This window comes from Vulpes vulpes, unplaced genomic scaffold (assembly GCF_048418805.1).
Source record: "Vulpes vulpes isolate BD-2025 unplaced genomic scaffold, VulVul3 u000000685, whole genome shotgun sequence".
Lineage (NCBI taxonomy): Eukaryota > Metazoa > Chordata > Mammalia > Carnivora > Canidae > Vulpes > Vulpes vulpes.
The window spans coordinates 180,807-316,021 of NW_027325784.1; the positions used below are offsets into that span (position 1 = coordinate 180,807).

Below are 135,215 nucleotides of genomic sequence, written 5' to 3' on the forward strand. Positions count from 1 at the left end.
GTTAATACGCACTTAGTGATACAGTTAAGGTTAAACATTTCTAAAAGTAAAATAAAGGTACTTAGAATGACTATCTTACTTTATTCCAGAAAGAAAGTTACTCTGAGGCTACCAATATAAGGAAACTAATTCTCATAGCTGGTCTGGATCAATTACCATGATGAATAACATTATATATATATATATATATATATATATATATATATATATATATATCACTCAATTTTTATTTATATGAGCAACATGTAAGAATTTGGTGAATGAAATATATCTTAGTACAAGAAACCAACTTTTTTTTTCAGAGAGCACTGAACAATGCCTTTTATATTTTTCTGTAATTCTTTCTATGCTAGTCAAATGGGCCAATACATACTCTGAAGATTTATAGTGGATGGTGACTATTTTCCAGTTTTGTTTTGTTTTACTCACCCATTGCATAACTGGTGCTATGAACAAATTGGTTTCTTCATAGTCTTGGGCCTCAATGTCAGTATTAATTTAGTTGGCTTGCTCTTTTAAAGAATGAAGTCATTCCTTTGTCAAATAAAAGAAACAAGTAGAAAAACCAAATTGCCAAAGGAAAATTGTAATTTCTTAAAGTGGATAAAGAGAAACTGCTTTATTAGAATGGAAGGTTTTCCAAAATGTAAAAGTATAAAACTAGCTGGGAAACAAAACAAAACAAAACAACACCATCCTCAGGATAATAATTATCTCTGGGCAAGGAAAGAGTAGGATTAGGAGAAAGGGGAAAGAAAGAAACTCCAAGCACACATACATCAATTTAAATTCTTGGAAGATTTCAAAATGCTTACACTTCACCATGTGCTTCATACTAATGAAGAACATGTTGTAGGTAACTTGATCATATAAATATCTACCACATACCCATGCACACACAAACGCACACATTGAATTGTATATGTAAACATACAAAACACTGTTTAATGAATAAGTAAATAAACGACAGAAATTTTAAGATTTTCTATTTATTCATAAGAGACCGATAGAGAGGCAGAGACACAGACAGGGGGAGAAGCAGGCTCCTCACAGGCAGCCAGATGCGGGACTCGATCCCCAGACCAGGATCACATCCTGAGCCAAAGGCAGGCAGATGTGCAATCGCTGAGTCACCCAGAGGTCCCTAAAAAACAGAATTTCTGATCATTCAGCAATTTTGTCTGTGATTCCTCTGTATTGATGATCTGGTTCACTCAGTCCAAGTGGCTGAACAGTAGTATTCCATTATATGATGATACATTTATGTGTGGGCACATCTAGTCAAACTTTCTAGAGGCTTACCTAGTTTATTAGCTTTCAAAGAAATTGATTTTTAAAATCATCTCCATAAATGTTTTTCCTAGGCTCTTTGTGTTTTGTTTTTATAATTCTGTTGCTTAAACTTTCTTACTCTTTTGATTTCTTCATCTATCTGCTTGGATTAAATGCTAGCTCATTGTAGTAAATATATTGAAGACTATTCATAACTTCTAAGTATGGCTTTAGCTATACCTCACAAATTTATTTTTCATATTTTAGTTTGTTGGTAATACCATTACAGTTTATGATTTTCCTTGTGAAGTGTTTTTTAACCTAGTCATTATTTAAGCTTTTGTGTTTTTTTTCAGATTTTTCTAACCTGTAGGATTTTAATTATTAGTTGTAATAGTTAATTTCTAATTAAACTGCATTGTAATCAGATAATACGGTTTGAATAACTATGACTCTTTGTGATTGAGAGTATACAGTTAATTTTATAAATATTTAAAATGTTGCATGCATGCTTTAGGAGAATGTGTATTTTCTGTTGTATTCTCTTTTGAGTGCAAGGATATGTAAACTCACAATTATGTCAAACATGTTACTCAAATTCTCTATATATTCTCCAAATGTGTAGCTTCTGAGAGAGGTGTTAAATTTTGCCATTATGCTTCTATGAGCTTTTCCCTTTTATTTTGTAATTCTGAGTTTTGGTAGCTGTTGGCTTTTGGTATTTTATAGTTTAAGTCTATATTATTAGGCACATACAAATTTATAATTTCTAGAGCCTTTTCATGATTATAGCTTATATGCTTTATTCACATTAATGCTTTGACTTCATATTCTACTTTTTAAAAAATTTTATTTATTTATTTATGACAGAGAGAGAGAGAGAGAGAGAGGCAGAGACACAGGAGGAGGGAGAAGCAGGCTCCAAGCTGGGAGCCTGACACGGGACTCGATCCTAGGATTCCAGAATCGCGCCCTGGGCCAAAGGCAGGCGCTAAACTGCTGAGCCACCCAGGGATTCCCCTTCATATTCTTTTTTTTTTTTTTTAATTTTTATTTATTATGATAGTCACAGAGAGAGAGAGAGAGGCAGAGATACAGGCAGAGGGAGAAGCAGGCTCCATGCACCGGGAGCCTGAAGTGGAATTCGATCCCGGGTCTCCAGGATCGCGCCCTGGGCCAAAGGCAGGCGCCAAAGCGCTGCGCCACCCAGGGATCCCTCCCCTTCATATTCTACTTTGACAGATATTGTTGCACTAGCAATTTTTTTTTTTTTGCTTCATATATGCTTAGTCTATTTCTTTTTTTTTCTTCCTTTTTATATTTTCTGTTTTAGGTTGTTTGTGTAGCAGTGTCCCCTGTAAGCAGCATATAATTGATTTTTTTTATATCCACACTGACAATTTCTGATATTTATTAAAGCGATTTAATCTATTACATTTACTGTCATTACAGTGTATTTCGAGTTATACTGACACACCATATTTTGCATTTTTGTTTCATCAAAGATTTCTTCAGAGAGAGACTCTATCTTCTTAGAGAATACATAACTAATCAGAAACAGATTGTTCGAAACATGGATGTTGAAGATCTTTCTGTGAGATCTCAGAATGGAAATAAGGAACATGTTATTGGAAACCATAAAAAAGGAGAACCTTGTCATAAAATGGCTGAAACTTGGCTTAACGAGTGTTCTAGTATTTTGTGGAAGTTTGAACTTGGAAACAATAAAATCAGATATTTATCTGAGTAGATTGCTCAGGAAAGTTTTAAAGGAGCTTGTGTCCTCCTGACTGCTTATACTAAAATGCAAGAAGAGAGAAATGAGTTGAAGAAGGTATAAAGCAAAAAGAAGTCAGGACTCAAAGATGTGGAAAATTCTCAAGTTTCTGAATTTCTCAGTTTGTCATCTCTGCTCTAGCACTTGTACTCATGCTCTTGCTGCCCCTAGACAGTTCCCTTCTTGTCCTCTTCCCATCCAAGTCTGACCTATAGAGTCAGCTTCCCAACAGTCTGTCTTGATTTGTTCAGTCATGTTGGCATTTTCTCTTGTGAATTTCTGTAGCCTTATAATCATTTTCCTGTGATTTTTGTGACATGTAGTCTTTAATGCCCATTTCTTTTTTTAATTTAACATTTTCTGAAATTGAAATTTCAATGTTACTCTTTTGTCTATGTATATATGTATATCTTTTCAGCAATTCTAGGGCTAGCCTCAAATGCTTTTTATGGATAACACACATGTAATCCACGGGTTCTAGAATATGAGGAAATAGAAAATATGAGTTCTGAATGGTTCTCAGATGGTTCTCCATGGCACCTACAAGAGCAGGGCTAGAGCAGTGTGAAATTTAAGCAAACCAGTGGAGCCTTGCCCTGGTCACTCCTACAGCCTTGAACAAGCAGCTCAACTCTTTTTTTTTTTGATACTTTTTGCTCTATTATTTTATTTATGGATCTGAGCAAAAAGTTTTGTGAACCCAAAAATATTGTTATAAATGTGTAGTATGTTTTAGCTTTGTCTCTCTTAGGAGAACACAGGCTTCTGCACCCAAAGAGACTGGCACAGTTATGTCTAGATAATTGGGTCAGCTTATTCTTGATTGGATTGTGTGCAAACATGCAGACTACATCCATAGTGATCAACCTCTTAATTTTTTCAAACAACTCTGTGCCAATCTCCTAAATGTTAGTTCCCATCTAACATTTTCTTTAAAAAAAAAAAAAAGTGTCTCAGGCCTCCCAGAATGAACACGAATTTTATAGCATTAGTATTTCTTTACAGACCACAAATTTTAGATTTCTTTCCAAAGCACATGAATGGATTTTAAGAAAATCTGTAAATGGCTATAATTTAAGAGGAAAGTATTATCCTTAAGAGAAGATTAGAATTTGGAGGGAAAAACAACCACAACTTTTATCTAGAAACGTGTTACTTCTCCCTCTGCCCCTTTTCTTGCATGCTCTCAATCAATCAATCAATCAATCAATCAAATCGTTATTTCAAAAGAGGAAATGGGCTCACACAATTGTGGAGTCTGGCAAGTCTCAAATCTATAGGGCAAGCTTGCAGGCTAGAAATTCAGGTAAGAATTGATGTTATAGTCTTGAGCCCAAATTGCACAGGCAAATGAGAAATTCAGGCAAGGTTTCTATGGCACAGTCTTGAGGCTGAATTCCTTCTAAGGAAACTGGTCTTTGCTCTAATGGCCTTCAAGTGTTTGGATGATGCCTACCCACACTACGGAATGTAATCTGCCTAACTCAAAGCCTACTAATTTAAATGTTATTCACATCAAAAATATATTCACAGTAATGTCTACACTAGTTCTTGAACAAATTATTGGGCACCATAGCATAACCACCATAGCATAACCACAATAACATATAAAATTAACCATCACTGTGTGTTATTACCTATTAGGCTCTGTTTTCTTCTTTCCCTCACTCTGCTCTACTTAGTTTTACCTTACTCGACCAAATAAAATGCAGTATGATTTGAGCCTTGTAAGGGTCTCCAATCTGCTACAGACCTAAAATCTCTGAACTAATCAGGAGTTCAAAGAGCTCTCTCTAGCCACAAAGACCAAATTCCCAACAGCTTTGTGTATCAGAGGTTTTCCTGCATAGTAGGTTTGGTGGAAGAGACGATGAGTGAAAGCAGCAAATATATATGTGGCAGGCTGATCTCAAAATGTTAATACACATTTGCCACTGAATTCACATCATGGATGGTGTATCATTTGTGTCATTATTGCTAGCAGTAAATTTTCATGAAGTCTTTAAAACTGTACCTGATACATATTTCAAGACTGATGGAGTGTGGCTAGGTAAGAGTGGATCTGAGCTGCTCTTTCATTCTGTATTTGGAATCTCAGCAGTCATCCTCTGGATTACTCTATTAGGTATCCTACTAAGATTTCTGCAGTATGATCTCATTTAATTCTCATAGCAACCCGATGAAGCAGGTGCTTTTTTTTTTAATAATAAATTTATTTTTTATTGGTGTTCAATTTGCCAACATACAGAATAACACCCAGTGCTCATCCTATCAAGTGCCCCCCTCAGTGCCCACTACCCAGTCACCCCCACCCCCACCCCCCTCCCCTTCCACCACCCCTAGTTCATTTCCTAGAGTTAGGAGTCTTCCATGTTCTGTCTCCCTTTCTGATATTTCCTACCCATTTCTTCTCCCGTCCCCTCTATTCCCTTTCACTATTATTTATATTCCCCAAATGAATGAGACCATATAATGTTTGTCCTTCTCTGATTGACTTACTTCACTCAGCATAATACCCTCCAGTTCCATCCATGTTGAAGCAAATGGTGGGTATTTGTCATTTCTAATGCCTGAGTAATATTCCATTGTATACATAAACCACATCTTCTTTATCCCTTCATCTTTCAATGGACACTGAGGCTCCTTCCACAGTTTGGCTATTGTGGACATTGCTGCTAGAAACATCGGGGTGCAGGTGTCCCAGCGTTTCATTGCATCTGTATCTTTGGGGTAAATCCCCAGCAGTGCAATTGCTGGGTCGTAGGGCAGGTCTATTTTTAACTCTTTCAGGAACCTCCACACAGTTTTCCAGAGTGGCTGCACCAGTTCACATTCCCACCAACAGGGCAAGAGGGTTCCCTTTTCTCCATATCCTCTCCAAAATTTGTGGTTTCCTGCCTTGTTAATTTTCCCCATTCTCACTGGTGTGAGGTGGTATCTCATTGTGGTTTTGATTTGTATTTCCCTGATGGCAAGTGATGCAGAGCATTTTCTCATGTGCATGTTGGCCATGTCTATGTCTTCCTCTGTGAGATTTCTGTTCATGTCTTTTGCCCGTTTCATGATTGGATTGTTTGTTTCTTTGCTGTGGAGTTTAATAAGTTCTTTATAGATCTTGGAAACTGGCCCTTTATCTGATATGTCATTTGCAAATATCTTCTCCCATTCTGTAGGTTGTCTTTTAGTTTTGTTGACTGTATCCTTCTCTGGAAGCAGGTGCTTTTATCACCATCCTGATTTTATAAATGACAACAGTGAGGCTTCAGAAGTGTAACTAGTCTATCCAGTGTCATGTAGGTAGTAAATTATGAGGAAGGATTAAAACTACGTAATGGGATTCCAGACCTCATGCTCTTGACATTACATAATGTTTTCCAATATACACATGTAATCAAATATTTAAAATTGTAAGAGAAGAAATCAAAGAAGCAATTTAAAGACACTTGCAGACCAATGAAATGAAAACACAGTGGTCCAAAAACTTTGCAATCCAGCAGAAACCTTTCTAAGAGGGAAGTTTAGAGCAATCCAGTCCTACCTCAAGAAGCAAGAAAAATATCAAATAAACAACCTAAACTTACACCTACAGAGGCTAGAAAAAGAAGAACAAATAAAACCCCAAACTAGCAAAAGAAAGAAAATAATAAAGCATAGAGCAGAAATAAATGAAATAGAAACTAAGAAAACAATAGAACAGATCAATGAAACCAGGAGCTGGTTCTTTAAGAAGATCAACCAGCCTGTACCAGGGCCCCAGCAGCCTCTGCCTCCTGCCCTGCATGCCGCCCTCCCTGGCCGACCCTGTCAGCCACTGTTGGGCAGATGCAGCCCTGCAGAGGGTCCCCAGCTTGGCCTTGCCCCACTGCCGGCCCTCCCGGGGAGCTGTCCTTGGGGCTAAGGGCCTGCAGGGGCCACATGCGGCTCCATGCCCCCAGGTGGGTGGGCACCCGGTGCTGCTGCCCCTCAGCAGCCCGTTGGGGGAAAAGAGGCTGTAACCCGTTGATAGTCCTTTTTGGCTACTCCTTTTGGCCGTCCAGCCAAGGAAGGACTATCAGGCTCTGGGAAGGCATCGTGCACTTGGTGAAGACCGCAGGTGGGCGCCTGCTCAGCCCCTGCTGGACGTGCCCCCAACTCACCGCTTCCCCTCTGTGGGGCAATTCCCGGAGGCTGCTCTGGAGAGAAGGGGCCCTGCCGGTCCATCCTGGATGAAGAGGCGTTCTGAGAGCCTCAGATATCCTTCACACGCTCTGGACATCAAGACCACATCCAATCCTGGGCATGGAGAGGTCGGTGACTCCATTCTTCAAACAATGGGACTGCATGGCCTCTAACTCTTCTGACTTGGCTTTTGCCCTGGAAGAAAGACAACAGTTGAATATACACAGATTGCTGCCCTCTTGCTGCATCAGTCAGGATATCCAGGTTCTAAGAATCATTAAAAATTTTGAGCGTGGCCAGGCGGGGCAAGATGGCGGAAGAGTAGGGTCCCCAAGGCACCTGTCCCCACCAACTTACCTAGATAACTTTCAAATCATCCTGAAAACCTACGAATTCAGTCTGAGATTTAAAAAGAGAACAGCTGGAATGCTACAGTGAGAAGAGTTGGCACTTCTATCAAGGTAGGAAGATGGAAACAAAAAATAAAGAAAACAGCAGCCAAGCGGGAGGGGCCCCGTGAGGAGCCAGGCTAAGGCCACGCAGCAAGTGCCCCCAAGACAGGAAAGCACAGGCCCGGAGAAGCGGGAGCTTTACCAAACTTTCCAGATGGAAAGGCGCTGGGAGGGAGCTCGGGCAGGATCCCAAGAGGGGTGGTGATGCCTTCAGGCTCCCAGGTGCAGTAATGGAGGAAGTGCACCCTGGGGGAGAGCGAGCCACACACCCCAGGTAGAGCTCCCTAAAGGCCTGGAGCATGCGTCCACTATGGCCCTGGAGCAGTTCAGGTGGCGGCGATGCACGGAGGTGGCTGCGAGCCCAGGAGCGGGATTCCAACGGTTAGGACCCCAGAGCCCAGGGCACGGGGGACACAGCCCAAGATCCGGCACCCCCCAGGACAGGCAGAGGCTGGGAGGACACAGGAGAGCAAGGACGCTCCTGCTGCCGCCCCCAGCTGTACAGATTGGTGCCCCTGCCCAGGGAGCATCCAGGTCCCTGTGGACTGGGAGCTCCCGGTATTACTGCGGGACTTGACTCTAGGGCTGGAGAGCTGGCCGCTGCCACTGTTGTTCCTACTGGTGTCACCTTTTACCCCGGACTGAGCAGGCGCCTCACAGGATAAACAGCTCCCATGGAGCAATGCACCTGGCAGGGGGCTGGGCATCTCCACCAGGTGCACACACCTGAGAATCAGCACAGCAGGCCCAGCAGGCCCCTCCCCCAGGTGAAGAACAGCTAGAAGGACAGTGGGAAATAAAGTTATTGACCAAGCAGCACTAGAAAGTTCAAGAGCAGTCGAGGGATTTACAGTGTATAGAATCAGAGGACACTCCCCCTTGATTTTTGTTTTCCGTTTGTTCCCCCCCCCCCGCTTTTATTCTTTTCTTTTTTTTCTCTCTTTTTCTCCTTTTTCCAGTACAACTTGTTTTTGGCCACGATGCACTGAGCAAAATGACTAGAAGGAAAAACTCACCTCTAAAGAAAGAATCAGAGACAGTCCTCTCACCCACAGAGTTATAAAATTTGGATTACAATTCAATATCAGAAAGCCAGTTCACAAGCACAATTATAAAGCTACTGGTGGCTCTAGAAAAAAGCATAAAGGATTCAAGAGACTTCATGACTGCAGAATTTAGATCTAATCAGGCCGAAATTAAAAATCAATTAAATGAGGTGCAATCCAAACTGGAGGTCATAACAATGAGGTTTAATGAGGTAGAAGAGTGAGTGACTGACACTGGAGAAAAGCTGATGGCAAGGAATGAAACTGAGGAAAAAAAGAGAAAAACAATTAAAAGCTCATAGGATAGGTTAAGGGAAAGGGAAACAAATGACAGGCTCAGAAGGAAAAATATACGTTTAATTGGGGTTCCCAAGGGCGCTGAAAAGGACAGAGGTCCAGAATGTGTATTTGAACAAATCATAGCTGAGAACTTCCCTAACTTGGGAAGGGAACAGGCATTCAGATCCAGGAGATAGAGAGATCCCCTCCCCCCTCTAAAGTCAATAAAAAACCGCTCAAAACCTCGACCTTTAATAGTGAAACTTGCAAATTCCAAAGAAAAAGAGATCCTTAAGGAAGCAAGAAACAAGAAATCCTTAACTTTTATGGGGAGAAGCATTAGGATAACAGCAGACCTCTCCACAGAGACCTGGCAGGCCAGGAAGGGCTGGCAGGGTATATTCAGGGTCCTAAATGAGAAGAACATGCAGCCAAGAATACTTTATCCAGCAAGGCTCTCATTCAGAATAGAAGGAGAAATAAAGAGCTTCCAAGGTAAGCAGGAACAAAAAGAATATGTAACCACCAAACCAGCTCTCCAAGACACCTACAGCCTGAAAATAAAAGGTTGGAGAACCATGTACCATTCAAATGGTCCTCAAAAGAAAGCAGGGGTAGCCATCCTTATATTAGATAAAGCTTATCCCAAAGACTGTAGTAAGAGATGAAGAGGGACACTATATCGTACTCAAAAGATCTATCCAAAAAAATAAAAAATAAAAAAATAAAAAGGATCTATCCAACAAGAGGACCTAACAATCATGAATATTTTTGCCCCAAATGTGGGAGCTGCTAAGTATATCAGTCAATTAATAAACAAAGTGAAGTCATACTTAGATAATAATACACTTATACTTGGTGACTTCAATGTAGTGCTTTCTACAATCGACAGATATTCTAAGCACAACATCTCCAAAGAAACAAGAGCTTTAAATGATACACTGGACCAGATGGATTTCATAGATATTTACAGAACTTTACATCCAAATGCAACTGAATACACATTCTTCTCAAGTGCACATGGAACTTTCTCCAGAATAGATGACATATTGGGTCACAAATCAGGTCTTAACTGGTACCAAAAGATTGGGATCGTCCCCTGCATATTTTCAGACCATAATGCTTTAAAATCAGAACTAAATCATAAGAAATTTGGAAGGATTTCAAACACCAGGAGTTAAAGGACCAAACTGCAAAAAGATGAAAGGGTCAACCAGGAAATTAGGGCAGAATTAAAAAGATTCATGGAAACTAATGAGAATGAAGATACAACCATTCAAAATCTTTGGGATGCAGCAAAAGCAGTCCGGAGGGGGAAATACATCGCAATACAAGCATCCATCCAAAAACTGGAAGGAATTCAAAAATGAAAGCCAACCTAGCACCTGAAGGAGCTGGAGAAATAAAACAGCAAATAGATCCTATACACAGCAGAAGAAGGGAGTTAATAAATATTCGAGCAGAACTCAATGAAATCGAGACAAGAAGAACTGTGGAACAGATTAACAAAACCAGGAGTTGGTTCTTTGAAAGAATTAAGATAGATAAACCATTAGCCAGCCTTATTAAAAAGAAGAGAGAAAAGATTCAAATTTAAAAAATCATGAATAATATAGGAGAGATCATGACCAATACCAAGGAAATACAAACAATCTTAAAAACGTATAACGAGCAGCTTTATGCCAATAAAATAGGCAATCTAGAAGAAACGGATGCTTTTCTGGAAAGCCACAAACAACCAAAACTAGAACAGGAAGAAAATGAAAACCTGAACAGACCAATAACCAGGGAGGAAATTGAAGCAGTCATCAAAAACCTCCCAAGACACAAAAGTCCAGGGCCAGATGGCTTCCCTGGGGAATTCTATCTAACGTTTAAAGAAGAAACCATACCTCTTCTACTAAAGCTGTTTGGAAAGATAGAAAGATATGGAGTACTTCCAAACTCCTTCTATGAGGCCAGCATCACCTGAATTCCTAAGCCAGACAGAGACCCCACCAAAAAGGAGAATTATAGACTAGGATCCCTGATGAACACAGATGCAAAAAATCTCAACAAGATACTAGCCAATAGGATGCAACATTACATTAAGAAGATTATTCCCCATGACCAAGTAGGATTTATCCCTGGGATACAAGGCTGGTTCAACGCTCGTAAAGCAATCAACGTGATTTATCATATCAGCAAGAGAAAAAACAAGAACCATATGATCCTCTCAATAGATGCAGAGAAAGCATTTGACAAAATACAGCATCCATTCCTGATCAAAACTCTTCAGAGTGTAGGGATAGAGGGAATACTCCTCAGCATCTTAAAAGCCATCTACGAAAAGCCCACAACAAATATCATTCTCAGTGGGGAAGCACTGGGAGCCTTTCCCCTAAGATCAGGAAGAAGACAGGGATGTCCACTCTCACCACTGCTATTCAACATAGTACTAGAAGGCCTAGCCTCAGCAATCAGGCAACAAAAAAGAAATAAAAGGCATTCAAATTGGCAAAGAATTCAAACTCTCCCTCTTCGCAGATGGCAGGATACTGTACATAGAAAACCCAAAAGACTCTACCCCAAGAGTGCCAGACATACAGCAATTCAGCAGTGTGGCAGTCAGTGGCATTTCTATACACTAACAATGAGACTGAAGAAAGAGAAATTAAGGAGTCAGTCCCATTTACAATTGCACCCAAAATCATAAGAAAACTAAGACTCCTAACTCTGGGAAACGAACTAGGGGTGGTGGAAGGGGAGGTGGGCAGAGGGTTGGGGTGACTGGGTGACAGGCACTGAGGAGCGCATTTCATGGGATGAGAACTGGGCATTATATTATACGTTGGCAAATCAAACTTCAATAAAAAATGAATGAAAAAAGAAAAATAATTAAAAAAAAGAAACCTAGGAATAAACCTAACCAAAAGGTAAAGGATCTACACCCTAAAAACTACAGAACACTTCTGAAAGAAATTGAGGAAGACACAAAGAGATGGAAAAATATTCCATGCTCATGGATTGGAAGAATTAATATTGTGAAAATGTCAATGTTACCCAGGGCAATTTACACGTTTAATGCAATCCCTATCAAAATACCATGAATTTTCTTGAGAGAGTTGGAATGAATTATTTTAAGATTTGTGTGGAATCCGAAAAGACCCCAATAGCCAGGGGAATACTAAAGAAGAAAATCATAGCTGGGGGCATCACAATGCCAGATTTCAGGTTGTACTACAAAGCTGTGGTCATCAAGACAATGTGGTACTGGCACAAAAACAGACACATAGATCAGTGGAACAGAATAGAGAATCCAGAAGTGGACCCTCAACTTTATGGTCAACTAATATTCGATAAAGGAGGAAAGACTATCCCCTGGAAAAAAGACAGTCTCTTCAATAAATGGTGCTGGGAAAATTGGACATCCACATGCAGAAGAATGAAACTAGACCATTCTCTTACACCATACACACACACACACACACACACACACACAACCTCAAAATTGATGAAAGATCTAAATGTGAGACAAGATTCCATCAAAATCCTAGAGGAGAACACAAGCAACACCCTTTTTGAACTTGGCCACAGCAACTTCTTGCAAGATACATCCATGAAGGCAAGAGAAACAAAGGCAAAAAAGAATTATTGGGACTTCATCAAAATAAGAAGCTTCTGCACAGCAAAAGAAACAGTCAACAAAACTAAAAGACAACCTACAGAATGGGAGAAGATATTTGCAAATGACTTATCAGATAAAGGGCTAGTATCCAAAATCTATAAAGAACTTATTTGAACTCAACAGCAAAGATATAAACTATCCAATCATGAAATGGGCAAAAGACATGAACAGAAATTTCCCAGAGGAAGACATAGGTGTAGCCAACAAGCACTTGAGAATATGCTCCGCATCACTTGCCACCAGGGAAATACAAATCAAAACCACAATGAGATACCACCTAACATCAGTGAGAATGGGGAGAATTAACAAGGCAGGAAACAACAAATGTTGGAGAGAATGTGGAGAAAGGGGAACCCTCTTGCACTGTTTGTGGGAATGTGAACTGGTACAGCCCCTCTGGAAAACTGTAGAGGTTCCTCAAACAGTTAAAAATAGATCTGCCCTATGACCCAGCAATTGAACCCCAATGTTTATAGCAGCAATATCCACAATAGCCAAACTGTGGAAGGAGCCTCGGTGTCCATCGAAAGATGAATGGATAAAGATGTGGTATATGGGGGATCCCTGGGTGGCGCAGCGGCTTAGCGCCTGCCTTTGGCCCAGGGCGCGATCCTGGAGACCCGGGATCGAATCCCACGTCAGGCTCCCGGTGCATGGAGCCTGCTTCTCCCTCTGCCTGTGTCTCTGCCTCTCTCTCTCTCTCTCTCTCTCTTTCTCTCTGTGACTATTATAAATAAATTAAAAAAATTTAAAAAAAAGATGTGTTATATGTATACAATGGAATATTACTCAGCCATTAGCAAAGACAAATAGCCCCATTTGCTTCAATGTGGAGGGACCTGGAGGGTATTGTGCTGAGTGAAGTAAGTCAATCGGAATGGGAGAAATATTATATGGTCTCATTCATCCGAGGAATATAAAGATTAGTGAAAGCTAATAAAGGGAAAGGAGAGAAAATGAGTGAAAACATCAGTAAGGGTGACAAAACATGAGAGACATTTAACTCTGTGAAATGGACAAGGGGCAGTGGAAGGGGAAGTGGGCGGGATGTTGGGGTGACTGTGTGATGGGCATTGAGGGGAACTTGGTGGGATGAGGACTGGGTGTTATGCTATATGTTGGAAAATTGAAATCCAATTTAAAAATAAACTAAATTGATAAACATTTAGCCAGACTCATAAAAAGGAGAAAGAGGGGGGATGTCTGGGTGGCTCAGTGGTTGAACATCTGCTTTCAGCTCAGGGTGTGATCCTGGAGTCCCGGGATCGAGTCCTACATTGGGCTCCTTGCATGCAGCCTGCTTCTCCTTCTGCCTGTGTCTCTGCCTCTGTCTCTCTCTGTCATGGATAAATAAATAAGTTCTTAAATATTTCTTTTTAACAAGCATTTAAAGAAGAGTTAATACCTACTCTTCTTAAACTACTTGAAAAACAGAAGGAAAGCTCCTATGTATTCTATGAGGCCAGCATCACCCTGATACCAAAACCAGATAAAGACACTACAGAGAGGGAGAGAGGGAGGGAGGGAGGGAGGGAGGGAGGGAGGGAGAAAGAGAGAGAGAGAACTACAGGCCCATGTCTCTGATGAACATAGATGCAAAAATCCTCAACAAAATATTAGCCAACCAAATCCAAAAATACACTAAAAAAATCATTTACCATGATCAAGTGGGATTTATTCTTAGGATTCAAATGTGATTCAATATTCACAAATCAATTAACATCATACATCCCATCAACAAGAGAAGTGTAAAACACCATGATTGCTTCAATGGATGCAGAAAAGCATTTAAAAGTACAACATCCATTCATGATAAAAACTCTCAACAAAATAAGTTTGGAGGGAACATAACTCAACAGAATGAAGACAATATATGAAAAAATAACAGCTAATATCATACTCAATGGTGAAAAAAGTGAGAGCTTTTCCCCAAGATCAAGAGCAAGACAAGGATTTCCACCTGACTACTTTTATTCAGCATAGTACTGGAAGTCCTATCCCCAGCAATAAGAAAAGAAAAAGAAATAAATGGCATCCAAATGGGTAAGGAAGAGGTAAAACTTTCACTATTTGCAGGTGCCATGATACTATATGTAGAAAACCCTCAGGATTCTACCAAAAATTGACTAGACCTGATAAATGAGTTCAGGAAAGTCACAGGATACAAACCAATATACAGAAATCCACTGCATTTCTATACACTAATAATGAAGAAGCAAAAAGAGAAATTAAGAAACAGTTCCATTAACAATTGCGCCAAAAAGAATAAGATACCTAGGAATAAACATAAACAAGGAAGTGAAAGATACTGAAAAACTATAAAACATTGATGAAAAAAATTGAAGACCAAATGAAAAAATATTCCATGTTTATAGATGAGAGAACAAGTATTAATAAAATATCCCATGCTCAAAAAAAATCTACAGATTTGATGGAATCCCTATTAAATACCAGTAGTATTTTTCACAGAACTAAAACAAGTAATTCATAAGCATGTATGGAACCACAAAAGACCCCAAATAGCCAAAGCAATCTGAAAAAGAAAAAAACTGGAGGTATCACAGTCCCAGATTTCAAGATATATTACAAAGCTGTAATAATCAAAACAGTATGGTATTGACAAAAACAGACAATTGATCAATGGTATGGTATTATGGGCATAAAGATCACCTTACAGTATCACTTCTATTTGATATTTAGGGTGAAAATATAGGTGTTCGGTGAAATAGATGAAAACAGACCCTAGGGCAGCCCGGGTGGCTCAGCGGTTTAACGCTGCCTTTAGCCCAGAGCATGATCCTGGAGACCGGGGATGGAGTCCTGCATGGAGCCTGCTTCTCCCTCTGCCTGTGTCTCTGCCTCTATCTCTTTCATTCTGTGTCTCTCATGAACAAATACATATATTCTCTGCTCCTATGAATTCTTTTTTTTATTCCACATGTAAGTAATATATAGTATTTGTCTTTCTTTGATTTATTTCACTTAGCATAATACCTTCAATTTCATCAACGCTGTCACAATGGGAAGGATTTTCTTTGGTTTTTCTCATGGCTGATTAATAATGCATTATTATATATGGAATATAATGTGTATATATACACAGTATACATGCACTACATTTTCTTTTTTCATTTGTCCATTGTTAGACATTTAGGATGTTTCTATGTCTTGGCTACGATAAATAATGCTGTGATAAACATGAGAGTGCAGATATGCTGCTTTCATTTTCTTCAGATAAATGTCCAGAAGTTGATTTCTTGGATGATATGGTAGTTTTATTTTTAATTTTTCAAGAAACATCGACAGTGGGGGTTTTCCATAGTGGCTATACCAATTTACATTTCCACCAATAGCCACAAACATTGCCTTTTCTCCACATCTGTGCCAGCACTTATTATATCTTGTCTTTTTGATAATAGCCATTATAACAGACATGAGATGATATCTCATTGTGGTTTTGATTTGCATTTATCTAATGACTAGTGATGTTGAGCATCTTTTCATGTGGCTTGTTGGCTATCTGTATGTCTTCTTTGGAAAAATATTCAGTTGTCTTGTCTATCTTTAAATCAGATTGTTTTGCTTGTTTTTGTTTTGCTATTGAGTTGTGGGAGTTTCTCATATATTAGGGTTGTTAACCCTTTATCAGATAAATGGTTTCCAAATTTTTTATGGAATTTTTATTGGGAGGCTATTTCAGTTTACCAAATCCACCAATTGTCAATTTATCCTCAGAAAAAAATTACGTTCAATCTTCTGGCTGTATTTTTGGAAACCATTCATACTGTATAATTGCCAGGTAAGAAACAGAGATATAATTCTACTTGTTCACCTTTTAAAGGTACATTCAGGGATGCCTGAATGGTTCAGGGGTTGAGTGTCTGCCTTCGGCTCAGGGCATGATCCCAGAGTCCCAGGATCAAGTCCCACATCGGGGTCCCTGCATGGAGCCTGCTTCTCCCTCTGCCTGTGTCTGTGCCTGCCTCTCTCTCTCTCTCTCTCTCTCTCTCTCATGAATAAATAAATACAATCTTTAAAAATAATAAAATAAAGGTACATTAAACTGTTTGTTTTTTAATATTTTTATTTATCTATTCATTCGGGCTTATCTGAAAGCCCTGGACACTTTGAATTAATGAAAAAATTGAAATGAATATTAAAGTCTCATTACCCTAGATAGTGATTCATGAATTAGGTTTAATAGCCTAAGTATTCTCCCATCTGCTGAGAAATATACCTAGAGAGGATTAACATTAATTCTAATAATTCCAGTTTTAAATGCTGTTTTTCACAAACAACTTATTAAAAGAATTTGCAATACTTCTTTGGAAAAATCCCTAAAGTTTTATATGACTGAAATCTGCTCAGAAATATAAAAACAAAGAAATCATGAAAATAGAAATATCAACAGAATGAAAATGACTTAATAAGAAACTACATAGATCACTGACTATTAAAGGACTTATCTCCCTGTTTGTCGATTATGATAATTCCCAAATTTTCCTTCTGATTTTTTTCTATTAACTAGTTATATCCCTGTTAATTAACAACTGGATCAAAATGTAGACAGAACTGAAAATTTTTTAAATCACAAAATGAGTAAAAGAAGTCCTCAGAGGGGATCTATTAGCGATTCAATTTACAAATGAAGAAATTGATGACAGGTGAAGTAAAACATTTATTTAAGGTTGCAGTGACTTGGTGATTTCATCCCCCATTTCAATTCCATTGACTTAGAGCAATTGTTTATTAATTTTAGTTATCATACTATTGAAGGTTTTCAGTGATACATAAATAAGTGGGCAGGGAAACTGATAGGTAGGTAGGTAAATAGATAGGCAGACCACTAAACCCTCCCCCAATTTTAGACATTCCAAGATCACCTAGATTTTGTCAGTTTTCAGTAGCTCTATTTTAAATCAGGCACTCAGTATGCGTACATTATTGAGCATCTGCCATGTACTACTCCTGGGATAATTGTTAGTGGATGTAACGAATAAGAAATCATCCTTGTCCACAGAAAACTGACAGAGCTATTTATTTAGCTCAGTGTAGTAAATAGGTATGAGGAAAGTGAATGGGATTGAATACATAGAGGAAAGTGAATGGGATTAAATACATAGAGACCTCAGCCTGCTTGAAGGTAGGAGAAATTAGATCTGAATCTAGTCTTACCCTACTCTCAGTAGGAATTGGTCTATTCAAGGGTTGGCTGAAAGAACATTCCATCTATAGACAGGCAGAGACAAGAAATCAGGTGTTGTGAAATGGATGGGAAAATGTGTCTAGTACAAGCCTATCAGACAATAGGAACTTCAGCCTATTATTGTGGATACGTGCTGATTTTCCCTAACTTTCAGTGACCCTTCTTTATGATGAGAGCAAGAGGTTTGCCACATGTAAATTGTAACAAAAAGGCAACTGACTAACTGCAAATTTAAATACAGATAATCAAACAAGAAAGTGAAGTGACAGAAAAGAGAGTAGGACAGACTTCATAAGGGCAAAAAGGATTCCTGAGAGGAATTTAATCCATGTCTTAGTGTTATACTGTGTATTCCAGGTTCTCTTCCTATATGTATCCATTAAATTTCCAGGAATGTGAGGGACATAATAATTGAAATTACTGTCCAATTATAAAATATGAGTATGTTTTTCCTAAGTCTGTGATCCTGAAAATGCATATGTGAATACCTTCTTCCCAAATTCAATCATATTTAAATATTCTATGAAGAAACTAACACTTAAATAACTATGATAAATTAATTTGTTGGAAGAAGATAATATAATATATATCCTCAATATATATAATGTATATTGAGCTGTGATTAGATTATTATAAAAATTTTCTAGGACTACCTGGAATAAATATGAAAGGAGAAAACTGTCCTATAATTAGAACCTAAGTAAATATACAATTAAATATGTATCTTCTATATTGTCCTCTTGGCTTGAAGAAAAGCTAATTCTATAGAAAATACACCTCAAAAGTATTACTTTCACATTCAAACCTATTCAACTCTACCTACTTCATGTGCATCTGACTGAATACATTCTTTGTATATGACAATATTTACGTATTTAAGTCTAAGAATCACACCTGAAGAACAAATATTGGTAAATAGGAATAAAGATAACTTGAAAACCAACAAATTAACATGTGTATTTGTATTTCTGTTGTAAAAAACAGCCATAATTTTCAATATGACCTCTAATCTTTATTTAAAGTATTGTCATGAATTTCCAGCTATGGTAGACCAAATGTTAAGGACCAAGATTCAGGAGAAAAAAGAAACACAGGAGGGGAGTCTAGCATTTCCCATTGTAGTGTCTCCTGATTCTCTTAAAGGTGATTAGAAGATGAGCAGTGCTTCTGACAGCCTTGGGGCCACAGTAGACAGTGTAAGAATTCAGAATAGTGGCTTATTGGAAGGAAGGAGGGAGTAAGGATTAAGAAAGGATGATGATCTTTCTTTTTTTCTTAGTGGTCATTATACACGTGTTACTTTGCCCTAACTCATCAAGCTGCACATTAGTATTTTGTGCACTTCTCTGTGTGTTGTACTTCAAAGTAGACAGTAAAAACTTACCACGATAAGAAACGTCAATTCATGCTTACACCCTTAAATTCACTCCAGTAAACACATTGAGCATCTTCTCATGCCAGCCATGATGCTGTGTTAGCCTCGCAACTCTAAATAAAAGACAAATACCATATGATTTTATTCATGTGTGGAATTTAAGAAAAAAAGCAAACAACATGGGAGAGGGAGAGGAAAACCAAGAAACAGACTCTTATCCATAGAGAACAAAATGATGGTTACCAGAGGGGAGGTGCCCAGCAGGATGGGTTAAATAGGTGATGGGGATCGAGAAGTGCGCTTGTGATAAGCACTGGGTGTTGTTTGTAACTGTTGAATCACTAAATTCTACACCTGAAACCAGTATTGTACTGTCTGTTAACTAACTGGAATTTAAGGAAAAATTTTGTAAAAAGGCCATACATTTTTTAAAATAAACTTATGTATAGAAACAAGAACAAAAACAAAAAAAGAGAGAGACACACACACATCCCTAATTTCATCAAGCTTACTATCTAGGAAAAATATGGCATTAAGAAACGCCATACTAGGAAAATTCAAGACTTTAGCACTTACATTGAAAGCCACTGATTTAATAAAGAAATCATATCAGTTCGGAATGGTAAGTTCTACAGCCTAAGTTATAAATTTATAAATTTAATATTTCCTTTTCCATGGTCATATTTTTGCTGTGATTTTTAAAAATATTTTATTTATTTATTTGAGAGAAACAAAGAGCATGAATAGAAGGAGGGGCAGAGAGAGAGAGGTAGAGGGAGAAACAGACTCTCCGTTGAGTGGGGAACCTGACGGGAGGCTCAAGCCCAGGTCCCTGAGATCATGATCTCAGCCAAAGTCAGACCCTTAATGAACTGAGTCACCCAGCCCCTTTGCTGTGATTTTTAAACATATTTACTACAAATTCCTTGAGGTAAGAGGCTATGTTTTATTCATCTTTCAATCCACTGTTCATTGCACAAGGTGTAGCTAAGAGACTTAAGTAAATATATTGGATGAAGAAAAAAAATCAAGATATATAGAATGTCTTCTTTAATGTATCTGGTTGCCTGTGTGATTCTTTCTTTATAAAATAAGCCAATTTAAGGCAAGAGACTTTATTCTTTACATTTTCTTGAAGAAATTAAATGTCATGCATAAATTTAGTGCTTAATAATTCTTTTATGATTATTAAATATCCATTGTTCAACTTTTAATTTTTAATCTTAGACGGGCTCATGGCCATCTATTAACAATTACTAACCCTTCAGCTCTTCAAGGATTTATAATTTAGTACAAGTTTTTAACTTCATAGATGAGGTAAATTAAGCCCCAAGAACTTGTAAAGTAAGGCATAATACTTAGCTCTCACTTGCAAATTCTCTCTTATACTCAAAGATAAACATATCAGATCACTTTGTACATCTCCAAATGTACTCTACTGGTAATTGTTTAATTCATAAAAGGAAAACATTTCATATTCAGTGTAAGAAAAACAGTGTGATTGCTACAAACAGGAAGCAAAAACAAAATGACATATACATAATTTTTATGTGAAAAAAATCTACAGGTGTGTGTATTTAATACTAACCTATGGTTTTGACAGAGTCAATGGTATTTTCTGGGAATAGGCAATTGGAAGTGTTTTTACAAAAAAAATTGTCTTAAGAAATTTGGAAAGCAATCTACATTCACAGTTATGTTTTATCTGCAATCAAGGAACTGACAGTCTACGTAACCACAGATTTCCTATTTGTTGTTATTTTAATGATTGCAACACTAGTTTGAAAAGTTCAGCTAGAGAATTCAGTCTCTACCTTGAACTATGTTCTATGAGAACACTATGAGAAGGAAAAGTCAAACTGACCAGCAAATACATTAAATTAGACTCTTGGGATACGTGACCACTTTCTAAAAGAAAAACCACATTACACTCACAAAGCAGAGGAAAGTTTTCACTAAGAAGGCTTTATCCCAAGATAAAGCAGAGAACTGACAGTGAGGACCTCTGGAGACCATCACACTAATTAATCTCTCTGGTATCCAAGGGTTTATTATCTCCACTGAGGCCTATTCATAGGTGGAAAATAATCCTGAAGGTAGATTCATTTCCAAGTTGTTATGCTAAACAATGAAACTAGTCATGATCCAATATATCATTTATCCTTACTAAGGAAATACTTAAGGGATTTGAGATGATGAGTGAATGTTATAGAAAATTTAAAAATTAATGTCATTTAATGAACCATGGGTTTAATTATGAGCATATGAAAGAAACGTATTTGATTATTAAAAGATTATCTAAAATTACAGATTATACAACTTCTTGGGCACTTGATCTTTTTGATCAAATTCAGTTAATAAAAACTGAATAATGAGCCATTTAATAGGAAAATTCTTGCACCAAAGAGATCATCTTCCTAGGTTCAAATGTTTCTTAGGGTTAAAGGCTGATGAACGTTTCATGAAAACAAAATGGATCATACACTCAGAGAAAAATCTTGCTTTGCCAAAGCATTTTATAACCTAATTTTGAAATTAGAATGGAAATTAGCATATGGAATATTTTCATTATCATACAGTTACAACAAAGTTTCTATCTACTCTCTCGTGCACTGTATTAGCTCCTGGGTTTTCTCAACTCACATTATTTCACAATATTCTTCCACACATGACTATTTTTGGTATTTTATACTTCGAAAAATATGTTAGCTTATTATTCAGAGATAACATCCAGAGGGAGTTAAAGCAGCTAAAAACTTCATGATCAAAATCCTTGCCCTCTGACATAACTGAAACAGTATTTCTTTGAGTTATATTCTGACACCAAATAATAATTATGGAGAATAAACAAACGCTAGTAAGAGCCCTGGATGTCATCAGCAACAGAAAGGCTATTTGTAATACTGTCTTAGAACTTTCCTACTTTAAAGATAACTAACAAGCCTACTCAACTTTTTGGGGAAACTCTCAAGAGAGGAGGAGTATTGCATGGAAATAGCAAAAGTGAGCAACAATAATGCTCCCACTCCTGGCCACTATAGCATGTGAGGGGAGACAAACAATGTTCCAGTCAAGGCAAAAATAAAATAAGGAAGCTGAGATAACTTTTTAAAAAGATTTTATTTATTTATTCATGAGACAGACAGAGAGGGAGGCAGAGACACAAGCAGGGGAAGAAGAAGGGTCCATGCAGGGAGCCCAATGTGGGACTCGATCCCGGGACTCCAGGATCAAGCCCTGAGCCAAAGGCTCAGCTTAACCACTGAACCACCCGGACGTCCCCAAGATAACATTTTAAATATGGTTGAGGATATTAGGGGAGTCTTTTTACCTTAGAAAATGAATTCCCTGAGACACAGTGAAGAAATTTTGAAAGGTAAGATGAAGTAGAGGGATAAATAAGAGATAAACAAACATACAGAAAATGAGGGCATCACTGGACGATGCTACCATAGAGGTAAGGAGGGCAGTAATTAAAGTTGGGTTTTGCCTGATGAGAATAACAAGAAGTTTAGTGGAATTATCCTATGAAGGCTCTTTCTTTTTTCTTTTCTTTTGAAGGCTCTTTCTACTCACAATCACTTCCCCTTAATATTTACATCCACTTCAATCCTGATTCTTTTTCCACATTCCACTGAAATTGCTCATGCTAAGTTCACCGTTGACTTTGACATTGCCAAATCAGTGAAATTTTTCTTCCAAATGATCTAACCTTAAGCATATCTGACCACTCTGACTTTTTCCTTGTTTTCCCAGCACCACACACTCATCCATTTATTCTTATTTCACTGACTTATTTTTCTACCTCTTTTTTTTTATTCTCCTCTTACCCTAATATAAATTTTCCTTCTCTTTCTCTATCATCTTCTGAGGTAATACCAGCCAATTTCATGACTTAACACCATTGTTTCATGATGATCTCCAAATTTATATCTAAAGTCTAGACTTTTCCTCTGAGTTTGAGTTACATTTATCCAACAGTTTACTTCACATCTCTACTTGTATGTCCAATAAGCATTTCAAAATTAGTGTGACTGTCAAATTCCCTCCTCTTCTATCCTCCTCTAACATCACAACGCTGTCAGTAAAATAAATAATTGAAGGAAAAACTACTAAGTTTAAATAGTTTAATACTGTGTTTCTTCTTCTACTTTTAAATTCCTATTTCCAGCAGTGCCTTTCCAGTTCCACATGGTCTGCTAACAAAAATGTAACTGTTGCTGTTGCTTTATGTCTTTTTAGTCATTATCTTTATCTTTCACTTTCCTGCCTCTGTTTCACAGTAAAGATCTGTGAAATCAGTGACTGTTATTTTTGCCATATGTTGCCATAGGAAAATAAATTATCAATAGGATTCTGCTCCAATTCTTTTATTATTTATCAAAGGTGGGAAGTTTCATTTTTTAATTAATTTACTTTTTATTGGAGTTCAATTTGCCAACATATAGCATAACCTCCAGTGCTCATCCCACCAAGTGCCCCCCTCAGTGCCCATCGCCCAGTCACCCCAACCCTCCGCCCACCTCCTCTTCCACTACCCCTTGTTCATCTCCCAGTGTTAAGTCTCTCTCATGTTTTGTCACTGTCACTGATATTTTCACTCATTTTCTCTCCTTTCCCCTTTATTCCCTTTCATTGTTTTTTATATTTCCCAAATGAAGGAGACCATATAATGTTTGTCTTTTTCCAATTGATTTATTTCACTCAGCATAACACCCTCCAGTTCCATTCACGACGAAGCAAATGGTGGGTATTTGCCGTTTCTAATGGGTGAGTAATATTCCATTGTATACATATACCACAGCTCTTTTATCCATTCATCCTTTGCTGGACACCGAGGCTACTTCCACAGTTTGGCTATTGTGGACATTGCTGCTAGAAACATCGGGGTTCAGGTGTTTCAGCATTTCACTGCATCTGTATCTTTGGGGTAAATCCCCAGCAGTGCAATTCCTGGGTTGTTAGGGCAGATCTATTTTTAACCCTTTGAGGAACCTCCACACAGTTTTCCAGAGTGGCTGCACCAGTTCACATTCCCACCAACAGGGCAAGAGGGTTCCCCTTTCTCCACATCCTCTCCAACATTCATTGTTTCCTGCCTTTTTAATTTTCACCATTCTCACTGGTGTGAGGTGGGATCTCATTGTGGTTTTGTATTTCCCTGATGGCAAGTGATGCAGAGCATTTTCTCATGTGCTTGTTGGCCATATCTATGTCTTCCTCTGTGAGATTCCTGTTCATGTCTTTTGCCCATTTCATGGTTGGATTGTTTGTTTCTTTTCTTTTGAGTTTAATAAGTTCTTTATAGATCTTGGATGCTAGCCCTTTATCTGATAAGTCATTTGCAAATATCATCTCCCATTCCGTAGGTTGCCTTTGTTTTGTTGACTGGTTTTTTTGCTGTGTAGAAGCTTCTTGTCTTGATGAAGCCCCAATAATTCATTTTTGCCTTTGTTTCTTTTGCCTTCTTGGATGTATCTTGCAAGAAGTTGCTGTGGCTGAGTTCAAAAAGGGTGTTGCCTGTGTTCTCCTCTAGGATTTTGATGGAACCTTGTCTTGCATTTAGATCTTTCATCCATTTTGAGTTTATCTTTGTGTACGGTGTAAGAGAATGGTCCGGTTTCATTCTTCTGCATGTGGATGTCCAATTTTCCCAGCACCATTTATTGAAGAGACTGTCTTTTTTCCAGTGGATAGTCTTTCCTGCTTTGTCGAATATTAGTTGACCATAAAGTTCAGGGTCCACTTCTGGATTCTCTATTCTGTTCCACTGATCTATGTGTCTGTTTCTGTGCCAGTACCACACTGTCTGGATTACAACAGCTTTGTAGTACAACCTGAAATCTGGCATTGTGATGCCCCCAGATATGGTTTTCTTTTTTAATATTCCCCTGGCTATTTGGGGTCTTTTCTGATTCCACACAAATGTTAAAATAATTTGTTCCAACTCTGTGAAGAAAGTCCATGGTATTTTGATAGGGATTGCATTAAACGTATAAATTGCCCTGGGTAACATTGACATTTTCACAATATTAATTCTTCCAATCCATGCGCATGGTATATTTTTCCATCTCTTTGTGTCTATCTCAATTTGTTTCAAGAAATGTTCTGTAGTTTTTAGGGTATTGATCCTTTACCTCTTTGGTTAGGTTTATTCCTGGGTATTTTATGCTTTTGGGTGCAATTGTAAATGAGATTGACTCCTTAATTTCTCTTTCTTTAGTCTCATTGTATAGAAATGCTTCTGACTTCTGAGCATTCATTTTGTATTCTGCCATACTACCGAATTGCTGTATGAGTTCTAGCAATCCTGGGGTGGAGTCTTTTGGGTTTTCTATGTATGGGAAACTTCATTTTCATGAAGCTATATTAAGTAAGTACTTGCCTAGAATATGGCATTGCTATCATTTGACCTTTATCAGCCTTTCTCCCTATTCTTTTGTTTGAACGAAGGTCCTTTCTTTCGTGGGAAGATAGGAAGGGCCTTTAATATACAGGTGGAGAAATGTGCCACGATTCAGAGGAAGCCTAGAAGAGGAAGTAAATAGTCCTATATAAGTAAGGTCATAGGGTGTCTCTTCCAAAATAGGCAGAAGAGACAAAAAGAAATATTATAGAAACAGCAGCTGCCATGTGAAATGGGACTGAGGGAATACTGTGTTATATGGGGGTAAAGTCTCTTAACTGCTTCTTGAGAATGTCTGTGAAGGGCTGCATCTTTCTTCCAGGCTCTTGGAGTTGAATTTGTAAATATTTTGGATGTGTCACTGTTGGTCCTAAAGTGAAAGCAATGTTATATTTGGTTTATACAATCTTACACACAAAAATGTATTTAATTAAGCTATATTTAATGAAATACACATTAGTATATGGCCCTGTTCTAGAGACTCATAAAATTAAAAAATTGTTTCAATGATAATACCAAAACATTGAGAACTTGCACACTAAGTACTATGTTTCTTCTTGATTTTAATGTGATAAATTTACATTAATCATCTTTATTTTAGTTCATCTTTATTTTATTCTTTTCTCCATATAAGTAAAATAAGATAAAAATCTCACAATAATACTGATAATTTTGTAAAACAGCTACAGTGATTTTAACTCCTTTTCTTTGACTATGTTCTTTTGTTTACCCTTCTTTTTCTTACTTTGGGAAAAATCTCACATGTTTTTCTGGAGAATTTTCTTTTAGTGGCAGTAATTTAGAGTGGTGGTTAAGTTGGGGGACTTCCACTTATTAGCCACATGACTGGCCTCTGTTTTCATCTAAGTTATGGGGATACTAACAATAAGTTTATATACCGGGAGGGAGGGGCAAGATGGCAGAGGAGTAGAGTCCCCAAATCACCTGAGCCCAACAAATTACCTAGATAACCTTCAAATCATCCTGAAAACCTACGAATTCGGCCTGAGATTAAAGAGAGAACAGCTGAAACGCTACAGTGAGAAGAGTTCTCGATTCTCTCAAGATAGGAAGACGGGGAAAAAGAAATAAAGAAACAAAAGGCCTCCAAGGGGGAGGGGCCTGGCGAGGACCTGGGCTGAGGCTGGGGCGAGTGTCCCCAGGACAGGAGAGCCCCGGCCCGGAGAAGCAAGAGCTGCACCAACCTTCCTGGGCAGAAAGGGGCCCGCAGGGAGTTAGAGCAGGACCCAGGAGGGCGGGGATGCCCTCGGGCTCCCTGGGACACTAACAGACACCTGCGCCCCGGGAGAGTGCGCCGAGCTCCCTAAGGGCTGCAGCGCGCACGGCGGGACCTGGAGCACCTCGAAGGGGCTCGGGCGAGGAAGAGTCTCCGTGCAGAGGGGGCTGCACGGCTCCGGGAGCAGGTAGGAGAAGCTCAGGCGGCGGCTCCGCGGAGGGGGCTGTGCGGCCAGGAGCACGAATCCAACAGCGCAGGCCCGGGAGCACTGCGTGTGGGACACAGCCCAGGATCCGGCTTCCCCCCAGGACAGGCAGAGGCCGGGAGGGCACAGGACAGCAAGGACGCTTCTGACCCAAGCTGAGCAGATCACCGGCCCCGCCCCGGGGCATCAGACCCTGCGGACTGAGAGCTCCGTAGTTACTGCGGGAGTTGAATCCAGGGCTCTGGAGCTGGCCGCCACCACCAGGGTTGTTCCTCCAGGGGCCTCACGGGGTAAACAACCCCCACTGAGCCCAGCACCAGGCAGGGGGCAGAGCAGCAAACCCAAGTGCTAACACCTGAAAATCAGCACAACAGGCCCCTCCCCCAGAAGACCAGCTAGACTGACTTCCAGGGGAAGTCAAGGGACTTAAAGTATACAGAAAGAGAAGATACTCCCCCGTGTTTTTCTGGTTTTTTTTTTTTTTTTTTTTGCTTTTTAATGTCTGTTTGCTTTCCCCACCCTTTTTTTACTTTCTTTCTTTTTCTCTTTTTCTTTTTTTTCTTCCTTTTTTTTCTTTTTCTCTTTTCTTTCCTTCTTTCTCTCCTCTCTTTTTCTCCCTTTCCCAATACAACTTGTTTTTCGCCACTCTGCACTGAGCAAAATGACTAGAAGGAAAACCTCACCTCAAAAGAAAGAATCAGAAACAGTTCTCTCTCCCACAGAGTTACAAAATCTGGATTACAGTTCAATGTCAGAAAGGCAATTCAGAAGCACCATTATACAGCTACTGGTGGCTCTAGAAAAAAGCATAAAGGACTCAAGAGACTTCATGACTGCAGAATTTAGATCCAATCAGGCAGAAATTAAAAATCAATTCAATGAGATGCAATCCAAACTAGAAGTCCTAAATAAGAGGGTTATCGAGGTGGAAGAATGTGTGAGTGACATAGAAGACAAGTTGATGGCAAAGAGGGAAACTGAGGAAAAAAGAGACAAACAATTAAAAGACCATGAAGATACATTAAGGGAAATAAACAACAGCCTGAGGAAGAAAAACCTACGTTTAATTGGGGTTCCCGAGGGCGCCGAAAGGGCCAGAGGATCAGAATATGTATTTGAACAAATCCTAGCTGATAACTTTCCTAATCTGGGAAGGGAAACAGGCATTCAGATCCAGGAAATAGAGAGATCCCCCCCCCCTAAAATCAATAAAAACCGTTCAACACCTTCGATATTTAATAGTTAAGCTTGCAAATTCCAAAGATAAAGAGAAGATCCTTAAAGCAGCAAGGGACAAGAAATCCCTGACTTTTATGGGAAGAAGTATTAGGGTAACAGCAGACCTCTCCACAGACACCTGGAAGGCCAGAAAGGGCTGGCAGGATATATTCAGGGTCCGAAATGAGAAGAACATGCAACCAAGAATACTTTATCCAGCAAGGCTCTCATTCAGAATGGAAGGAGACATAAAGAGCTTCCAAGACAGGCAGGAACTGAAAGAATATGTGGCCTCCAAACCAGCTACGAAAGCAATTTTAAGGGGGACTCTTAAAATTCCCCTTTAAGAAGAAGTTAAGTGGAACAATCCACAAAAAACAAGGACTGAATAGATATCATGATGACACTAAACTCATTATCTTTCAATATAACTCTGAACGTGAACGGGCTTAAAGACCCCATCAAAAGGGGCAGGGTGTCAGACTGGATAAAAGAGCAGGACCCATCTATTTGCTGTCTACAGGAGACTCATTTTAGACAGGAGGACACCTACAGCCTGAAAATAAAAGGTTGGAGAACAATTTACCATTCAAATGGTCCTCAAAAGAAAGCAGGGGTACCATCCTTATATCATATAAACTAAAATTTACCCCGTTGACTGTACTGAGAGATGAAGAGGGACACTATATCATACTTAAAGGATCTATCCAACAAGAGGACTAAACAATCCTCAATATATATGCCCCCAATGTGGGAGCTGCCAAATATTTAAATCAATTAATAACCAAAGATAAGACATACTTAGATAATAATACACTTACATTGGTGACTTCAATCTAGCTCTTTCTACCCTCGATAGGTCCTCTAAACACAACATCTCCAAAGAAATGAGAGCTTTAAATGATACACTGGACCAGATGGATTTCACAGATATCTATAAAACTTTACATCCAAACTCAACTGAGTACACATTCTTCTCAAGTGCACATGGAACTTTCTCCAGAATAGACCACATACTGGGACACAAATCGGGTCTGAACCGATACGAAAAGAAAGGGATCGTCCCCTGTATTCTCAGACCCTAATGCCTAGAAATTAGAACTAAATCACAACAAGAAGTTTGGAAGGTCCTCAAACACGTGGAGGTTAAGGACCATCTTGCTAAAAGATGAAAGGGTCAACCAGGAAATTAAGGAAGAGTTAAAAAGATTCATGGAAACTAATGAGAATGAAGATACAACCGTTCAAAATCTTTGGGATACAACAAACACAGTCCTAAGGGGGAAATACATCGCAATACAAGCATCCATTCAAAAACTGGAAAGAACTCAAATACAAAGGCTAACCTTACACATAAAGGAGCTAGAGAAAAAACAGCAAATAGATCCTACACCCAGCAGAAGAAGAGAGTTAATAAAGATTCGAGCAGAACTCAATGAAATCGAGACCAGAAGAACTGTGGAATAGATCAACAAAACCAGGAGTTGGTTCTTTGAAAGAATTAGTAATACAGATAAACCATTAGCCAGCCTTATTAAAAAGAAGAGAGAGAAGACTCAAATTAATAAAATCATGAATGAGAAAGGAGAGATCACTACCAACACCAAGGAAATACAAACGATTTTAAAAACATATTATGAACAGCTATACACCAATAAATTAGGCAATCTGGGAGAAATGGACGCATTCCTCGAAAGCCACAAACTACAAAAACTGGAACAGGAAGAAATTGAAAATCTGAACAGCCAATAACCAGGGAGGAAATTGAAGGAGTCATCAAAAACCTCCCAAGACACAAAAGTTCAGTGACAGATGGCTTCCCAGGGGAATTCTATCAAATGTTTAAAGAAGAAACCATACCTATTCCACTAAAGCTGTTTGGAAAGATAGAAAGAGATGGAGTACTTCCAAATTCGTTCTATGAGGCCAGCATCACCTTAATTCCGAAACCAAACAAAGACCCCACCAAAAAGGAGAATTACAGACCAATATCCCTGATGAACATGGATGCAAAAGTTCTCAACAAGATACTAGGCAATAGGATCCAACAGGACATTAAGAAAATTTTTCACCATGACCAAGTAGGATTTATCCCTGGGACACAAGGGTGGTTCAACACTCGTAAAACAATTAATGTGATTCATCATATCAGCAAGAGAAAAACCAAGAACCATATGATCCTCTCATTAGATGCAGAGAAAGGATTTGACAAAATACAGCATCCATTCCTGATCAAAACTCTTCAGAGTGTAGAGATAGAGGGAACATTCCTCAACATCTTAAAAGCAATCTACGAAAAGCCCACAGCAGATACCATGATACCATTCTCCATGGGGAAGCACTGGGAGCCTTTCCCCTAAGATCAGGAACAAGACAGGGATGTCCACTCTCACCACTGCTATTCAACATAGTACTGGAAGTCCTCGCCTCAGCAATCAGACAACAAAAAGACATTAAAGGCATTCAAATTGTCAAAGAAGAAGTCAAACTCTCCCTCTTCGCCGATGACATGATACTCTACATAGAAAACCCAAAAGACTCCACCCTAAGATTGCTAGAACTCATACAGAAATTCAGCAGTGTGACAGGAGACAAAATCAATGCCCAGAAGTCAGTGGCATTTCTATACACTAACAATGAGACTGAAGAAAGAGAATTTAAGGAGTCCATCCCATTTACAATTTGCACCCCAAAGCATAAGATACCTAGGAATAAACCTAACCAAAGAGGTAAAGAATCTATACCCTAAAAAGTATAGAACATTTCTGAAAGCAATTGAGGAAGACACAAAGAGATGGAAAAATATTCCATGCTCATGGATTGGCAGAATTAATATTGTGAAAATGTCAATGTTACCCAGGGCAATTTACACGTTTAATGCAATCCCTATCAAAATACCATGGACTTTCTTCAGAGTTAGAACAAATTATTTTAAGATTTGTGTGGAATCAGAAAAGACCCCGAATAGCCAGGGGAATTTTAAAAAAGAAAACCATAGCTGGGGGCAGCACAATGCCAGATTTCAGGTGTACTCTAAAGCTGTGGTCATCAAGACAGTGTGGTACTGGCACAAAAACAGACACATAGATCAATGGAACAGAATAGACAATCCAGAAGTAGACCCTGAACTTTATGGTCATCTAATATTCGATAAAGGAGGAAAGACTATCCATTGGAAGAAAGACAGTCTCTTCAATGAATGGTGTTGGGAAAATTGGACATCCACATGCAGAAGAATGAAAATAGACCACTCTCTTTCACCATACACAAAGGTAAACTAAAAATGGATGAGAGATCTAAATGTGAGACAAGATTCCATCAAAATCCTAGAGGGGAACACAGGTAACACCCTTTTTGAACTTGACCACAGTAACTTCTTGCAAGATACATCCATGAAGGCAAAAGAAACAAAAGCATAAATGAACTATTGGGACTTCATCAAGATAAGAAGCTTTTGCACAGCAAAGGATACAGTCAACAAAACTCAAAGACAACCTACAGAATGGGAGAAAATATTTGCAAATGACATATCAGATAAAGGGCTAGTTTCCAAAATCTATAAAGAATTTATTAAACTCAACACCAAAGAAACAATCCAATCATGAAATGGGCAAAAGACATGAACAGACATCTCACAGAGGAAGATATGGACATGGCCAACACGCACATGAGAAAATGCTCTGCATCACTTGCCATCAGGGAAATACAAATCAAAACCACAATGAGATACCACCTCACACCAGTGAGAATGGGGAAAATTAACAAGGCAGGAAACCACAAATGTTGGAGAGGATGAGGAGAAAAGGCAACCCTCTTACACTGCTGGTGGCAACGTGAACTGGTGCAGCCACTCTGGAAAACTCTGTGGAGGTTCCTGAAAGAGTTAAAAATAGACCTGCCCTACGACCCTGCAATTGCACTGCTGGGGATTTACCCCAAATATGCAGATGCATTGAAACGCCAGGACCCTGGCACCCCGATGTTTCTAGCAGCAATGTCCACAATAGCCAATCTGGAAAGGAGCCTCGGTGTCCATCGAAAGATGAATGGATACAGAAGATATGGTTTATTTATACAATGGAATTTACTAAGCCATTAGAAATGACAAATACCCACCATATGCTTTGACGTGGATGGAACTCGAGGGTATTATGCTGAGTGAAGTAAGTCAATCGGAGAAAGACAAACATTATATGTTCTCTTTCATTTGGGGAATATAAATAATAGTGAAAGGGAATATAAGGCAAGGGAGAAGAAATGTGTGGGAAATATCAGAAAGGGAGACAGAACATAAAGACTCCTAACTGTGCGAAATGAACTAGGGATAGTGGAAAGGGAGGAGGGCGGGGGGTGGGGGTGAATGTTTGACGGGCACTGAGGGGGGCACTTGAAGGGATGAGCACTGGGTGTTATTCTGTATGTTGGCAAATTGAACACAAATAAAAAATAAATTTAATAAAATAAATAATCTATCTCAATATGTGTCATAAATTTGAAACTGCAAAAATAGATGACTTAAGAATATGAGACTTAAACTCTTTGAGAATGATGTAATCAATTTGGATTCAGCTATTAATGTTATCCCAGATGGTACTGCCTTTGCTGTCATTTCTATGAGAAAACAGAAATGATTTTTCCATTTGGAAAATTTTACAGATTTTTAGCATAAAATAACATATGTATTTTGTTAAAAATAATACATGGTTATCTTACTGACATGGAATAACAGATGTGATTCCTTATATGCTTAATTTATGGTGAAAATTGCTTAGGCTTAATAGAAGGTTGCACAGAAATTCATAGTACACAGTAAGGTGTTATTAAAATATATAATATCATTTCTAATAGAATTATTAATATCCCAAGAGAAATTGTCTAGCTATGGTTTCAGTTAAGCCAGCTCAACAAATGCTGCCACTCTGTTATATGCTGAACATTCTAACAGGAGATAAAAAGATAATAAAAGCAGAATTACTACCTTTAAGAAACTTTCAATCTGACAGAGCCACAGAATTTAAACAGATGTAACTAGGGAGCTTTATGTATACTGAAGTAAAGGCAAATTACAAAAGTAGTACAAAGAAGGCAATAATGAATTCAGTTTGGAGAAACTAGAAGGAATAATATGGAAACTGGCCTTCGTAGGATAAGTAGCAGTTCAATGGGTGGTGAAAGTGTTTCAAATGGCCCAGACCTATAAAACAACCTTGTCATCTTCAGAGAACTACAAACAATTTAATGCTAAAAGGAAGAAAAGGAGGGTATGGAGAGAAAAAGAAGAAAAAGAAGGGGAGGGGAAGATGATCAAAAAAGGAGAAAGAGAAAGAGAAGGAAGAAGGCAAGAAGTAAAAAGTAGGGGATCCCTGGGTGGCTCAGCGGTTTAGCGCCCGCCTTCAGCCCAGGGCTTGATCCTGGAGTCCTGGGATCGAGTCCCACATAAGGCTCCCTGCACGGAGCCTGCTTCTCCCTCTGCCTGTGTCTCTGCCTCTCTCTCTGTGTCTCTCATGAATAAATAAATAAAATCTTTAAAAAAATAAAAAAAGAAGTAGAAGGAAAGGAGGCTGGAGAAGTAGGCTGGGAACAGATTAGAAAGGATTTTGTTGAGCTGGAACCTCCTCTTTTAGGCATCAGGAAGTCACTGAAGGAATTCATCTGGAGAACAATATAGTCAGATTTGAAATTTGGAAAGGTCACTCCAGTAACAACATACAAAAAGAAAAAACTGCATGGGCAAGAAGGAAACCAGGAAGACCAAAAAGCAGCCTATTATTATAATTCAGGCTGGAGGTGACGTGCTTGAACTAACACAAGGCTACTGGTGATGCTGCAGAGAAGACAGGCCTGACAGATCACTTGAGTGAGCACATGGGTATTGAAGGTGAGAGAAGAAAGGAAGCACTGGATAGCTTAGAATGTTATGGACTTCAGATAGCAGTGGTGCCATATCACTAATGCAGACAGTGACAAGAAAAGTGGAATCGTTTCAGAGTAAAGAAAGAGGAACCGCATTACTAAATTCTGGGGATGTTGACTAAGGGACTTATAAGACCTCCAGCTGAAGGTACATATTTAGGGTTATCCGTTTTTAAATTATACCCAGAGACAAATGATGTTATCCAGGGAGAGAGTATAATGAGAAGAGGAATAATAACCCTGGAGAAAAACAAAGTTAATCATACATTCAAGTAAAGGGTGCTCTAAAGAAGAGGTCACAGAAATACAAAGAAATCCAGACTATGTTGTCATGGAACTCAAGTGAGAAAATAGTTGAAAGAAATAATCAACACTGTTAAGTACCACAGAAAACCCAAGTGAAATAGTGACTGAAAAATGTTCATTGGATTTGGCAATTGAGGTAAAAATAACACAGTGGTAATTTCAGTGGAATTGGGAAGTTAGAATTCAGATTTCAAATGGAGGGCAATAAAACAAAGGTATTTTCTTTTATTTTGTGATGTATTTATTATTTTATTTATTTTATTCAATTTTTTATGTTTTATTTTATAAAGCTATTATTCCAGAAAGATGGTGGAGAAGACAAACATAAAAAAAGGCATTAGCCAGGGGAAAAAAAGTTTCAAAGAGTATGTTAGACTTCTTTTTTTTTTAAGATTTATTTATTTATTCATGAGAGACACCGTGGGCGGGGGTCAGAGACATAGGCAGAGGGATAAACAGGCTCCATGCAGGAAGCCCAATGTGGGGACTCAATCCTGGACTCCCAGGATCACACCCTGAGCCAAAGGCAAATGCTCAGCCTCTGAGCCACCCAGGCGTCCCTGTTAGACTTCTTTTTAATGTCAGTTCATTGTCTTCCTTTTAAGAAAATAGGATCACTAGCAGTATGGCCTCTAAAATTTTCCTGGTAGCCAGAAAATTCACTACTAAAAATTTTGAAGTCATTTGAAACAACAGAAATTTTAACATTTTGGAAATCCTTGGCAACAGAGAAACAACCTTCTAAAAGCAGGGCACCATAATGTCAGATACTGGCATAAAGAGCAAAGGAATGTCTTTCAGAGATCCTACACATCAAAAAGCTATTTGCACTGTAGAGGCGGTAATGCATGGTGGTTAAGAATGGTTCTGCGGTCTACGGCCATACCACCCTGAACACGCCCGATCTCGTCTGATCTCGGAAGAATGGTTCTGCGGGTGCCTTGGTGGCTCAGTCAGTTAAACATCCAGCTCATGGTTTCAGTTCAAGTCATGATCTCATGGATCGTGAGATGTAGCCCCAAGCTGGGCTCTGTGTTTAGCAGGAAGTCTGCTTAAGATTCTCTTTCTCTTTCTCTCTCTCTCTCTCTCCCTGCCCCCAATCACATCCTCTTGCCCTCTCTTCCTCTCTCTCTAAAATAAAGAAATAAATCTTTAAAAAAAGTTCTGGAATCACCTATCCATATTCAAGGCCTGGCTCTATACCACTTTGTGACTGTGCCAGAGTGAGGTGGTCTTCAGTCTCGGTTTTCTCACCTGTGAAATGGAGATAATAACTCATCTACATCATGAAGTTCTGTCAGGAGTAAATGAGATAACATTTCTCTGACACTTAGTGATAAGAATGATAATGCTAATTTGGTATATTTTGCTAATGAAGATGAGGATATTGATTATACACAGTTGTATAGCTCATATGAAGAACTATGGAACTGGATGAGACCATGAAGGCAGGGAGTAGAGACAGAAAAGAGAAGAGGTCTAAAGAGTCTTCTGGCATATAAGATATTAGGATTTTGAGAAAGAACCAACAGAGGAGACTAAATTGGAGCAGTGAGGTAGGAGCAAAAGTAGGAGAACAAAGTCATGGGAGCAATGGAAAGTGTTTCAGGAATGATCGATTGAGTCAAATGATACTAATAAGTCAAGTAAAATGAAGACTGAGTATTGATCACTGGATTTAGCAGGGAAAAAAAACCAGAAATCTTTGGTGACCTTGACAGGAGAAGGCTGGTGGACACTGTTTGTGTCTCTATGTTAGCACATGTATGTAACTTTGATGATTTATGTCCAAGCCACTGAGGCAGATTTTTGTCCATTACTGCATATGATCCAAATAAGGAACGTGATATTTTCTGGGGGCTTCTCAGATAGCTAATGGAAAGACATACGTTCTGCCACTGGATGTGACCAAGATCGCTATCCCTGGGAATTGTTAGCAGACATCTTCAGTCTTGAAAAAGAACAGTTTTGGCACAGAAGGAATAGAAGCTAAGCAGAAACCAGTTGATGATGACAGAAGTAATTATCCAGCTACCCAAAGTTCAATATATCTCTATTTAATTTCCTCAAAGTCTGTTTATCTCAAGATAGTTATACTAGCAAAAAAATACCATTTTTACATAAGCCTTATTATATTTTTCTGTTATTTGCAAAACAAATATCCTTAACTAATAGTTCAATTTACCAAGGCTGAAACTGCATGAACTGGCTGAGGGAAAGGGTAGTGGTTCCTGGAGGAATTTTGCACAGTCAATAAAAACTCCTATCACAATCTATACATGACCAAATCCTGATCATTTTCATTTCTACGTCCCCATTCTGAAGGCATTCTAATGATGTATAAAATAATTAATTGTTAAAAGCTAGAATCTGTTTTAAGAGAATTCTGGGACAACAGTGATCAAATTTGAATGTCTTATTTCCTATCCATTTCTGGCTTAAATATATTTGTCTACCTTGAGCCAAGCAGCAGTTGGTGGTGGTGAGCCACTGAGTATAAGTAAGATGTTGAGTTATGAAAAGATCTTGGCAGAGGAGAAAATGTGGGGCCTTTTCCAACATGGGTGAGGCATGAGTTTGAAAGCCAAATTCAGAGACTCAAGATTAAGTTTGCATTTGATGAATACTAGGGATAGCTTCAAAGTTCTGTACACTCCAAGCATCTAAGGATGACTTGGTCTCTTGTGAAGGGCTCTTAGTCTGACCCCTACAAAGCTGAAAAAGCATATCTAGAAGGCTAAACATCCCTTTTTCTGAGGGCAGGAAGGTATGAGTAGGAAAAGGGACAGGAAGACTCTCTGCTGTCTAGATAGTCTAACTGTCTACCTTCTATGCAATTCCCCAGGGAGTTAGGCAGGTGATGCTTTGCTTCCCATCACTTAGGGAACCTTCAATATTTGTACCCAGGTCTACATCAAAAAAATAACAACCTTTTAGAATAAGAATCTGAAAGAGAAAGAGCAAGATCAAAGGATATAGGTATCCAGTGAAATAGTGCTGCTGGACAGATTTATGACAAGTTGTACAAAAAACTTGAAGAGCATTTTAGTAGAGTACACACACACACAATCTAAATATATATTTAAGTCTAAGTAGATATTGGTAGACTGTCTGGGAATGTGTTTTTAAAAGTACTAAATAAGAATTCTTGAAATGAAAGTGGAATTGGTTTAGAATAAAAGTATTTAATTATCTCAGCAAAACCCAGAAGTTGAAGATGGTGGCAGGGTTGGATTAGAGTGGAGTGATTAGGTGATAAAAACATTCCTTGGGGCACCTGGGTGGCTCAGTGGTTGAGGATCTGCCTTTGGCTCAGGACATGATCCTAGAGTTCTGGGATTCAGTCCCATATGGGGCTCCCCACAGGTAACCTACTTCTCGCTTCTCCCCCGCCTGAGTCTCTGCCTCTCTCTCTGTGTCTCTCATGAATGAATGAATGAATGAATGAATGAATATATAAAAAAATGATTTTTAAAACCCCACATTCCAAACCTCTCATCTGATGGGATGAAACACAGAAAAGCAGCAAGTGAAAGTTTGCTAAAGGACTCATCTTATTGGTTTGAGTGTTATGATAATTAGGAGGGAAGCCTCCCGGGTGTTGGGGGGGTGGTGGGGAGGCAACTGTTCTCTCTTTTCACAATGAGTATGTACATCAAATCATCACATTGTGCATTTTAAATATATCACAATTTTATTGTCAGTTATACCTCAATAAAACTGAAAAAATGGAAGAGAGCAGGGAGGAACAAGATAGAGAAAATAAGTCTAGTGAAGTTTTGAATTTCTTCATCCTGCTATACCTCTTGGACTTCATCTTCTGTGAATCAGTATAGTTCCTTTAAGTATGGGTTTAAAAATATATATATCTTGCTTTTAAACAGTAGGAGAGAAATGTGTGTCTGACTTAGAGCAGAAGAGGGGTACATAAAGGTAAAGGGGAATAGAATGAATAGTAACTTGAATAAACCAGAGAAATAAGAATAAATTGCAAACAATAATGTAAAATAAGAAAAAAATTAAGGAAAGCATATCAGTCAATATGCTCAGTGTTAATGGACTATATGCTTCCATTAAGTCAGTCATATTGGATTAATAAAAGAAGAAATTAGAGAATATTATTAAATATAAAGTAATTTGAAAACTGAAAATAAAGAAATAGGAAAAAAATACCAGGTAAATCCAAGCAAAGTAAAAAAGACAAATAGCAAGGTTAATAGCAGACAATATATAACTTAAGTATTATATTAAATTCAATAGACAGGGAAAAGCACTAAACTAGATAAAAAGGGAAGTCATATCCTCATAAAAGGCACAAAAGAATGCACTGTATGAATGTACCAGTCAACACAGGTGCTAACCATATAAAGCAAAAACTATTATAATAGAAGGGGAATCTGACTAAAAATGTATTTACAGCTTGAAATTGAAATACATCTCTTTTCAAATCAGAGCCCTAGTCAGAAAAAAAAAACAGAGAATTTGAAAAGTATAACCCACAATTATAAATACATAGCTTATATATCTTAAATAGAGAATCTAGTACCTCTCCACACTCTAACTCAGCATAGTCTTATTAGAGGAGAAATGAGTGTGCAGAAATGGCCTACTGCCTCTCTCTGGCAGCCTAAGGGAGAAGGAGAAAGGGAACAGAAAAAGAAAGAGACAGGAGGGGGAAAAGAAGGACGAGGAGATAAGGAAGAGGGAGGGAGGAAAAAAAAGAGAGAAGAGGGTAAAGAACAAGAAGGAGACAGAGAGAGAGGATCAGGGGAAAGGGAGGGGGAGACCATGAGTTGAAATTCTGTCCCTGCCTCTCTATGGCTTCTGTGTAATGAACAGCGTGACACATTGAAATGAATGAATGTGTTTTTAGAGGTTTAGAAGGTAATAGTATTTAGCATCGAGACAAACTTTTCTGCCTATTTATCACATGAAAAGCAAAGAACACCCTGAAGTGATATACATAATGATGCTTAATTTAGATTTTTTGGTTCTGCACAGTCCTTAAATTCTTTTCCTGGAAAAGCTATTATTAACTGTGCTAATTGTAGTTCAGTGCAACAGCTCTCAATGCTTGTCATGTTTAGAGGGTGTTTTTCAGTAAGCTTCTGAAAGCCCTAATTAATGGAAAAGACCAGACTCTCACTGCTTCTTCTATACATGCTTAAAGTACCAAAGATGCTTGATGAAACTACATTACCAAATGATCAAAATGGACTTTTCCCAATGAAATAAATGTAGTTAACACGACCATAAATCTCAGTAACACAATACATGGACTATAATATTTATTATTTCTAAGAATATTGTTAAATGCTTTCATCAGAGTATCTAAATTTCATTTTGTTCTCTCATCAAGAAGAAATAAATAATATTATACTACATTCCATTATATCTAGTCATTTAACTTTTCAGAAATTCTATTATCAGAAAGGGAGACAGAACATAAAGACTCCTAACGCTGGGAAACAAACTACGGGTGGTGGAAGGGGAGAAGGGCGGGGGGTGGGGGTGAATGGGTGACGGGGACTGAGGGGGGCACTTGACGGGATGAGCACAGGGTGTTATTCTGTATGTTGGCAAATTGAACACCAATAAAAAATGAATTTATTATTGAAAAAAGAAATTCTATTATAAAATTTTTCAAATATTTATAAGTTGAAAGAATTTCACAGTGAAACTGTGAAGACCTACATGCTCACCCTTTAGAATCTTGTTTTTTTTAGATTTTATTTATTTATTCATGAGAGACACAGAGAGACAGAGGCAGGGACATAGGCAGAGGGAAAAGAAGGCTCCAGGCAGAGAGCCCAATGTGGGACTCGATCCTGGCACTCGAGGATCATGCCCTGGCCCGAAGGAAGGCACCAAACCACTGAGCCACCCAGGCATCCCTCACCCCTTAGATTCTAACATTAATATCTCACTATCTTGTTTCATTCTATATCTATCCAACTCTCCATCCATTAATACATCTTGGTCTTTTTTTTTAAGATTTTATTTATTTAGTCATGACAGATGCACAGAGAGAGAGCGAGAGAGAGAGAGAGAGAGAGAGAGAGAGAGGCAGAGACACAGGCAGAGGGAGAAGCAGGCCCCATGCAGGGAGCTTGATGTGGGACTCGATCCTGGGACTCCAGGATCACACCCTGGGCTGAAGGCAGGCGCTAAACCACTGAGCCACCCAGGGATCCCCTATCTTGGTCTTTCTTTATGAACTTCAAAGTAAATGGAAACACCAATCTCCTTTTTCTTAAGTACTACAGCAAACACTAGTGCTGTAGCTTTTGACACAGACAAGATACATTTATCTCCACTACAATAAGCAGGAAGATGCAAGGCACATATACTAGTATAGGAACTAGGACCCTGAATATATGACTTCCTACTCATGTCTAGAAAATAAGGCAATAGCTAAGTAACATCTTGAGGTTCTGTGGGAAAATGAAAGCTACAGAGATTATTATTGATAATAATAAGTAATAAGTTCATTTTTCCTTAAGATTTCTTCATATAAAACTATCAGAGACTCCTATAAACAAGCCAAACCTCTGATTTGTCACTGAGGAAAAATAATGTTTAAGAATTTTGCTACTCGGGATCCCTGGGTGGCGCAGCAGTTTAGCGCCTGCCTTTGGCCCAGGGCGCGATCCTGGAGAACCGGGATCGAATCCCATGTCGGGCTCCCGGTGCATGGAGCCTGCTTCTCCCTCTGCCTATGTCTCTGCCTCGCTCTCTCTCTCTCTCTCTCTCATAAATAAATAAAAATAAAAAAAAAAAGAATTTTGTTCCTCAAGCAATAGAGAAGATTATAAAGAAGAAACAAAAAGCACATGAAACCTATAAGTGTTAATATTTTGGTGACTATCCTTGTCCAAATATCTCCATTTATTCATTCATTCAGCAAATAATTTTTGAGTGCCTACTGTGTGCCATGGGACACAAAGCTTATGTCCTCAAGGTGTTTATATTCTAGTCATATGTCAGGTGGTAATATGCTCTAAAGAAAAGTAAAGAAGGGTATTAGTGCCAGAGATGTTATTTTGGGTAGGGTTGTCAGGAAAATCCTTTTTAAAGAAGTGACATTTAAGCAGAAGTATGGAGGAGAGGGCAGGAAGATGGAGATGGCAAAGGGGATTGCAAAAGTACTAAATTTGTAAGGTGACATGGCATTCAGCACATCCGAGGAATAGTGAAGACAAGTGTAGCTGGAGTGTCCTGAGGGAAGGGAGAGAATGACCTGAGGTTAGAGAAGCTACAGGGGCCACATTCTACTCTGAGTGAGATGGAAAGTACTATCATGTACTACCATGTACTATCATGTACTCAGAGAGTACTATCATGACAGTACTCATCAGAGAAGGATCTGATTTAGCTTTTCAAATAATCACTCTGGCTGTGTGGAGAGTGCTGCAAGAAGGCAAGCATGGAAGAGGGAAATGAGAAAGAAGATTCTAAAGGGAATCCGGGTGAAGAGCTGATGTTTGGACTTGGGTGGGAGCAGTGGAAGTAGTATATACACAGACCTATACATAGACATATACTTCAATAATTTTACATGAATGGGACTAGGTATATGCTGAATGTGTTCTTTAAACTTTTCTTGTGTACTCATTTTTTCTTTTATTTTCCCGTTCCCTAGTCCTCCATCCCACACTCCACACTCCTCCTTTCCAGTAACCAATGTAAGAAGCCAGCCATTTATGCAACCTTTCACATTTCTCTCCATTTCAGAAATCATCCATGGAGGACTGTTGTTTAATGTCTTGCTTTATAAAAACTGAACTATATTATCTTACTTTGCTGCATGAATTGCTAATACATTTGCGTACTTTTCTATTTGGTTAGTTGTCTTTTTCTTACTTGGTAGGCACATTATAAGTATTGACTCTTTTTTGTGTTTTGTTTTCTTTTATCCTATGAATTCCCTAACCCTGACCTCCAAGCTCCTATGTGATCACCTCCTCCCTAGAATGACCTAGAACCCTAGATGGTAGAGGCTTCCTGGGTCTACTGATCTCTGGTTAGTCTCACGGTCCCTTCTTTGTCTTCTCAGCATTCCCATCACTGAGTAAACGAATTCCCTGCTTTAAATTTCCTATATTTTCTTGGTTCAGCCCTGATAACTCTCCTATAGTATTTATCCTTGTGCCTCAATCAGAGGAAAAGCTAAAATATTTTTTTAAGCAATGATTATCATGGACAGCCTCCCACACGTCAGCAAATTAGTGGGAACTGTACATTCTTACTTATTCAACACCCCATGCAACATAATCAACCAAACAGTGTTGACTGAGTATCACTTAATCACCACCTCCAAAAATACAGTGTCAAGTTTCCCCATCACCACAATGCTGGTACCATCCTCTCAGGGGCCAAAAGGCAGACCACCCCAGGATGGATAGCTACTTTGAGTTAAAAAGTAATCAAAACTTAGAAGATTCAGGAAAAGTTCATCTCCCCCACAACTGACTAAAAATAGTTTAGATAGACAACCTGCTCCAGGAAGAGAGCTATCATCAGAGCTAACTATAGTACACTACAAACTAGATACGGTAGAGAGGAAAGAACATAGCAGGGCCTGTTTGATCAAAGTCCTTTCTGTCCCATTGTTTCTGAGTGGTAAACAACATTTTACCAAACATTAATTCTTTTATGTCTTCCTGACAATTGCATTCCTTACCTTTGAAGTACCAGATCCCTATCTCTTTTTTATTAGTTCAGAATGACATATATATACCTCCCTTGGTTTGACTATCTTTGGTATATTTCTGAGTGTGTGGATTCTCCATATGTAGGAAATTAAATTTTGTTTTCTTCTATTAATCTGTCTCACGTCAATTTGATTTTAGCCCACCTAGAATGACCTACTAGGGAACAGAAAATTCTTGCTCCCTAACACCTCATTAATAGATTCTGTAGTTTCCAGATTTAGTTCAAAATTTCTCTGTCCTTCATTCAATTCAGAAACAATTCAATTCAGAAACATTTTTTCACCTAGGACTCTACTGAATGTACTGATTATTAAGATTTTTTTCTCTTTTGGCCTCCATGTTTCTACCACCCAAACACAACTGTCAACATTTATTAAGTGACTGAGCAAGTATTTATTGAGAGTCCAATATCTGCCAAGCACTATGCAAAGCACAAGCCAGGTCCACCAAGAGATAATCCTTCTAGGATCTCAGCAATTTGGCAATTATAATGCAATGTGATAAAGGATATTTTGACATGACTGATGTCTCAGTCATAAAGCAAAATTGCAGAATTTTGAGATGACTCCCTAGATCCCCTACCCTTGGTATACACAAACAGGATGATCCCTTCCCGCTTAAGCATGGGCAGAATTTGTGAATATGATGGGAAAGTTACTCCCATGATTATGTATGTTACATAAGCTCCTATTTTAGCAGATTCCCTGCTGGCCCTGAAGTGCCAGACTACCATGTTGTAGAGAAGGTCACATGGTAAGGACCTGAGTTGAGAGTAGGTCCCCGCCTACAGCTATTAAAGAAATAGGAACCTCAGTTCTACAGCTGCAAGGAAACAAATTCCTCCAACAAGCTACGGAAGCCTGGAAGCTTAATTTTCCCTGGTCAAGTCTCCAGATGAAGACACAGCTGGCCAACATCCTGATGTTAGCCTTAGTTCCTGAGCAGAGTGTCCAGGATACCTAAGGCACAAAAACTGTGAGAAAATAAATTTTGTTTCAAGCTGCTACATTTGTGGTGATATGTTACAAAGCAATACATAAAGAAAACAAACTTGACGGGTAAGAGGAGGATATTAGTAGTACACGCAGGAATAGACCTAACCCAGTCTATGGTCAGGGATGGCTTTTTAAGAAAGTCCTAAACTGAGACCTGAAGACTGCAGGAGTTAGTTTAAGCAAACAAGAGGGGAATGGGGAGAGGAAGGATAGAGAGGTATTCCAGATACATAATCCAGGAAGTGTGGTGGAGTAGAGGGGGAGACAGAGGGAAAGAGGGAGAAAGAGGAACACAGTCCGTAAACTCTTCTTCTTTAAACCTCTAGTAGTTTGCAAATTACCTTGACTCTAAACCATACTCAAACCACATTCTTTAGGACTCTTCACACTAGGTTTTTACCCTGCCCAACCACTCCCATCCCATTCTATGCTTTAGCCAAAAACCTTCATTGGTGCTAGGAAAGATCTGTGCGTTTATTTTGCAACTCCTATCCCAGAAATTTTGCCAAATTAAATATCCTAGGTGCAGAGAACAACTCTTTGACTCAACAACAGGTCTGCCTCATGTGTTTCACATAACAAGGGCTTTATCATCTCTAGGATGCTATCATATAGTACTTCCTTAGTCTCTACAAAGACCCCATGCCTCACTCCCAACAGCAGTGCACTTTGTAATACCCGTGTGCACCTCTGTTCACAGTATCCCTGGCTACGTAGTCTCTTCTTTGACTTTTCCAAGGTTAGGGCCATGTCTGGTTGATGTTTTGTCTTGTTTTCACTTTTTATCATATCATAACTGCTGCCTGGCTGCTTTACTTTCTTGTGAGCAAGGCTTAATGATATCTGAGCTATTCAAAGGAGAATGAAAGTTCTCACCCAGAGCCCCCAGACCACTCTTCAGATCTTCCTTTTTCATGGGGTATTTTATGGTTTGGAGATATGGACAATGGTCTAGGAATTCTTTTTTTTTTTTTTTTTGTTATCAGTCAAGTGTAAGTATAGCTAAGCTTTTCTGAGTGTATATTACATGCCCAGCATTGTGTAAAGTATTTTCCATGGATTATCTTGTCCCGTGCTCACAGCAGACCTACAGACATGTGTAGTAATATTTTCCTCATTATACAGACAGGGTAATTAAAGCCTGGTAGGTAGCAAAGCAGGGATGCCACCCTCAGCACACTGTTTGTCTAGAGCCCAGGTTTTCAACCACTATTCCATGATGTTTCTTCAGTCTGAACCCAATCATTTCCCACTCCCAGAGGCCCTCCATGCTCACAGAAGCAACCAAACAATGGTGGGCCTAGGAAGCTGTCCCCTCTCCAGAGGGTTTTATATTCTAGCACAGAGCTGGGAACTGAATTGAGACTGCTTGGATTTTTCCACAGTTCTGCCATTTATCAACTTTGTGATCTTAATCCCTTAGCCTCAGTTACTTCATCTCTAAAATGGGGTCCATAATAACCATCTCACAGGGTAGCCATAAGAATTCAATAAGATGATGCAAATAAAGTGTTTATTCCCAGAACTGGCAACTTGTAAGCACTCAGGAAAAATGTGATTACTATTATTCTGGTCCTCAAGGGAAGTAAAGCAGATACAAATACTTCAGTTAATGCACTTCCTATAGTTAAAAAAAAAAAATTCCTCAAATCGAGCTTTCTTTTTCTTTCTTTTTCTTTCTTTCTTTCTTTCTTTCTTTCTTTCTTTCTTTCTTTCTCTCTTTCTATTTATGTATTCATGAGAGACAGAAAGGAAGACAGAGGCAGAGACACAGGCAGATGCAGAAGCAGACTCCACGCAGGAAGCCCGACGCAGGACTCGATCCCAGGTCTCCAGGATCACATCCTGGGCTGAAGGCAGACGCTCAACCGCTGAGCCACCCAGGGATACCCCTAAGCATTTATTTCTATGCATTAAGATGTTAAATGTCACATATGGTGAAAATGGAAATATTCCTTTGAAACAATATCTTAACATTATTTAAATTATTAATAATAGCCAGAGGGAAGGCAGACTATAAACGAGTATCATTATGTTTGTGATTTTTAATGGTGAACATTAAATTACATTGTTGTAAACTATGAAATATTTCACTTGATTCCCAAATTCCCAATAACTTTTCAATAAGGTAAAGAGGATGGTGTTCAAGTGAGAGGCTCAAAAAGTAGCTGCAAACCCAATATATCAGAGAGGAACAGTCTTTTCAGGACAGGAGGTGGGACTGGCTCTTTCACTATTTTCACTGTAGCTAATGAAAGGCAAACCCCAAAATGTTCAGAGCTCTAGGACTTTTCAGATAAATACTGGAAATGGTGAGTATGATTCATGTCCAAGATTGATTTACTGAAAAATACAGATGTGGAGACAAAATTTCAGCATTTTAATCTTTGCTAAATATGGTCTCCTTGAAATAGGTCTCAACTGCAAGCCAAGAGATGTGGGCTCCAGTGCTGGCTCCTCCTTAACTAGCTGTGTGGCCTTGGCAAGCTGCACCATCTCACTAGGCTTAGTATCCTTATCTTTAAAAAAGAGAAGATGAGGAGCCCTGACTGCAGGACCTCACACACTCCCTCTAGCTTGAATATTCAATGGAATAAAGGACTTAGTATCTTTATTTATTTTTGGTGTTTCTTACTTTTAAAGTGGATGATCACCTTTGAAAGCATACATCTTAAATAAAATATGGATTTGAGGCACCTTAGAAAGTCATCTTCATGGCCACTGGCTGGAAGAAAATAGACTGCAACCAGCAGCTGGAGTCAATACAAAATTAAATGACACAGCAAGAGTATTCAAATATTTTCCTAGGCATAGAAATAGACCTTTCAGAATTATCATTTTTAAAATCATAACTATTTCAAAAGGTACATGGTTAGTAACCATGTAAAAAAATAAGGTACAGCATGTTATAAATAAAACATGTTTTACATGGAAACCTCAATTATAGAAAGCCTACTTATGAACTATTTTCAGACATTCAAGTTAAATTATAATTGATAACAGCCCAATTTTCCAATTAACTTATGTTTCAAAATACTATACAATTTTTAAAATAAGCTTCAATATAATCATACTTCTATAATTCCTCTGGATATTCTTGCTTCAGAGAGCTGTGCAAGCCCAGAGAAACAGACTAACCCTTCATACCCCAGTTTCACACATGAAATGGGAATATTAACAGCAATGCTGTACACAGTCCCTCAAACCTTCACAGAAGAGTAATATGTTCCACTAAGCTAGACTGGAAGCCGGCATTGGAAGTACTTGTCAATGGTCTCGTGGAAAGTCATTTCAAAACTGATGAAATAGCATTTCCCTTGGTAACTCAGGGGAATTTTACTGGTATGCTACAAAATCTGACTCCTGGTTTATATCAAATTTTTATTTTCTGTTGCTGTTGACATTGTTATGTCTTTTGTTTTACATTTGTTTTGGTCTTCCTTCTCCCAGAAACTATTATTTATGAGCAGATGTGTTAGTTTGCAGGCATATCTCGAAGCTATAACTTTCTTACCACTTTCTTTCTGTCAGAAGATGATCTAATCTGTGAGTCAAACTGTATTACAAACACCTAATCTTATTCTGGTCCTGATGAAATCAAACACTTTGGAACACTTTCTTCTTCATTGTTCTAGAGCATTGCCATTATGCTTCTCCTGTATTTGAGCAAACAAGAACAGATGAGAGAGGACTAGGCAAGTTAAAAATATCAGTCTGTCTGTCTGTCTATCTATCTATGTATTTTTACTTAACTTCAATTTGCCAACATATAGTACAACATTAGTTTCAGATGTCGTTTTTAATAATTCACAGTTGCATATAACCCCCAGTGCTGATATAAGCCCTTTAAAAAAAAGATGACAACTCAGTAAAGATTATTGGATTATGTTCTTTGGTAAATCTATTTCTTGGCTATTCCTAAAAAGAAACGATCACACCCAAGGACCACATTAGAATACATTTATTTGAAAACACTCCTTATCAGCTGCCAATTAAAAAAATTCTCAAGCAGCAATGAATTTAATCAACATAGACCTTCTGAGTCCCAGGCCTGAGATGCTGAAAGGAATGAATAAAGTTAAGAAGCTTTTACTTGTAACTTTTCATTCTGGCAGATTAAACAACTAAGTCTCTTTTTCCTAAATTATTAATATTTCCAGGTAAGGTGGGATTATTCAGAGGTTATTTTTCATATAATTCCCATACTCTAGCACAGGATTAGCAACATCCTTCTAATTCTTTTAATTTAAATAATGGTGGGAAGGAGGGGGGAATAAAATCATTTAGCATTGTAAACAGTCTAGCTGATAAAGAGCTTTTGTTTTTTTTAGTTTGTCTTATTATTTAATTATGTATAATTAACATAAAATGTTTATATAGCAAAATTACATACAAATGTATAATATTATCTAAGACCTGGAACAAATTTTCATAACTGAGACTCTATACAGAAATATATGTTCGAAAAATTCATTCGAACTTTAAGGAAAAATAAATAATTATTTTAAGTACAAATTTTGTCCTCACAATTTAAAACTACCCCAAAATTGCTTCCAGTATCATGTAAAATAAAGACAGAATTCAATAAAATTTTTTTTTTCTGGGAAACCAACTAGGGGTGGTGGAAGGTGAGGTGGGCAGAGGGTAGGGGTGACTGGGTGATGGGCACTAAGGGGCGCACTTGATGGGATGAGCACTGGGTGGTATGCTATATGTTACCAAATTGAACACCAAAAAAAAAATAAATTTATAAATAAAACAATAAAGAGCTTTTGTAGGGATATTTGTTTTGGTGAAATAAATCGGCACTGATGCATAGAAACTGATTTGAGGGAAAAGGGATACCAAAGAAGACACAATGCAAGAATATAAATTAAAAAGTAATATGAGGAAAAGGTTTCATGACTGACAGTAAATCATTTATTCATGGCCATTTATTGATACTATACTTCCAACAGCATGCTAAAGTAATACTAAAATCTTTATTTTTAGAGAAACATTTATTTATCTCAAAGGCTTAAGGAACTATTCATTCCATTTAATACACTTTTCCAATATATTTGGTGTAAGATTCTAAATATAGCAAATATAGTAGAATTTTCCCATTCATATCCCTATTATGTTTTTATTTTTTTTCTAGAGGTATTTGGAGGATCATAAGACAGAATATTTGAGGTTCCATGTCCCCATTAGATAACTGATTTGACAAACTCTTAACTTGTGAAGATCATTTTAAGGTTTGTATAAATTCATCCTTGGCCAATATGCTGGAGTGGACTTATTATGCATTGTAAGAATTAATTATTAAACTTTCAAGAGGTTTTCAAGCCAATTGACATCCCAGGGGTAGTCTGAAACTGGCCCCATGTAGGAGTATTTACATCATGTTAATTGTCAAATGCTACGAATCAGGACTTCTCTAACCCCATATCCAGAGCTAGTTAATAAATATTTACCAGTAAGTATAAGTACACCGTTGGTCAGAGCTATTCTTTGACTTTTTCATAATATGCCAAGGAAAATAAAGCCTACTATATAATACAACTTTGACCAAAATGCCTTCTAAAATATTTTATGTTTATTTTTTGTATTAATAATTTCAAAATTTCAAGAATTGGTACTACTAAGCTTAAAAAATATAGGCCAGTCAAATCACATTAGATTAGGCTTCTCTGTTTTGATTTTAAAGTTGGAAATGATGTCCTTCAAAGACATATATTCATTTTACTCAGACACAGTAAGTTAGTGAATTTCTCCATTCACTGTAGTCTCTTCCTGCTGTCCCACCTGTTTTGAGGAGTTAACTCTGCTGATACAGCAATTGGACATCCAAAGAACACATTATTTTATAAGTAACTATATAAATGAAATATGTATGTTTATATAGTCATTTGACATTACTCTGCTGAAGTAAGACAAAAAAGTCAGAAGGCAATATTCAAATCAATAGAAATTAGAATAAACACCAATTAAAATGTAAAAAAACCTTAGGAGGAGACAGCTTCCCAGGCCCAACATTATTGGTTTACTGTGATGGCCAGGGAGGACTTCCAAGACAGAGGAAGGACCAGATTGAGACCTAAATCAGCACCATGCTTTACTAAATAAGACCTGAACTCTTGGCAGTTTCTAATAGGCAACCAACACATATTGAACTGTTTGTAGGGATCCCTGGGTGGCGCAGCGGTTTGGCGCCTGCCTTTGGCCCAGGGCACGATCCTGGAGACCCGGGATCGAATCCCACGTCGGGCTCCTGGTGCATGGAGCCTCCTTCTTCCTCTGCCTCTCTCTCTATCTCTCTGGGACTATCATAAATAAAATATAAAAAAAATAAAAAATAAAAAAATAAACTGTTTGTATATCAACTTATTACAGTGTTCTCCATATTACTCAGCAATTAGAAATGACAAATACCCACCATTTGCTTCAACGTGGATGGAACTGGAGGGTATTATGCTGAGTGAAATAAGTCAATCGGAGAAGGACAAACAGTGTATGTTCTCATTCATTTGGGGAATATGAATAATAGTGAAAGGGAATATAAAGGAAGGGAAAAGAAATGTTGGGAAATATCAGGAAGGAGACAGAACATAAAGACTCCTAACTCTGGGAAATGAACTAGGGGTGGTGGAAGGGGAGGAGGGCGGGTGTTGGAGGGGAATGGGTGACGGGCACTGAGGTGGACACTTGACGGGATGAGCACTGGGTGTTTTTCTGTATGTTGGTAAATTGAACACCAATAAAAGTTAATTAAAAATAAAAATAAAAAATAAATTGTCATAGGAAAAATAAAGTTGTTTCATTCATTTTGGCTTCAGTTTCACATCTGGGCAAAGCACACTGCTGGTAAAGACAGCTCTTATTTTCCTGGTGAAAAATGGACCCTGGGTCTCTGCACAGGAAGTATTTAGCACCTTTGTGGCAGTGTTCAGTTTAAGCCAGACTGCAAATAAGAGAGCCATCTGTGTTTAAACATGGAAAGGGTTCACAGTAAGGGAAGAGATCTTAAACTTTTCTCTTTTCCTGGGTGTGGATCTTGCTTAGTATCCCTGAGGAAATGAGCTGTTAAGGGATGCGCTGCTCTGTGAATCACAGCTCTGAAAGGAGATACAGATGGCTGTATCTGTATACAAATATACACCAAAGTAAACCTTCCATTGTGGATAATTTAGTAGGTTGATTAGAGCACATTTCATCACTGACCAACAGAACAGAAACAACTACGAAAGCTGAAGGCTCATTCCAGAAACATCTCTGACCAAAGTTTTCTCGAGCTTTAACTTCATGGTTTTATATTTAATCATTTCAGCATTTTGCTAGTTAAACAATTCTGATATGAAATGTGAATCCCAGAAAGTGCAGTTTCATTCCACATAGCTGGAAAATTGGTAACTCATTTTTCTCTGCCACTTGTTATCGATTCTTAAAGATCATTCCAAATCCCCACTACTTATTCTGTTCATTAAATTGTCTTATTCCATGGTTTTTCCAGAAACTTTAACCACAGTTCTAATATCTCTTTGTAAATGTTGTCTCATTTTAAATAACTGTTTTAAACAAATATTCTAAACTCACTACCAAATTTAGGGCAGCAGATTCAGACTTGAGCCCTCCAGATCACTTGTCTACAATTCATACAACACATAAGAACAAAGTCTTCCAGGGGCACCTTGGTGGCTCAATGGCTCAGGTCATGATCCAGGGTCCGGGGATTGAGTCCCACATTGGGTTCCCCATAGGGAGCCTGCTTCTCCCTCTGCCTATGTCTCTGCCTCTCTGTCTCTCATGAATAAATAAATAGAATCTTAAAAAAGAAAAAGAACAAAGTCTTCTAGTTCAGGCAGGGCAAGCCCTCCAGATCGGTTACTCTTATCTCTTTTATTCACATCATCACCATTACTTATAGTTTTTCTCTAAATTTGTATTAAAGAAATCAAGTATCTTTGTAAAACTGTATAATGTAGACATTATATCAGTATTAATTTTCTTTATTAAAATCCTACTTCAGTGACTTTAACTCTGAAAAGTAAAATGACAATGTTTTTTCTTAGAACATACCAGGTATCAGAGATATTGCTGTTTCCATGCAACAGTGATACTCATGAACTTGATCAATGTGTCATCACTTAAGAATCCATAAGAATAGGATATAAGCTGGTTGGTGTGGATCTGGCTGTGTCCACTACTTTTTATTGTCTTGGAGGGCACTGGTCAAATGCTGAATTCTCTCTACAGGAGGGACAGAAATGCAAGGGTTCCCTGACCATGTCCCACTGATTCTGAATAATTTGAGGCCATGTATTATAACACTAGAAATTAAGAGTGTCAAAGTATGAGGTGGTCTAGTCCAGACTGAATCCTAATCAAGTAAATCTCTGAATGGGCCAAGCAGAACCACCCCTTTCTGTCTTTTTTCCCAGGGATGGAAGAACTGGTGGTGGTGTTGGAAAGCACTCCAGCTCCAACTTCAGCTCTAGTTCTAGACTCTAGGTCTATCCCTCTTATCTACGGAACCATTTTTAAACTGCTAGGAAACTCTGGGTAGACCATATACCTATATGAACTGCATATTTATATAATCACTCTCTGGATGTGTTTAGATTCTTTACTATGAAAAAGGCATTGCAAATCTCACATAGCCATCTGATTCCAGGTTGGTTCCCTGTTAGATTCCAGGAGTTTTATTAAGCAAAGGAAGAAGCCCTTCACAGTTGATCTCACTTCACATGCTGGCATATAGTTCTAGGTATTGATATATCCCCACAGACCTAAACAACAGTTAAGTCCAGCAGAACATTATATGATGCACAGTCTTTCTTCACGTTGGCAGCAATAGTTTGGATACTGAGAATACGGTTGTGGGTTTTTTCCTCCTGTTGTGTTACATATTTTATCAGTAATCTGAAAATCACTATATTAACACATTTGAACTGCTTAATCAATGCTAGTAAGTTGGCACTGTCAGCCTTTTCCCTCACTATCTATACTTAATATTTCTCTGGGGTGTGTTTTTGAATGGAACAAAGAAGGATAATTCTTCCTGTTTTTCTATTTTCCTTTTCCATCTCCCTGTCCTTTGGCTGCTATTTTACAAAACATCCTAATTTATAAAAGAATGGTCTCTTACAAGAGATGAAGTACAAGAATTTTAAACCCCTTAATTGCACTGTGTGTTTCAAATCTTAAAACTGAATTCTAATTTAGTGCCTCAACATTCTAAATCAACATTCCAGGAATTTTTTAAATCTTGCAATGATGCAAAGTATCAAGTTGAAAATCAACCACAAGAAGACATAACATTTCCACACTTTTAACTTATGGGCTAAAAATGGACAAAGATTCAATTCACATTGCTTATATTTGCTTTTGCCTGATTAATGGCAGTTATATCAGAAGGCCTTGGCCAACACTTGGGGAAAGCAGCCAAGTACACAGAGACAAGCCAAAAGTCACTAAAGATGAGCAAGTCACAATGCACCATCTGTGGTGGCACCAGATACCTGCATAAAATAATTTCTCAAAATAAGAGAAAATTCACTTAAGAGAAATGCAGCTTGTTTTAATTAACTTTCCTCCAGTAATTGTTATCTTTTTAGGAAATACCATAAATATCCTGCTGGATATTTATGATTGTTTGGGCAGCTTTTCTCACGAGGGCCATAATTAACAGGGAGACATAGTTTTGGTTCCCTCTGTCCCACACAAAGACAACTTGGGACTCTTAAATAATGCCTTGCTTTCAAATTAATGCAAAATGTTATTACATTAACCCAGGAATCAATTAAGCTATTTTAAAGAAATAATATATTTTTTACAATAACCAGGCTTTAGTTGAATAAGCTGAGCTGAAGTGTGGCTATACCTCCAATAACACTTGGATGAATTTAACCTAAAGGAATTACAACTTAATACAAATAGATGAGGGATATCTGGGTGGCTCAGTAGTTGAGTGTCTGACTTTGGAACAGGTAATGATCCTGGGGTCCTAGGATGGAGTTCCGCATCAGGTTCCCCTTAGGGAGCCTGTTTCTCCCTCTGCCTATGTCTCTGCCTCTTTCTATTAATCTCTCATGAATAAATAGATAAAATCTTTAAAAAAAATACAGATAGATGAGATTTCATCAGAGCACATGGCAAAATATTTTTTACCACTTTTATGTAGTTTGTTTTAAAATATGTCAACTCAGTCTTTGGAATTTTAAAGACATTTTTATATCTTCTCTAATATAATCAATTATATGTGTACTAATACAACCATCACATTTCCACATACTAGACTCTTCCTAAGTTAGGGTTATGAATTAAATTATTGTGTTTAACCACATTAGTGGAGACAGCTCTACTTTCAGCACTTGAGCCAAAGGATCAGGAATGGCCACACAACAGAGGAAATGACTTCAACACCTCACTGACCTTGACTCACAAGTATCTCTGACTTTATCACCCCTCCTGTTCCATTGTCTTGTTTAGTTCCAACCTTCATTAATTCTAAAATGGTCCATGACAGTAACCTCCTCTCTAGCATCTGGGCCTCCAAACTACCCTACACTCCATAGGAATGTGGCCATTTGACACCTGTCCTAACAGAGCTTTGGAAATTGTTCAAATGTCAATAGCCCTTAAAGTTCAAACTCTAGTAAGTCAACAATTTTCTGTTAAGCAAATCAATTGATAAACCAACCTCTTCACAATTTGTCTATAACCTATCTCTTTGGCCTTATGTCTAACTATCCATATGCGCTCCCAAATATCCTAAACTGTAGTTTTCATCACAATGGCAAATTATAGACTATATAATCAGGCTCCCTGGGTTCTAATCTCAATAGTATCACCTTCAAAATGTGTTAGCGGGAGACCAAATACTTTATTTTTTGAAATTTCAGTTTTCCCATCTGTACAATTGGGATCAAAAGGTTGTTGTTAATTAAATGACACACACTAATATTAAATAAAGAGTAGCACAGAACATGAAGACTCCTAACTCGGGGAAATGAACTAGGGGATGTGGAGGGGGAGGAGGAGGGGGGGTGGTTAGTGGGTGACGGGCACTGAGGGGGGCACTTGACGGGATGAGCACTGGGTGTTACTCTGTATGTTGGCAAATTGAATACCAATAAAAAATAAATTTATTATGAAAGAAAAGAAAAGAAAAAAAAAGAAAAGAAAAGAAAAGAATGAAAGAAAGAAAGAAAGAAAGAAAGAAAGAAAGAAAGAAAGAAAGAAAAGAAAGAAAAGAAAGAAAGAGTAGCTAGTAATAATCACAGCAAACAAACACTTAATCCATGCCTTGACCCCAAACTTTCTGGCTGATGTGTCCTCCCATCTGGCATCCTTTTCTCAATGAACTCCTATATGTCCCTCAAAGATTAGTTCAAATGGCACCTGCCTTTGAAAGCCTTCCCTTACCATTTCACTTGGGAAAAGGTAGCTTTCCCCACTGCAATACGCTTACAGCATTTTGTGAATATTGTATATTACAACCTGCATCTTCATAAATCTCTATATATGTGTTCTTCCTATAGTGTAAGATCTGCATGGAAAACAATAATATCTTGACATCCCCATACTCAGTTATGGGTACACTGTACCATCCCTCACGCAAGAAAGATATAGTAAAGTCCTAATACCCAGTACCTCAAAATGTGACCTATTTGAAAACAGAGTTGTTGCAGATGTCATTAGTTAAGATCATACTGGAGTAGAGTGGAGCCCTAATCCAAAACAAATGATATACTTTTAAGAAGACAGCAATGTGAAGACACAGAGTCACAAGCACCATATGAAGCCAGAGGCAGAGATTGGAGTGATATATATCTCAAGCCAAAGAGTGCTAAGAATTGCTGGCCTTCATCAGAACCTATGAAGAGGCAAAGAATTCTGCCCCAGATCCTTCAGAAGGACTGTGGCCCGACCAAAACATTGATTTCAGACTTCTAAACTACAGAATTGCGAGATAATAAATTTCCGTTGTTTTAAGCCAGCAACTTATGGTACTTCATTATAACAGCCCGAGGAAACCAATACATGTTCCCAGATTCAGGGGGAAAAACTAACATATTTGTGTTAAAGAAGCAAATGACTTTAAGAATTTTACTTAATCAATTGGGACTTACATAGAAAAATAGGAGTGTACAGAGATGGCTAGATTAGACCATCCTAAATTCTGGCTTTAAGAATCTGTAAGTACCTGATTTCCTATTTAAGTATCATATTTAACTTCCTTGCCCCCCTAAAAAATTAAGGTTATTGATGCTTTTTCTTTTAAGATTTTTTTTATTCATGGGATCCCCGGGTGACTCAGTGGTTGAGTATCTGCCTTTGGCCCAAGACATGATCCTGGAGACCCAGGATCGAGTCCCGCATCGGGCTCCCTGCATGGACCCTGCTTCTCCCTCTGCCTGTGTCTCTGCCTCAGAGAGACACTGAAAGAGAGAGAAAGAGGCAGAGACACAGTCAGAGGGAGAAGAAGGCTCCATTCAGGGAGCCCGATGCGGGACTCAATCCTGGGTCTCCAGGATCTTGCCCTGGGCCAAAGGCAGGTGCCAAATCACTGAGCCACCTAGGCATATCAAGATTGATACTTAAGACTTAGAAAATGTTGACATATTCCTCCTTGCCCTGTACCTACACTGACTGCTTATAAAATGAAACCTAGTCTTATTCATCAGAGCAATGACATAAAAGTTTTTCAACAGGTGATTCATAAAAAATGGCATACTTATTCATCTTTATATGGTATCTATAGTCCAAGGAGATTGTGTCTGAGACTCCAGAAAGTTTTTTCCAAAGCATTTTTATTAACAACATGTTTGCTCTCAGGGACCTATTAATTTATTATAATGTAGTTATACTGATAGGCATCTTACCTAAAAACATTCATTTACATGGAAATAACAGTGTAAAGACAGATAAAAGTAGTCTTATATTTAGGCCAGAATCAAGGTCTATCTACTCTTTACGTTAGTAATTGCAGCTAAGAAGGAAGGAAAAAATATAGAATTTGGAAGGAGAAATGTAATTTCAGTCACTGTGGTTAGAAGGGACATTTATTGTATGATTGAAATAAGTCAATAGGAGAATGACAAACATTAAATGGTCTCATTCATTTGGGGAATATAAAAAATAGTGAAAGGGAATAAAGGGGAAAGGAGAAAAAATGAGTGGGAAACATCAGAAAGGGAGACAGAACATGAGAGACTCCTAACTCTGGGAACAAACTGGGCGGGGGGTGGAAGGTGAGGTGGGCGGGGGGGGGTGACTCGGTGATAGGCACTGAGGGGGGCACTTGATGGGATGAGCACTGGGTTTATTCTATATGTTTGCAAATTGAACACCAATAAAAAATAAATTTATATTAAAAAATCCAAAGTACACAAGGAAGGCAAAATGCCATACTTATTTGGTGCCTAAAATAACATGTTACTATAAAGTAAAGCAATTTCATTTTTGGAGCATGGAAAATCCCAAAACTATGAAAAATGTGCTTTCTGAGATCTCTAAGAGCCTTAACTTCAAAAACATGCAGTGAAGGTACTAAATAAATCTTTCAAGAAAAAGAATGCTCTGGCATGAGTCAAACATCCAGTTTCTGACACCTACATTCAATGTTGCCTCTAAAGAGATGTCTTGTCTTTCACTGCTCAGGTCCTTGAGAACCAGGCCTCACAATGAAGGAAGTCAGTATAGTCACAGTCTGGTTCTCCAGCTTCTGGAACTCCCAAGAATGCACAGATTTGATCCAGTCATCTATAATCCAACAGTCATTCAATAATCATGAGTTATGCCTTACCCTAGGCTCACCACTGATTTGCTGTTGGCAGCTTTGATTAAGTTTTTTTTTTTTTCTGAAGCTCAGTATTCTCATCTGTAAGCAAGGATAATGATGGTATCTGCTTCCTAGGATTTGTTGTGGTAATTAAATAAGAGATGGCTCATAGGACTTCACATAGAGCCTGGCATATGATAATTACCCAATACAAGTTAACTGCTGTCTTTATCATCATTACTGGAATATGTTATAAAACTAGTAAGCAAGTTGAGGGTAGGACTGTGCCTATTACTTAACGGACACCCACACTGAACAGCTGAGACCAGTGAATGCTAAAGTAAATCTTCGTGCCAATTCCAGCCCAAAGCCTACTTCTGTAAATGTTTATTGGAACACAGCCACTCCTGATCTTTTATATGTTGTCTATGTCTACGTTACCCAGCAGATGTACATAGTTGTAACAAAAGGACTGAATAGGCTGCAGACTGTGAACCATTTATTACTTGGCTCTTTAAACAATAAGTGTGTTAATCCTGCACTAGAGCGTCGCCACTTACTATGTGGTCCTCAGCTCATCAGAAATACAGACACTGGGATCCCTGGGTGGCTCAGTGGTTTAGCACCTGCCTTCCGCCTAGAGTGTGATCCTGGAGGCCGGGGATCAATTCCTGCATCAGGCTCCCTGCATGGAGCCTGCTTCTCCCGCTGCCTGTGTCTCTGCCTCTCTCTGTGTGTCTCTCATGTAGAAATAAACAAAATCTTTAAAAAAAAGAAATACAGACACGTAGGCTCCCTTGACCTACTGAATCAGAAACTATATATTTTCACAAAATCTTCAAATGATTTACAAACATTAAGGGTTGAGAAACAGTGGTCTAGGTCAGAGGTTAACAAAATTTCTGTAAAGGGATAGAGAGTAAATATTTAAGCCTTTGTTGCAGGACTATAATATCTGTTCAAATCTGCCTTCCTATCTCAAAAGCAGCCAGAAAAAAATATGTAAATAAATGGGCACGGTTCCACGCCAATAAAACCATGTATGGAACCTGAAGTTTCAATTTTATACAATTTTCATGTATCACAAAATATTCTTTTAATTTTTTTCAACCATTTAAAAATGTTGAAACCTTCCCTTAGCTTGTGTACAATACAAAAACAGGCAGCAGGGCAGCCCGGGTGGCTCAGCGGTTTAGTGCCACCTTCAGCCCGGGGCATGGTCCTGGAGAACCGGGATTGAGTCGCACATCAGGCTCCCTGCATGGGGCCTGCTTCTCTCTCTGCCTGTGTCTCTGCCTCTCTCTCTGTCTCAAGAATAAATAAATAAATAAATAAATAAATAAATAAATAAATAAATAAATAAATAAATAAATAAATAAAATCATTAAAAAAAAAAAAAACCAGGCAGCAGGTAGGATCTGGCCTGTAGATCAGAGTCAGTAGTCTTAATCTAGGCTAATGCCACATCACTGTTTAGCCAGCAGGTTACCCCTCCTCCCATACTCTCCCCAGGACTCTAAAAACCTATGTGTATTTTCTGGCACATGTGATTTTAGAGAAGTTATCTTCTACTCATCTAACTTATCCTAAAAAATATTTCTGTTCCTCCTTTATGACTTCTAACTTGTAATATAAAGTTCCTATCAAATGATGTGATGGTGTAACTGTTTCCTTTTCATTGGCAGATTAAATAGAACATACCAGAGAGGCTGAACTAGGAAGCTATAGGTGAATAGACAGACAGGTGGACAGATAAGATACCTGCCTCCAAAGGAATAGGAACCTGATCACAATGAAAAACTCTTTGTCTCTAAATTCAAACCAAGTATGCTGAGCATTTCTAAATATATACTCAGGATTTGTGTCTATTTGATCCACAATATCCTTCTCCTTGACTCTTCAAGTAGTCTGAAGCTCTTGGAAAGTAACATAGGAAGTCTGCACATCTTGCCCTTGCCCTTCCCCTTCCAGAGGCTAGTAGATCACAAGCAACTGAGAAGGAACTGCCAGAGAGGGTTCTCCATCCAGAAAAAAAAAAGAGCTTTGCCCCACTCTCAGGGCTGTGGAACACATTGGTGGGAGATGGCTAGAGGAGGGGATCCCTACCTGCCTTTTACTTAAGCCAGTGTTCTTTGTTCCTGCTTATACTGAGATCATAAATCAGTTTCAGAAGAGAAGCTTAGTTCACAGAAACCTTTAATTTATGTTCAAAGTTTATTGAAGCTAAGCTCAATAAATGGTAGATAAGAGGACTTTGTTGAGTAAACACAACATTCATAATTTAGGTTTAGCAATTTAAGAAACATGAAAGTACTCAAGATTCATCAGAAGCACAAACTATATGAACTATCTGCACAATCTTAGAAGAAAGATTTACATATACCTATAGACTTATGATATATATATATATAACATTTTAATCTAAATGAATGTGTTAGAATACATTCTGACCCCTGGTCTCGGCTACCATCACATCTTTTTTGTCGTTTAACCTTCCTCTGTTTTATCTTTCTACCATCATCCAATCTTCCCTCTCCTTTCAAGGATAATTTATTCTGCGAAACAGGCTGAGATAAAAACCTTTCTACATAGCCTGATAAATCTTATAATTATAAATTATTCAATAATGAAATGGTTCCCATAGTGTATTAATGAGGAAGATTTCAGCTACAAGAAACAGAAAATTCTGGCCTCCTAGCTGACATCTTAAGAAATTGATCATTTCATACGAGAAATTCTGCAGTTAGGCAGCTACACGGTTGCTTAATTCAGTGCCTCGACAACATCATCAAGGATCTTTCCATTTTTCAATATTGCATTATTCAGGATATAGGCTTATCCTTATGTTAACTACCTTACACCATATGTGACAAAATTATATCCAGTAAAAATGCTGTGTTTTTGTGTCTCTTTAATTATGACAAAGTTTTTCCCTGAGCTCCCACAATATTCCACTTCATAGCTCATTGACCAGAAATGCATCATACCTGTTTCTAAAATATGAGCAGCCAAGAAGAATGAGATTACCATAATTGTGCTGAATGGGGAAAATATGCAGCCAAGAATATTTTATCTGGCAAGCCTGTCATTCAGAATAGGAAGAGAGATAAAGAGTGTCCCAGACAAACAAAAACTAAAGGAGTTCATAGACCACTAAGCCAGCTCTGCAAGAAATATTAAGAGGAACTGAGTGGGAGAAAAAAAAACAAAAGCAACAAAGACGGGCAGCCCCGGTGGCCCAGTGGTTTAGCACTGCTTGCAGCCCAAGGTGTGATCCTGGAGATCCAGGATCAAGTCCCATGTCAGGCTCCCTGCATGGAGTCTGCTTCTCCCTCTGCCTGTGTCTCTGCCTCTCTGTCTGCCTTCTCTCTCTCTCTCTCTCTCTCTCTCTCTCTGAATAAATAAATAAAAAATCTTTTTTAAAAAAAGCAACAAAGACTAGAAAGGAACATCACCAGAAACACCAAGTTTATAGGTAACACAGTGCCATGAAATTCATATCTTTCAATAAGCAATCTGAATGTATATGAACTAAATTTCCAATCAAAATACATAGGGTATCAGAATAGATTTTTTTAAAAAGGCACATCTATATGCTACCTACAAGAGACTCATTTTAGACCTAAAGACACCCCCATATTGAAACTAAGGAGATGGAGCACCACTTATCATGCTAATGGATGGCAAAACAAAGCCAGGGTTGCCAAACTTATATCAAACTAGATTTTAAAACAAAGACAGTAACAAGTGTTTGAATGATATACTCGACCAGATGGCCTTAACAGGTATATTCAGGACATTTCATCCCAAAGCAGAATATGCATTCTTTTATATACAATGGAGTATTACTCAGAATGAAATCTTGCCATTTGCAACAATGTGGATGGAGCTAGAGCACATTACACTAAGTGAAATAAGTCAGTAAGAAAAAGACAAATACTATATGATTTCACATTCATATGTGGAATTTAAGAAACAAAACAGATGAACATATGGGAAAAGGGGGGAAAAAGAGAGAAGGAAAAAACCCATAAGAGACTTAAGGACAGAGAACAAACTGAGGGCTGCTGGAGGGAGATGAGCAGGGGATGGGCTAGATGGGTGGTGAGGACACTTGTCAGGATGAGCACTGGGTGTTGTATGTAAGTGATGAATTACTGAATTCTACTCCTGAAACCAATATTGCAAATCTATGTTAAGTAGAACTTAAATACAATTTAAAAAAAAATTACCGTAATTAGATTAGGAAAGCATATGGTCATGTGAAAGATTATATTACCTGAATGAAAATCAGCATTAGAAAGAAGTGGGGAGGGATGCAGGAGCTATTACTCAGTAGTCACACAATACTCAATACTACAATCAATAAGAGGTATCCTGTTCATCAGCCTTTGAAGGTAGCCAATTAATTTGCAGGAAATAGTAACGGGGAGATTCTGTGACTACACAATTTTATATTACTGGAGTAATAAAGATCTGAAGCAGCCTCAATGTAATTACAGAATAAAGGCACATACCACAATCTGAGAATAGTTCTAGAATTTGGCAAAACCTGGTCCTAACACCTTTCAGTAAACCAATGTTCATCAAGGACTCAAGCAGTTGGGATTTATAACTGCCACTCAGGCCCCAGCCAACTTTCCCCATGATGTGATCAGTTCCAATTAATATAATACACTTTAATTTGTGTATCATTCTGTATTCAAGTATGACAAGTACCTTAAGCAAAGAAAAAAAGCAAAGTTGAATTTAAAAAAATTAAAACATTCTAATGTGACCCAGAAGCTATCAATTTGTGAATGCTGCCGGGGCAGGGGGTCTTCTCTTACAGCCTCATTTAAGGGGGCTGCAAGTGGACAGAAACAAGGCTTGGTCATTCAAAGCCGATAGATGATAGAAAACTGAAATGGAAAGAGAAGTCTGTGCATTCTGTTCCTTCTGTCCCTCCCTGTTCACCCACACTGTCCACCTAGCAGCACAAGTACAGAAACTTGGTTTCTGTAAGCCAAGAGGAAGAGAACACTGTTTCTGAGACCCAGTTGATGGAGGAGGGGCCATGGCACACAATTCCTATTTACTTTTTCAACTATTTCTTCAAACTAAGAAAAAAACCCTATTCTAAATCTAACCTATTCTAAAATTATCTTAAATTTTCCAAAAACGAGATAGAAAGCATCTCAAATTCCCCTTCATAATTTGAAAGCACAAGTTAGAAATTGAGCACCAATAAAAAATAAATTTATTATAAAAAAAAGAAAAGAAACTGATGTCTGTTAATATATATCAGTACCTCATGTGTTTCAGACACAGCTATCTTACCTTCCTGTTATGTTTCGCTCTTTATTATACGAATGTACTAATGTAGCCAAGTAATTTAGGATGGGATCAACTCTAGTGGACTTCACAAGCAGGTTTAGTTTAGTTGGACAGCTATTCTTTTAAGTGTGTTGTTGCTAAAAATGTGACAGAGCTACTCTTTCTTCCATGAGTGTTCTGAAGACGTATTTAAACATTTCAACCTGTAAGAATCTGCTTAATCCCTCTGCAGAATATTAAAGGGAAAAGAAGTTACTCTTTGACCAGGAAAGTTTAAGGCATTTAAATATGATCAGATATCCAGAAATAAAATAGTACATTCCATGAAGAAACTAGGAAATCACAACACAGATACATTCATTGTACATGAAAAACTCAGAAACTTAGTATAAAAGCAAAGAAAATATTAAGTGATATTATTAAAGTAAGCTAACTAGAATAAGAAAATAACACCAAAACCACATTAATTCTATTGGTTTTTCTTGCACAGAACAGAGGGAAAATGATAAAAAATTGGACATATTAAATTTCTCCATTCTTTCCACTTAAGGGTAAAGTCTAGATCGAAAATGTTCTAAGAATTTCCTTTTATTTTATTATTATTATTATTTTAATATTACTTATTATTATTTATATGGAGCCCAATGCAGAACCTGAACTCATGATTTGAGCTGATACCAAGAGTCAGACACTTGATCAACTGAGCCACGCAGGTGCTTCGAGAATGTTTTGAGAATTTAATGGATAATTATTTCCCTTAAATCCAAATTTTTCCTTAATAGATTTTTAAAGAACCATATGCTCCTCAATAGTACTTAGTTTTGGCTTATGAATAAGATGAAAAACGTTTGAGGGATAATGGCTTTTATGTATGGACCTGGGTGTGCAGATGCACACACACACACACACACACACACGCATGTGTGTGTGTATTTCCATCAACTGTTTATAATGGAAGTGTATCCAGAATAAGGATAAAACTACTGATTGGATTCTTAAACAATATAACTACTGCCTCAGAGTCTTAGAAAAACACTAGCTCAGAAGCTGCCAGGACTCTAAGAAATCAACCAGGATATGTACAAGCAAACTGCAGAACATTTATTAAAAGTCCACTACCTAATCTAAGGTGATTTGAGTACATCTATAGGTGTTTATGAGATTTTATCACATATCACTATGGTTCATAAAGCATTATTTATACAAACAATAACCATAGAAGTCCAACTCTCTAAACTTTCAAGATACCACTCGGTAAAGCAATCAATTACTTTGATTTAGTACACTGCTCTGGATTTTTCCTGGATGGCAAAGCCTAGATATTGGGAAAGACGCTAAAGACACGGCCAAGCTTCAGACCTTATCCTTTCTCCCTAAAAGACATTTATTTTTTTTTAAATTTTTATTTATTTTTGATAGTCACAGAGAGAGAGAGAGGCAGAGACACAGGCAGAGGGAGAAGCAGGCTCCATGCACCGGGAGCCCGACGTGGGACCCGATCCCGGGTCTCCAGGATCGCGCCCTGGGCCAAAGGCAGGCGCCAAACCGCTGCGCCACCCAGGGATCCCCCTAAAAGACATTTAAATAGTACCTACCGGTTGCAGACAGATATCATGTTGGTTTATGTAGATTTTCATCTATATCAAGTGTTAGTACCTTGGAGTACAAAGGATCCTTTTGGTCTTCCTAAAAACAAGGGAAAAATTGAGCAAAGGCATTCCTCATATGTGTGCTTTACTCAGTTACTTTTGCCACTTTGGCTTTGGACTTTTTGGAGTGGAAGGTGAAATCTAGATGAAAATCAGACCCTTATCATACCCTGTTAACTCTTAACTCCTTTCTTTTAATTCCAGTACAATACCAACTTTATTTCTTAAAGGCCCTTCCAGTTCTGTGTAATCCATAATCCCATGAAGACTTCCACAGACCCTGACCACAGCAAATTCAAATTATTTGATAAGAAGACACCCTTCAGATAAATGGGACTTTTGTGCTGCTCTTTCGAATAATCTCTGGGACCCGGTCTTGCTATTGTGGTTTGTTGTCTGTTTTTATTTAGGGTTTTTATTTATTTGAGAGAGACGCAGAGACAGTGACAGAGAGCACAAGCTCAGGAGGAGAGGGAGAAGCAGACTCCCCACTGAGCAAGGAGCCTGACGCGGGGCTCCATTTCAGGACCCTGGGATCATGACCTGAGCCAAAGGCAAACGCTTAACCAACTGGTCACCCAGGTGTCTTCTCTTGTTGTTGATCATCCTGTCTTTAGGAATTTTCTCCACATTTGGCCACACTAATCTGACTTCCCCACTTAACCCACCACCCATTGCATCTCATGAGCGGCTTTAAACGACAAAAAGGAAAATCCTGAAAGACATCAAACTCCTAAAAGACAGGGGAATTGTTAGGGACACTCCCAGAGCTGCAGCCCACCCCCTGACTTGTGATGGTATTTGAGGGCACTGAAACCAAGGGTAGAGCAGAACACACAGTTGTCTGGTAAAGCTCAGCAGTAATGACCAACTGGTGTTTGGCCAGAAATTCCGTTTTCCCTCCTCTTCCCCTAAAGACCATTAACGTTTTTTCTTTTAAGGATTTTATTTAGTTATTCATGAGACACACAGAGACAGAAGCAGAGACAGGGGCAGGGGCAGAAGCAGGCTCCAGGCAGGGGGCCCGAAGCGGGACTCGATCCTGAGTCTCTAGGATCAGGCCCTGGGCTGCAGGCCCGCTAAACCGTGAGCCACCCGGGCTGCCCACATTTTTTCTTTAATGTGATGGATTTGGCAGGTGAATTTATTCCATCTAAATACGAATGCCCTGTCTCGATTCATTCTTATAGCCTGAACTTTTAAAAAGTCTTCCGCCAAAAACAAACCGCCATCGCTGTACCCTCCACCACCTCCCGCAGAACATCCGGTCATCAAATTGCATGAAAATCCTCTCCTCCCCGGGCTGCAAAGACGCATCCGATCCCTTTCCCCCGTCCCGCCCTCAGAAAGGCAGGCCCGGGGGGCGCACGTACCTCGCGGAGGCCCCGCCGGTGAGGGGGGCGGCGGCCCGGGAGCCCACGTGCCCTCCACAGAGAGCCGTCCTCCGCGGTGCGGCCAAGGGCGCCCGGACAGTGGCCGGGCAGGGCCGCGGCGGGAGAGCGCACCTTGCGGGGTGTTTTCAGGCAGGCTTCCAGCTCGGCGGCCCGGACTCTCGGATGCGCCCCGAAACCCTGGTCTCCCTCGGGGAGTCCCTGCCGCCGCACCGCGCATGTGCTGGCAACTGCAGGCGCCCAACGGCCTCCCGCCCGCCTCTCACCTGCGCGTGCGCAGTCGCTCCTCAGAGCCAGCGGGCGCCGGAGCACCCGAAGACTGTGGGAGCGGAGCTGCTTCCGCTCAGGCGGGCGTCCCCCGGCCTGGAGCTGGTCCCGCGAAGCCTGCAGCCGCGCTCGCCGTTGACGTGCGGTAGAAAGCAAGCTCGAAGCCGGCGCTTTCCTGCCTGCGGCCAGAAGCCTCTGCCTGTACGCAGATCTGGGTCGGTGCGGCCGAGGCCTAGACGTGGGGTTCACGTGCCGTTCCACAGCCCAGCCGCTCTCGCGGGGGCGGCCGCGCGGGGAAGAGCTCGCCGTCCGGGGGTCTCCCTGCCAGGACCCCCTTAACTGGCCGTCCGGCTCCCCGGGACCCTCGAAGGCAGCTCGGACAGAGGCCCAGGAGAGCAGGAGGAAAGGAGGAGAACTTGCTGCCCCACCTGCCCTGCCCCAGAAGGCGCCGTCCAGCCTGGCGGGCGGGGGGCGGAAGCCGGTGGTCACCCCAGCGCGCGGGGCGGCTGTGCAGGCGCCCCAAGGCCCGGAGGAGCCTGCAGCAGCAGCCTAGGAAAAGCTTTCTCAGCTGACAAATGAAACGATTCTTGGAGCCAGAAAGGAAACACGACGGGTCCGTAGGGGCTGTGGTTTTAGATGCTCATCTCCTTCAGGGCAGCCCAGGGGCCCAGCGGTTTAGCGCCGCCTGCAGCCCGGGGTGTGACCCTGGAGACCCGGGATCGAGCCCGGCACGGGCTCCCTGCCTGGAGCCGGCTTCTCCCTCTGCCTGTGCCTCTGCCTCGCTCTCTCTCTCTCTCTCTTGCCTCTCCTGAATGAATAAATAAAATCTTCAAAAAATAAAATAAATTATAATCCCCTTCAAACAGTATTATGCTAATCCACATAGGTGGATTTTCCATTTCCCTGTCTCATTCTTTGTGCCAAAATTTGCATACGGTTTACTTCTACATATGTTTAAAAAAACACTGGCAAACATTACTATTATTTATTTTTAAAGATTTTTTACTATTGTTTCTGTAGACACATGGTTAACTGTATGGTTTTTTTTTCCTTTAAGAGTTTATTTATTTATTTGAGAGGGAGGGAGCGAGAGCACCTGCCCACAAGTCAGATGCGGGCTGAATCCCAGGGCCCCTGTATCATGACCTGAGTGGAAGGCAGATGTTTAAAGGACTGAGCCGCCCGGGGTGCCCTATGTTTAACTTTTAAAGAAATCGCCAGACTAGGGATCCCTGGGTGGCCCAGCGGTTTGGCGCCTGCCTTTGGCCCAGGGCGTGATCCTGGAGACTCGGGGTCGAATCCCACATCGGGCTCCCAGTGCATGGAGCCTGCTTCTGTCTCTGCCTCTCTCTCTCTCTCTCTCTGTGTGTGACTATCATAAATTTAAAAAAAAGAAAGAAATTGCCAGACTATTATACAAAGTGATTGCAGTGTTTTGCATTCCTACCAGAGATATAGGAGACTTCCAGTGTTCTCTATGTCCTTGTCGATAATTGCATTTGTCAGCCTTTTTATTTCAAGCTTTTTAATGGTTCTATACTGGTATTTTATAATTTTGGTTTGCATTTTCTTAATGCTTGATGATGTTGAGTATCTTTCCAGGAGCTTGTTAGCCAGAGTGTCTTCTTTTATGAAGTGTCTTTCTTTTGCTCATTTCTTAATTGAAAAGTTTCTCTTGTTATTGTGTTATACAAGTTCTTTGTATATTTTGTGCTATGTGTCTGGATCTACCTTAGACAGATGTATGTTTTGCAAATATTTTCTCTCATTTTGTGGCTGCCTTTTCATTTTCAATAGTGTCCTTTGACAAGTAAAATTTTTGGTTTTGGTGGAGTCCAATTAACAAAATCTTCATTTATGGGCTTATGATTATGTCTTGCCTAAGAAATCTCTGCCTAAATCAAGGTTATAAAGATCTTCCCTTATATTTTCTTTTAAAAGATTTAGCTCCTATGTTTATTTTGAATTATTTTTCAGGTATGGTGTAATGAGAAGGCTGAGATCCATTTGTGTGTGTGTGTGTGTGTGTGTGTATACGTACATATATACATACATATATATATATATATACATACATATATATATATATATATCCAATTATTCTAGCATAGTTTACTAAAAAGACAATCTTTCCCCCAGCCGTAAATTTTTGACATCTTTGTTGAAAAATCAATTGGTTATATAATTGATGTATTTCTGCATTGTCATTTCTGTTCCATTTATCTGTCTATTCTCTGCCATTACTATAGTGCCTTGGTACTTTAACTTTGTAATCTTGAAATCAAATGGTATAAATCCTCCAACTTTATTAGTTTTAAAAATCATTTGCAAATTCTAGATCACTTGAATTTCCCTATCAGTTATATATTAAGTTTGTCAATTTCTCTTTACTCTCATTTATGAAAGATATTTTGCTGAATATAGAATTTAGAATTTTTTTCTGTCAACATTTTATTTTTATTTTTTATTTTTTTCTGTCAGCATTTTAGAGAGATAAGCCTCTTTTCTGTGGTTTGAATGATTTCTGACAAAAAGTCTGCTGTTTTGTTTAACTTTGTGTCTCTGCGTGCAATGTGTCTGTTTTCTTGATGCTTTTAGGATTCCCTCTTTAACACTTTTTTGGCAGTTTGATTACAATAAAACTTGGAGAGATTTGATTTATGTTTATTTTACTTAGGCTTCATTTTGTCTTTTGGTTCTGAAAGTATATAACTTATTAAATTTGAAAAAAAAGTTGTACTATTATGTCATCAAGTATTTTTTTCTCTTCCTTTCCTTACCTACTGAAATTCCAGTTGCACAAGTGTCAAATCATTTGTTATTGTCTCAGAAGGTCACTAAAGACTAATTTTTCTTCAGCCTTTGTTAGTTTTCTGGGCTTCCTTCTCGCATTTCTATCACTATCCAATATACATATTGGATTTGTGCTGTTTTAAAGTTCTTGTCTGTTAATCAAGATTATATTTTTATATATTTTTATATATTATATGTTTAATTTTGGGTCTGTTTCATTGATTGACTTTTCTCCAAGTTATGGGTCACATTTTTCTGCTTCTTCATATATGCAGTGATTTTAGTGATGTGGGACATCATGGTTTTATGTTCTTGAGTACTGCGTTTGTTACATCTTTTTGGGTGAATTTAGAATACCTTTAATGCTCATTTAGCCCCACTTTTAAGATGAGGCTTCTCTGGGCTCTCCACTAAATGTACCATGTATTCATGAAGGTCTCTTTGCTTGGGTTTATGGGAACTTGAATGATTCTCAGACCTTTACAATCTCCAGGAATTAATTGTTCAGCTCACTGGTAACTGTTCTGTTCTCTGAAATTATTCATATCCAGTGATGGGTTTGCAAATTCATTTTCAGCCAAAGACTTGATGCAACTTCCATGAAAATATCCTGAGCACTTCTGCATAGCTCCCTCCTCTTAGGTAGTCTGCCTCACAAATTCTAATTGCCTTGGCTTCCCCAAATGATGATTTCTATCTCCTCAATTCATTCATATACACAAGTTTTGTTAGAATTCCCCTTCCTGAACTTCAGTAGAAATTCTTCTAGGCAGAAGGTCTAGACAAAGGTAGAGTTCACCTCATTCCTTTCTCTTTCCTCCAAGATTATTCTCCTATACTGCCTACCATCAAGTTTCTTAAAGTAGTTACTTCCTAAACTATGTCCAGTTTTCTAGTTGTTTATGGATGGAGGGTAATTGAAATCCTTGTTGTCTCTTGTGTGTGGCCAAATTCTCACAACATTTAGCAGGAAGGTTGGTTTTAGAAAATCCTGAAATTTCCTGTCTCTGACATGAACATAATAGAACTAAATGTAAATTCAGCTGTTAAAAGAAAAGTTAGCTGCCTTTGTTATTTAATCTCACAAGTCTTCCAGAATCTGAGTCCTTTTACTAGCAGGAAAAAATACAGTAACACTGGCCAAATAAGATTAATTCAACTTGAATTCAAAATACTTTGGGGAGGGATCCCTGGGTGGCGCAACGGTTTGGCGCCTGCCTTTGGCCCAGGGCGCGATCCTGGAGACCCGGGATCGAATCCCACATCGGGCTCCCGGTGCATGGAGCCTGCTTCTCCCTCTGCCTGTGTCTCTGCCTCTCTCTCTCTCTCTGTGACTATCATAAGTAAATAAAAATTTAAAAAAAACAACAAAATACTATGGGGGAAAAAATCTATTAAACGCTAGTCACAACTGTTTCTCCCCTCTACAGAGTCTTCTCTAACTTTCTTTCCTGTACAACTGGCTTCTGGGTGCATGCCAGCATGGTGGGTATAAAGAGGTCCACATTCTGTCTTCTGGAATTTTCCTTTCCTTCTCTCATCACTGGATGGCCCACTGGAGTGCCTACTGAGGTATGACTGGTCTGGCTTATTCTGTGGTGTCATGTCTGTTAATGCCTCTGGATCTTGTCATGACCCCACAGTGGCTCTTTCACATTTTTCTGATTGTCTCAAATCTGTGATTCTTGCTGGAGACCCAAAAGCTATCACTGATTTTCCTCATCATGCCACAGTATGCAGAATTCTTTGAAAGAGGCAGGCTTCAGATACTTCCTCAGACATTGCTTCTCTGCCCAGGGATTATATAACACCAACAAAAGGCATAATATAAGGCTTTGCAAAGGAGTGTACAGCATTCCCTCTAACCTCTCCCTGGAGCATTAGTTCCCAAGTAGGTGGGTAGGTCACTAATACCTATACTCTTCTCCTCTTTCTCTCCTTTCCAAATCCTATGCTTCTTAGTAAAGGAAACTTTCCTTCCTGTTGTAAGGAAACTTTGTTTGCAATATGGTCTCTGTTCTTTATACTATGTTTTCTTATAAATGCAATACTATAGAAATTAAATGAATCAAGGCCACCACCTTCAATTGTAAAGAGAAGCTTTTGAAATTGAAAAACATTTGTTCTTTAACAAAGCATGGCTTCCTGACTAAATGTTTGCAGTGGACTAAAAGAGGACTCGAAAAGGAATAAAAACACTCTTTGTTCTGTACCTACTCTCTCATTCTGAAGCAGTATCATTGATTTAACAGGATCACGGTATTGGATTCTCTGCAGCCCAGGTTACGGCCTACATTCTTGAGAGTTCAGAAATCAGCTTTTGCTGCACCTAATGAGTAGATGTGTGTCTCAGGCTTGGGACAAACTTGCAAGGACCAAGATCTGGAGGCATGAAGATCAATCCCAACACTCCAGGAAACTTCTTTGAAACATTATATGCACCAAACTGTTCTTTAGTTCTTTGACAAAGGCAAGGGAAAGAAAATATGATTATTATGAATCATGCATTGTCACCCATAATAACCCTCTTTTACCTGAAGGACCATACTGTCAGAATTTACTGACATAACTTGTATAATCACATTTAGTCTTTATATGTTGGTCTTGTATTTATACTTCTATATCAGAAGATGGCAGGAAAATCTCTTTACAAGAATACTGGGAGATCATTTTTATGAGCTCATTTAAAAGAACTTCACATGATCTGCTAATCTAAGAAATTATTAAGAGACTTCGGAGGAGGTCCCCGTCCATTAAACATTTAAACACTTGCACCAAATAACAGTCGCTGACATAAGAACTGCCAAAATCACATTCCTCTAATGACATATGATCGAGAATGTAGCACAAAAAGAATTCACAGCACAAAACCATCTAGGAACAATCAATTTTACACTAAATGTTAACATTCCCATGTGTTAAACGCACAGACCATTTTGAGAATCGGTAATCATTTCAAAAACAAGGGCTCAATATCCAATATCATGCTTTACTAGTCCTCATTGACACACAAGTACGCATGCACACAGACACTGACACACGTTCATAGATGTAAAACTTCTAGCCACATAGATTGAACAGTTTTATTGAGATCTAACTTACATCACTTTGTGGGGAAAGGTGGTGGAAAGAGCAGAAAATGCTGCTAGTGTCAATAACCAGGGTCTCGACTAGGGCCACTGTAATCAAATATATGACCTCATTTATCATGTGTTGCAGATACTGTAGTTTCCATGAAGACAGATATCACATCATTTTTTCCCCTAAAATATGAGGTGGAAAACAACTTTAGTAATTTCCATTTGGTAAGGAAGGATTGCTTGATAATTTAAGAACAGATTTAAGATGTGTCTCTTTATCCTGAAATCCTGAAATGTTTTATCGCAACACTGCAATTCTACTCATGGCCAGAAATAAACAAACAAATACATCTATGGGACTTACAAACATCAAAAGACCCCAAAATGCCACTTCAGTATTTTTATGCAAATCATTGCTCATAGCACTATAAATGTGATTTTAGTAGATTCATTAACATAAAGTTGTTCTTTTTTCCCCAAATAATTGACCTAGCTCCTTGGAACTTCTTTAGTGAGAGATACAAGAAAAGAAGAATGAGCTGTTATTTAAAACTTTTCCAGCTACTTATTTTATGTATTTTTACTCTGCCTAGATTTATAAATAGTAAGGTTGCTTCTTTCTTTTGTTTTGAGCATGTAATTTGCTAGTTCTATATCCTTGGGGGGAAAATGCTTCCTAAACCAAGATGCGAGCTGACACATGCAACTTCTCTGTGCAGGTCACCTGTTAGTAAGGTTAAAATTACTAAGAAGATGGCACTTTTAATTATTTTTGATAGGTTAGAGAGTTCAGGGTTGCCAGTTTGTGTGAGAGAGGAGTCTCCCATTTCCCAGTCACTCCCACTCCTCGCTTTTGTCCTTTGCACTAATGATATGCAGTGTCCTCCATCTTCAGTGATTAATTCTGGTGTTCTACTGAGCTGGTAATTTGATGTGCCCAGGAGGCTTTTTTTTTAACCAAAGGGATCAGAATGAAAAGTGGCTCAATTAAAAAATCGTGGGGAAAAGGAGAGAGCCTGTAAAACTCACACATTTCTATGTATGCGTGCAACATCCATTTCCTTTGCACTTGAATCATATAAATGCACATTAGGTCACCCTTCACAGCTAACTCTTTTTTTCTTTTTTCAATTTTAAAGTTTGTTTTGTTTTGTTTTGTTTATTTTTATTTTATTAATAATAAATTTATTTTTAATTGGTGTCCAATTTGACAATATACAGAATAACACCCAGTGCTCATCCTGTCAAGTGCCCCCCTCTAGTGCCCGCCACCAAGTTACCCCCACCCCCCGCCCTCCTCCCCTTCCACCACCCCTAGTTCATTTCCCAGAGTTAGGAGTCTTCCATGTTCTGTCTCGCTTTCTGATATTTCCCACCCATTTCTTCTCCCTTCCCCTCTATTCCCTTTCACTATAATTTATATTCCCCAAATGAATGAGATCATAAAATGTTTGTCCTTCTCCGATTGACTTATTTCATTCAGCATAATACCCTCCAGTTCAATCCACGTCGAAGCAAATGGTGGGTATTTGTCATTTCTAATGGCTGAGTAATATTCCATTGTATACATAAACCACATCTTCTACTTTTTAATAATAAATTTATTTTTAATTGGTGTTCAATTTGACAACATACAGAATAACACCCACTGCTCATCCCGTCAAGTGCACCCCTCAGTGCACGTCACCCATTCACCCCCACCCCCGCTCTCCTCCCCTTCCACAACCCTTAGTTTATTTCCCAGAGTTAGCAGTCTTCCATGTTCTGTCTCGCTTTCTGATATTTCCCACCCATTTCTTCTCCCTTCCCATCTATTCCCTTTCGCTATAATTTATATTCCCCAAATGAATGAGACCATATAATGTTTGTCCTTCTCGGATTGACTTACTGCACTCAGCATAATACCCTCCAGTTCCATTCACGTCGAAGCAAATGGTGGGTATTTGTCATTTCTAATGGCTGAGTAATATTCCATTGTATACATAGACCACATCTTCTTTATCCATTCATCTTTCGATGGACACGAGGCTCCTTCCACTGTTTGGCTATTGTGGACATTGCTGCTAGAAACATCGGGGTGCTGGTGTCCCGGTGTTTCATTGCATCTGTATCTTTGGGAAAAAACCCCAGCAGTGCAATTGCTGGGTCATAGGGCAGGTCCATTTTTAAAACTCCTTGAGGAACCTCCACACAGTTTTCCAGAGTGGCTTCACCAGTTCACATTCCCACCAACAGGGCAAGAGGGTTCCTATTTCTCCACATCCTCTCCAACATTCATTGTATCCTGCCTTGTTAATTTTCCCCATTCTCACTGGTGTGAGGTGGGATCTCATTGTGGTTTTGATTTGTATTTCCCTGATTACCAGTGATGCAGAGCATTTTCTCATGTGCATGTTGGCCATGTCTATGTCTTCCTCTGTGAGATTTCTCTTCATGTCTTTTGCCCATTTCATGATTGGATTGTTTGTTTCTTTGGTGTTGAGTTAAATAAGTTCTTTATAGATCTAGGAAACTAGCCCTTTGTCTGATAATGTCATTTGCAAATATCTTCTTCCATTCTCTAGGTTGTCTTTTGTTTTGTTGACTGTATCCTTTGCTGTACAAAAGCTTCTTATCTTGATGAAGTCCCAATAGTTCATTTTTGCTTTTGTTTCTTTTACCTTCGTGGATGTATCTTGCAAAAAATTTCTGTGGCCGAGTTCAAAAAGGGTGTTGCCTGTGTTCTCCTCTAGGATTTTGATGGAATCTTGTCTCACAATTAGATCTTTCATCCATTTTGAGTTTATCTTTGTGTGTGGTGAAAGAGAGTGGTCTAGTTTCATTCTTCTGCATGTGGATGTCCAATTTTCCCAGCACCATTTATTGAAGAGACTGGCTTTCTTCCAGTGGATAGTCTTTCCTCCTTATCGAATATTAGTTGACCATAAAGTTCAGGGTCCCCTTCTGGGTTCTCTATTCTGGTCCATTGTTCTATGTGTCTGTTTTTGTGCCAGTCCCACACTGTCTTGATGACCACAGCTTTGTAGTCCAACCTGAAATCTGGCATTGTGCTGCCCCCAGCTATGGTTTTCTTTTAATATATTCCCCCGGGCTATTCGGGGTCTTTTCTGATTCCACACAAATTTTAAATTATTTGTTCTAACTCTCTGAAGAAAGTCCATGGTATTTTGATAGGGATAGCTTTAAACGTGTAAATTGCCCTGGGTAACATTGACATTTTCACAATATTAATTCTGCCAATCCATGAGCATGGAATATTTTTCTATCTCTTTGTGTCTTCCTCAACGTCTTTCAGAAGTGTTCTATAGTTTTTAGGGTATAGATCCTTTACCTCTTTAGTTAGGTTAATTCCTAGGTATCTTATGCTTTTGGGTGCAATTGTAAATGGGATTGACAACTTAATTTCTCTTTCTTCAGTCTCATTGTTGGTGGATAGAAATGCCACTAACTTCTGGGCATTGATTTTGTATCCTGCCACACTGCCAAATTGCTGTATGATTTCTAGCAATCTTGGGGTGGTGTCTTTTGGGTTTTCTATGTAGAGTATCATGTCATCGGTGAAGAGGGAGAGTTTCACTACTTTTTTGCCAATTTGAATGCCTTTTATGTATTTTTGTTGTCTGATTGCTGAGGCTAGAACTTCTAGTACTATGTTGAGTAGCAGTGGTGAGAGTGGACATCCCTGTCTTGTTCCTGATCTTAGGGGAAAGGCTCCCAGTGCTTCCCCATTGAGAATGATATTTGCCGTGGGCTTTTCATAGATGGCTTTTAAGATGCTGAGGAATGTTCCCTCTATCCCTACACTCTGAAGAGTTTTGATCAGGAATGGATGCTGTATTTTGTCAAATGCTTTCTCTGCATCTATTGAGAGGATCATATGGTTCATGGTTTTCTCTTGCTGATATGATGAGTCACATTGATTGTTTTATGAGTGTTGAACCAGCCTTGTGTCCTAGGAATAAATCCTACATGGTCATGGTGAATAATCTTCTTAATATACTCTTGGATCCTATTGGCTACTATCTTGTTGAGAATTTTTGCATCCATGTTCATCAGGGATATTGGTCTGCAATTCTCCTTTTTCGTGGGGTCTTTGTCTGGCTTTGGTATTAAGGTGATGCTGGCCTCATAGAACGAATTTGGAAGTACTCCATCTCTTTCTATCTTTCCAAACAGCTTTAGTATAATATGTATGGTTTCTTCTTTAAACGTTTGATAGAATCCCTCTGGGAAGCCATCCGGCCCTGGACTTTTGTGTCTTGGGAGGTTTTTGATGACGCTTCAATTTCCTCCCTGGTTATTGGCCTGTTCAGGTTTGCTATTTCTTCCTGTTCCAGTTTTGGTAGTTTGTGGCTTTCCAGAAATATGTCCAGTTCTCTAGATTACCTAATTTATTGGCATATAGCTGTTCATAATATGTTTTTAAAATCGTTGGCATTTCCTTGGTGTTGGTAGTGATCTACCTCTCCTTTCTCATTCATGATTTTATTAATTTGAGTCTTCTCTCTCTTCTTTTTAAAAAGGCTGGCTAATGGTTTATCTGTATTATTAATTCTTTCAAAGAACCAACTCCTGGTTTTGTTGATCTGCTCCACAGTTCTTCTTATCTCAAATTCGTTGAGTTCTGCTCGAATCCTTATTAACTCTCTTCTTCTGCTGGGTGTAGGATCTATTTGCTGTTTTTTCTCGAGCTCCTTTATGTGTAAGGTTAGCTTTTGTATTTGAGTCCTTTCCAGTTTTTGAATGGATTCTTGTATTGCAATGTATTTCCCCCTCAGGAATGCTTTTGCTGCATCACGAAGATTTTGAATGGTTGTATCTTCATTCTCATTAGTTTCCATGAATCTTTTTAATTTTCCTTAATTTACTGGTTGACCCTTTCATCTTTTAGCAGGATGGTCCTTTAACTCCACGTGTTTGAAGTCCTTCCAAACTTCTTGTTGTGATTTAGTTCTAATTTCAAGGCACTATGGTCTGAGAATACACAGGGGACCATCCCAATCTTTTGGTATCGGTTCTGACCCGATTTCTGATCCAGTATGTGGTCTCTTCTGGAGAAAGTTCCACGTGAACTTGAGAAGAATGTGTATTCAGTTGAGTTTGGATGTAAAGTTCTGTAGATATCTGTGAAATCCATCTGGTCCACTGTATCATTTAAAGCTCTCATTTCTTTGGAGATGTTGTGTTTAGAAGACCTATCGAGTGTAGAAAGCGCTAGATTGAAGTATAAGTGTATAATTATCTTAGTATGTCTTTTTTTAAACATTTTTTTTATTTTTTTTAATTTTATTTATGATAGTCACAGAGAGATAGAGAGAGAGGCAGAGACACAGGCAGAGGGAGAAGCAGGCTCCATGCACCGGGAGCCTGACGTGGGATTCGATCCCGGGTCTCCAGGATCGCGCCCTGGGCCAAAGGCAGGCGCCAAACCGCTGCGCCACCCAGGGATCCCTATCTTAGTATGTCTTAACTTGGTTATTAATTGATTGATATATTTGGCAGCTCCCACATTCAGGGCATATATATTGAGGATTGTTAAGTCCTCTTGTTGGATAGATTCTTTAAGTATGATATAGTGTCCCTCTTCATCTCTCACTACAGTCTTCGGAGTAGATTTTAGTTTATCTGATATAAGGATGGCTACCCCTGCTTTCTTTTGAGGAGCATTTGAATGGTAAATGGTTCTCCAACCTTTCATTTTCATGCTGTAGGTGTCCTTCTGTCTAAAATGAGTCTCTTGTAGACAGCAAATTGATGGGTCCTGGTTTTTTATCCAGTCTGACACCCTGCATCTTTTGATGGGGTCATTAAGCCCTTCACGTTCAGAGTTACTATTGACAGATATGAGTTTAGTGTCATCACGATATTTATTCAGTGCTTGTTTTTGTGGATTGTTCCACTGGACTTCTTCTTAAAGGGAATTTTGAGAGTGCCCCTTAAAATTTCTTGCAGAGCTGGTTTGGAGGTCACATATTCTTTCAGTTCCTGCCTGTCTTGGAAGATCTTTATCTCTCCTTCCATTCTGAATGAGAGCTTTCCTGGATAAAGTATTCTTGGCTGCATGTTTTTCTCATTTAGGACCCTAAATATATCCTGCCAGCTCTTTCTGGCCTGCCAGTCTCTGTGGAGAGATCTGCTGTTAATCTGAAATTTCTCCCCATATAAGTTAGGTATCTCTTGTCTTTTGCTGCTTTAAGGATCTTCTCTTTATCTTTGGAATTTGCAAGCTTCACTATTAAATGTCGTGGTGTGGAGGGCTTTTTATTGATTTTGAGTGGGAGAGCTCTCTCTTTCCTGGATCTGAATGCCTGTTTCCCTTCCCAGATTCGGAAAGTTTTCAGCTAGGATTTGTTCAAATACATATTCTGGACCTCTGTCCCTTTTGGCACCCTGGGGAACCCAAATTAAACGTAGGTTTTTCTTCCTCCGGCTTTATTTATTTTCCTTAATCTATCCTCATGGTCTTTTAATTATTTGTCTCTTTTTTCCTCAGGTTCCCTCTTTGCCATCAACTTGTCTTCTATGTCACTCACTCGTTCTTCCACCTCGTTAAGCCTCATTGTTAGGACTTCTAGTTTGGTTTGCATCTCATTCGATTGATTTTTAATTTCTGCCTGATTGGATCTAAATCCTGCAGTCATGAAGTCTCTTGAGTCCTTTATGCTTTTTTCTAGAGCCACCAGCAACTGTATAATAGTGCTTCTGAGTTAGCTTTCTGACATTGAATTGTAATCCAGATTTTGTTACTCTGTGGGAGAGAGGACTGTTTCTGATTCTTTCTTTTGAGGTGAGGTGTTCCTTCTTGTCATTTTGCTCAGTGCAGAGTGGCCAAAAACAAGTTGTATTGGGAAAAGGAGGAAAAGAGAGGAGAGAAAGAAGGAAAGAAAAGAGAAAAAGAAGAAAGGAAGAAGAAAAAGAGAAAGAAAAAAAGGATGGGGGAAGCAAACAGAAATCAAAAAGCAAAACAAAACACGACAAAACAAAAACACAGGAGAGTATTCTCTGATTCTGTATACTTTACTTCCCTTGACTTCCCCTGGAACTTGTCTGTCTAGCTAGTCTATGTGGGGAGGGGCCTGTTGTGCTGCTTTTCAGGTGTTAGCACGTGGGGGAGCTGCTCAGCCCCCTGCCTGGTGCAGGGCTCAGTGGGGGTTGTCTACCCCGTGAGGCCCCTGGAGGAACAAGTATAGTGGCTGCGGCAGCTCTGGAGCCCTGGAGTCAGCCTCCGCAGTAACTCCGGGGCTCTCTGTCTGCAGGGTCTGGAGGCTCTGGGGCGGGGGCTCTGATCTGCTCAGCTCGGGGCAGGAGCGTCCTTGCTGTCCTGTGCCCTCCCGGCCTCTGCCTGTCCCCTGTGGAGGCCGGATCTTGGGATGTGTCCCGGCGCCCTGTGCTCCGGGTCTTCGCTGTTGGATTCGCGCTCCCGCCCCCGCAGCCCCCTCCGCGGAGCCGCCGCCCGAGCCCCTCCGAGCTGCTCCGGGTCCCGCCGTGCGCGCTGCAGCCCTTAGGGAGCTCGGCGCACTGCTCGCCGCAGGTGCCTGTTAGTGTCCTGGGGAGCCCGAGGGCATCCCCGCCCTCCTGGGTCCTGCTCTAACTCCCTGCGGGCCCCTTTCCGCCCGGGAAGGTTGGTGCAGCTCCTGCTTCTCCGGGCCGGGGCTCTCCTGTCCTGGGGACACTCGCCCCGGCCTCAGCCCAAGTCCTCGCGGGGCCCCTCCCCCTTGGAGGCCTTTTGTTTCTTTATTTCTTTTTCCCCGTCTTCCTACCTTGATAGAAGCGCGAACTCTTCTCACTGTAGCGTTTCAGCTGTTCTCTCTTTAAATCTCAGGCCGAATTCGTAGATTTTCAGGATGATTTGCAGGTTATCTAGGTAATTTGAGGGGACAGGTGACTTGGAGACCCTACTCTCCCGCCATCTTGCCCCTCCTTCCAATTGGTACTTTTTCACCTGGTTATTTGCAGCCCCGTTTTCATCTTGAAATGATGAAAAGAGTCTTTTCAAGAATTTTATTTGAGTGAGAATAAAATTGAAAGAATGTTAGCAAAAATCAAAAAGAAATGATTTGTTAATCTATATCTATTTTTATGTCCATAACTATGTCTGTCTATATATAAAGCAGGTGTGAATTTCCAAGAAGAAGAGCCATCAAGAAAGAAAGGAATAAACTCCCAATAAGCATGTCCATTGGGAAGTAATCCTTGTCAGAGACAAAAACTCAAAGTAGTCTAAATTCCAACAACTGAAAGACAAACAAGATTATTTGCAGACTGGTGTATTATTTCCAGAAGGAAAGATGTACATTGTTAAAAAATTCCTATTGGGTCTATTTTCTGAAAGCTTGGCAGTCCCCCTACCCCGATAGGAGTGTAGTCACTGGGCAGCCCCGGTGGCCCAGTGGTTTAGCACCTGCCTTTGGCCCAGGGCGTGATTCTGGAGACCTGGGATCGAGTCCCATGTCAGGCTCCCTGCATGGAGCCTACTTCTTTCTCTGCCTGTGTCTCTGCCTCTCTCTCTCTCTCTCTCTCTCTGTGTCTCCCATGAATAGGTAAATAAAATCTAAAAAAAAAAAAGGGAAGGTAATCACTAATACCTATGGGCAGTAGCTGTGCTCTCCATCTGTCTCCACCTCCATCCACAATAGGATTATTTGATCTATGTACAGGACAGCTCAAATTTATAAGCCTTTGTATACCTGTGTCCAGACATTCACACAGTAACTTGGTAAATCTACAAAAAACCGGAAAAGTCTAATATTCATTTGGTTTCCCTAGGGCAGACATCCAGATTTGACAGGGGAGTTTAAGAGACATTTCTCTAAGATCATCATATATGGTATTTAGAATACTGCGGTCTTTTCTTTTTCTTCAATCATGATAATATTCTGGATTATTTTTCTTAAGGCCAAGTAAAAGTAGTTACACTGAAACATATGAGAAGATATTCTACAGAATAAGTCACAGTAAAGGGAAATTATTACTGGATAGTTTCATCAAATTTATCCAAGGTTATTCTGCTCTCTGCATTTTCCAAAAACCTCGCAAAAGCTGTAATTAATGAAATCACACGGCATGAAACAATAATGGCAAAGTTATAGAGTATGTTAACTTGCAGTGTCCCAGGCACTATTTTATATGAATTCCCACAAAATAATGTATTTATTATTCCCATTTTGTGATGAAGAAACCGAGGCAGAGAGACACAGAAAACCTGCACAAAGTCATACAGTTTGAACATCAGATCCAGGGTTCTAACTCCAACTGCCTAACTCCAGAGGGCAAGCTCTGGAGACACTAAAGTGCATGGATACTTTGTCAAACACATTTATGTCATGTTGCTATCGCCTAAAGAAGAATCCTGACTGACCAAAGCCCTGGGGAAATGAAGAATTACCTTAGGATTAAACTGTTCCACATAAATAAATCTTCCTTTTAATTTAACATGTTCCTTTAGCTGATACTTCTGAGGAGTATTTATTCTAAAAGAAACTGTGTACGTTTGTGATTTCTTTGCCAGAGCTCATTAATTGCAAATTTTTTATGCAGATTCCGGAACATCAATCAAAATATCTTTGATTTTTTTTAACTTTGTGTTCTAGGTAATGGATTCAGAAGTATGGAAGTCTGTAAAGCTGCTTACCATACCCTTATTGCCATTGCTGTTTTTTAGGGGGTATTAGATCTTCTTTGAATAATTTTCTGCATTCTTTAGCATAGACGTGATTTTATATGTTGCGTATTCTATTCTATGCTTTCTTTTCATTCTAGAATGTTTCCTACTCCTCCTGATTTACTCCTCCAAATTGTCTGTGTGGTATTAGGAAATTCTATAACTACATTTATAGGAATTGGGTGTATAGTAAGTGACTGAGAAAATGACTTGTTTTCCTGTGGATTCATTGCTCAAAATTTAATTATTGTCCTTCTGATAGGAGGCCTCCAGAACAGTTGTGATTGGCTCTCCATTAACTTTTTAACTGAGAGTAGGAAACACATTCTTTGACTGTGGGATCATCTTCACATTCTCACCCTCTATTTCTAACTGGGCTCTTCCCCTCCTTGGCTGCCAACCTGCAGGCCTCCCCCCCAGGCCTGCCCTCCATTTCATCTCCACCACTAACATTCCCCTTCACCATATTCTCTTACTCCATGACCAAGACCTTGGCTTCTTTCCCTAAGCCTTCCTTTCTGGTATTGAGCCTTTAATTTCCAACTAATAAATTTCTAACTGGGATTTCAAACAAAAACAATTTTTAAAAATGCAATTCATTGTTTTCTCCCTAAGCCAACTGTGTTTCCATTTGCCATGAAGTAGTTCAAGGAGCATCAAATCTGGATTCATAGAGCTCCAGTTGGGCCATTTATTAACCTATGTGAACCTTCCTAGGACACCTACTCTCTGTATTCCTTGATTCTCTCTTCTGCAAGTAGATGAAATAATCCTGAACGACAAGGATGAAGAAAGGGAAAAGACTCAGGGTGGTCATCCAGCCCCTTGCCACAGCTGTTTTCATCCCCCTGCTTCAGCTCTGGTGCAAGCAGTTGCTTCCTTCTCAGCCTCCCTTTGGGGTTTTTCTGACTCAGTGAACTGCAGCCTCTTGCCTCTGGGTTCCAGGAAGCTGGGCAAGACCACCTCAAGGCTCCATCCCACAAACACCTGTGGCCCCTTCACACCACTGCCTCACATCCTTCCATGCTGAAAACACTGGAAATGTTTCCTATGTCCCTTTCAGGAGAGAGAAGCCACCTAGAAACTTCCTACTTTTGTATGCCAAACCTATAAAATGTTTTTGTGACCTTGGAAACTAGAGGGGAGTAGAGCACCAGGCCCTCTTAAAGGACTCAACAGAATTTAAATCTCTTATGTCCATTCTGATTCACCCCTCCCTCTCCAACTGTCTAGTCCCTGAGAAGGGATACTATCTTAGGTCAGAATAGTTTTTTGAAACTGGAATTTTTTTTTCTGAAATTGGAAAATCAAGTCTTTGAATCACTGGCACCTTTCCCACTTCCTATGTAAAGACCATCTGCTGAGACGGTGGGGATTTGTGGGGATCCTCCAGGTGGGTCAGCGTGGGGGAGGCCCACATAGACTGAGGAGGGCTGTGGCAGGCAGGACAGCCTGATCAGTTAGTGCATCAAAAAACCATACTGCTAAAAAAAAATACTGCTATACACTATAACAGAATGAGTCTAGCTAATAGTAACAAGTCTGGTCTCAGCTCAGAAAAGTTATTTATCTCACACTGTAAATTGAACAATTTGAATAAAGACATGGCCCTGATTTTCTGGGGCTTTAATTTTAGCCCTGTGGAAATTTTCTTTTTTCTCTTCCTGCCTTTATTACCTTCACTAATTTCCCCACCCCCATCCTCTTTTTTATGCTGCGCACATATTGACCCTTTCTTGCCCTAAATGAGGGGTGGCAGTAGGTTGAAGTCAGTGTTCTGAGGGACAATGGGCTCAGGAAAAAGAACAATACCTTTCTTCTATGGGAAAATAAGCCTAGAGAGCTGACATATTTCATATATCTCCCGCAGGGAGCCTGCACATTAGTTTAGCAAATGTTCTAGGAAAGCTTGCAATAAAGAAACCTGTTAAAATTAACCAGTTGTTTTACAAACACCCAATGACCCTAACATTTTAAGTAACACATGCTGAAAAACGTTCCTTTGGATAATTTACCAAAGTGGAGAGAAAGAGAGCTTAGAGGTTCTTCCAATTTCTTAGCATCATGCACTTTACATTTCAAAGTAGTTTTAGGTATCCCTGGCAATGGAGAGTCAAGCTCCAGATGCATCCATCCTAAACACATGGCTAGTATCAGATCTTATACAGGTACCTTATCTGCATCAGTGTGAAACTTAGAAACCACTATGTTCAAAATGTCTTATGTGGAATTTTTTCTTAACTCTATGGGAAAATATATGGGTATTTGTTTTTTTTTTAAATATTTTATTTATTTATTCATGAGAGAGAAAGAGAGAGGCAGAAACACAGGCAGAAGGAGAAGCAGACTCCATCCAGGGAGCCCGACGTGGGATTCGATCCGGGGTCTCCAGGATCCCGCCCTGGGCGGAAGGCAGGCGCCAAACCGCTGTGCCACCCAGGGATCCCAAATATATGGGTATTTGGATAACATATATTGATTTTTAATTTCTGCCTGATTAGATCTAAATTCTGCAGTCATGAAGTCTCTTGAGTCCTTTATGCCTTTTCCTAGAGCAGCCAGTAGCTTTATAATAGTGCTTCTGAATTGGCTTTCTGACATTGAATTGTAATCCAAATTTTGTAACTCTGTGGCAGAGAGGACTGATTCTTTCTTTTGAGGTGGGGTTCTCCTTCTCCACTCAGTGCAGAGTGGCCAAAAACAAGTTGTATTGGGAAAAGGAGAAAAAGTGAAAATAAAAAGAAGAAAAGAAAAAGAAATAAAAAGGGAAAAAAAGGGGAAGAAAAAGGGGGGAAGCAAACAGAAAACAAAAAACAAAAAACAAGGGGGACTATCATCTGATTCTGTATACTGTAAATCCCTCCACTTCCCCTGGAACTTTCCAGTGCTGCTTGGTCAATAATTTGTTTCTCCCCTGTCCATGTAGCTGGTCTTCTGGGGGAGGGGCCTGCTGTGCTGGTTCTCAGGTGTTAGCACTTGGGGGAGCCGCTCAGCCTCCTGCCTGGTGCAGGGCTCACTGAAAGATGTTTAAGCTGTTTACCCTGTGAGGCCACTGTGAGGCTCAGTGGGGGTTCTTTACCCTGTGAAGCCCCAGGAGGAACAACCCCAGTGGCGCAGGCCAGCTCTGGAGCCCTGGAGTCAGCTCCCGCAGTAACTCCGGGGCTCTCCGTCTGCAGGGCCTGGAGGCTCCGGGGCGGGGCCGCTGATCTGCTCAGCTCGGGGCAGGAGCCTCCTCGCTGTCCTGGGGCCTCCCGGCCTCTGCCTGTCCCGGGGGAGGTCGGATCCTGGGCTGTGTCCCGGCGCCCTGTGCTCTCGGGCCTGCGCTGTTGGAGTCGTGCTCCTGGCGGCCCAGCCCCCTCCGTGGAGCCTCTGTCCGAGCCCCTCCGAGCAGCTCCCGGGACGCATAGCCCCCTCCGCGTGGGAGGCTGGTGTTTCAACCACTGTGTGTTGCATGAGACATGTTGCTTTCAGGGGCGCCCAGGGGGCTCAGTTGAGCACCTGCCTTGGGCCCAGGGCATGCCCCCAGGTCCTGGATCGAGTCCTGCATCTGGCTCTCCACAGGGAGCCTGCTTCTCCTTCTGCCTGGGTCTCTGCCTCTCTCTCTGGGTCTCCCCTGAGTGAATAATAAAATCCTAAACAACCCCCAAGCATGTTGCTTCGCCATGGCTGAGCGTAAGTGCTGAAGGTGCCAGGAGCTCAGCGCTGCTCCTTGTCCTCCCGCTGACACCTGAGTGCGGGGAGCCGGATGCCGGGGCAACGGTGCGGCCGTGCTGCATGAGAGGCTCGGCTGGAAGCGGAGGCCTGGCCTCCTCACAGTGACCCCAGTGATGAGTGGTCAGCTTTCGGGGAGCTCACGTGCCTGCTGTTGGGTATTTTGGGGGGCACTTGCTGACCGGCGGTTCCCTGGCCAGTGCCTCTGTGGAGCAGGGAGGCCTTGGCCGCCCCTTCGTGCACACGTGGGCCAGACCACATCTACACTCTGCAACTAACCGCAGGCACCTTGCTCACAGGCACAGGTATTCTTTTCCCAACTTCAGTCCAGGATCTGAGGCCTACATAATTGTATTTTTCTTTAAGACTCTACTTATTTATTTGAGAGAGGTGGGACTGAGAGAGACAGAGGGGAGAGTGCTGGAGCCTGGGAGTGGGGAGGGGGGAGAGGGAAAGGGGGAAACAGAGCAGCCTCCCTGTGGAGCCTGGCAGGTAAAATAGCAAATACAATAGTCAGTAAACTTTTTTTTTCTTTTTTTGCTTTCTAAAAAATCTTTTCAGTTTACATGGCCCCTCCGTAGTGTCCTATACTCATATTTATTAAGTGTATACATAGTAAGTATATTGTAATGATTTTTTCCATATTAAGGAGTTAAGCTTCAGGCAAGATTTAATTAGGTGTGTATTTTCTTTTCAAGCTTCCAATTGCATTTTGATGAACTTACATATTCAATTATCATGTAACTGATTTGCAAAGTCTATATATTCTGTACCAGCTAGTGCAGACCCCTTGGTATTTCGCTGCTGTGTCATACTAGTGGAAAATGAAGTTGTGTAACTAGACACTGGTGACATACTTTCGTAGCTTATTAGCTTAGGGTAATTATCTGCATATTCTATTGCACATTGATTTGCAGTTGAAGGTGTTGCATTATGATATTTATGTGACGTGGCAACCAAATATAATTGAATTATCATAGTAAACTTTGACTTGCAATGAAAATGAACACATTTTTGAAAAACATTTCTATGACATGTAAACAATGTGTTCCCTTTTGATAACTACTGTTTTTCTCTTGTTCCTTTTTTATTATTTATTTATTTATTTATTTATTTATTTATTTATTTGCTGCTTGCCATCGCAGGAAGTAGAAGTTTGTATTTGGCTTCTGTATTTCATATTTTATTCTAGATTTTATATGAATCTTTATTTTCTTATTTTATCTTTTTATTTATTTATGATAGTCACAGAGAGAGAGAGAGAGAGAGAGAGAGAGGCGGAGACGTAGGCAGAGGGAGAAGCAGGCTCCATGCACCAGGAGCCCGACGTGGGATTCGATCCCGGGTCTCCAGGATCGCGCCCTGGGCCAAAGGCAGGCGCCAAACTGCTGCGCCACCCAGGGATCCCTATATGAATCTTTAGAATTGAATTACTCACATCCACTCAATTCACATTATTTTCCTCCTTAGGATGATTATTTCCACACTTGGAGTCCAGGAAAGGCCTTCGATCATGGTAAGAATCTATTTTAAATAAAAATCCTTACATGTTTATAATCACCATACTTTAAGTTGATATTTATTGTTTGTTAGATTCTTCCGATACTAAATAGGAGAGCTTAGATCATGGAAAGGTTCATACAACAATTATTTCATTACTAGAATATGTAGTCAGGAATAAACGAATTAGATGCCTTGATTATGTTAGGATGTCTTTCATTTTTAGATACATATCTTACGTTGCCTGATCCGGGCTTCTGAGCTTCATCCTGCCCATTTTTATTAGCTGATATGAATCACTTCATCCAGTTCTCAAATACACTCAAGTGCATTCACTAAGAAATAGACTTATTTGTGCAAAATTTCAAAACAAATGCCTTTGCAGTCTGTGTTTCAGTTAATCAAAGCTTTCATTTAAAACAGCGCAGACTGGTAATTAGACTCAGTCGGGGTCTTAGTAAGACCCCAAAGAAGAAGTCGTGGATGAAACTGAAGTTCTCTCACCTCCACACATGGTTTGCCCTTGAGAAGGGAAAGCAGAAAAGATGCTTGGGAAAGGAAGATGCACATGAGAATAGAAACATCCAGCACAATGCAATCATAATGATAAGGACAATTAAGCACACTTGTTTGTGAAATTCTGCAGCATTAGGACCAGGGACTCCTTCTAGAGTCTAGTACAAAAGAATTTTCTACTTTACGTTAACTATGGTAAACCTTACAGAAGATAGGACTTCCTGAAGTGGGACCAATTAAAAATAGAAGTTTTTAAGTATGACTTGTAAGTTATTAAAGGAATCTTAGGGGTTTTGCTGTGTCTCCCAATTTTTGACTTCACATGCGCAAGGTCGGCTACAACAGCCAACCTCGCGTGAGACCAACCTGAGCGGCCCTAGCTAGGGACGCCCATCAACACTGATGTTGGTGTGCACTCTCAAAGAGTCGCTCACATCCAGTCCCCTCATTAATATTAGTTTCTCTCTGCTATACTTCACCCGATTTCACTAGTAATATCTAGAGTGTTTGTGGAATCTGCATTTTATACTTCTGAAAAGTATTTTTGATCTTGCTAACAATATGTAAACCAAGCCAAATGTACTAAAAGACAGGTAATAAAGAAATAATGAGATATAGACTGAGATACATATGCAAACTTTCATGGGGAATGAATTTTTATGATGGAATCATAAACCTTGGAAAAACCAGAATTATCTATGAAATGGATCTTAACACTTAAATTGGCATACTGGATGCATCCAATTACAATAAAGATTGTTTGTGGTGTGTGTGTGTGTGTGCGTGTATGTGTGATAATTTGTTGAATTACTCTTTATCTCCTGTTTAAAAAAGAAAAAAAAAAAGAGGAAAGAAAAGATTGTTATAAGGAGGCTTCCAAACCCTGGTGAGATTGATTTACTTTAATTTTTCAAAGATGATTTTAATCTACTAAGTCGTCAAAAATATCCTATTTATTGGGCAGAGAAAAGCTCCCAACATAATAATAGCTAATGGTTACAGGCGTTATTCTAAGTACTCAGTATATGAGTCCATTGAATCTCTGCAGTAACCCTGTCAAGTAGAGGAGGAAAGTGAGGCACTTAAGAGGCTTAAGCTCCTGCTCAAGTTCATAGTCCCACAAAGTGGCAGAGTCAGGATTTGGGTCCAGGCAACCTGACCCCTGAACCCAATTTCCTAACTAGGAAATAGCCCTACTTCCTGTGTGTCACTGCCACTCCCACGATAGCATTAAAATGAAATAATGACATCCTGCTGGTACTTTGACGTTTATGCTTTGAAAATGAGTATTTGCTTGAGTGAACATTAGAAATAGATCTAGTAGCTGTGTTTCTATATTTTAAAAGAATATTTTTTGGATTTTCAGGCCCAGGGTTCTGATTGATTGAACATGCATAGTTGATAAACATATATGGGGAAGTGGGTTTATTTTTTTTGTATCAAAAGAAAAAAAAAAGAAAAAGAAAAATGCAAAAAGCTAGATTGATTGATATACATATATTTGTTTTGGTTTTGAGTCATATTAACCCACTGGTGGACCCTGGGTTACTCCCTGAGGGGTGAGACAAATTGTCCTCTTCTCATCTGTCTCTGACTAAGATAGATGGTGGGCATCATTTGGATAGAAGAGGCTTGAGATTTGCTGATTTATAATGTTTCTTGTGTTTTTATGATGAAAGAATCTTGCTAAGTTCCATTTTCAAAATCTGAACTTTTGGACATAAAATAATTTATGACTTTTTAGAAGTATTTATAATTTTTAATATACTCTCATGGTATGTGGACATCCATATCTCATATCAATATCAGTTGATTTTCTCCAGTCTCTTGGGGACTATTTGCATATTTTTGAAAGAAATGAAAAAAATATTGCCTTAGCATAACGTTTTTTAGCATTACATTTTTTAATGCCGATATTTACACCATTTTAACCATCCACATTGTGAATTATATCTTCCTTTTCTACAGAATGGCCCACGAAATATGCAGAAATTAAAATATTACTAATGGAAAAAATAATGTTTCATGACAAATGGTGCAATTTCTCATCACCAAGCCATTTCTGCATATATGCATAAATATGTACAAGTGTACATACGTAAGCATATACATCATTTACACATGTGTAGACACACACATCTTTGCCTCTATAAACTTTCTTCTATCTGACTAGGACCCAACTGATTGTTCATATATAGCTTATCTACCTTGCGGTTTACCTGTGAAGAGTTTTTCCTCTTCTGAGTTACTTTTCATAAATCACAATATATCAGCATTGTTTTTGTTTTTTTGTTTTTCCAGTAAAATGGTAAGAGTTTTAGGAAAATATAATAGTTTCAAATAAATTCAAGTACAACTGTTTTGGTGTGATAAAATCTGCTTTATAATAAAGGAAAGCATACTGAAGCCAAAAATAGACTTCTTTGTATTTCCCCACGTAGGATCTTCTGTGCCATTGCTTCTGTTCATTAGTGTGGCTAATCATGAGTTGACACAACAGAAATTGACTGAGAGTTTTAATGAGGACATGCATCTTCTTGAATATGACATGAAAATTTAATGTTTACTATGACAAATTTAGAGGGTAACTGCATGGATGAAACTATACAGTGGTGGCATGATCAAGATTTTAAACAATTTAATAAGCTTTAGATAGGCTGTAACTTTGAAAAAAATCACTTTTTGGGCACCTGGGTGGCTCAGTGCATTAGGGTCTGACCTAGGCTCACATCATGATCCCAGGTCCTGGGATGGAGCCCTAGGTCAGGCTCCCCACTCAGCTGGGAGCCGCTGTCTCCCTCTGCCTGCCACCCCCCTGCTTATTATACTCTCTCTCTCAAATAAATGAGTATCTTTGTAAAAAAATAAAAAAAGAAATTCGAAAAAATCACTGTTTTCCTTTTCATTTCATTAACCCTGCCTTGTTTTAAGTCATGGACTTTTTAAAAAAGATTTTATTTATTCATGAGACACAGAGAGAGAGAGAGGCAGAGACACAGGCAGAGGGAGAAGCAGGCTCCCTGCAGGAAGCCTGAGGCAGAACTCAATCCCGGGACCCCTGGGGTCATGACCTGGGCCTAAGGCAGACAGTCAACAGCTGAGCCAACCAGGGGCCCTGGCCATGGATTAATTTGGGTTTATAATGGGTAAGTATTGACATTTCTAGTAGGAATTCCTATCAGCTGTTTAGATAATCTGCAGGTGCTGAAGTGCTATGTGTACAAGGAATACCTCCTATTGAAAAGTTCTCCTCCACAGGGTGTGATATGCAGGCCCCCAGGAGACGTGGTTGGGGGCAGCCAGGGCTCTGCCTGCCTCTCCCTGAACGTGCTGTGCCCCGGGGCCTCCCGTGGCAGTGGGTCAGTCAGCGGCCTAGTGATAACAAAGCTGCAGCTAAATGGATGCAGAGAGGTCACGGCAGGTCTGCTGGCAGCGCTGGTGTGTCCTGGTGGGTGTGCTGGGGACATCGCAGGGCTGGGCTGGCCGCTCCACCGGAGGCAGGTGCGCACTGGTTCTGAGGCGGGGGCTGCACCTGCAACGATGGTGGGGCCCCGGGCCGGGCTGAGCTGCCCCTCGCCTCTGTGGGGCCCCGGCTGACCCCGCCAGCCCCCCTCTGTGGCACAGGCCTTCCTTCCAGCAGGCCCAGCCTGTGGGCCATGGCCATGACCCCTGGCCGTGACCTCTGGCCACAGGGGAGGAGCTGAGCAGGCCCCTCTGAAGCCTGAGCTCCCCAGTGAGCAGAGCTTCTCAGTGCTTCCTGCCTCTGCTCATTCTCCAAACTGAAAAGGACCAGGGTTTGAGCACACACAGCCCTAACTTCTCTTTCCCTTCAAGCAACACGCGGCTGTAACTTCCCATGGATGACTTGGATCCCGGCTTGCTGGGGGGGGGGGGGCTTATTAATTTTTTCCTGTCTTTAAAAGGTGGCCATGGTAGTGGCAGGGACAGTGGTCGGTGCTCTGCCTGCTTCACAGCAGAGGCACGGGCTCCCACAGCACTGCCCTGGGCCAGTGCTGGGCCTCCGGGCGCCTCTGCAGTGGGAAACCGGGGTTCTCCCAACTGAAGCTCAGTGAGGACATGTGCAAAGATAAGGAGATGATTGCAATATCTTCTAAAAACCCTTTCAACCATTCAAAATGTAAATTCTGACCCCTTATGTGATTTCAACAATCATCTGATCAACTCACAAGAAAGGATTTCGTATTTTTGTATCATTTTGAATGAATTACTTATGAGGTATTCAGATGACACCAGCCATGTCAGTTTGCACCGTATATTAGTTAGACCATCCAGGGTAGCAACCTCGGCACTAGAAAACCTACAAAAAAAAAAAAAATAGCATTCAGCTTAGAATTGAACGGCACATGTTAATTTAGTCCACGTCAAGCTTAGTACACAAGAACTATCTAGGGTTTATACATGAGAAATGTATTTTTCCTTCCTATCCAATTCTGATTTCTTATACAAGAATGATATTTAATTTGTTTTATCCCACAATCTAGGAAAATAAATATAGGAATATTCCATAAAATGTAGGAATCAGAAATCTTACATTGTTCTCTTTTATGTCAGTGCTATTTCTTCCGTTGAGTAATAAATATTGTATAAAGGTTTGCATTTTCAATGTAAGAGATAAAATCAAGATTAACAATGCTTCATTTGGTGCGTATCACGGTAGCCTACATACATGTGTAGGAAGGCAAATTATATTTATTTACTTTCAATGACCTTGTGTGTTACTAAATTGTGAATCAAATTTATAGAGCAAGTAGTTGATTAAATATGCTTCAAAGGTCTCATCAAATTCACGTGGGCAGTGTTTGTATGCATAGCCCCGTACCCTACCCGCTGCATCATCAACTCAGGGCATGGAGTCCTCTACTTTCTACTTTTCACAAACTCTCCAACAAATGCATCTGTCCTCTACCTGTTTTGAGCTTAAGTTAAAAAAAAAAAAGTTACATGACTCCTTACTCTACCTTCTTTGTTCTTTTAACTCGATGCTCTATACATTGAATTATCTGTTATTTTGCTATATTTCTTACTACGTTTGACATATCTAATTAAAGGACTGAATAAATGCCTCAATGAGTAGAAGAATGGAATTTTGAGTGTGATTTTGCTTCCTTCAAATACAAGCAGATGAATTTGACTATTTGATACAATGCTGAGGAAGTTATGCTTTATTGTATTTAAGTTATAATTTACGTTTACTCTTTTGTTTATTGATAGTAACTTGGCTTCTCTATGGAGGAGCATCTTCCTAGCATTTTCAAATATGTTGTTTCATTTGACCTTCACACACAAAAAATCTTTCAAAGTTTTATTTAAGGGGAGTGAGGCTGTTGTTAATTGCAACATATGAACAAACAGAATAATTTGGATTTTGATTTGCTCACAAATACTGATAATGCAATTGAAATTAGAAGTCAGATTTCCTAGATATTGACCTCGATGTTTTCCAAGCTATAATGCAGCTTCTGTTAATTTACTAATGGTTTAAAAGCAAAGCAACCTATTTATTTAGCTCATTGTGTTAAAGCATAATTTTTAAGAGTCCAGAAAAAAGCTGTCATTTGTTGAATACTTACTACATACCATGAGAATTTAGCTTTTATCTCATTCAGTTCTCAATACCAACTTTAATCTTTCTTGCTTTTATTTTGCTCACATTTTTATTCCTTTCATTGCTCCCATTACAACGAGAAGGAAAATTGATGTTCAGTGAATGCAAATAATTTGCCTATGATCATGCGGCTATTTGGAGTAAGAACTAGAATTCATATATATCTCATTTGATTCCAAATTCTGAGGCTTCTCCAAATCATGACCTGGGTCGGATTTACACAGTTCGGACCTGGCTATTTTCATAATCATTCATTACAACTTCAAGTTAGACTTCTTAGGGAAGTTGCTGTTGCTACTAGGAAAAGGATGGAATTATTTCCACTTACTGTAACTTTGTATAAAATCATTTAATCAAATGCATTTAGCTTCTAATTTCTGATCTTTAAAATGAGAAGTCTGCAGAGAATGCTTTCTAAACTTCCTATCTCCTGTTTTGTCTTTTTAGGGTTCTGCAAGCCCTGTGAATGGCAGGCTAGTGAATAGGTCTTTAATCATAAAGGTTGAAATGTTGTAACACTTAACTCTGCCAATAATTTTTATTTATATCATTTGAAACAGAGCAGTAGCTTGGCATTAGAAGGATGACTTTGATTTTCAGGAGGACTTTGCAAAAGTAACATTTTAAAATAATATCTAGAGAAAACTTTGTTAGCAACTTAATTTATCAAATTTAGTTTGAAATAGTTTATCAACATCCATACAGTCAGCTGATCATCAGTTCATATGCATTAGATCTGTAGTATTTCATGATATTCTTACAGGTTTGATATGATTCAGTTTCATATGATTGGAAGAACATGGCTTGCTCCTCCTTAACTTTGCAGCTACTCAGTCAGACAGTTAAGGGACTTGCCCAGAATTACATTAAAGAGCCTATAATGCTAACTATTTATATTAAGTAGTGCATCTGGAGCTAGGTTTTATGTCATTTATCACCTAGCCCTGTGCCTCTCACTATACTATACCCCCCACAATTCTTACCTGCTACTTTTAACCATCATCCTAAAGACAAGCTAATTAACGGCTGTACTGCAGTAGAGGCGGTTGTCTCCAGGTAAGGACAGAGCATTTAGAAATTAAAATAAATTGTAGTGCAAGATGGGCAACAACATGTTTAAATTTTCAGACTTTAATGCAAGAAAGGAGGTAGCATTATTTTAGGAAATTTTGTGGGAATTTTCTTGAGAATCAAATAGTATAAAGTGAGTCTGCACTCTACTATTTATTAGTCTTTCTAACTTGGAAAAATTAATTAACCCAAAGCCAAAGGTAATGTTTGCAGGTAATTAACTAAAGCCCTGAGGGCTTTCAGGAAATAATTGATAAAGAAGCAAGAGGAGAGATGTAGGAAAACTAATAGGCTGTCATTTAGGGTCAAAGCATCTTACTGTTTTACACAATATTGTCATATATATATATATATATATATATATATTTCACACATTTAAAAATGTTTTTTTCAAGAGCACTTAAACTATGCACAGAAGCTTGTATTCTAAAATATCAATAATTCCTATCAAAAAAGAGACAAACAGACTCTTAACTATAGAGAACAAACTAATGGTTACTAGAGGGGAAGTGCAGGGGGTGGGTGAAATAGGTGAAGGGGATTAAGAGCACATTTAGGATGAGCACTGACTAATGTATGGAAGTGTTAAATCACTATATTATACACTTGAGGCTAGTATAACAGTTAACTATACGGGAATTTAAAAAAGAACTCCTATCAAAAAAGGAACTAAAGAACATATAGATTTCCACTTAGTTTTGACACACTATACTGTAAATTTTGTGTGGATTTTGAGCACTCTTAGTAAATGGAGGTCAGAACTGCACCTATGCACAAACTTCTATTCCCTACCCATTTTAAATTGAAAACATTAGGAAATAAAATAGAGATTATATATAACTGAAGAAATGAAAATTAAAAAAAAAGACATATATAGTCAGCTAAGTGTCAGTCCTGGATTTAAATTATTTCTATTAAATGGGCTCTAATTACTAGATTTTAATCACTATTTTCTCTAATAAGGTAAAAGCCACTATTATGGGTTGAATTGTGTCCCCAAAAAAGATATATGTTGAAATCCTAGCCCCTCACACTTGTATTTGTGACGTTATTTGAAAATAGAGTCTTTGTAGATATACACAAATGAAGATGAGATTATACCAATTTCGGGTAAACTGTAATCCAGTATGATTGGTGTGTTTATATAAAGAGGAACAAGAGGAACAAGGTGACAGATGGACATAACGGAGAAGGCCATGTGGCCACAATGGCGGAGAATAGTGTTAGGTTGCCACAAACCAAGGCACTCCCAGGATTCCAACAGTCTCAGAAGCTGGGAGAGAGCCATGGAATAGGGTCTCCTCCTGAGTATGGAAGAAAGTCCCAGGACCCATTCTTCTTGATGGCACACTTCAAGTTTCAGAAAAGTGAGAGGAAAATTTCTGTTTACTTAAGTTGCCCACTTTGTAGTACTTTGTTATGGCAGCTCGAGGAAATCAATACAGTCAGTGTCATCAAAATGATGTTTAAATAATTCCTGTGGGCCCCTGGGTGGCTCAGTCAGTTAAGCATTTGCCTTGTGCTCAGGTCATGATCTCAGGGTCCCAGGATCAAGCCCCCATCAGGCTCCTCCCTCAGCAGGGAACCTGCTTCTCCTTCTCCTTCAGCTCCTGCTCTCCTGCTTTCTCTCTATCTCAAAAAAAGATAAAATTTTAAAAAATCCTATGATTACTAAATTGATTTCATTTCATAAACATAAGTGTTGATGTACAAATAGATATAATGTCTTTCTTTGATCTGAATATTAAAACTACTATATATTAATTATAATTTAAACTCATGAATTTTTGAGTATATAACATTTTATATCAAGTTTGTGTGTGTTAGATGGATGTTCTTTTTTAAGCAGTGTCTGTTTTCTGGCTTCAGCACTCTGATTTTCTTTTAGAAAAACGTGCCTCACTCCACAGATTTTCATAGGTTGTCGTCCCCCAAAATCTGGAAGTACTTATGTGACCTACATCTGACTAAATAGAGATTCCCTGGCCCCTGTACTCAGCCAGCAGTTTAGGGATGAGAACATGGCCCAAATCAGGCCACTTAGATTTGGGGGATATGCAGGGTAATTTTTTTGTCATATTTATTTTTTGTCTCTTTATTTTTTGTCATATTTTGTCATATTATGTAGTTCCACCTGCAAAAAGAAAAAAAGAGATTCTCTTTCCTATAGTTCCCTCACACATCCCCCAAATCTGAGTGGCCTGATTTGGATCATATTCTCATCCCTAAAATCTGGAAAATCATTTTTTTATGATAGTCGCACAGAGAGAGAGAGAGAGAGAGAGAGAGAGAGAGAGAGGCAGAGACACAGGCAGAGGGAGAAGCAGGTTCCATGCACTGGGAGCCTGATGTGGGATTCGATCCCGGGTCTCCAGGACCACACCCTGGGCCAAAGGCAGGTGCTAAACCGCTATGCCACCCAGGGATCCCCATATTGGTTTGTATTAGACTATAGAATGATATAAACAAAGTATGTCTCCATTACTGTGTTTAGGCCTTAGCTGTATATTTTCAATGTAATGGATTATACTTGGTAGAGAAGGGCAAAAAAGCAAATGTAATTTAAAAGTAGATCCTTCTACTTAAGAAGTGTTGTATTTTAAAGGCCTTGTTTTGAAGGCATCACCACAAGTCTTTTGAGAGCCCATTGAATAACCATCTGAAATCATCTCAAATAACTGTATTAGCAAGAATATTTTAAAGTCATTTTTTGTATCTTCTTCTGCACCTGGCTTACAGTAGGACTGAAAATTATTTCTGGTTGAAGCTGGAGCTCAACACAGGACTCCAATAGGGATAAAAATAAAGAAATGAGGTCAAGGAAGACAAGTAGCATGCTTAAAGAAGAAACTCTCAAACCTTGGGTGCTTTCCACCTAATTTAGAACACAGTAGAAAAACAGATAAAGTCAACTGTGAAGCTGAGCAATCGGCCCTAAATATCTAGGAATATTTGATATTTTGGTATATCATAAGCTATACAACAGTGAACTCAAATAATTGAGGTACTTTGTCTTATTAGGAATTGTCATGTATCAGTGGGTATCAGGAGGGTGATTCCGACTGAAAATTTTTTGACAAGATATGTTAAATTGTCTTTTTTAAATATTTAAAACATGAAGGTGAAAAACAGGATTATTTAATTGGGAGTTTCAACAGAAGGTCAAATACAATAATCTTTAATGATTTTATTTAAGCTGTGGTGAGGAATTTAATTCAGGTCTAACGTATAAGAGATGGGGGAAGGGGCAGTTATTAAGGTAGCTGCCTTCAACAGAGTTGGCTACATAGAATGATGTGGAGTTGCCGAGATCTGAGGAAAAAAAGTTGTATTTGCAGAAATGCACATGTTTAAAGACAGGATATCTAATCCATGGGGAAGAGAGTGAAGATTTGGCTTAAACTAGGAGAGATTCAATTCTAGAGCCAGGAACTAGGAAGAGTCTCATACAAAGGATTCTGGCAGAGAAAAAAGGATGGAGAACTAATAACCAGGACAAAGGAAATTACCACCTAGACCTCAGGGTCATAGAGCTTGGTGATATTGCATGAGAGACACGGCCAGGGGTGAGTTTGCAGAAGTAGGTGTAAATGGTGTCCACCTGAACCCCTCAGGAAGTATGTCCTATACAAACTTCTGTTGAGCTGGCTGGTAGGTGATATTTCTATTTTATACCCTAAGATATATTTTTCATCATGTACATAATTTCATCTTCTAATCACAATACTTAAACCTGCCGGACCTCAGTCCAAACATGGAGTCACACTTAGGTGTCATGATAACCATACAGAAATAACAAAAGATGAAAGGCACAATATCAACACCCCAAACAAAAATCTACTGATATATTAGGTCTATATCATAGGGATTTATAATCTGTATTAAAAGTGGCATTTTTTGGTCTTTTTTACATTAATCCCCAAGACTTTACTCATACTTGTATTTTTTTTTTCTCTTTAAAGATGATCTGTGCTGAACTTGACACTCAACCCTCTCTCACTCACTAATCACTAGTTTATTTTTTAACCTACACTGAATGGGTTCCTATGGAGTATTAAACTAATTTATGGAAACAGTATATTTTATCAATAGATAGATGTTAATTTGGAAATTAATACACTACTCAAAATATGCTTAAGTACAAATGTGCTTATTGATAAAATAATTGATTGATATATGAAGTTTCAAGATGTAAAAATTCTTTATGGAGATAAATTACCTTTTTAGTCAAGTACCCTGACATTTTTTTTTTAACCCTGAAAACTACATTACTGTTGATTAGTTTAAAATATCTACGCCTTTTCAAATAAATTCAGCGTTGCGTTATATGCAGTATATTTAACGCCAATATTTTTCTAGCTACAGCATTATTAATTTAAGTTTAATTGAAATTCTCACCAGATTTAAATCTCACAGGCCATATTTTATCTTTATTAAAGAGTTTCCTATTGACAATGCACATGAGAGAGCTATAGTTTTATTTTTTTAATGAATTAATTTTCATTGGTGTTCAATTTACCGATATACAGAATAACACTCAGTGCTCCTCCCATCAAGTGTCCCCCTCAGTGCCCATCACCCATTCCCCCCCACCTCCCGCCCTCCTCCTCTTCCACCACCCCTAGTTCATTTCCCAGAGTTAGGAGTCTTTATGTTCTGTCTCCCTTCCTGATATTTCCCACACATTTCTTCTCCCTTCCCTTCTATTCCCTTTCACTATTATTTATATTCCCCAAATGAATGAGACCATATTATGTTCGTCCTTCTCCGATTGACTTACTTCACTCAGCATAATACACTCCAGTTCCATCCACGTTGAAGCAAATGGTGGGTATTTGTCGTTTCTAATGCCTGAGTAATATTCCATTGTATACAGAAACCACATCTTCTTTATCCATTCATCTTTAATTGGACACCGAGGCTCCTTCCACAGTTTGGCTATTGTGGACATTGCTGCTAGAAACATCGGGGTGCAAGTGTCCCAGCATTTCATTACATCTGAATCTTTGGGGTAAATCCCCAACAGTGCAATTGCTGGGTCCTAGGGCAGGTCTATTTTTAACTCTTTGAGGAACCTCCACACAGTTTTTCAGAGTGGATGCACCAGTTCACATTGCCACCAACAGGGTAAGAGGGTACCCTTTTCTCAGCATCCTCTCCAACATTTGTGGTTTCCTGCCTTGTTAATTTTCCCCCTTCACTGGTGTGAGGTGGTATCTCATTGAGGTTTTGATTTGTATTTCCCTGATGGCAAGTGATGCAGAGCATTTTCTCATGTGCATGTTGGCCATGTCCAGGTCTTCCTCTGTGAGATTCCTCTTCATGTCTTTTGCCCATTTCATGATTGGATTGTTTGTTTCTTTGGTGTTGAGTGTAATAAGTTCTTTATAAATTTTGGAAACTAGCCCTTTATCTGATAGGTCATTTGCAAATATCTTCTCCCATTCTGTAGGTTGTCTTCGAGTTTTGTTGACTGTATCCTTTGCTGTGCAAAAGCTCCTTATCTTGATGAAGTCCCAATAGTTCATTTTTGCTTTTGTTTCTTTTGCATTCGTGGATGTATCTTGCAATAAGTTACTGTGGCTGAGTTCAAAAAGGGTGTTGCCTGTGTTCCCCTCTAGGATTTTGATGGAATTTTGTCTCACATTTAGATCTTTCATCCATTTTGAGTTTATCTTTGTGTATGGTGAAAGAGAGTGGTCCAGTTTCATTCTTCTGCATGTGGATGTCCAATTTTCCCAGCACCATATATTGAAGAGACTGTCTTTCTTCCAGTGGATAGTCTTTCCTCCTTTGTCGAATATTAGTTGACCATAAAGTTCAGGGTCCCCTTCTGGGTTCTCTTCCATTGATTGATGTGTCTGTTTTTGTGCCAGTCCCATTGATTGATTTTGTGCCAGTCCCACACTGTCTGATGAGCACAGCTTTGTAGTACAACCTGAAATCTGGCAGTGTTTTATTTAAACACATGTAGAAGTAAATTGAACGCAAATTTTGGCACAAAGAATGAGACAGGGAAATGGAAAATCCACCTATGTGGATTAGCATAACACTGTTTGAAGGGGATTATAATTTATTTTATTTTTTGAAGATTTTATTTATTCATTCAGGAGAGGCAAGAGAGAGAGAGAGAGAGCGAGGCAGAGGCACAGGCAGAGGGAGAAGCCGGCTCCAGGCAGGGAGCCCCTGCTGGGCTCGATCCCGGGTCTCCAGGGTCACACCCCGGGCTGCAGGCGGCGCTAAACCGCTGGGCCCCTGGGCTGCCCTGAAGGAGATGAGCATCTAAAACCACAGCCCCTATGGACCCGTCGTGTTTCCTTTCTGGCTCCAAGAATCGTTTCATTTGTCAGCTGAGAAAGCTTTTCCTAGGCTGCTGCTGCAGGCTCCTCCGGGCCTTGGGGCGCCTGCACAGCCGCCCCGCGCGCTGGGGTGACCACCGGCTTCCGCCCCCCGCCCGCCAGGCTGGACGGCGCCTTCTGGGGCACGGCAGGTGGGGCAGCAAGTTCTCCTCCTTTCCTCCTGCTCTCCTGGGCCTCTGTCCGAGCCGCCTTCGAGGGTCCCAGGGAGCCGGACGGACAGTTAAGGGGGTCCTGGCAGGGAGACCCCCGGACGGCGAGCTCTTCCCCGCGCGGCCGCCCCCGCGAGAGCGGCTGGGCTGTGGAACGGCACGTGAACCCCACGTCTAGGCCTCGGCCGCACCGACCCAGATCTGCGTACAGGCAGAGGCTTCTGGCCGCAGGCAGGAAAGCGCCGGCTTCGAGCTTGCTTTCTACCGCACGTCAACGGCGAGCGCGGCTGCAGGCTTCGCGGGACCAGCTCCAGGCCCGGGGACGCCCGCCTGAGCGGAAGCAGCTCCGCTCCCACAGGCCTCGGGTGCTCCGGCGCCCGCTGGCTCTGAGGAGCGACTGCGCATGCGCAGGTGAGAGGCGGGCGGGAGGCCTTTGGGCGCCTGCAGTTGCCGGCACGTGCGCGGTGCGGCGGCGGGGACTCCCCGAGGGAGACCAGGGTTTCGGGGCGCATCCGAGAGTCCGGGCCGCCGAGCTGGAAGCCTGCCTGAAAACACCCCGCAAGGTGCGCTCTCCCGCCGCGGCCCTGCCCGGCCAGTGTCCGGGCGCCCTTGGCCGCACCGCGGAGGACGGCTCTCTGTGGAGGGCACGCGGGCTCCCGGGCCGCCGCCCCCCTCACCGGCGGGGCCTCCGCGAGGTACGTGCGCCCCCCGGGCCTGCCTTTCTGAGGGCGGGACGGGGGAAAGGGATCGGATGCGTCTTTGCAGCCCCGCGAGGAGAGGATTTTCATGCAATTTGATGACCGGATGTTCTGCGGGAGGTGGCGGAGGGTACAGCGATGGCGGTTTGTTTTTGGCGGAAGACTTTTTAAAAGTTCAGGCTAGAAGAATGAATCGAGACAGGGCATTCGTATTTAGATGGAATAAATTCACCTGCCAAATCCATCACATTAAAGAAAAAATGTGGGCAGCCCGGGTGGCTCACGGTTTAGCGTGGCCTGCAGCCCAGGGCCTGATCCTAGAGACTCGGGATCGAGTCCCGCTTCGGGCCCCCTGCCTCGAGCCTGCTTCTGCCCCTGCCCCTGTCTCTGCTTCTGTCTCTGTGTGTCTCATGAATAACTAAATAAAATCCTTAAAAGAAAAAAAAAAAAAGAAAAAACGTTAATGGTCTTTAGGCGAAGAGGAGGGAAAACTGAATTTCTGGCCAAACACCAGTTGGTCATTACTGCTGAGCTTTACCAGACAACTGTGTGTTCTGCTCTACCCTTGGTTTCAGTGCCCTCAAATACCATCACAAGTCAGGGGGTGGGCTGCAGCTCTGGGAGTGTCCCTAACAATTCCCCTGTCTTTTAGGAGTTTGATGTCTTTCAGGATTTTCCTTTTTGTCGTTTAAAGCCGCTCATGAGATGCAATGGGTGGTGGGTTAAGTGGGGAAGTCAGATTAGTGTGGCCAAATGTGGAGAAAATTCCTAAAGACAGGATGATCAACAACAAGAGAAGACACCTGGGTGACTAGTTGGTTAAGCGTTTGCCTTTGGCTCAGGTCATGATCCCAGGGTCCTGAAATGGAGCCCCGCATCAGGCTCCTTGCTCAGTGGGGAGTCTGCTTCTCCCTCTCCTCCTGAGCTTGTGCTCTCTGTCACTGTCTCTGCGTCTCTCTCAAATAAATAAAAACCCTAAATAAAAACAGACAACAAACCACAATAGCAAGACCGGGTCCCAGAGATTATTTGAAAGAGCAGCACAAAAGTCCCATTTATCTGAAGGGTGTCTTCTTATCAAATAACTTGAATTTGCTGTGGTCAGGGTCTGTGGAAGTCTTCATGGGATCATGGATTACACAGAACTGGAAGGGCCTTTAAGAAATAAAGTTGGTATTGTACTGGAATTAAAAGAAAAGGAGTTAAGAGTTAACAGGGTACGATAAGGGTCTGATTTTCATCTAGATTTCACCTTCCACTCCAAAAAGTTCAAAGCCAAAGTGGCAAAAGTAACTGAGTAAAGCACACATATGAGGAATGCCTTTGCTCAATTTTTCCCTTGTTTTTTAGGAAGACCAAAAGGATCTTTTGTACTCCAAGGTACTAACACTTGATATAGATGAAAATCTACATAAACCAACATGATATCTGTCTGCAACAGGTAGGTACTATTTAAATGCCTTTTATGGAGAAAGGATAAGGTCTGAAGCTTGGCCGTGTCTTTAGCGTCTTTCCCAATATCTAGGCTTTGCCATCCAGGAAAAATCCAGAGCAGTGTACTAAATCAAAGTAATTGATTGCTCTACTGAGTGGTAACTTGAAAGTTTAGAGAGTTGGACTTCTGTGGTTATTGTTTGTATAAATAATGTGTTTTATGAACCATAGTGATATGTGATAAAATCTCATAAACACCTAACGATGTACTCAAATCACCTTAGATTAGGTAGTGGACTTTTAATCAATGTTCTGCACATTTGCTTGTAGATTTCCTGGTTGATTTCTTAGAATCCTGGCAGCCTCTGAGCAACGGTTTTTTCTAAGACTCTGAGGCAGTAGTTATATCATTTAAGAATCCAATCAGTAGTTGTTGTTTTTTTAAAGATTTATTTTTATTTATTTATTTATGTTAAAGAGAGAGAGGCAGAGACGCAGGCAGAGGGAAAAGCAGGCTCCATGCCGGGAGCCCTACGTGGGACTCGATCCCGGGACTCCAGGATCGCGCCCTGGGCCAAAGGCGCGAAACCACTGAGCCACCCAGGGATCCCCTCCAATCTGAAGTTTTATCCTTATTCTGGATACACTTCCATTATAAACAGTTGATGGAAATACAGACACACACGTGTGTGTGTGTGCATATGCACACCCAGGTCCGTACATAAAAGCCATTATCCCTCAAACGTTTTTCATCTTATTCATAAGCCAACACTAAGTACTATTGAGGGACATATGGTTCTCTCAAAATCTATTAAGGAAAAATTTGGATTGAAGAGAAATAATTATCCATTAAATTCTCAAAAACATTCTCAGAGCACCTGGGTGGCTCAGTTGATCAAGTGTCTGACTCTTGGTCTCAGCTCAAATCATGATCTTAGGGTCATGAGTTCAGGTTCTGCATTGGGCTCCATATAAATAATAATAAATATTATTAAAATAATAATAATAAAATAAAAGGAAATTATTAGGACATTTTCAAACTAGACTTTACCCTTAAGTGGAAAGAATGGAGAAATTTAATATGTCCAATTTTTATCGTTGTTTTTCCTCTGTTCTGTGCAAGAAAAACCAATAGAATTAATGTGGTATTGGTGTTATTTTCTTATTCTAGTTAGCTTACTTTAATAATATCACTTAATATTTCTTTTATACTAAGTTTCTGAGTTGTTCATGTACAATGAAGTATCTGTGTTGTGATTTCCTAGTTTCTTCATGGAATGAACTATTTTATTTCTGGATATCTGATCATATTTAAATGCCTTAAACTTTCCTGGTCAAAGAGTAACTTCTTTTCCCTTTAATATTCTGCAGAGGAATTAAGCAGATTCTCACAGGTTGAAATGTTTAAATATGTCTTCAGAACACTCATGGGAGAAACAGTAACTCTGTCACATTTTTAGCAACAAGACACTTAAAAGAATTAGCTGTCCAACAAAACTAAACCTGCTTGTGAAGTCCACTAGAGTTGATCCCATCCTAAATTACTTGGCTGCATTAGTACATTCGTATAAAAAAGAGCAAAACATAACAGGAAGGTAAGATAGCTGTGTCTGAAACACATGATATATATTAACAGACATCAGTTTCTAACTTGTGCTTTCAAATTATGAAAGGGAATTTGTTTGAGATGCTTTCGATCTCATTTTTGCAAAACTTAAGATAATTTTAGAATAGGTTAGATTTAGAATAGGGTTTTTTTCTTAGTTTGAAGAAATAGTTGAAAAAGTAAATAGGAATTGTGTGCCATGGCCCCTCCTCCGTCAACTGGGTCTCAAAAACAGCGTTCTGCTCTTCCTCTTGGCTTACGGAAACCAAATTTCTGTACTTGTGCTGCTAGGTGGACACTGTGGGTGGACAGGGTGGGACAGAAGGAACAGAACGCACAGACTTCTCTTTCCATTTCAGTTTTCTATCATCTATTGGCTATGAATGACCAAGCCTTGTTTCTGCCCACTTGCAGCCCCCTGAAATGAAGCTGTAGGAGAACACCACCCCCCACCCCACGCCAACATTCACAAATTGTTAGCTTCTGGGTCACATTAGAATGTTTTAATTTTTTTAATTTCAACTTTGCTTTTTTGTTCTTTGCTTGTTTTAAAGTAAACTTTGTATTCAAGTACTCATGATACTTGAATACAGAATGATACACAAATCAAAGTGTATTATATTAAACACACTTTATAAAATATTATATATTATTATATATTATTATTATTATGTAAAGTGTATTGTATTAATTGGAACTGATCACATCATGGGCAAAGTTGGCTGGGGCCTGAGTGGCAGTTACAAATTCCAACTGCTTCAGTCCTTGATGAACATTGGTTTAGTGAAAGGTGTTAAGACCAGGTTTTGCCAAATTCTATACCTATTCTCAGATTGTGGTATGTGCCTTTATTCTGTAATTACATTTAGGCTGCTTCAGATATCTTCATTACTCCAGTAATATAAAATTGTATAGTCACAGTCAGAATCTCCCAGTTCGTATTTCCTGCAAATTAATTGGCTACCTTCAAAAGCTGATGAACAGGATACCTCTTATTGATGGTAGTGTTGAGTATTGTGTGACTACTGAGTATAGCTCCTGCACCCCTCCCCACTTCTTTCTAATGCTGATTTTCATTCAGGTAATTTAATCTCTTTCATATGACCATATGCTTTCCTAATCCAATTACAGTAATCTTTTTTAAAAAATTGTATTTAAGTTCTAGTTAACATACATTTGCAATTTTAGTTTCAGGAGTAGAATTCAGTAATTCATCACTTACATACCACACCCAGTGCTCATCCTGACAAGTGTCCTCACCACCCATCTAGCCCATCCCCTGCTCATCTCCCTCCAGCAGCCTTCAGTTTGTTCTCTGTAGTTAGGTTTCTTATGGTTTGTTTCCTTCTCTCTTTTTCACCCTTTCCCCCTCTTTCCCATATGTTCATCTGTTTTGTTTCTTAAATTCCACATATGAGTGTGAAATCACGTAGTATTTGTCTTTTTCTTACTGACTTATTTCACTTAGTATAATATGCTCTAGCTCCATCCACATTGTTGCAAATGGCAAGATTACATTCTGAGTAATACTGCATTGTATATAAAAGAATGCGTATTCTGCTTTGGGATGAAATGTCCTGAATATATATACCTGTTAAGTCCATCTGGTCTAGTGTGTCATTCAAACACTTGTTACTGTCTTTGTTTTAAAATCTAGTTTGATATAAGTTTGGCAACTCTGGCTTTGTTTTGCCATCCATTAGCATGATAAGTGGTGCTCCATCTCCTTAGTTTCAATATGGGGGTGTCTTTAGGTCTAAAATGAGTCTCTTGTAGGTAGCATATAGATGTGCCTTTTTAAAAAATCTATTCTGATACCCTATGTCTTTTGATTGGAAATTTAGTCCATATACATTCACATTGCTTATTGAAAGATATGAATTTCATGCCATTGTGTTACCTGTAAATTTGGTGTTTCTGGTGCTGTTCCTTTCTAGTCTTTGTTGCTTTTTTTAAAAATATTTTTTATTTATTTATTCAGAGAGAGAGAGAGAGAGAGCGGCAGAGAGACAGAGACACAGGCAGAGGGAGAAGCAGGCTCCATGCAGGGAGCCCAACGTGGGACTGGATCCTGGATCTCCAGGATCACACCCCGGGCTGCAGGCAGTGCTAAACTGATGGGCCACCGAGGCTGCCCGTCTATGTTACTTCTGATCATTTTTCTCCACTCAGTTCCTCTTAATATTTCTTGCAGGGCTCGCTTAGTGGTCTATGAACTCCTTTAATTTTTGTTTGTCTGGGACACTCTTTTTCTCTCTTCCTATTCTAAATGACAGCCTTGCCGGATAAAATATTCGTGGCTGCATATTTTCCCCATTCAGCACAATTATGGTAATCTCATTCTTCTTGGCTGCTCATATTTTAGAAACAGGTATGATGCATTTCTGGTCAGTGAGCTATGAAGTGGAATATACTGGGAGCTCAGGGAAAACTTTGTCATAATTAAAGAGACACAAAAAGACAGCATTTTTACTGGATATCATTTTGTCACATATGGTGTAAGGTAGTTAACATAAGGATAAGCCTATATCCTGAATAATGCAATATAGAAAAATCAAAAGATCCTTGATGATGTTGTCGAGGCACTGAATTAAGCAACCCTGTAGCTGCCTAACTGCTGAATTTCTCATATGAAATGATCAATTTCTTAAGACATCAGCTAGTTAGGTCAAGATTTTCTGTTTCTTGTAGCTAAAATCTTCCTAATTAATACAGTAGGGGAACCACTTCATTAGTGAATGAATTACAATTAAAAGGTTTATCAGGAAAAAAAAAAGGTTTACCAGGCTATGTAGAAAGGTTTTTATCTCAGCCTGTTTCGCAGAATAAATTATCCTAGAAAGGAGAGGGAAAATTGGGTGATGGTAGAAAGATAAAACAGAGTAAGGTTAAACAACAAAAGATGTGATAGTAGCTGCGACCAGGAGTCAGAATGTATTCTAACACATTCATTTAGTTTAAAAATTATATATATATATATATATATATATATATATATATATATATATATATATCAGATATATATCCTAAGTGTGTATACGTACATGTTTCCTCTAAGATTGTGCAGATAGTTCATATAGTTTGTGCTTCTGATGAATCTCGAGTACTTTCATGTTTCTTAAATTGCTAAACCTAAATTATTAATGTGTTTACTTAACAAAGTCTTCTTATCTACCATTTATTGAGCTTAGCTTCAATAAACTTTGAACATAAAGGTTTCTGTGAACTAAGCTTCTATTCTGAAACTGATTTATCATCTCAGTATAAGCAGGAACAAAGAATACTGGCTTAAATAAAAGGCAGGCGTGGATCCCCTCCTCTAGCCATCTCTCTCCCACCAGTGTGTCCCAGAGCCCTGAGAGTGGGGCAAAGCTCTTTTTTTCTGGAGTGAGAACCCTCTCTGTCAGTTCCTTCTCAGTTGTTTGTGATCCACTAGCCTCTGGAAGGGGAAGGGCAACATGTGCAGACTTCCTATGTTACTTTCCAAGAGCTTCAGCCTTCTTGAAGGGTCAAGGAGAAGGATATTGTGGATCAAATAGACACAAATCCTGACTATATATTTAGAAATGCTCAGCATAGTTGGTTGAATTTAGAGGCAGAGTTTTTCATTGTGATCAGTTTCCTATTTCTTTGGAGGCAGGTATCTTACCTGTCCACCTGTCTGTCTATCCACCTATAGCTTCGTAGTTCAGCCTCTCTGGTATGTTCTATTCTGCCAATGAAAAGGAAACAGTTACATCATCACATCATTTGACAGGAACTTTATATTACAAGTTAGAAGTCATAAAGGAGGAACAGAAATGTTTTTTTAAGAAGAGTTAGATAAGTGGAAGATAACTTCTCTAAAGTCACATGTGCCAGAAAATAGACATAGGTGTTTAGAGTCCTGGGAAGAGTATGGGAGGAGGGGTAACATGTTGGCTAAACCTTGATGTGGCATTAGCCTAGACTAAGACTACTGACTGATCTACAGGCCAGATCCTACCTGCTGCCTGGTTTGTTTTTTTAATGATTTTATTTATTTATTTATTTATTCATGAGAGACATAGAGAGAGAGACAGAGACACAGGCAGAGAGAGAAGCAGGCCCCATGCAGGGAGCCTGACATGGGACTCCATCCCGGGTCTCCAGGATCATGCCCTGGCCTAAAGGCAGCACTAAACCGCTGAGCCACCCGGTCTGCCCTGCTGCCTGTTTTTGTATGGTACACAAGCTAAGGGAAGGTTTCAATATTTTAAAATGGTTGAAAAAATTAAAAGAATATTTTGTGATACATGAAAATTTTATAAAATTGAAACTTCCGGTTCTATACATGGTTTTATTGGCGTGGAACCATGCCCATTTATTTACATATTTTTTTTTTGTGACTGCTTTTGAGATAGGAAAGCAGAGTTGAACAGATATAATAGTCCTGAAACAAAGGCTTAAATATTTACTGTCTAGCCCTTTACAGAAAGTTTGCTAACCTCTGACCTAGACCACTGCTTCTCAACCCCAATAGGTTTGTAAATCATTTGAAGATTTTGTGAAAATGTATAGTTTCTGATTCAGTAGGTCAAGGGAGCCTAAGTGTCTGTATTTCTTTTTTTTTTAGATTTTATTTATTTATACATGAGAGACACAGAGAGGCAGAGACACAGACAGAGGAAGAAGCAGGCTCCATGCAGGGAGCCCGATGTGGGAATCGATCCGGGCCTCCAGGCTCACCCCCTAGGCGGAAGGCAGGCGCTAAACCCCTGAGCCACCCAAGGATCCCAGTGTCTGTATTTCTAATGAACTGAGGACCACATAGTAAGTGGCGAAGCTCTAGTGCAGGATTAACACACTTATTGTTTAAAGAGCCAAGTAATAAATGGTTCACAGTCTGCAGTCTATCCAGTCCTTTTTTTTTTTTACAACTATGTACATCTGCTGGGTCACATAGACATAGAGAATTTATAAAAGAGCAGGAGTGGCTGTGTTCCAATAAACATTTGCAGAAGTAGGCTTTGGGCTGGAATTGGCACGAAGATATACTTTAGCATTCATTGGCCTCAGCTGTTTAGTGTGGGTGTCTGTGAAGTAATAGACACAGTACTACCCTCAACTTGCTTACTAGTTTTATAACATATTCCAGTAATGATGATAAAGACAGCAGTTAACTTGTATTGGATAATTATCATATGCCAGGCTCTATGTGAAGCCCTATGAGCCATCTCTTATTTAATTACCACAACAAATCCTAGGAAGCAGATACCATCATTATTCTTGCTTACAGATGACAATAGTGAGCTGAAGAAAAAAAAAACTTAAAGCTGCCAACAGCAAATCAGTGGTGGGCCTAGGGTAAGGCATAACTTGTGATTATTGAATGACCGTTGGATTATTAGATGACTGGATCGAATGTGTACACTCATAGGAGTTCCACAAGCTGGAGAACCAAACTGTGACTATACTGGCGTCCTTCATTGTGAGGCCTGGTTCTCCAGGACCTGAACAGTAAACGATAAGACATTTCTTTAGAGGCAACATTAAATGTAGGTGTCAGAAACTGGATGTTTGACTCAGTCCAGAGCTTTCTTTTTCATGAAAGATTTAGTACCTTTACTGCATGTTTTTGAAGTTAAGGCTCATCGAGATCTCAGAAAGCACATTTTTCGTAGTTTTGGATTTTCCATGCTCTAAAAATGAAATTGCTTTACTTTATAATAACATGTTATTTTAGGCACCATATAAGTATGGCATTTTGCCTTCCTTGTGTACTTTGGAATTTTCAGTTGTACAATAAATGTCCCTTCTAACCACAGTGACTGAAATTACATTTTCCCTTCCAAATTCTAGATTTTTTTCCCTTCCTTCTTAGCTGCAATTACTAACGTAGAGAGTAGACCTTAATTCTGGCCTAGAATATAAGATTACTTTTATCTGTCTTTACACTGTTATTTCCATGTAAATGAATGTTTTTAGGTAAGATGCCTATCAGTATAACTACATTATAATAAATTAATAGGTCCCTGAGATCCAACATGTTAATAAAAATGCTTTGGAAAAAAACTTTCTGGAGTCTCAGACACAATGTCCTTGGACTATAGCTATCATATAAATATGAATAAGTATGCCATTTTTTTATAAATCACCTGTTGAAAAACTTTTATGTCATTGCTTTGATGAATAATAATAGGTTCCATTTTATGAACGGTCAGTGTAGGTACAGGGCAAGGAGGAATATGTCAACATTTTCTAAGTATTAAGAATCAATAATCAGTAACCTCTTTCTCTGTGTGTGTCTGTGTCTCTTTGAGGCAGAGACAAAGGCAGAGGGAGAAGCAGGCTCCATGCAGGGAGCCCGATGTGGGACTCGATCCCGGGTCTCCAGGATCATGCCTTGGGCCAAAGGCAGATGCTCAACCACTGAGCCACCCGGGGATCCCATGAAAAAAAAAAAAAAAATCTTAAAAGAAAAAGCATCAATAACCTTAAATTTTTAGGTGGGGAAGGAAGTTAAATATGACACTTAAAATGGAAATCACATACTTACAGATTATTAAAGCCAGAATTTAGGATGTTCTAATCTAGCCGTCTGTGTACACTCCTATTTTTCTATATAAGTCCCAATTGATTAAGTAAAATTCTTAACGTCATTTGCTTCTTTAACACAAATATGTTAGTTTTTCCCCTGAATCTGGGAATATGTATTGGTTTCCTAGGGCTGTTATAATGAAGTACCATAAGCTGGTGGCTTAAAACAACAGAAATTTATTGTCTTGCAATTCTGGAGGTTCAAAGTCTGAAATCAATGTATTGGTAGGGCCACAGTCCTTCTGAAGGATCTGGGGCAGAATTCTTTGCCTCTTCATAGGTTCTGATGAAGGCCAGCAATTCTTAGCACTCTTTGGCTTGAGATATATATCACTCCAATCTCTGCCTCTGGCTTCATATGGTGCTTGTGATTCTGTGTCTTCACATTGCTGTCTTCTTAAAAGGATATCATTTGTTTTGGATTAGGGCTCCACTCTACTCCAGTAGGATCTTAACTCATGACATCTGCAACAACTCTGTTTTCAAATAGGTCACATTTTGAGGTACTGGGTATTAGGACTTTACTACATCTTTCTTGGGTGAGGGATGGTACAGTTTACCCATAACCGAGTATGGGGATGTCAAGATATTATTGTTTTCCATGCAGAACTTACAGTATAGGAAGAACACATATATAGAGATTTATGAAGATGCAGGTTGTAATATACAATATTCACAAAATGCTGTAAGTGTATTGCAGTGGGCAAAGCTACCTTTTCCCAAGTGAAATGGTAAAGGAAGGCTTTCAAAGGCAGGTGCCATTTGAACTAATCTTTGAGGGACATATAGGAGTTCATTGAGAAAAGGATGCCAGATGGGAGGACACATCGGCCAGAAAGTTTGGGGTCAAGGCATGGATTAAGTGTTTGTTTGCTGTGTTTATTACTAGCTACTCTTTATTGAGTATTAGTGTGTGTCATTTAATCAACAACAACCTTTTGATCCCAATTGTACAGATGGGAAAACTGAAATTTCAGAAAATAAAGTATTTGGTCTCCCGCTAACACATCTTGAAGGTGGTACTATTGAGATTAGAACCCAGGGAGCCTGATTACATAGTCTTTAATTTGCCATTGTGATAAAGACTACAGTTTAGGGTATTTGGGAGTGCATATGGATAGTTAGACATAAGGCCAAAGAGATAGGTTAGAGACAAATTGTGAAGAGGTTGGTTTATCAATTGATTTGCTCAACAGAAAATTGTTGAGTTACTAGAGTTTGAACTTTAAGGGCTATTGACATTTGAACAATTTCCAAAGCTGTAAGGACGGGTGTCAAATGGCCACATTCCTATGGAGTGTAGTGTAGTTTGGAGGCCCAGAGGCTAGAGAGGAGGTTACTGTCAGGGACCATTTTAGAATTAATGAAGGTTGGAATTAAACAGAGACAATGGAACCGGAGGGGCGATAAAGTCAGAGATACTTGTGAGTCAAGGTAAGTGAGGTGTTGAACCTTAGTCATTGCCTCTGTTGTGTGGTCATTCCTGATCCTTTGGCTCAAGTGCTGAAAGTAGAGCTGTTTCCATTAATGTGTTTAAACACAATAATTTTAATTCATAAACCTAACTTTAGAAAGAGTCTAGTAAGTATGTGCCAATGTGATGGTTGTATTAGTACACATATGAATGATTATATTAGAGAAGATATAAAAATGTCTTTAAAATTCCAAAGACTGAGTTAACATATTTTAAAACAAACTACATAAAAGTGGCAGAAAATATTTTGCCATGTGCTCTGATGTAATCTCATCTATCTGTATTTTTTTTAAAGATTTTATCTATTTATTCATGAGAGACGCACAGAGAGAGGCAGAGACATAGGCAGAGGGAGAAGCAGGCTCCCTAGGGGGAACCTGATGTGGAACTCCATCCTAGGACCCCAGGATCATGACCTGATCCAAAGTCAGATACTCAACTACTGAGCCACCCAGATGTCCCTTATCTATTTGTATTAAGTTGTAACTCCTTTAGGTTAAATTCATCCAAGTGTTATTGGAGGTATAGGCACACTTCAGCTTATTCAACTAAAGCCTGGTTATTGTAAAAAATCTATTATTTCTTAAAAATAGCTTAATTGATTACTGGGTTAATGTAATAACATTTTGCATTAATTTGAAAGCAAGGCATTATTTAAGGGTCCCAAGTTGTCTTTGTGTGGGACAGAGGGAACCAAAACCATGTCTCCCTGTTACTTATGGCCCTCATGAGCTGCCCAAACAATCATAAATATCCAGCAGGATTTTTATGGGATTTCCTAAAAAGAGATCAATTACCAGAGGAAAGTTTATTAAAACAAGCTGCATTTGTCTTAAGTGAATTTTCTCTTATTTTGAGGAATTATTTTATGCAGGTATCCGGTGCCACCACAGACAGTGCATTGTGACTTGCTCATCTTTAGTGACTTTTGGCTTGTCTGTGTATACTTGGCTGCTTTCTCCAAGTGTTGGCCAGGGCCTTCTGATATAACTGCCATTAATCAGGCAAAAGCAAATACAAACAATGTGAATCTTTTTCCACTTTTAGCCCGTAAGTTAAAAGTATAATATCATAAATTTAGGAAAAATTAGGCATATAAACTGACATATTTATATACATGCTATGTCTCACTAAATGAAACATACAGTGCAATTAAGGGGTTTAAAATTCCTGTACTTCATCACTTGAAAGAGACCATCCTTTTATAAATTAGAGTGTTTTGTAAAATAGCAGCCAAAACAGGGAGATGGAAAAGGAAAATAGAAAAACAGGAAGCATTATCCTTCTTTGTTCCGTTCGAAAACACACCCAAAAAGAATATTAAGTATAAGTAGTGAGGGAAAAAGCTGACTGTGCCAACTTACTAGCATTGATTAAGCAGTTCAAATGTGTTAATATAGTGATTTTCAGATTGCTGATAAAATATGTAACACAACAGGAGTAAAAAACCCACAACTGTATTCTCAGTATCCAAACTATTGCTGCCAACATGAAGAAAGACTGTGCATCATATAATATTCTGCTGGACTTAACTGTTGTTTAGGTCTGTGGGGATATATCGATACCTAGAACTATATGCCAGCATATGAAGGTAAGATCAACTGTGAAGGGCTTCTTCCTTTGCTTAATAAAACTCCTGGAATCTAACAGGGAACCAACCTGGAATCAGATGGCTATGTGAGATTTGCAATGCCTTTTTCATAGTAAAGAATCTAAACACATCCAGAGAGTGATTATATAAATATGCAGTTCATATAGCTATATGGTCTACCCAGAGTTTCCTACAGTTTAAAAATGGTTCCGTAGATAAGAGGGATAGACCTAGAGTCCAGGACTAGAGCTAAAGCTGGAGCTGGAGTGCTTTCCAACACCACCCTGGGAAAAAGGACAGAAAGGGGTGGTTCTGCTTGGCCCATTCAGAGATTTACTTGATTAGGATTCAGTCTGGACTAGACCACCTCATCCTTTGACACTCTTAAGTTCTAGTGTTATAATACGTGGCCTCAAATTATTCAGAATCAATGGGACATGGTCAGGGAACCCTTGCATTTCTGTCCCTCCTGTTCACCTGCTGTTCACTGTAGAGAGAATTCAGCATTTGCCCAGTGCCCTCCAGACAATAAAAAGTAGTGGACACAGCCAGATCCACACCAACCAGCTTATATCCTATTCTTATGGATTCTTAAGTGATGACACATTGATCAAGTTCATGAATATCACTGTTGCACGGAAACAGCAATACCTCTGATACCTGGTACGTTCTAAGAAAAAACATTTGTCATTTAACTTTTCAGAGTTAAAGTCATTGAGGTGGGGTTTTAAAAAAGAAAATTAGTACTGTTAGAATGTCTACATTATACAGCTTTACAAAGATACTTGATTTCTTTAATACAAATTTAGAGAAAAATTGTAAGTAATGGTGATGATGTGAATTAAAGAGGTAACAACAGTTCCCCGAACTGGAGGGCTTTTCCTGCTTGAACTTTCTAGTTCAAAGTCTTCTGACTTTGTTCTTTTTCTTTTTTAAGATTCTATTTATTTATTCATGAGAGACAGAGAGGCAGAGACATAGGCAGAGGGAGAAGCAGGCTACCTGTGGGGAACCCAATGTGGGACTCAATCCCGGGACCCTGGATCATGACCTGAGCCATTGAGCCACCAAGGTGCCCCTGGAAGACTTTGTTCGTACGTGTCATATGGATTGTAGACAAGTGATCTGGAGGGCTCGAGTCTGAATCTGCTGCCCTAAATTTGGTAGTGAGTTTAGAATATTTGTTGAAAGCAGTTATTTAAAATGAGACAACATTTAGAAAGAGATATTAGAACTGTGATTAAAGTTTCTGGAAAAACCATGGAATAAGACAATATAAGGAACAGATTAAATAGTGGGGATTTGGAAAGATCTTTTCGAATCGATAACAAGTGGCAGAGAAAAATGAGTTACCAATTTTCCTGCTATGTGGAATGAAACTGTACTTTCTGGGATTCACATTTCATATCAGAATTGTTTAACTAGCAAAATGATGAAATGATTAAGTATAAAACCATGAAGTTAAAGTTCGAGCAAACTTTGGTCAGAGATGTTTCTGGAATGAGCCTTCACTTTCGTAGTTGTTTCTGTTCTGTTGGTCAGTGATGAAATGTGCTCTAATCAGCCTAGTAAATTATCCACAAAGGAGGGTTTACTTTGGTGGTTTGAAGGTATCTCCTTTCAGAGCTGTGATGCACGGAACAGCACATCCCTTAACAGCTCATTTCCTCAGGGATACTAAGCAAGAGCCACACCCAGGAAAAGAGAAAAGTTTAAGATCTCTTCCCTTACTGTGAACCCTTTCCATGTTTAAACACAGATGACTCTCTTATTTGGAGTCTGGCTTAAACTGAACACTGCCTCCAAGGCGCTAAATACTTCCTATGCAGAGACCCAGGGTCCATTTTTCACCAGGAAAATAAAAGCTGTCTTTACCAGCATTGTGCTTTGCCCAGATGTGAAACTGAAGCCGAAATGAATGAAACAACCTTATTTTTCCTATGGCAATTTAGATGGAGAACAGTGTAATAAGTTGATGTGCAAACCGTATAAATATGTCTTCATTGCCGATTAGAAACTGCCAAGAATTCAGGTCTTATTGAGTAAAGCATGGTGCTGCTTTAGGTCTCAATCTGGTCCTTCCTCTGTCTTGGAAGTCCTCCCTGGCCGGCACAGTTACCCAATAATGTTGGGCCTGGGAAGCTGTCTCCTCCTAAGGTTTTTTTTTTTGCATTTTAATTGGTGTTTATTCTAGTTTCTATTGATTTGACCAATGCCTTCTAATTTTTTTGTCTCACTTCAGCAGAGTAATGTCAAATGACTATGTAAATATACATATTTCGTTTATATGGTTACTTATAAAATAATGTGTTCTTCGGATGTCAAATTGCTGTATCAGCAGAGATAACTCCTCAGAATAGGTTGGACAGCAGGAAGAGACTACAGTGAATGGAGAAATTCACTAACTTACTGTGTCTGAGTAAAATGAATATATATCTTTGAGGGACATCATTTCCAACTTTAAAATAAAAACAGAGAAGCCTAATCTAATGTGATTTGACTAGCCCATATTTTTTAAGTTTAGTAATACCAATTCCTGGAATTTTGAAATTATTAATACATTAATAAACAAAATATATTAGAAGGTTTTTTGGTCAAAGTTGTATTATATGATAGGCTTTATTTTCCTTGGCATATTATGAAAAAGTCAACGAATAGCTCTGACCAACTGTGTACTTATACTTACTGGTAAATATTTATTAACTAGCTCTGGAAATGGGGTTAGAGAAGTCCTGATTCATAGCATTTGACAATTAACATGATGTAAATACTCCTACATGGGGCCAGTTTCAGACTACCCCTGGGATGTCAATTGGTTTGAAAACCTCTTGAAAGCTTAATAATTAGTTCTTACAATGCATAATGACTCTGCGACTCTGCTCCAGCATATTGGCCAAGGATGAATTTATAAAAACTGTAAAATGATCTTCACAGCTTAAGAGTTTGTCAAATCAGTTCTCTAATGTGGATGTGGAACCTCAAATATTCTGTCTTATGATCCTCCAAATACCTCTAGAAAAAATGAAAACATAATAGGGATAAGAATGGGAAAATTCTGCTATATTTGCTATATTTAGAATCTTACACCAAATATATTGGAAAGGTGTCTTAAATGGAATGAATAGTTCCTTAAGCCTTTGAGATACATAAATGTGTCTCTGAAAATAAAGATTTTAGTATATTTGTAGCATGTTGTTGGAAGTATAATATCAATAAATGGCCATGAATAAATAGATGATTTACTGCCATCACTAAACCTTTTCCTTATATTACTTTTTAATTTATATTCTTGGATTGTGTCTTCTTTGGTATCCCTTTCCCCTCAAATTAGTTTCTATGCATCAGTGTCAATTTATTTCACCAAAACAAATATCCCTACAAAAACTCTTTATCCGCTAGACTGTTTACAGTGTATAACTAAGTTATTTTATTCCCCCCTCCTTCCCACCATTCTTTAAATTAAAAGAATTAGAAGGATGTTGCTAATCCTGTGCCAGAGTTTGGGAATTATATGAAAAATAACCTCTGAATAATCCCACCTTACCTGGAAATATTAATAATCAGGGAAAAGAGATTTAGTTGTTTAATCTGCCAGAATGAAAAGTTACAAGTAAAAGCTTCTTAACTTTATTCATTCCTTTCAGCATCTCAGGCCTGGGACTCAGAAGGTCTATGTGGATTAAATTCATTGCTGCTTGAGAATATTTTTAATTGGCAGCTGATAAGGAGTGCTTTCAAATAAATTTATTCTAACGTGGTCCTTGGGTGTGATCTTTTCTTTTTAGGAATAGCCAAGAAATAGATTTACTAAAGAACATAATCCAGTAATCTTTACTGAGTTGTCATCCTTTTTTAAAGGGCTTATATGAGCACTGGGGGTTATATGCAACTGTGAATTATTAAAAACTACATATGAAACTAATGATGTACTATATATATTGGCAAATTAAAGTTAAGTAAAAATAGATAGATAGATAGATAGATAGATAGATAGATGATAGATAGATAGACTTATAGTTTTTAACTTGCCTAGTCCTCTCTCATATGTTCTTGTTTGCTCAAATACAGGAGAAACATAATGGCAATGCTCTAGAACAATGAAGAAGAAATGAGGTTCTAAAAAGAGTGATTGGATCAGAGAAAACTTAGAAAATGATATTTCTCTTTCCTTGGCTTTAAGAAGTCTAGGTACTGGAGGGAGGGGCAAGATGGCGGCAGAGTAGGGTCTCCAAGTCACTTGTCCTCAACAAATTACCTAGAAAACATTCAAATCATCCTGAAAATCTACGAATTCAGCCTGAGATTTAAAGAGAGACCAGCTGGAACGCTACAGTGAGAAGAGTTCGCGCTTCTATCAAGGTAGGAAGACGGGGAAAAAGAAATAAAGACACAAAAGACCTCCAAGGGGGAGGGGCCCCGCGAGGAGCCGGGCTGAGGCCGGGGCGAGTGTCCCCAGGACAGGAGAGCCCCGTCCCGGAGGAGCAGGAGCTGCACCGACCTTCCCGGGGGAAAGGCCTCCCGGGGAATTGGAGCAGGATCCCCAGAAAGGCGGGGATGCCCTCGGGCTCCCTGGGACAGTAACAGAGGAACTGCGCCCCGGAGAGTGCGCCGAGCTCCCTAAGGGCTGCAGCGCTCGGGCGGGACCCGGAGCAGCTCGGAGGGGCTCGGGCGGCGGCTCCGCGGAGGGGGCTGCGCGGCTCCGGGAACAGCTCAGCGGCGGCGGCTCGGGCGGAGGAAGAAGCTCCGCGGAGGGGGCGGCGCGGCTCCGGGAACAGCTCGGCAGCGGCGGCTCGGGCGGAGGAAGAACCTCAGCCCGGAGGGGGCGGCGCGACTCTGGAAACAGCTCGGAGGGGCTCGGGCGGCGGCTCCGCGGATGAGGCTGCACCGCCGGGAGCGCGAATCCAACAGCGCAGGCCCCGGAGCACAGGGCGCCGGGACACAGCCCAGGATCCGGCCTCCCCCCGGGACAGGCAGAGGCCGGGAGGGCCCAGGACAGCGAGGACGCTCCTGCCTGGAACTGAGCAGATCAGCGGCCCCGCCTGGGAGCCTCCAGGCCCTGCAGACGGAGAGCCCCGGAGCTACTGCGGGGGCTGACATCAGGGTCCCAGAGCTGCCCCCGCCACTGTGGCTTCCTCCCGGGGCCTCACGGGGTGAACAACCCCCACTGAGCCCTGCACCAGGCAGGGGCAGAGCAGCTCCCCCAAGTGCTAACACCTGAGAATCAGCACAGCAGGCCCCTCCCCCAGAAGACCAGCTAGAGGGACAAGTTCCAAGGGAAGTCAAGGGACTTAAAGAACACAGAATCGGAAGATACTCCCCTGTGTTTTTTTTGTTTTGTTTTGTTTTGTTTTTGTTTTGTTTTGTTTTGTGCTTTTTTTTTTTCTTTTCTCTCTTCTTGATTTCTGATTGCGTCCCCCACCCCCCCCTTTTTTTCTTTTTTCTCCTTTCTTTCTTTTTCTTCTCTTTTCCCCCCTTTTTTTTCTTCTTTCTCTTTTTTCTTTTTCTCTTTTCTTTCCTTCTCTCTCTTTTTCTCCTTTTCCCAATACAACTTGGTTTTGGCCACTCTGCACTGAGCAAAATGACTAGAAGGAAAACCTCACCTCAAAAAAAAGAATCAGAAACAGCCCTCTCTCCCACAGAGTTACAAAATATGGATTACAATTCAATGTCAGAAAGCCAATTCAGAAGCACTATTATACAGCTACTGGTGGCTCTAGAAAAAACCATAAAGGACTCAAGAGACTTCATGACTGCAGAATTGAGATCCAATCAGGCAGAAATTAAAAATCAATTAAATGAGATACAATCCAAGCTAGAAGTCCTAACGACGAGGCTTGACGAGGTGGAAGAACGAGTGAGTGACATAGAAGACAAGCTGATGGCAAAGAGGGAAACTGAGGAAAAAAGAGACAGGCAATTAAAAGACCATGAGGATAGATTAAGGGAAATAAATGACAGCCTGAGGAAGAAAAACCTACGTTTAATTGGGGTTCCCGAGGGCGCCGAAAGGGACAGAGGGCCAGAATATGTATTTGAACAAATCCTAGCTGAAAACTTTCCGAATCTGGGAAGGGAAAGAGGCATTCAGATCCAGGAAATAGAGAGATCCCCCCCTAAAATCAACAAAACCCGATCAACACCTCGACATTTAATAGTGAAGCTTGCAAATTCCAAAGATAAGGAGAAGATCCTTAAAGCAGCAAGAGAAAAAAAGTCCCTGACTTTTATGGGGAGGAATATTAGGGTAACAGCAGACCTCTCCACAGAGACCTGGCAGGCCAGAAAGGGCTGGCAGGATATATTCAGGGTCCTAAATGAGAATAACATGCAACCAAGAATACTCTATCCAGCAAGGCTTTCATTCAAAATGGAAGGAGAGATAAAGAGCTTCCAAGACAGGCAGGAACTGAAAGAATATGTAACCTCCAAACCAGCTCTGCAAGAAATTTTAAGGGGGACTCTTAAAACTCCCCTTTAAGAAGAGGTTCAGTGGAACAATCCACAAAAACAAGGACTGAATAGATATGATGACACTAAACTCATATCTATCAATAGTAACTCTGAACGTGAATGGGCTTAATGACCCCATCAAGAGACGCAGGGTTTCAGACTGGATTAAAAAGCAGGACCCATCTATTTGCTGTCTACAAGAGACTGATTTTAGACAGAAGGACACCTACAACCTGAAAATAAAAGGTTGGAGAACCATTTACCATTCAAATGGTCCTCAAAAGAAAGCAGGGGTAGCCATCCTTATATCAGATAAATTAAAATTTACCCTGAAGACTATAGTGAGAGATGAAAAGGGACACTATCTCATACTCAAAGGATCTATCCAACAAGAAGACTTAACAATTCTCAATATATATGCCCCAAATGTGGGAGCTGCCAAATATGTAACCAATTAATAACCAAACTGAAGAAATACTTTGATAATAATACACTTATACTTGGTGATTTCAATCTAGCTCTTTCTATACTAGATAGGTCTTCTAAGCACAACATATCCATAGAAACGAGAGCTTTAAATGATACACTGGACCAGATGGATTTCACAGATATCTACAGAACTTTACATCCAAACTCAACTGAATACACATTCTTCTCAAGTGCACATGGAACTTTCTCCAGAATAGACCACATACTGGGTCACAAATCGGGTCTGAACCGATACCAAAAGATCGGGATAGTCCCCTGTATATTCTCAGACCATAATGCCTTGAAATTAGAACTTAATCACAACAAGAAGTTTGGAAGGACCACAAACACATGGAGGTTAAGGACCATCCTGCTAAAAGATGAAAAGGTCAACCAGGAAATTAAGGAAGAATTGAGAAGATTCATGGAAACTAATGAGAATGAAGTACAACCGTTCAAAATCTTTGGGACGCAGCAAAAGCAGTCCTGAGGGGGAAATACATCGCAATACAAGCATCCATTCAAAAACTGGAAAGAACTCAAATTCAAAAGCTCACCTTACACATAAAGGAACTAGAGAAAAAGCAACAAATGGACCCCACCCCCAGCAGAAGAAGACAGTTAATTAAAATTCGAGCAGAACTAAATGATATCGAGACCAAAAGAACTGTGGAACAGATCAACAGAACCAGGAGTTGGTTCTTTGAAAGAATTAATAAGATAGATAAACCATTAGCGACCCTTATTAAAAAGAAGAGAGAGAAGACTCAAATTAATAAAATCATGAATGAGAAAGGAGAGATCACTACCAACACCAAGGAAATACAAACGATTCTAAAAACATATTATGAACAGCTGTATGCCAATAAATTAGGAAATCTAGAAGAAATGGATGCATTCCTGGAAAGCCACAAACTACCAAAACTGGAGCAGGAAGAAATAGAAAACCTGAACAGGCCAATAACCAGGGAGGAAATTGAAGCAGTCATCAAAAACCTCCCGAGACACAAGACTCCAGGGCCAGATGGCTTCCCAGGGGAATTCTATCAAACGTTTAAAGAAGAAATCATACCTATTCTACTAAAGCTGTTTGGAAAGATAGAAAGAGATGGAGTACTGCCAAATTCGTTCTATGAGGCCAGCATCACCTTAATTCCGAAACCAGACAAAGACCCCACCAAAAAGGAGAATTACAGACCAATATCCCTGATGAACATGGATGCAAAAATTCTCAACAAGATACTAGCCAATAGGATCCAACAACACATTAAGAAAATTATTCACCATGACCAAGTAGGATTTATCCCTGGGACACAAGGCTGGTTCAACACTCGTAAAACCATCAATGTGATTCATCATATCAGCAAGAGAAAAACCAAGAACCATATGATCCTCTCATTGGATGCAGAGAAAGCATTTGACAAAATACAGCATCCATTCCTGATCAAAACACTTCAGAGTGTTGGGATAGAGGGAACTTTCCTTGACATCTTAAAAGCCATTTACGAAAAGCCCACAGCAAATATCATTCTCAATGGGGAAGCACTGGGAGCCTTTCCCCTAAGATCAGGAACAAGACAGGGATGTCCACTCTCACCACTGCTGTTCAACATAGTTCTGGAAGTCCTCGCCTCAGCAATCAGACAACAAAAAGACATTAAAGGCATTCAAATTGGCAAAGAAGAAGTCAAACTCTCCCTCTTCGCCGATGACATGATACTCTACATAGAAAACCCAAAAGCCTCCACCCCAAGATTGCTAGAACTCATACAGCAATTTGGTAGCGTGGCAGGATACAAAATCAATGCCCAGAAATCAATGGCATTTCTATACACTAACAATGAGACTGAAGAAAGAGAAATTAAGGAGTCAATCCCATTTACAATTGCACCCAAAAGCATAAGATGTCTAGGAATAAACCTTACCAAGGAGGTGAAGGATCTATACCCTAAAAACTATAGAACACTTCTGAAAGAAATTGAGGAAGACACAAAGAGATGGAAAAATATTCCATGCTCATGGATTGGCAGAATTAATATTGTGAAAATGTCAATGTTACCCAGGGCAATTTACACGTTTAAAGCTATCCCTATCAAAATACCATGGACTTTCTTCAGAGAGTTAGAACAAATTATTTTAAGATTTGTGTGGAATCAGAAAAGACCCCGAATAGCCAGGGGAATTTTAAAAAAGAAAACCGTAGCTGGGGGCATCACAATGCCAGATTTCAGGTTGTACTACAAAGCTGTGGTCATCAAGACAGTGTGGTACTGGCACAAAAATAGACACATAGATCAATGGAACAGAATAGAGAACCCAGAAGTGGACCCTGAAATGTACGGTCATCTAATATTCGATAAAGGAGGAAAGACTATCCATTGGAAGAAAGACAGTCTCTTCAATAAATGGTGTTGGGAAAATTGGACATCCACATGCAGAAGAATGAAACTGGACCACTCTCTTTCACCATACACAAAGATAAACTCAAAATGGATGAGAGATCTAAATGTGAGACAAGAGTCCATCAAAATCCTAGAGGAGAACACAGGCAACACCCTTTTTGAACTCGGCCACAGTAACTTCTTGCAAGATACATCCACAAAGGCAAAAGAAACAAAAGCAAAAATGAACTATTGGGACTTCATCAAGATAAGAAGCTTTTGCACAGCAAAGGATACAGTCAAAAAAACTAAAAGACAACCTACAGAATGGGAGAGGATATTTGCAAACGACATATCAGATAAAGGGCTAGTTTCCAAAATCTATAAAGAACTTATTAAACTCAACACCAAAGAAACAAACAATCCAATCATGAAATGGACAAAAGACATGAAGAGAAATCTCACAGAGGAAGACATGGACATGGCCAACATGCACATGAGAAAATGCTCTGCATCACTTGCCATCAGGGAAATACAAATCAAAACCACAATGAGATACCACCTCACACCAGTGAGAATGGGGAAAATTAACAAGGCAGGAAACCACAAATGTTGGAGAGGATGCGGAGAAAAGGGAACCCTCTTACACTGTTGGTGGGAATGTGAACTGGTGCAGCCACTCTGGAAAACTTTGTGGAGGTTCCTCAAAGAGTTAAAAATAGACCTGCCCTACGACCCAGCAATTGCACTGTTGGGGATTTACCTCAAAGATTCAGATGCAACGAAACGTCGGGACACCTGCACCCCGATGTTTCTATCAGCAATGGCCACAATAGCCAAACTGTGGAAGGAGCCTCGGTGTCCATCGAAAGATGAATGGATAAAGAAGATGTGGTTTATGTATACAATGGAATATTACTCAGCGATTAGAAACGACAAATACCCACCATTTGCTTCAACGTGGATGGAACTGGAGGGTATTATGCTGAGTGAAATAAGTCAATCGGAGAAGGACAAGCAGTGTATGTTCTCATTCATTTGGGGAATATAAATAATAGTGAAAGGGAATATAAAGGAAGGGAGAAGAAATGTTGGGAAATATCAGGAAGGGAGACAGAACATAAAGACTCCTAACTCGGGGAAACGAACTAGGGGTGGTGGAAGGGGGGAGGAGGGCGGGTGTTGGAGGGGAATGGGTGACGGGCACTGAGGTGGACACTTGACGGGATGAGCACTGGGTGTTTTTCTGTATGTTGGTAAATTGAACACCAATAAAAATTAATTAAAAAAAAAAAAGAAGTCTAGGTACTCAGATAGGTAAAGCAAGTGGAGGGCATTGATTTTTTTAAATTTATTTTGTAAAGCCCTGGGGACTCTCCTTTTCCCAAGAACTTAAGGCTCCAGAAGGGTTGCTTTTAACCACACCATGCATAATAATTTTTCCTTCTGCCTCCAAAGAAATTCTTAATCCATGCTCTTCCTAATCCTTCTGCATTGGTTGTTTGTCAGTTAGAAACATTGACAGGTCTCATTAGTGAGTAGATATTCAAATAATACATTTGTTCTAAAGAGAAAAACAAACATATACATGTTACAGAGGTCACAAGTCACAGAATGTACTGTTTGGAAATTTGCATTCACTTTTTCTATGTATATAAAGATTAAACTCTGATTCTTTAGGGAACTGTTTTTCAAATTACCCTATTAAAATAAAGCACCTCTGTATCTGTAGCTACTTTGGTGAAAAAAAAAAAAAAAAGCTTTTGCCTCTTGGTGGATGTTAGAAGGAGATCAAGATGTACCTACAATGTAAATTTGTTAAAAAGAAGGTAGGGTAAGCTGATATACTAAACTACTAAGTACTCTCCCTACCGTGAAACCTTTGAACCTATATTTTCTCCTGGACACAAACTTCCTGAGAACTTTCTTATCTTTGAAGGCTCAAGGGCAGGTGTAAAATGAGCTTATCCTTTTTACTTGAATTGAATATCTTGGGAACTTAAAACTATAATCTCTATAGTCTAAATCCTTCCCACCAAAACAAGCAGTAAACCAACAAACTGCCCATCCAGGGAGATTACTAATCTGGTGGCTGATAGGTTATGTGATTTTGTTGCCTTTAATTTTCTTCCCAGATTTCCTTCTGTAGCATCCCTCTTTATTCTGTAAAGCCTTTTGAATTTCTGCTTCTCTCTGAAGTATCATCAATTAATGAAATATTATGTAAGTTGGTAACAATTTGATCCTCTCTACTCATATTAGCATTAAGCAACAAGATTCCTGAAGATGGAAAGACTTCCTTTGTCCTCCCTTTAAGATATATATATATGACATCAAAACTACTTGTGTCTTCCACTTCTCCACCCCCTGATCACCAGGAATATGGGGAAAATGTAGACAAAGGACACTCATTTCTAAGAGATTGCTAGTTCCTGATCTGAGCCTTTGCAGACTTCAAAAGAGAAAATACTATAATTGAGAATATTCTTTTAAAGAAGAATGTGTCGGGATCCCTGGGTGGCGCAGTGGTTTGGCGCCTGCCTTTGGCCCAGGGCGTGATCCTGGAGACCTGGGATCGAATCTCACGCCTGGTTCCCGGTGCATGGAGCCTGCTTCTCCCTCTGTCTGTGTCTCTGACTCTCTCTCTCTCTCTCTCTCTCTCTCTCTGTGTAACTATCATAAAGAAAAAAATATTTAAAAAAATAAAGAAGAATGTCTCTTTTCTAGGCTTACCAATAATGGAGATTAAATAATAGAGAGCAAAGGTAATTCTAAGAAGAATGGTGGAATGATAGGAAACAGAAAAAAGAAAGGCAAAGAAATAGTTGCCTTTGTTCTATGGATTTGCTTAAATAATTTACAGCTCTGCCCCCAGACTCCTCTCTGATGCTATCAGAGCTAGCAACAGAGCTAGCCTAGGTAGCTATAGGCAGATCAATAATGAAACTCTATTGAAAAACCTCAGAAAGTAATGGGAAAAACCAAACCAAAATTACCCAAACATTTAATCAAGTGAATTTCTCTCAATTTTTGTTCTGAGTAACTATGTCATTACTTAAACAGTGTATTTCTTTGTATCGTTAGTGTATGTTTGATTGCATCTCTCCATTGACTTTAATCTTCAAATATGGTGTTTCTTTAATTTAAAAGGGTTTCAATATTCCCATCCCTTTATTATCAACAGACTTGCTGCTGGGAGAGATGAAATGTTGCCCTAGAAACACTCAAAACATCAATTTCCCTGGAGCAATATCTCACGAATCTCAGCACTCAAATCACAATGTATTTAGTTAGAGCTTGCTCAGTGAGTACTTGAGGGTTGACTAAATGACTATTAAACTTCCCAGAGCAATCAAAGTAAAAGCTCCAAAGCAGCAGATCACCCATGTTGGAAGACAGCTCCTTCCATTCAGAGATCAGTTTTGTCAAGACCACCTAGAAGACACACAATTACCATTTACTGAGGGTAACTGCAGAATAGTAATCCCATATGTACCATGGATAAAACCTATATATAATTTCCTGATATTTCCTAAATGTGGCATTTGGTGAAAACATAGGTAAGTATCCAGGTGTACATATGCATGTGCTTGTGTCTGTGTGTTCTCCTTGTGTAGAATCTCTTTGATTTGCTTACCCTCTCACTTGATGACTACCTTTCTTCTCTTGATTACCAACTCTCTTGGTAGAAGTTTGGCAATTTAGTTTGTGTATCTTGAGGAATGCAGAGAGGACAGATCTAAGGACTTGAGACATATTTCCGAAGTGTTTGATTTCATCAGGACCAGCATAAGATTAGGTGTTTGTAATACAGATTGACTCATGGATTAGATCATCTTCTGACAGAAAGAAAGTGGTAAGAAAGTTATAGCTTCAAGATATGCCTGCAAACTAACACATCTGCTCATAAATCATAGTTTCTGGGAGAAGGAAGACCAAAACAAAAGTAAAACAAAAGACATAACACTGTCAACAGCAACAGAAAATAAAAATTTGATTCATAAACCAAGAGTCAGAGATTTTGCAGGATACCAGTAAAATTCCCCTGAGTTACCAAGGGAAATGCTATTTCACCAGTTTTGAAATGACTTTCCACTAGACCATTGACAAGTACTTCCAATGCCGGCTTCCAGTCTAGCTTAGTGGAACATATTACTCTTCTGTGAAGGTTTGAGGGACTGTGTACGGCATTGCTGTTAATATTCACATTTCATGCGTGAAACTGGGGTATGAAGGGGTAATCTGTTTCTCTGGACTTGCACAGCTTTCTGAAGCAAGAATATCCAGAGGAATTACAGAAGTATGACTATATTGAAGCCTATTTTAAAAATTGTATACTATTTTGAAACATAAGTTAATTGGAAATTTGGGCTGTTCTCAATTATAATTTAACTTGAATGTCTGAAAATAATTCATAAGTAGCCTTTACTTTCTATCATTGAGGTTTCCATGTAAGATATGTTTTATTTATAACATGCTACACCTTATTTTTTTACATGGTTACTAACTGTGCACCTTTTGAAATAGTTATGATTTTAAAAATGATAATTCTGAAAGGTCTATTTCTATGCCTTCTATGCCTGGGAAAATATTTGAATACTCTTGCTGTATCATTTAATTTTGTATTGACTCCAGCTGCTGGTTGCAATCTATTTTCTTCCGGCCAGTGGCCATGAAGATGCCTGTCTAAGGTGTCTCAAATCCATATTTTATTTAAGATGTATGCTTTCAAAGGTGATCATCCACTTTAAAAATAAGAAACACCAAAAATAAATAAAGATACTAAGTCCTTTATTCCATTGAATATTCAAGCTAGAGGGAGTGTGTGAGGTCCTGCGGTCAGGGCTCCTCATCTTCTCTTTTTTAAAGATAAGGTTGCTAAGCCTAGTGAGATGGTGCAGCTTGCCAAGGCCACACAGCTAGTAAAGGAGGAGCCAGCACTGGAGCCCACATCTCTTGGCTTGCAGTTGAGACCTTCCCCACTGTATTTCAAGGAGACCATATTTAGCAAAGATTAAAATGCTGAAATTTTGTCTCCACATCTGTATTTTTCAGTAAATCAATCTTGGACATGAATCATACTCACCATTTCCAGTGTTTATCTAAAAACTCCTAGAGCTCTGAACATTTTGGGGTTTACCTTTCATTAGCTACAGTGAAAATAGTGGGACTGGAAAGACCCAGTCCCACCTCCTGTCCTGAATATACTGTTCCTCTCTGATATATTAGGTTTGCAGCTGCTTTTTGAGCCTCTCTCTCGAACACCATCCTCTTTACCTTATTGAAAAGTTATTGGGAATTTGGGAATCAACTGAAATATTTCAGTTTACAACAATGTAATTTAATGTTCACCATTCAAAATCAGAAACATAATGATACTCACTTATAGTCTGCCTTCCCTCTGGCTATTATTAATAATTTAAATAATGTTAAGATAGTGTTTCAAAGGAACATTTCAATTTTCACCATATGTGCTTAGGGGGATCCCTGGGTGGCTCAGCGTTTGAGCATCTACCTTCAGCCCAGGGTGTGATCCTGGAGACCTGGGATCGAGTCCTGCGTCGGGCTTCCTGTGTGGAGCCTGCTTCTGCCTCTGCCTGTGTCTCTGCCTCTGTCTTCCTCTCTGTCTCTCATGAATAAATCAATTTAAAAAAAGAAAGAAAGAAATGCCTGATTCGAGGGATTTTGCTTTTTCAACCAGTAGGAAGTGCATTAACTGAAGTATTTGTATCTGCTTTACTTCCCTTGAGGACCAGAATAATAGTAATCACATTTTTCCTGAGTGCTTACAAACTGCCAGTTCTGGGAATAAACACTTTATGTGCATCATCTTATTGAATTCTTATGGCTACCTTGTGAGATGGTTATTATGGACTCAATTTTACAGATGAAGTAACTGAGGCTAAGGAATTAAGATCACAGAGTTGATAAATGGCAGAACTGTGGAAAAATCCAAGCAGTCTCAATTCAGGTCCCAGCTCTGTTGCAGAATATATAACCCTCTGGGGAGGGGACAGCTTCCTAGTCCCAACATTATTTGGTTGCCTCTGTGATCATGGCAGACCTCCGGGAGGGGGTAATGATCAGGTTGAGACTGAAGAAACATCATGGAATAGTGGTTGAAACCCTGGGCTCTAGACAAACAGTGTGCTGAGGCTGGCATCCCTGCTTTGCTGCCTACCAGGCTTTAGTTACCTTGTGTCTATAGTGAGGAAAATATTACTACACATATCTGTAGGTCTGCTGTGAGCACGGGACAAGGTAATCCATGGAAACTATTTTACACAATGCTGGGCATGTAATACACACTCAGGAAAACTTAGCTATACTTACACTTGACTGATAACAAAACAAATGAATTCCTCACCCATTGTCCATATCTCCAAACCATAAAAATACCCCATGAAAAAGGAAGATCTGAAGAGGGTCTGGGGCCTCTGGGTGAGAGCTTTCATTCTTCTTTGAATAGCTCAGATGTCATGAAGGCTTTCTCACATGAAAGTAAAGCAGCCAGGCAGCAGTTACGATATGAAAACAAGTGAAAACAGGACAAAGCATCAACCGGACATGGCCCTAACCTTGGAAAAGTCGAAGAAGAGACTATGTAGCCAGGGATACTGTGAACAGAGGTGCACACGGGTATTACAAAGTGCACTGCTGTTGGGAGTGAGGCATGGGGTCTTGGGTAGAGACTAAGGAAGTACTATATGATAGCATCCTGGAGGTGATAAAGCCCTTGTTATGTGAAACACATGAGGCAGACCTGTTGTTGAGTCAAAGAAGCTGTTCTCTGCACCTAGGATATTTAATATGGCAGTTTCTGGGATAGGAGTTGCAAAGTAAACGCACAGATCTTTCCTAGCACCAATGAAGGTTTTTGGCTAAAGCATAGAATGGGATGGGAGTGGTTGGGCAGGGTAAAAACCTAGTGTGAAGAGTCCTAAAGAATGTGGTTTAAGTATGGTTTAGATTCAAGGTAATTAACAAACTATCAGAGGTTCAAAGAAGAGTTTATGGTCTGTGTTTCTCTTTCTCCCTCTTTCCCTCTGTCTCCCCCTCCCTCTACCCCACCACACTTCCTGGATTCTCTATCTGGAATACCTCTCTATCCCTCCCCTCCCCATTCCCCTCCTGTTTGCTTAAACTAACTCCTGCAGTATTCAGGTCTCAGTTTTAGGTCTTTCTGAAAAAGCCATCCCTGACCACAGACTGAGTTAGGTCTTTTCCTGTGTGTACTACTAATGTCCTCCTCTTACCCCTGTGAAGTTTGTTTTCTTCATGTAGTGCTTTGTAACAAATCACCACAAATGTAGCAGCTTAAAACAACAAAATTTCTTTTCTCACAGTTTCTGTGCCTTAGGTATCCTGGACACTCTGCTCAGGAACTAAGGCTAACATCAGGATGTTGGCCAGCTGTGTCTTCATCTGGAGACTTGACCAGGGAAAATTAGGCTTCCAGGCTTCCTTAGCTTGTTGGAAGAATTTGTTTCCTTGCAGCTGTAGAACTGAGGTTCCTATTTCTTTAATAGCTGTAGGCTGGGACCTACTCTCAACTCAAGTCCTTACCATGTGGCCCTCTACAACACGGTAGTGTGGCACTTCAGGGCCAGCAGGGAATCTGCTAAAATAGGAGCTTATGTAACATTAAATAATCATGGAAGTGACTTTCCCATCATATTCACAAATTCTGCCCATACTTAAGCGGGAGGGGATCATACTGTGTGTATATACCAAGGGTAGGGGATCTAGGGAGTCATCTCAAAATTCTGCCATTTTTGCTTTATGACTGAGACATCAGTCATCTCAAAATATCCTTTATCACATTGCATTATAATTGCCAAATTGCTGAGATCCCTGAAGTACTATCTCTTGGTGGACCTGGCTTGTGCTTTGCATAGTGCTTGGCAGATATCGGACTCTCACTAGATACTTGCTCAGTGACTTAATAAATGTTGACAGTTGAGTTTGGGTGGTAGAAACCATGAAGGTCAAGAGAGAAAAAAAACCTTAATAACCAATACGTTCAGTAGAGTCTTAGGTGAAAAAATGTTTCTGAATGGCAATGAAGGACAGAGAAATTTTGAACTAAATCTGGAATCCTCAGAATCTATTAATGAGGTGTTATGGAGCAAGAATTTTCTGTTCCCTAGTAGGTTATTCTAGGTGGGTTAAAATCAACTTGACATGAGACAGATTAATAAAAGGAAATAAAATTTAATTTCCTACATATGGAAAATCCACACATTCGGAAATACCAAAGATAGTCAAGCCAAGGGAGGTATATATATGTCATTCTGAACTAAGAAAAAAGAGATAGGGATCTGGTACTTCAAAGGGAAGGAATGCAATTCTCAGGAAGACATAAGTGGATTGATGTTTGGTAAACTGTTGTTTACCACTCAGAAACAATGGGACAGAAAGGACTTTGATCAAACAGGCCCTGCTATGTTCTTTCCTGTCTACCGTATCTAGTTTGTAGTGTACTGTAGTTAGCTCTGATGATAGCTCTCTTCCTGGAGCAGGGTGTCTATCTAAAGTATTTTTAGTCAGTTGTGGGGGAGATGAACTTTTCCTGAATCTTCTACGTTTTGATTGCATTTGAACTCAAAGAAGCTATCCATCCTGGGGTGGTCTGCCTTTTGGCCCCTAAGAGGATGGTAGCAGCATTGTGGTGATGGGGAAACTTGACACTGTATTTTTGGAGGTGGTGATTGAGTGATACTAGTCAACATGGTTTGGTTGATTATGATGCATGGGGTGTTGAATAAGTAAGAATGAACAGTTCCCACTAATTTGCTGACGTGTGGGAGGCCGTCCATGATAATCATTGCTTAAAAAAATATTTCAGCTTTTCCTCTGATCGAGACACAAGGATAAATACTATTGAAGAGTATCAGGGCTGAACCAAGAAAATATAGGAAATTTAAAGCAGGGAATTCGTTTACTCAGTGATGAGAATGCTGAGAAGACAAAGAAGGGACCGTGAGACTAACCAGAGATCAGTAGCCCCAGGAAGCCTCTACCATGTAGGGTTCTAGGTCATTCTAGGGAGGAGGTGATCACATAGGAGTTTGAAGGCCAGGGTTATGGAATTCACATGATAAAGGAAAACAAAACACAAAAAAGAGTCAATACTTATAATGTGCCTACCAAGTAAGAAAAAGACAACTAACCAAATAGAAAAGTAAGCAAAGGTATTAGCAATTCACACAGTAAAATAAGATAATATAGTTCAGTTTTCATAAAGCAAGACATTAAACAACAGTCCTCCATGGATGATTTTTGAAATGGAGAGAAATGTGAAAGGTTGCATAAATGGCTGGCTTCTTACATTGGTTACTGGAAGGGAGGAGTGTGGAGCGTGGGACGCAGGACTAGGGAGCGGGAAAATAAAAGAAAAAGGAGTACACAAGAAAAGTTTAAAGAACACATTCAGCATATACATGGTCCCATTCACGAAAAATAATTGACATATATGTCTATGTATAGGTCTGTGTATATACTACTTCCACCGCTCCCACCCAAGTCCAAACATCAGCTCTTCTCCTGGATTCCCTTTAGAATCTTCTTTCTCATTTCCCTCTTCCATGCTTGCCTTCATGCAGCACTCTGCACACAGTCAGAGTGATTATTTGAAAAGCTAAATCAGATCCTTCTCTGATGAGTACTGCATGATAGTACTCTCTGAGTACATGATAGTACATGGTAGTTCATGATAGTACTTTCCATCTCACTCAGAGTAGAATGTGGCCCCTGTAGCTTCTCTAACCTCAGGTCATTCTCTCCCTTCCCTCAGGACACTCCAGCTACACTTGTCTTCACTATTCCTCGGATGTGCTGAATGCCATGTCACCTCACAACTTTCGTGCTTTTGCAATCCCCTTTGCCATCTCCATCTTCCTGCCTTCTCCTCCATACTTCTGCTTAAATGTCACTTCTTTAAAAAGGATTTTCCTGACAACGCTACCCAAAATAACATCTCTGATACTAATAACCTTCTTTACTTTTCTTTTAGCATCTATTACCACCTGGCATATGACTAGAATATAAACATCTTGAGGACATAGGCTTTGTGTCCCATGGCACACAGTAGGCACTCAAAAACCATTTGCTGAATGAATGAATAAATGGGGATATTTGGGCAAGGATAGTCACCAAAATATTAACAATTATAGGTTTCAGGTGCTTTTTGTTTCTTCTTTATAATCTTCCCTATTGCTTGAGTAGCAAAATTCTTAAACATTATTTTTCAAAAAAAAAAAAAACACGTTATTTTTCCTCAGCGACAGATCAGAGGATTTGGCTTGTTAATAGGAGTCTCTGATGGTTTAGATGAAGAACTATTAAGGAAAAATGAGCTTATTACATTTCCTCTTAGAAACCCAAGATTATTAATAATCTCTGCAGCTTTCATTTTCCCGCAGGACCTCAAGATGTTATGTAGCTATGGCTTTATTTTCTAGACATGGGTAGGAAGTCATATATTCAGGGTCCTAGTTCCTATGCTAGTATATGAGCTTTGCATCTTCCTGCTTATTGTAGTGGAGATAAATGTATCTTGTCTGTGTCAAAAACCAAATCACTAGTGTTTGCTGTAGTACTTAAGATAAAGGACATTGATGTTTCTTACATGTGTTTCTTTACTTTGGTTATTAATTGGTTAATATAATTGGCTGCTTCCAAATTTGGAGCATAAATATTTACAATTGTTAGATCTTCTTGTTGTATAGACCCTGTAAGTATGATATAGTGCTCCTTTTCATCTCTTCGTACAGTCTTTGGTTTAAAATCTAATTTATTGGGAGCCCCGGCGGTGCAGTGGTTTAGCGCTGCCTGCAGCCTGGGGTGTGATCCTGGAGACCTGGGATGGAGTCCCACGTCAGGCTTCCTGCGTGGCGCCTGCTTCTCCCTCTGTCTGTGTCTCTGCCTCTCTCTCTCTCTCTCTCTCTCTCTCTCTCTGAGTAAATAAATAGATAAATCTTAAAAATAAATAAATAAAATCTAATTTATCTGATACGAAGATTGATACCCCAGCTTTCTTTTGAGATCCATTTGCATGATACATGTTTCTTCACCCCCTCATTTTCAGTCTACAGATAGATTTAGGTGTAAAATGAGTCTCTCTTAAAGAGCTTATGGATGGTCTTGCTTTTTTTTTAATCTAATCTGGATACCCTGTATCTTTTAACTGGAGCATGTAGCCCATTCATGTTTAGAGTAACTATTGAAAGATATGAATTTAGTGCCATTGTATTACCTGTACAATCCCTGTTTCTGCGGATTATCTCCAATTCTTTGTGGTCTGTGTTACTCTTGGTATCTCTTTGCTTACAGAATCCCCCTTAATATTACTTTCAGGGCTGGCTTTGTGGTCACATATTCTTTCAGTTTCTATCTGTCTTGGAAGCTCTTCACCTCTCTATCCATTCTGAATGACAACCTTGCTGGATTCAGTATTCTTGGCTGCATGTTTTT

At 39.5% G+C, this 135,215-nt stretch overlaps 1 long non-coding RNA gene across 1 annotated transcript; it reads right to left on the bottom strand.

Moving 5' to 3' along the window:
- Positions 1 to 1,121: 1,121 nt before the first annotated feature.
- On the bottom strand, positions 1,122 to 64,989 carry LOC140597340 (uncharacterized). The gene is made up of 3 exons (XR_011999198.1): positions 64,903 to 64,989; positions 7,186 to 7,402; positions 1,122 to 1,144 (listed from the first exon to the last, which is right to left on the bottom strand). It is a non-coding gene; the product is annotated as an uncharacterized lncRNA (long non-coding RNA).
- Between the last annotated feature and the right edge of the window lie 70,226 nt (positions 64,990 to 135,215).